General features: G+C 48.6%; 3 protein-coding genes and 1 long non-coding RNA gene across 7 annotated transcripts in view; 2 read left to right on the top strand and 2 right to left on the bottom strand.

The window, feature by feature from the left end:
* Positions 1–43,347: 43,347 nt before the first annotated feature.
* On the top strand, positions 43,348–91,495 carry LOC147097621 (epoxide hydrolase 4-like). 4 transcript variants are annotated; one of them, XM_085971593.1, is made up of 7 exons: positions 43,348–43,617; positions 44,923–45,008; positions 45,869–46,026; positions 46,634–46,762; positions 47,419–47,516; positions 48,498–48,646; positions 91,296–91,495. In XM_085971593.1, the coding sequence occupies exons 1-7, from the start codon at positions 43,375–43,377 to the stop codon at positions 91,318–91,320; spliced, it is 888 nt and encodes a 295-aa protein (XP_085827719.1). In that variant the 5' UTR covers positions 43,348–43,374; the 3' UTR covers positions 91,321–91,495. The 4 variants fall into 4 exon arrangements, with proteins under 4 accessions (XP_085827719.1, XP_085827715.1, XP_085827716.1 ...); XM_085971589.1 differs by lacking the exon at positions 91,296–91,495 and adding an exon at positions 52,926–55,051; XM_085971590.1 differs by lacking the exon at positions 91,296–91,495 and adding an exon at positions 52,929–55,051.
* Positions 58,840–65,506, bottom strand: LOC147097622 (uncharacterized). Its single transcript, XR_015074318.1, has 3 exons — positions 65,284–65,506; positions 63,574–63,657; positions 58,840–59,881 (listed from the first exon to the last, which is right to left on the bottom strand). It is a non-coding gene; the product is annotated as an uncharacterized LOC147097622 (long non-coding RNA).
* On the bottom strand, positions 66,273–82,779 carry LOC147097623 (adhesion G protein-coupled receptor E3-like). Its single transcript, XM_085971390.1, has 8 exons — positions 82,530–82,779; positions 80,503–80,684; positions 74,315–74,485; positions 73,412–73,597; positions 71,974–72,174; positions 70,515–70,747; positions 67,906–67,966; positions 66,273–66,368 (listed from the first exon to the last, which is right to left on the bottom strand). The coding sequence occupies exons 1-8, from the start codon at positions 82,777–82,779 to the stop codon at positions 66,273–66,275; spliced, it is 1,380 nt and encodes a 459-aa protein (XP_085827516.1).
* Positions 91,496–129,855: 38,360 nt separating the features above from the next.
* Positions 129,856–144,179, top strand: part of LOC147097624 (adhesion G protein-coupled receptor E3-like) — a 61,538-nt gene continuing 47,214 nt past the window's right edge. Inside the window, exons 1-2 of the mRNA XM_085971423.1 lie at positions 129,856–129,889; positions 140,904–140,996. Coding sequence (XP_085827549.1) covers positions 129,856–129,889; positions 140,904–140,996 — 127 coding nt within the window. The remainder of the gene's footprint in view (positions 129,890–140,903; positions 140,997–144,179) is intronic.

The following is a 144,179-nucleotide window of genomic DNA, read 5'->3' on the forward strand; positions in this document are numbered from 1 at the left end:
TAAAGCTCCTCTGCACCCTCTCTCAAGCCTTGACATCCTTCTTAAAGTGTGATGCCCAGAATTGGACACAATACTCCAGCTGAGGCCTAACCAGTGATATATAAAGGTTTAGCATAACTTCTTTGCTTTTGAACTCTATGCCTCTACTTATAAAGCCAAGGATCCCGCATAAATTGTGCCGTTATCTGTATTATGAATATATTAGCATGCCACAGGGCTAACAATTAGGACTACTCTGAAAGGCAATAAATACCATAGTAATGTTCAAATTTATTTACAAATAACAACAACAACTTGCATTTATATAGCACCTTTAACGTAGTAAAACGTCCCAAGGCGCTGCACAGGAGTGTTACAAAACAAAATTTGACACCGAGCCACATAAGGAGATATTAGGACAGGTAACCAAAAGCTTGGTCAAAGAGGTCGGTTTTAAAGAGCATCTTAAAGGAGGAGAGAGAGGTAGGGAGGTTTAGGAGAGAATTCCAGAGCTTAGGGCCTTGGCAGCTGAAGGCAGGGCCACCAATGGTTGAGCGATGAAAATCAGGGATGCTTAAGAGGGCAGAATTGGAGGAGCGCAGAGATCTCGGAGGGTTTTGGGCTGGAGCAGGCTACAGAGATAGGGAGGGGCAAAACCATGGAGGGATTTGAAAACAAGGATGAGAATTTTGAAATTGAGGCGCTGCTTAACCAGGAGCCAATGTAGGCCAGCGAGCAGAGGGGTGATGGGCGAACGGGACTTGGTGCAGGTTTGGACACGGGCAGCCGAGTATTGGATGAGCTCAAGTTCACGGATAATAAATAAGATAATCACAGTGAAGTAGAAAGATACAGCAAGGAACTAATAGTACGTGACCTACACAATACAACTTTTTCAAAATAAGTGACAATCTGAACTCCTTGCAGTTTTTAAAGTCGCTATATAAATACAAGTTGTTATTGTTGTTTTCTGCCTTCATAGCTTCTGACTCGAGTCTCTGACGGACGTTACGTCTGAGACTGACCGTACGCAGATCTGAGCTCCCTCTTGTGGTTGAGACAGTACAACCCAGGGAACTCTGGATCACACAGCTGCTTGTCAATTGAACGCCACTCGTTACATTGCTGAGCAAACAAGTTCTTCTCCGAGTTCAGGCGATTAAGATACTTACTTTTCCGACACCTTAAATAGAGAAGGTGTGAACAGTACTTTCCTGACCATCTGATAAAGAAGAACTTGTATTTCTACGGCGCCTTTCACAACCTCAGGATGTCCCAAAGCGCTTTACAGCCAATGAAGTACTTTTGAAGTGTCGTCACTGTTGTAATGCAGGAAAAGCGGCAACCATATTGCGCACAGCAAGGTCCCATGTTAAAAGAATTCACGCACAGGCATCTTCCACCCTTTCAAATGAAGTTCGGGACCTGGAATGTCAGGACCCTCATGGACAACCCCAACAGTGACAGGCTGGAACGCCGTACTGCTATCGTAGCCCGGGAGCTCAGACTTTTCAACATTGACATCGCCGCCCTAAGTAAGATCCGGTGGGCAGGGGAAGGCCAGCTCAAGGAGCAAGGCGGTGGCTACACCTTCTTCTAGAAAGGCAAACCTGAAGAAGAACGCCGCCTCCATGGGGTAGGCTTTGCCATAAAAAATGCCCAAGCACCCCACCCACCCGCCCGTTCAACCACCGTCTGCCCCACCTGTGACAGAGACTGTAGGTCCGGCATTGGACTCATCAGTCACCTGAGAACTCATTTTTAATGTGGAAACAAGTCATCCTCAGTTCCGAGAGACTGCCTAAGAGAGATGTCAGCGCACTCCATGATATCTGCTAACTGAAGTTCCTTTGCTCACAATAGACATGGAGTGAACAATTCTCAAAATTAGGGCAAGGGTGCGCTGACAGCCACCTGGTATTAACAGGAACAGGGACAAAACAATGTTGTAACATAGAGGGGGAGAAATTCGGTGGAGCCGCAAACGGGGCGCCAAGCTCGCCTGGGCGCCGGAATTAGCGCAGCGATCGGAGCAGTTGCGACAGCCGGGAATTCAGCTTGAACGCCCCTCGAGGGACACGGGGCGAGGCTCGAGGTGCTCTGTGTCCCTCTAAGGGCGCTCAAACTGAATATCGCAGCGCAACGTGCCGCAGCGCCACACGCTGTGGCACGGCGCGCTGCGGTACTGCAGGCCTTCCTCCCATTCTTAAGGGGGAGGGGCCTGCACCAGCGCGATCAGAGATCGCGAGTGCCGGCAAAAGAGCCCGGCACCGAGGAGAAGTGCCGGGCTCTCGGAAAACAGCCGGCACTGCCGCGGGGGGAGATCAGGAGGCCGGGGACGGAGGTGCTGGCAGGCGGTCGCCGAAAAAAATGGCCACCCCGCACCTCCACCTTAATTTGCGCCACTGCCGCCACAGGTAGGCCCCGTGAACCGGGCGCGATTTGCGAACGGCGCTACAGAGGCGGGCGCTACTGAATATCGAGATTGGGGCGGTGGTGGTGGCGGCGCAGTGCAACAGGCTAACGCCGCCATTAGTGCCCCAGCTAAACATCGTGGGAGGCATGGCCAGTGGCGCTAAAGCCACTGACTGCCCTCTTTAGGCACTAACTGGTGGCGCAGCCCATCGAATTTCTGGGCCAGAATGTTTTAGAAAAGAGACGGGAACAATGTGTAACGCGCCATTTGGATGTATAAATATCTGACCACTGCTGTAACAATTTGGAGAAGCTTGGCTAAAGGGATCAAGGGATATGGGGAGAAAGCAGGTACAGGGTACTGAATTTGGATGATCAGCCATGATCGCATTGAATGGCGGAGCAGGCTCGAGGGGCCGAATGGCCTACTCCTGCTCCTAGCTTCTATGTTTCTATGTTAGACAGAAGTAGGCTGTCTCCCCACGCGTGCGAATAAAGACTGCTTGAACTCTCGACATCAGACTTGATGTTGAGTATTTAAAATCACTCCACAACACACTGCCTCAAAGGAAGCAGATTAAATAATAACTTTCCAAAGTTAAATAAATGACCAGTTCATCTATTTTTGTGGTATTGCCTGAGAGATATATTTTTGGTCAGGACAGTGGGGAAATTCCCCAGCTCATCTTTGAACAGTGCCATTGGCTCTTGCCATTCATCTGCGATGAGGCCTTGGCTTAACATCTTATCCAAAACATGGCACATAAGAACTGTTGTGTCGGTACCTTTTTACCTAGACACAATTAGAACTCAGAACTCAGAGATTCAAACATGAAGTGCTTTATTTGAAGGGAAAGGGAAGTTCTGGAGAGTTCCGAACAAAGAGAGCTAAACTTAACCAAGAGAACACCCAACCATTTACCTGCTGTGACAGCGCCACCACAGGTGGGAGGAGAACACACAATACATAACATATTCCTCCCCTCTTAAATGGAAGGTCCACATTATTCCTCAACAGGTAAGTTACTTTCAATGCACTCAACTAACCTAGGGTAGAGGTAGACTGCCTCAACCCTTGACTTTACCCTGGGGTTTATTCTGCCCCAGTCTTGTGGGTAAGTCGCTAAACCTACAGATCCAAGCGTCTTGGAGGCCGCCGCTCTCTGACAGGATACCGGCGGTCATCGCTGGCTTCCACAGCAGTAGGCATTGACACAGGCCTAGATGGAGAAGGTGCCTGTGTCAGTCGAAAGTCAGGAGTTTGCACAGGTGGAACAGTCTCTTTGACTTCCTGTGTTGGAGAAGAGCACTGTGGCAAAGGATGCTAGTTTGCGGTATCATCCAGAAACAATTCAGGCCAACCAGCCTTTGGAGCCTCTGTGGCTGTCTCTGCTCCTAGCAACAGTTGATCTGTGTGTCTTCTCCAGCCGACGTCCTCAGCAGTCTCAACCGTGTAAGACACAGGGCCCGTCTGCACGATCACCGTAGCAGGAACCCATTTCGGTCCAGTGTTGTAGTTTCGAGCTAAGACGTGCTCTCCCGGATGAAACGGTCTCTCCTTGGCTCTTTTCTCTCTCTTTTCAACTTGAGCTTGTTGTTGACGATGGACAACCTGCTCTGCCCTTGGAGGTTTGAGTAAGTCAAAACTTGTCCGCAACTGCCTCTTCATCATGAGCGAAGCGGGGGAAGTTTTGGTTGTGGCATGCGGCTCGTTCCTGTAGGACAACAGGAAGCTGTTCAGACGTTGGTGGATTGAGCCCTGACCTTGCGATGCCTTCAAGGCGTGCTTCAAAGTTTGCACGAACCTTTCTGCCTGGCCGTTAGTAGAGGGATGATAGGGCGCAGACCTGATGTGTTGGACACCATTCACATGCAGGAAGGTTGCAAACTCCTGTGATACAAATTGTGGACCGTTGTCACTTACGAGTTGTTCCGGTGAGCCATAACGGCTGAACATCTCACCAAGTTTCTCAATTGTTTTCTCTGCCGTGGTAGACCTCATCACAGCGACCTCCGGCCACTTCCTACGAGCGTCCACAACCACCATAAACATCTTCTCTTCGAAAGGACCGGTGAAGTCCACATGTACTCGCTGCCACACTTCTGCAGGCCAATCCCAGGGGTGTAGGGTTGCCAGCTGTGGAACATTCCGGACCCTTTGACATGGGGAACATGTTTTGGCTTTCTCCTCAATATTCCCATCGAGACCTGGCCACCAGAAGTAGCTTCTTGCCATTTCCTTCATCCGAACCATCCCACAGTGGCCTGTATGAAGTTGTTGCAGTATAGGTTCCCTCAGAGGTGGCGGAATGATGACACGGCGTCCCCAAAGAAGACAACCTGCCTGGACGGAGAGCTAATTTCTTTTTGAAACGTAAGGTTTCAAACTAGGAGAATCTCCTATAGCTCTCCCTCGAATGACATTGTCCATTACCTCAGACAGGACTGGATCGTTGCGGGTGTACCTTCGCACCTGAACTGCAGTGACAGGTGCTCCCTCCACTTGTCTAAAGTAGAAGATGTCTATCTGACGAGGCTCTGGGGGAGTAACAGGCAAGGGTAGCCTCGAGAGACCGTCTGCGTTGCCGTGCAAGTCTGATTTGCGATATTTGATGTCGCATGTGTGTCCTGACAACAGTAAAGCCCACCTTTGCATCCTGCTTGCAGCGAGAGACGGAATTCCGGTGTGGGGCCTGAAGATTGAAGTCAATGGACGGTGGTCCATCAGGAGTGTGAACCTTCTCCCAAACAGGTACTGATGAAATTTTCGAATTCCAAAAACGATTCCCAAGGCCTCACGCTCGATCTGCACAGTTACTCTCGGCCTTGTTCAAGGTGCGTGATGCGAACGCGATAGGTTTCTCTTCACCCGAAGGCATGATGCGGGATATGACTGCTCCCACACCATATGGTGATGCATCACATGCTAGCTGCACGGGTAGCTTTGGGTCGAAGTGTGTCAGGAACTCCGATTTCAGCAATGCTTTCTTTGCTTGGGTGAAAGCTTCGTTGCACAGTTCAGTCCATTTCCATGTTTTGCCTTGACATAGCAACTGATGTAACGAATGTTGCTAAGTCTGGAATAAACTTCCCATAGTAGTTAAGTAGCCCCAGAAATGAACGTAACTGGCTCACATTCTGGGGTGCTGGGGCCTCCACGATCGCCTTGACCTTTGATGGCGTCTTATGCAGGCCAGTAGCGTCAATCACTTGCCCCAAGTACTCAACTGAAGGCTGAAAGAATTCACATTTGTCTTTACGAACTCTGAGTCCATACTCTTTCAGTCGTTGTAGTGTCGCATCCAAGTTCAGAAGATGATCCTCCTCATTTGTCCCAGTGACAAGGATGTCATCCAGGTAGCACTGGACTCCTGGCAGTCCACTCAAAATCTGATCCATTGCCCTTTGGAATAGAGATGAGGCCGACGTAATTCCAAACGGAAGGCGGCAGTACCTGTATAGCCCCTTGTGTGTCACAATTGTCAGCAGCTCCTTTGATTTGTCATCGACATGCATTTGTAGATAAGCCTGGCATAAGTCTATTTTGCTGAACTTTTGCCCTCCGGCCAGGCCCGTAAAAAGATCGTCAATGAGGGGAAGAGGGTACTGTTCCGCAGACAGCACCGGGTTACTAGTCACGTTAAAATCCCCGCAGATTCGAACAGATCCATCCTTTTTCAGGACAGGAACAATGGGTGTGGCCCATTTGCTCACGCTCACAGACTCCAGGACTCCATTCTCGACTAAGGCCTCCAAGTTAGCCTCAACTTTTGGCCTAATTGCATAGGGTACAGGTCGGGCTTTGTGAAACTTCGGCTTGCTGTCAGGTTTAATGTCCAGTCTCATGCTGATCTTTTTCATGCTCCCAAGTTCCCCATTGAAGAGTTCTGCATGTTTGTTTAACACTGCAGTCAGACCTGACTCCCCTTTTGACATCATGCGGACTGCAGGCCAGTCCAGTGTGATTTTCTCTAGCCACGCACGTCCCAGTAGCGATGGGTAATTTCCCTTTACCACATATAGTGGCAGTTTTGCAGTCTGTTCGTTCAATTTAACTGTCACCTCAATGGCGCCTCTCATGGCCACAGGTTCGCCGGTATACGTCTTTAGCACAATGTTTGTTGGCTGAAGGGTAAGATGCTTTAGCATTTTGTTGTAGACAGTGTCTGAAACAAGGGACACAGCTGCGCCTATGTCCACCTCCATCCGCACTGATTGTCCCTCCGCCAGTGGTGACACCCTGTAGCCATTTGAACCAGCTGCAACCGTCAATATGTGCATCTCTTCCTCCTCAGAGGTGTCGCTCCCCTCTGTTTTGCTTGTTCCATCATACTGCACTGAATGAACACTCTTTTTCCTCTCTTGTCCAAATACAGACATTTTGCTTCTATGCTTCCCAGCTCTGTCTGTTCTTTTTTACCTCTACAGGCGCGTTCAATGTGACCCTTTTTGCCACAATTTCGGCATTCCAGCTCCATACACCAGCAGTCATTAGCGTGATGGCCCGTTTTCCCACAACGGTAACATGTGCCGTTCCGCGCACATTTAGGCTCAGACGACACCTTGTGAACTCTCCCTGTTGAACTCAACTGGTGAGCCTCCTTTTCCGCCATCTCCATGGAGACACTAACTTCAATGGCCTTTTCAAGAGTAAGGTTGTCCTCAGTAAGAAGGCGCTTCTGTGTGGCTGCACTTTGCAGACCACACACAAGTCTGTCTCTAATGGTGTCATTCAGCACCTCCTTGAACTGGCAGTGTTCCGACAACCTTTTTAAAGCAGCAATAAATATCATCACTGATTCCCCCTCCTCTTGATTCCGTTTGTGAAATCTAAATCTCTCAGCAATAACCAGAGGTTTTGGTGAAAAATGTGCTCCAAGAATTTCCACTAGTTGCTTATATGTTTTAGTTCCTGGCTTATCTGGCTGCACAAGGCTGCGAAGTAAATTGAATGTCTTTGGCCCCATTACACTCAAAAAGATAGGCACGACCTTTTCGTTTGCCACCGCATTCGCCAAGACAAAATAGTCAAAACGTTCCATATAAGCACTCCATTGCTCCACATTTTCATCAAAATCACCGATGTTTCCTAATATAGTAGCCATCTCACGTTTCCAATTTAAATTTCTGTTTACTCACTGCACCCGTAACATACGCAGATTCATCCACTCCTCGTCGCCACTTTGTTGTGTCGGTACCTTTTTACCTAGACACAATTAGAACTCAGAACTCAGAGATTCAAACATGAAGTGCTTTATTCGAAGGGAAAGGGAAGTTCTGGAGAGTTCCGAACAAAGAGAGCTAAACTTAACCAAGAGAACACCCAACCATTTATCTGCTGTGACAGCGCCACCACAGGTGGGAGGAGAACACACAATACATAACAAGAACATAAGAAATAGGAGCAGGAGTAGGCCATTTGGCCCCTTCGAGCCTGCTCCGCCATTCAATAATATCATGGCTGATCTTCTAACTAAACTCCACTTTCCTGCACTATCCCCATATCCCTTGATTCCCTTAATATTCAAAAATCTATCGATCTCTGTATTTAATATACTCAATGACTGAGCCTCCACAGCCCTCTGGGGTAGAGAATTCCAAAGATTCTTCACCCTCTGAGTGAAGACATTTCTCCTCATCTCAGTCCTAAATGGCCAACCCCTTATTCTGAGACTGTGACCCCTGGTTCTAGACTACCCAGCCAGGGGAAACACCCTCCCTGCATCAGGCATTTCCGTACTGCAATGAAGTATTAGCCTAAAATAAAAGACTTCCATTTATATAGCACCTTTCATGACCTCAGGACTTCCCAAAGCGCTTTACAGCCAATGAAGTGCTTTTTTGAAGTGCAGTCACTGTTGTACTGTAGGAAATAAGTCTAGATCATTGGCTCAAGTCCTGGATGCTTGAGCCAGTGATCTTCTGGTTTAGAGCTCAGGGTGCTACCATAAAGCTAAACTGATACTGTGAGACGAGAATCTACCAGGCCCAGCTAGCTCAGTCGGTAGAGCTGTGTGACTCATAATCACAGGGTCGTGGGTTCAAGCCCCACATTGGGTGGTTTGCCTTTTGATTATGAAGGGGTTCGATAGGGTAGAAATAGAGAAGATATTTCCACTTGCAGGCGAGAATAGAACTTGGGGCCATAAATATAAGATAGTCACTAATACATCCAATAGAGGGTTCAGGAGAAACTTCGTTATCCAGAGACTGTTGAGAATGTGGAACTCACTACCACAGGGAGGCGAATAGTATAGATGCATTTAAGGGGAAGCTGGATAAACACATGAGGGAGAAAGAAATAGAAGGATATGGTGATTTAGGACTGAGATGAGGAGGAATTTCTTCACCCAGAGAGTGGTGAACCTGTGGAATTCTCTACCACACAAGGCAGTTGAGGCCAATTCATTAAATATATTCAAGAAGGAGTTAGATATATTTCTTAAGGCTAAAGGGATCAAGGGGTATGGGGAGAAAGCAAGGACAGTGTACTGAGTTTGGATGATCAGCCATGATCTCATTAAATGGCGGAGCAGGCTCGAGGGGCCAAATGGCCTACTCCTGCTCCTATCTTCTATGTTTCTATAGGGTGAGATGAGGAGGCTCATGTGAAGCTTAAACACCGGCATGGACCAGATGGGCCAAATGGCCTGTTTCTGTGCTGTAAATACTTTGTAATTTTGCCACCAGGAGTTCCCTTTTTTTGTTGAAACTTTGATGGAGATAGAGAGAAGCTGTCTACCATTTTGCATTCAAGGGATTTTCAGTTGAGGTGTGTTACTGTATAAACCGGGACCAAGCTGTGGAGAGGTCCTAATTCTAAATCTCACCCACACAACCCAGGGCAAGGTCTGTCACCAGGGTATTATGTTTAACTGAGTTGTGTTGGGTCAGTATTTCAAATCTAGCTAGCAGGTTATGGGCTGGATTGTTGGAGTTTCCCTTTACAAGGAATTGAGGCTGATGATAGAACATAAGAACATAAGGAGTAGCAGCAGGAGTAGGCCATATGGCCCCTCGGGCCTGCTCCGCCATTCAATAGGATCATGGCTGATCCGAACCTAGGCTCGTGTCCACTTCCCTGCCCGCTCCCCGTAACCCCTAATTCCCTTAACAGCTAGGAAACTGTCTATCTCCATTTTAAATTTATTTAATGTCACAGCTTCCACAGCTCTCTGAGGCAGCAAATTCCATAGATTCACTACCCTCTGAGTGAAGAAGATTCTCCTCATCTCAGTTTTGAAAGGGCAGCCCCTTATTCTAAGATTATGCCCCCTAGTTCTAGTCTCACCCATCAGTGGAAACATCCTCCCCGCATCCACCCGATCAAGCCCCCTCACAATCTTACATGTTTCGATAAGATCGCCTCTCATTCTTCTGAATTCCAATGAGTAGAGGCCCAACCTACTCAACCTTTCCTCATAAGTCAACCCCCTCATCTCCGGAATCAACCGAGTGAACCTTCTCTGAACTGCCTCGAGAGCAAGTATATCTTTTCTTAAATATGGAAACCAAAACTGTACGCAGTATTCCAGGTGTGGCCTCACCAGTACCCTGTATAACTGAAGCAAGACTCCCTTGCATTTATACTCCATCCCCCTTGCAATAAAAGCCAAAATTCCATTGGCCTTCCTGAACACCTGCTGTACCTGCATACTAACCTTCTGTGTTTCATGCACCAGGACCCCCAGATCCCTTTGTACTGTAGCACTTTGCAGTTTCTCTCCATTTAGATAATAACTTGCTCTTCGATTTTTTTCTGCCAAAATGCATAACCTCACACTTTCCAACATTATATTCCATCTGCCAAATTTCTGCCCACTCACTTAACTTGTCTATGTCCTTTTGCAGGTTTTTTATGTCCTCCTCACTCACTGCTTTGCCTCCCATCTTTGTATCATCGGCAAACTTGGATGTATTGCACTTGGTCCCCTCCTCCAAATCGTTAATATAGATTGTAAAGAGTTGGGATCCCAGCACCGACCCCTGCGGAACACCACTAGTTACTGATTGCCAACCCGAGAATGAACCATTTATCCCAACTCTCTGTTTTCTGTCAGATAACCAATCTTCCACCCATGCCAATATATTACCCCCAATCCTGTGATTTTTTATCTTGTGCAGTAATCTTTTGTGTGGCACCTTGTCAAATGCCTTTTGGAAGTCCAAATACACCACATCCACTGGTTCCCCTTTATCCACCCTGTTTGTTACGTCCTCAAAGAATTCAAGCAAATTTGTCAAACATGACTTCCCCTTCATAAAACCATGCTGACTCTGTCCGATTAAATTATGCTTATCCAAATGTCCTGTTACTGCTTCCTTAATAATGGACTCCAACATTTTACCAACCACAGATGTTAGGCTAACTGGTCTATAGTTTCCAGCCTTTTGTCTACCTCTCTTTTTAAATAAGGGCGTTACATTAGCAGTTTTCCAATCTGCTGGGACCTTTCCTGAATCCCGGGAGTTTTGGAAAATTACCACCAATGCATCCGCAATCCCTACCGTTACTTCTCTCAAGACCCTAGGATATAAACCATCAGGACCAGGGGATTTATCCGCCTTAAGTCCCATTATCTTACTGAGTACCATCTCCTTAGTGATTTTAATCATGTTTAGCTCCTCCCCCCCATAGCCCCCTGTTTGTCCAGTGTTGGGATATTTTTAGTGTCCTCGACTGTAAAGACTGATACAAAATATTTGTTCAGCGTTTTTGCCATCTCCATGTTCCCCACTACTAATTTTCCGGTCTCGTCCTCTAAGGGACCAACATTCACTTTAGCCACCCTTTTTCTTTTTATATAACTGTAGAAACTCTTGCTATCTGTTTTTATATCTTTTGCTAGTTTACTTTCATAATCTATCTTCCCTTTCTTAATTAATCTTTTAGTTATTCTTTGCTGGCTTTTAAATGCTTCCCAATCTTCTATTCTCTCACTAGATTTGGCTACTTTATATGCCCTTGTTTTCAGTCGGATACTATCCTTTATTACTTTACTTAGCCACGGATGGCTGTCTTTTCTTTTACGCCCCTTTTTCCTCAGTGGAATATATTTTTCTTGAAAGTTGTGAAATATCTCCTTGAATGTACACCACTGCTCATGTACCGTCTTACACATTAACCTATTTTCCCAGTCCACTTTAGTCAACTCTGCTCTCATACCTTCATAGTCTCCTTTATTTAAGCTTAGTACGCTGGTTTGAGATCCAACTCTCTCACCCTCCAACTGAATTTGGAATTCAACCATGTTATGGTCACTCATTCCAAGGGGATCCTTTACTAGGACATTTTTTATTAATCCTGTCTCATTACACAGGACCAGATCTAAGATTGCCTGCCCCCTGGTTGGTTCAGTAACATACTGCTCAAGGAACCCATCCCTAATGCACTCTATGAACTCTTCCTCAAGGCTGCCCTGCCCAATTTGATTTGTCCAGTCAATATGAAAGTTAAAATCTCCCATGATTATAGCTGTTCCCTTATTACAAGCCCCAACTATTTCCTGATTTATACTCCGACCAATAGAGTTGCAACTGTTAGGAGGCCTATAGACTACACCCACTAGTGACTTTTTTCCCTTATTATTCCTTATCTCCACCCAAACTGTTTCACTATCCTGATCCTTTGACCCAATATCATTTCTCACTATTGCAGTGATTCCATCCTTTATTAATATAGCCACCCCTCCTCCCTTTCCTTCCTGTCTGTCCTTCCTAATAGTCAAATACCCCTGGATGTTTAGTTCCCAGTCATGGTCACCTTGCAGCCATGTTTCTGTAATGGCCACCAGATCATACCCATGTGTAGTTATTTGTACCGTCAACTCGTCTATTTTGTTACGAATGCTGCGTGCATTCAGATAAAGAACTTTTAAATATGTTTTGTGACAATTTATTTCTGCTTTTACCCCCTTTACTACTTTACCTTTATCTTTATATATTCTGTCCCTTCCTGACACGCTCTGGTTTTTAATTCCCCCACTGCTACCTTGCTCTATTGCCTTCTCCGCTGACATTTTTATTTTTCGCTCTCTTGAAACCTCCCCCCCACTAATTATTTAGGTTAGTATAGTTAGGATCCTAGAAGAACTGAGCAAACACCAACAGACTATTAAACTCGTGTAGGTATGGATCCTGGAGAAAGGCTCTTGCTTTGACATTTCATGGTTAACTCAGAAATCTAACTTCGAAATTAAGTTTGAACGGATTTATGTCAAGCCTCATTTTAAAGCCCAGCAGAAGAGCCATATCCCGCATCTAAGGGAAAGCTTCATCCCATATAACCTTCTGATGCATGACTCCTGAGGCCCTCTCCCTTCCCCACCCCCCAACACTCACCCATTCAATTGCCACAAAAGCTTTGTCCAAGGCTATCTAGGTTCCTCTTAAAGTGCTCTATTCGGGTAGTTGATGGTCAACCTTCTGACTTTCACCAATTTAGGGATCCCCAGGGCTTCTCTCCCCCTTCTCTCTCTGTCTCTCTCTGTTTTTCCCTCAAATCAGTGACCTGCTCTAACTCGTCCTCACTATTTTGCTCATGATTCCACTCTACATTCCTGAGCTCCTTTCTAGGTGCAAGCCCTCAGTGCACACTCCAGTCCTCTCGCTGTGCAATGGCTGATACACCTAACGTTGGTCTCCGCCACGCTGTTTGATGGGACAGCTATAATCTTTGAGGGCAGTTTCTTTATCACTTTTGCAAGTTCAGCCAACATCTCTGACCTTCAATTGCTCTGCCCCTAAGTCCTCTATTCATTGACATACTTGCTCTCACTATCTCCTCTGATTTCAAATGGAAATCTTACATTCCCTCCATTGCTTAAGGTGCCTCAGAGAAGCTCAGCTTTCACTTTTGTGTCATTTCCTTCAACATAGCCCAAGCCTGCCCAAGACTTGAATGCAGCTGTCTATCTGGAGACACCCTCCTACTCCACTCTCACATTCCTGGACAAGATATAAGCAGAAACTCAGCAACTGATCAGCATTCCCTCCCTCACATCCACTCGTCAACCTCTCCCTCACCAGTATAAACTGCCTTGCGTATATTTTATTGGTTCAGATGTGCTCATTGCTACTCCTGGAATCCAACACAACCTTCCTCCTCATCAAGACTCATCGAACTGCCACCCCCTCTAACCCTCTGTTTCCCAGGACCTCAAAGCTGCAGAACCCCTTCCCTCCTTCAATCTCTCCTTCTTCATGTGCTCTTCAGTTCTAAGAAATAACATTGTTGGAATATTATGATGTTATTAAACATTAAGGGATAGTTTGCTGTGTGCAGAGTGTGTACAACAACAACAACTTGCATTTATATAGCACCTTCAACATAGTAAAACATCCCAAGGCGCTTCACAGGAGCGATTATCAAACAAAATTTGACACTGAGCCATGTAAGGAGATATCAAGACAGGTGACCAAACACTTGGTCAAGGAGGTAGGTTTTAAGGAGCGTCTTAAAGAAGGAGAGGTGGAGAGGTTTAGGGAGCGAATTCCAGCGATTAGGGCTTCAAGAGTTGAAGGCACAGCTGCCAATGTTGCAGTGATGAAAATCGGGGAGGTGCGAAGCCAGAATTGGAGGAGCACCGAGATCTCGGAGGGTTGTAGGGCTGGAGGAGGTTACAGAGATAGGGAGGGGTGAGAGAGGTACACTCGATTTCATCGGAAACCGAGGCTGATATTCTATTCCAATTCTATCTCTCTTCTTTAGATTTTGGAAATCGGGTGAACCCAATAATTCTGGAAAGAGGGAAAATTGTGCAATGATGTTAACTGATGGACAATGGAATGACCTTTCGTGCAACAGAAATCTTAACATCATTTGTGAAAAAACAATGATGTATTATTTTACATAACGTTTCACTGAAATGAAGCGAGCAGATTGGATTCCTTCTGTTTTATTGTAATGTTGATCCCATATTTAATCAATCTGTACAAACTGCTTCGCAAACATTTGAATATTCCCTGCGGGAGCCAATCTCTAGGCCTCTGCGTCGAATTGTATTCAACGGATCTTTAATGCCAGGGTTGGTGCTATGAAACATAAGAAATAGGAGCAGGAATAGGCCACTTGGCCCCTCGAGCCTGCTCTGCCATTCAATACGATAATGGCTGATCTTGGGCTCAAAGCCACTTCCCCGCCCGCTCCCCATAGTCCTTCACTCCCTTATCTTGCAAAGATTTGTCTATCTCCACCTTAAATGTATTTAATGACCCAGCCTCCACAGCTCTCTGGGGCAGAGAATTCCACAGATTTACGACCCTCTGAGAGAAGAAATTCCTCCTCATCTCAGTTCTTTATTCTAAAACTGTGCCTCCGAGTTCTAGATTTCCCCACGAGGGGAAACATCCTCTCTGCATGTACCTTGTCGTGCCCCCTCAGTATCTTATATGTTTCAATAAGATCACCTCTCATTCTTCTAAATTCCAATGAGTATAGGCCCAGCCTGCTCAACCTTTCCTCATAAGTCGACCCCCTCACCTCTGGAATTAACCCAGTGAATCGTCTCTGAACTGCCTCCAATGCAAGTATATCCTTCCTTAAATAATGAGACCGAAACTGTACGCAGTACTCAAGGTGTGGTCTCACCAATACCCTGTTGTAGCAGGACTTCCCTGCTTTTATACTCCAACCCCTTTGAAATAAAGGCCAACATTCCATTTGCCTTTTTGATTACTTGCTGTACCTGCATGCTAACGTTTTGTGTTTCATGCACAAGGACCCCCAGGTCCCTCTGAACTGTAGCATTTTGGAATCTCTCTCCATTTAAATAATAATTTGCATTTTTATTTTTCCTGCCAAAGTGTATAACCTCGCACTTTCCCACATTATACTCCATCTGCCAAATGTTTGCCCACTCACTTAGCCTGTCTAAATCCCTTTGCAGGTTCTTTGAGTCCTCTGCACAACTTGCTTTCCCACCCATCTTTGTATCATCCGCAAACTTGGCTACATTACACTCAGTCCCTTCATCCAAGTCATTAATGTAGATTGTAAATAGTTGAAGCCCCAGCACCGATCCCTGTGGCACACCACTAGTTACCGTTTGCCAACCGGAAAATGACCCATTTATCCCGACTCTCTGCTTTCTGTTAGTTAGCCAATTCTCTAGCCATGCTGATATATTACCCCCAATTCCGTGAGCTCTTATCTTATGCAGTAACCTTTTATGTGGCATCTTATCGAATGCCTTCTGGAAATCCAAATACACCACATTCACTGGTTCACCTTTGTCTACCCTGCTTGTTACCTCCTCAAAGAACTCCAGCAAGTTTGTTAAACATGATTTCCCTTTCATAAAACCATGCTGACTCTGCTTGACTGCATTATGATTTTCCAAATGCCCTGCTACTGTTTCCTTAATGAAGGACTCCAGCATTTTCCCAATGACAGATGTTAGGCTAACTGGTTTATAGTTTCCTGCTTTCTGTCTCCCTCCTTTCTTAAATAGGGGTGTTACATTTGCAGTTTTCCAATCCGCTGAGACCTCTCCAGAGTCCAGGAATTTTGGTATATTGCAACCAATGCATCCACTATCTCTGCAGCCACTTCTTTTAAGACCCTGGGATGCAGGCCATCTGGTCCAGGGGACTTGTCATCTTTTAGTCCCATTATTTTACCAAGTACTATTTCCTTAGTGATAGTGATTATCTTTAGTTCCCCCCTCCCTATGGCCCCTTGATTATCCATTATTGGGATGTTGTTAGTGTCTTCTACTGTGAAGGCAGATACAAAATATTTGTTCAGAGTCTCTGCCATTTCCCCGTTCCCCATTATTAATTCCCCAGTCTCATCCTCTAAGGGACCAACGTTTACTTTAGCTACCCTCTTCCTTTTTATATACCTGTAGAAGCTCTTACTATCTGTTTTAATGTTTCTTGCCAGTTTACTCTCATAATTCATCTTCTCTCTCTTTACTTTTTTTTAGTCATCCTTTGCTGGTTTTTAAAAATTTCCCAATCCTCTGGTCTCCCACCAATCTTGTCAACATTGTATGCCTTCGTTTTCAATTTGATAGCATCCTTTACTTCCTTAGTTAGCCACGGATGGTGCTCCCTTCTCTTAAAATCTTTCTTTCTCACTTGAATATATTTTTGTTGAGAGTTAATGAAATATCTCCTTAAATATCCGCCACTGCATTTCAACTGTCTTACCCTTTAATTTACTTTTCCAGTCCATTTTAGCCAGTTCTGCCCTCATGCCACTGTAATTGCCTTTGTTTAAGATCAGGACACTGGTTTGAGATACAACTTTCTCACCCTCCAATTGAATTTGAAATTCAACCATGTTATGATCACTCTTTCCTAGAGGATCCTTTACTATGAGATCATTTATTAATTCCGTCTCACTACATAATACCAGATCCAAGATAGCCTGTTCCCTGGTTAGTTCCATTACATATTGTTCTAGGAAACCATCCCGGATGCACTCTATGAACTCCTCCTCAAGGCTACCATGGCCAATTTGATTTGTCCAATCAATATGGAGATTTAAATCACCATGATTATTACCGTACCTTTTTTACAGGCCTCCATTATTTGTTGATTTATACTCTGTCCAACAGTATTGCTACTGTTCGGAGGCCTGTAGACTACGCCCACCAGAGACTTTTCCCCTTTATTACTTTTTATCTCCACCCAAACCAATTCTACATCTTGATCTTCTGAGCCAACATCACTTCTCACCACTGCACTGATCCTATCCTTTACCAACAAAGCCCCCCCACCTCCCTTTCCTTTCTGTCTATCCTTCCAAATTGTCAAATACCCTGGAATATTCAGTTCCCAGCCTTGATCACCTTGCAACCATGTCTCTGTAATGGTGTGGTAAACCACTGTTATACCTGCCTGTGTGGGTGTTTGTATTCCACTGTGTACATGTCTGTACATGCCTCGGCTGACTCCTCCCACGAGTCCAGGTATAAAGGTGACTGCTCCACAGTCCCTCTGTATTCTGGACTGGTTGACCACTCGAGGCACACCTTCATTCTCTTGTTAATAAAAGCCTGTTAGTTACTCGCTTAACCTCAGTCTTTTGAGTAATTGATAGCGCATCAATTTTATTAACAAGATTTTTTTATAATGGAGAAGATCCTCACACCAGCATGCCTGGACTTAGGCCATCGGGAGGCGGACGCATCCACCAGGTTTGCTCACTGGCTTAGGTGCTTTGAAAGATTCCTGATCGCCTCCGCTGCAACGGTCAAATCGGATGAGGACAAACTGGATGTCCTGACCTCCAAAGTGAACCACCGAGCGTACTCGGTCATCCAGGACGTGACCTCGTACACGGCTGCTCTCAAGCTCCTCAAGGACCAGTACACGCACCCAGTGAACGAGGTGTACGCCAGGCACCTCCTGGGGAGTCGTAAACAACAACCTGGGGAATCGACCGAGGAATACCTTCAGGCACTGTCTGTGCTTGGCCGGGCCTGTGGTTGTAAGGGTGTAAAGGCCGCCGTGTACACAGAGGAACTTATCCGGGACGCTTTTGTAGCGGGCCACAGGTCCAATTACACCTGACAGCAACTGTTGGAGCAGAGTGACCTCGACCTCAACAAGGCCTCTGAACTCGCACTATCATTGGACGCAGCCTACCGGGGCATGGATGCCTACTCCTCTGCACCGTGGACGCCGCGGGGAACGACAGCCTGGGACATGGTAGGACTGTCTCATAGCGCCGTGCCACCCCAGCCATGGCCCAACTACCACAGCAGTGTCCCAAGGCCAGAAATGCTACTTCTGTGGCCAGGCCAAACACCCCAGAGCGCGCTGCCCGGCGAAAAATGCGATCTGCTCGGGCTGCGGGAAGAAGGGACACTACGCCAGCGTCTGCAGGGCCAAAGCCACCCCGAACCCCAGCAGCGCCGCATGTGGGCCGTGCGGGCCGCCATGTTGGGCCTCCCCAGCCATGTGCGAACCACCGGAACAGCAGCCATTTTGGACGCCTCCAGCCACATGGGGATCATGGACGCCGCCATCTTGGACGCCAGCCGGGACGCAGCAGGCCCCCAACACCGCCTCATCTGATACCCGCAGCGACACACCGACCCCTACGCTGGCCTCCGTTACGCTGGACCAAGCGAGACCGCACCAACTGGCCCAGTCCACAATGGACATTAAGGTAAATGGTCACGAAACAACCTGCCTTTTTGACTCTGGGAGCACGGAGAGCTTCATCCACCCCGACACGGTGCGGCGCTGCTCTCTCCCAGTCCTGCCTGCGCACCAGCGGATTTCTATGGCCTCCGAGTCCCAGTCGGCGGACATTGGCGGCTACTGCATGGTGACACTCTTAGTAGACGGGACTGTGTACGATAATTTTAAACTTCTGGTCCTGCCCCACCTCTGCGCTGCCGTTCTACTGGGGTTAGATTTTCAGTGCCACCTTAAAAGTGTTACGATGGCATACGGTGGACCCCTCCCCCCACTCACAGTCCGCAGCCAGCAGCTTCCAAACTGCCCGCCGCGCACCAGGTGCAACCTCTCCACACTCAGAGTCACCCCCCCCACACTGTTTGCTAACCTCAACCCCAACTGTAAGCCCATCGCCACAAAGAGCAGGCGATACAGTGCCGGGGACAGGGTTTTCATTAAAACCGAAGTGGAGCGGCTCCTGAAGGAGGGGATTATTGAGGGCAGCACCAGCCCCTGGCGAGCCCAGGTTGTGGTCGTTAAGACCGGCAAGAAGCAGCGCCTGGTCATCGACTACAGCCAGACAATAAATCGCTACACCCTGCTGGACGCTTACCCACTCCCCCGCATAGCTGATATGGTCAACCAGATCGCGCAGTACCGCGTCTTCTCGACCATTGACCTGAAATCAGCGTACCACCAGCTCCCTATCCGCCCTGAGGACCGCCAGTATACTGCCTTTGAGGCAAACGGCCGCCTCTATCACTTCCTTAGGGTTCCCTTTGGTGTCACCAACGGGGTCTCCATCTTCCAAAGGGAGATGGACCGGATGGTCGATCAAAATGCGTTGCAGGCCACTTTCCCATATCTGGACAATGTGACCATCTGCGGCCATGACTTGCAGGACCATGACGCAAACCTCGAAAAATTCCTCTGCACCGCCCAACTCCTGAACCTGACGTATAACAAGGAGAAGTGCATATTCCGCACAACCCGCCTCGCCATCCTTGGCTGTGTTGTGGAACACGGAGTCATCGGTCCCGACCCCGACCGGATGCGTCCCCTTATGGAACTCCCACTGCCCCACTGCCTCAAGGCCCTGAAGAGGTGCCTAGGGTTTTTCTCCTATTACGCCCAGTGGGTCCCCTACTATGCGGACAAGGCCCGTCCGCTGATCAAGTCCACCTCTTTTCCCTTGACGGCAGAGGCCCGCTTAGCCTTCCACCGTATCAAGGAAGACATTGCCAAAGCCACCATGCACGCAGTGGACGAATCCATCCCCTTCCAGGTGGAAAGCGACACGTCCGACTTTGCCCTGGCCGCTACCCTTAATCAGGTGGGGAGACCCGTGGCCTTCTTTTCACGAACCCTCCAGAGCCCGGAGACCAGACACTCCGCTGTTGAGTAGGAGGCCCAGGCTATTGTGGAGACTGTGCGTCATTGGAGGCACTACCTGGCCGGAAAACGATTTACCCTGCTCACTGACCAGCGTTCAGTTGCTTTTATGTTTAACAACAAGCAGAGGAGCAAAATCAAAAACGACAAGATCTTGAGGTGGAGAATTGAACTTTCCACCTACAATTACGAGATCTTGTACCGGCCCGGGAAGCTCAATGAACCCCCGGATGCTCTATCGCGTGGCACCTGCGCCAGCGCGCAGATCGATAGACTGCGGGCCCTCCACAATGACCTCTGCCACCCGGGGGTCACCAGGTTCTTCCACTTCATCAAGGCCCGCAACCTGCCTTACTCCATTGAGGAGGTCAGGACCATGACCAGGAACTGCCAAGTCTGCGCTGAGTGCAAACCGCACTTTTACAGACCAGACAGGGCTCACCTGATAAAAGCCACTCGCCCCTTCAAGCGCCTGAGCGTTGATTTTAAAGGGCCTCTCCCCTCCTCCGACCGCAATGTGTACTTCCTCAACATTATTGATGAGTACTCCCGTTTCCCGTTCGCCATCCCCTGCCCGGACATGACCAGTGCCACGGTCATTAAATGTCTGAACGACCTCTTCACCCTGTTCGGTTTCCCCAGCTGTATCCATAGCGACCGGGGCTCATCGTTTATGAGCGACGAACTCCACCAGTACCTGCTCGCTAGGGGTATTGCCACAAGCAGGACCACCAGTTACAACCCCCGGGGGAACGGACAGGTGGAAAGAGAAAATGCGACAGTTTGGAAGGCCGCCCTGCTAGCCTTAAAGTCTAGGGGCCTTCCGACCTCCCGCTGGCAGGATGTGCTCCCCAATGCGCTCCACTCTATTCGGTCACTGCTCTGCACTGCCACTAATGCCACCCCTCATGAGAAAATGTTTGTCTTCCCAAGGAATTCCACATCGGGGACATCGCTACCGCCATGGCTGACGTCCCCAGGGCCGGTCCTACTGAGAAGACACGTGAGGATCCATAAAACGGACCCCCTGGTCGAGAGGGTCGACCTCCTCCACGCCAACCCCCAGTATGCTTACATTGCGTACCCGGACGGGCGGGAGGACACAGTCTCCATACGAGACCTCGCACCCTCGGGGGCCCCAGTAACCCACTACCCACTACCACCCCCCCCCCACGATCCAATATCCAACCCCAGCAGACGGCACGCCTGGGCCCCGCGACCCGCTCGACACCCATGAGGACTACACACCAGTGCCCCAGCCTACGCAGGACTCGACGCCGGAAGCTTCACCACCCCTGCCGTCGCCACGTCGATCACAGCAGCAGACAAGACCTCCGGAGAGACTCCAATACACAAACTTTTAATACACTTCACCCCGCCGGACTCATTTTTAAACAAGGGGTGAATGTGGTAAACCACTGTTATACCTGCCTGTGTGGGTGTTTGTATTCCACTGTGTACATGTCTGTACATGCCTCGGCTGACTCCTCCCACAAGTCCAGGTATAAAGGTGACTGCTCCACAGTCCCTCTGTATTCTGGATTGGTCGACCACTCAAGGCACACCTTCATTCTCTTGTTAATAAAAGCCTGTTAGTTACTCGCTTAACCTCAGTCTTTTGAGTAATTGATAGCGCATCAAATGGCAATCAGATCATACCCATTTGTATCTATTTGTGCCGTCAACTCATCTATAATGTTACGAATGCTGCATGCATTCAGATATAGAGCTTTTAACTTTGTCTTTTTACCATTTCTCCTTGTTTTGGCCCCATTTTCTGTTGCATTCTTATTTTTAAACATTCTGTCCCTTCCTGTCACACTCTGGTTATTATTTCCCCCATCTTTCTCCTGCTCTATTGCTTTCTCATTTCTCATTGACTTTTTAAATTCCCGCTCACCTGGATCCTCCCCCCCACTATTTAGTTTAAAGCCCTCTCTAGAGCCCTAGTTTTTCGATTCGCCAGGACTCTAGCCCCAGCATGGTTCACGTGAAGCCCGTCCAAACGGAACAGCTCCCTCTTATCCCAGTACTGGTGCCAGTGCCCCACAAATTGAAACCCATTTCTCCCACACCAGTCTTTGAGCCACTCGTTCATTTCTCTGATCTTATTTACCCTATGCAAATTCGCTCGTGGCTCAGGTAGTAATCCAGAGATTATTACCTTTGTGGTTCTGCTTTTTAATTTAACCCCTAGCTGCTCATACTCTCTCAGCAGACCTCTTTTTTTGTCCTACCTATGTCATTGGTTCCTACGTGGGCCATGACAACTGGATCCTCCCCCTCCCACTCCAAGTTTCTCTCCAGCCTAGAGGAGATCTCCTTAACCCTGGCACCGGGCAGGCAACACAGCCTTCGGGACTCATGCTCTCGGCTGCAGAGAACAGTGTCTATCCCCCTAACTACACTATCCCCTATCACTACAACATTTCTTTTTACTCCCCCCACTTGAATGGCTCCCTGTACTGTAAGAATTCGCAATAATTTACAGTTCTGAAGATTAATTTTTTTTGATTAAAGAATCCCTGGGCGTTGTGCTTTTAAATTTCCAGGGATAAAAATGGCTGTCACCACATGGCCGAAGACAAAGGACTTGGAAAGCAGCTTTCTGTGTCTGGAAATAAGGTTCAATGGAGCTGCTAATCAAAGGGGTGCCCCCACCCTCCCTGCAGCAGGACAATCGATGCCAGTTTACAAAACGTTACCACAGGACAATGCTTTGTTTACAAAGCAATTGAATGCTATTAGCATTTGTTTGTATATCGAGTGGATACATCTAAACTGCAGAAGAGACTTTTGTATCTTGAATGGGAACCGTTTAAGAACTGAATGGGTTTTAAATCACCTAGCATTCTGGACAATAGAGCAGTTGTATTTCCCTTTTGTTTCAGCCCAGGGAGCTCCGGAAGACACATTAACCCAGTCCAACCACTCTGAGTTAGCCAATCACAGCTTTCTCTTGTGTATTGGACCCTTTGGGCGGGAATTTTGCACACAGCCCTTGCAGGGCAGAACAGCAGGAGCTCACCAGGTATATAAGATAGCTGCTGAGAAGCTAGCACTCTCCTTACTTCCTGGGACCAGAGGTGAGCAGGGTGTTCTGACTCCTCGGCAAGGCAACCTAGCAGGAGTTAAGGGGTGGTGATTTAAGGGAATTGCTAAGATTGTTTAAATAACATTGTAGCCATTTTATCCCTTGTTTTCGCCGTCTGCAACCCCCTGTTATATAGTTTTACTGTAATTACTGTGTTTGTGTGGTATAGTTTATTCTTTTGATTGTAGTTTATTTAGGTAATAAAACTTGATTTTTCTCTCATCCAAACCACTTGTCCATTTTAATATCATTAATTATAAGTTCCTCCACTCAGAACTGAAGGAGGGGTAGCAATTCGATACCGCTGTTTGTAAATTGGTTTAGAGTGCAGCAGCAAAAGGCTGCTGGCCAGGTAAATTACCATAAACCAGTTAAAAGATGCCCCCCTTACAGTACCACGGTGCTGTGGTCAGATTGCTCATCCTCCCTGCAGTCCCTGCCCTCGTCCACACAGGGAACAAGAATCTCATACCTCCATCACTACCTCCTGGATCCTAATACCTGCCTCGCTTGTAGTCACACCCTCCTGTCCCTGACCATGGGCCAAATTGGAAGTAATTACTCTAGTGGGTGTGACTGCCTCCTGGAACTTAAGTGTCCAGGTAACGCTCCCCCTCCCTAATGTGTCGCAGTGTCCGAATCTTGGACTCCAGCTCATCAATTCTGAGCCGAAGTTCCTCGAGCAGCCAACATTTGCTGCAAATGTGGTCACCTTGGACCTCAATGGTGTCCACCAGCTCCCACATGCAACAACAACACATTGCCTGGTCTCCCATCTCAATTAGTTAATTAATTCGTTTTAAAATTTGGAACACGTATATCTTTTAATCTACACCAAGGCACTTAAATTTAGACGCTCAAGTTTGGAAAAAAAGCGAGAAATATACAAATACTCGTCAACCAAACACTTACCTGCTTTCTGATGACATCACACTTCGATTACTTTTTGCTTCTTTACACTCACCGGTCTGTTGTAGCCGCTCCCGTGGGCTCCCGCTGTTTTAGTAGCTCTGAACTCTCGCTCTCTCCTGTGCTCCCGCTGTTTTAGTAGCTCTGAACTCTTAGGCCTAGAAATTCATTAAGGCGCTGCCAGCTTTGCGGCCAGTTACCGCCTAAAGAGGGCTTCTGCGCCAAAAATGAGTTTGCGCTGATATTCAGCGCAGTGGTATTGGCGGCGGTAGCCGGAAGCGCTGCGCCGGCACCGATGACGTCATCGGTGTGCGCAGTGCCCCGGTTCCGCCCCGAAACCGGCCCGGTCCCCATATTTAGTAGCGGCCGCCTCCTCCGAAGCGGCCGCAAGCAGCGACCAGAAAACGGGGCCGTGCTGTAGCCTTAGTGGGGCGCTTTAAAGGGGAAGGTGCAGCCGGCCGCTTTTTCGGCAGCCGCCTGCCCGCACCTCCTTCCCCGGCCTCCTCCACCCCCCACCCCGCGGCATTGCCGGCTGCTTTCCGCGAACCCAGCACTTCTCCGTGGTGCCGGGCTCATTTGCCGGCACTCTCCAGCGGCGATCTTCCCCTTGCAGGCAGCTCCCCCTTAAGAGAAGGAGGAGGCCTGCAGTACCGCAGCCTGCCGCTCCGCAGCGGCTGGCGCAGCGGCGCCAAGAGTGCTGAAATTAAGTGTCAGCGCCCCAAGCGGAGGCGGGCACACCCTGGTATAGTGCCCAGTTCCGAATTGGGGCGCAAACACTGAATATCTGACGATCGCTAATGGCTCCCCGCCCAGCACTAACTTTTGGGCGCGAGCGAGCTGGCCACCCCAAACTGAATTTCTAGGCCTTACTCTCTCCTGGGCTGCTGCTGTTTTACTAGCTCCGAACTCTCGCTCTCTCCTGGGCTCCCGCTGTTTTAGTAGCTCCGAACTCTCGCTCTCTCCTGGGCTCCCGCTGTTTTAGTAGCTCCGAACTCTCGCTCTCTCCTGGGCCTCCGCTATTTTAGTAGCTCCGAACTCTCGCTCACCTGGGCTCCCGCTGTTTTAGTAGCTCCGAACACTCGCTCTCTCCTGGGCTCCCACTGTTTTAGTAGCTCCGAACTCTCACTCTCTCCTGGGCTCCCGCTGTATTAGTAGCTCCGAACACTCACTCTCCTGGGCTCCTGCTGTTTTAGTAGCTCTGAACTCTCGCTCTCTCCTGGGCTCCCACTGTTTTAGTAGCTCCGAACTCTCGCTCTCTCCTGGGCTCCTGCTGTTTTAGTAGCTCCGAACTCTCGCTCCCATGGGCTCCCACTGTTTTAGTAGCTCCGAACTCTCGCTCTCTCCTGGGCTCCCGCTGTTTTAGTAGTTCCGAAAACTCTCTCTCTCCTGGGCTCCTGCTGTTTTAGTAGCTCCGAACTCTCGCTGTCTCCTGGGCTCCCGCTGTTTTAGTAGCTCCGGACTCTCGCTCTCTCCTGGGCTCCCGCTGTTTTAGTAGCTCCAAACTCTCGCTCTCTCCTGGGCTCCTGCTGTTTTAGTAGCTCTGAACTCTCGCTCTCCTGGGCTCCCGCTGTTTTAGTATCTCCGAACTCTCGCTCTCCTGTGTTCCTGCTGTTTTAGTAGCTAGGAACTCTCGCTCTCCTGGGCTCCTGCTGTTTTTGTAGCTCCAAACTCTCGCTCCTGTGGGCTCCCGCTGTTTTAGTAGCTCCGAACTCTCACTCTCTCCTGGGCTCCCGCTGCTTTAGTAACGCTGAACTCCCACGCTCCTGGGCTCCCGCTGTTTTGGTATCTCCGAACTCTCGCTCTCCTGTGTTCCTGCTGTTTTAGTAGCTAGGAACTCTCGCTCTCCTGGGCTCCTGCTGTTTTTGTAGCTCCAAACTCTCGCTCCTGTGGGCTCCCGCTGTTTTAGTAGCTCCGAACTCTCACTCTCTCCTGGGCTCCCGCTGCTTTAGTAACGCTGAACTCTCATGCTCCTGGGCTCCCGCTGTTTTAGTAGCTCCGAACTCTCGCTCTCTCCTAGGTTCCTGCTTTTTTAGTAGCTCCGAACTCTCACTCTCTCCTGGGTACCTGCTGTTTTAGTATCCGAGCTCTCGCTCTCTCCTGTGCTCCCACTGTTTTAGTAGCTCCGAACTCTCACTCTCTCCTGGGCTCCCGCTGTTTTAGTAGCTCTGAACTCACGCTCTCTCCTGGGCTCCCGCTGTTTTAGTAGCTCCGAACTCTCGCTCTCTCCTGGGCCCCCACTATTTTAGTAGCTCCGAACTCTCGCTCACCTGGGCTCCCGCTGTTTTAGTAGCTGCGAACTCTCGCTCTCTCCTGGGCCCCCACTATTTTAGTAGCTCCGAACTCTCGCTCACCTGGGCTCCCGCTGTTTTAGTAGCTCCGAACTCTCGCTCTCTCCTGGGCTCCTGCTGTTTTAGTAGCTCCGAACTCTCGCTCTCTCCTGGGCTCCCACTGTTTTAGTAGCTCCGAACTATCGCTCTCTCCTGGGCTCCTGCTGTTTTAGTAGCTCCGAACTCTCGCTCCCATGGGCTCCCGCTGTTTTAGTAGCTCCGAACTCTCTCTCTCCTTGGCTCCTGCTGTTTTAGTAGCTCCGAACTCTCACTCTCTTGGACTTCCGCTGTTTTAGTAGCTCCAAACTCTCGCTCTCTCCTGGGCTCCCGCTGTTTTAGTAGCTCCGAACTATCCTCTCCTGGGCTCCCGCTCTTTTAGTAGCTCTGAACTCTCGCTCTCCTAGGCTCCCGCTGTTTTAGTAGCTCTGAACTCTCGCTCTCCTGGGCTCCCGCTGTTTTAGTAGCTCCGAACTCTCGCTCTCCTGGGCTCCCGCTGTTTTAGTAGCTCCGAACTCTCGCTCTCCTGGGCTCCCGCTGTTTTTGTAGCTCGAACTCTCGCTCTTTCCTGGGCTCCTGCTGTTTTAGTAGCTCCGAACTCTCGCTCTCCTGGGCTCCCGCTGTTTTAGTAGCTCCGAACTCTCGCTCTCCTGGGCTCCCGCTGTTTTAGTAGCTCCGAACTCTCGCTCTCCTGGGCTCCCGCTGTTTTAGTAGCTCTGAACTCTCGCTCTCCTGGGCTCCCGCTGTTTTAGTAGCTCCGAACTCTCGCTCTCTCCTGTGCTCCCACTGTTTTAGTAGCTCCAAACTCTCACTCTCCTGGGCTCCCGCTCTTTTAGTAGCTCTGAACTCTTGCTCTCCTGGGCTCCCGCTGTTTTAGTAGCTCTGAACTCTCGCTCTCCTGGACTCCCACTGTTTTAGTAGCTCCGAACTCTCGCTCTCCTGGGCTCCCGCTGTTTTAGTAGCTCTGAACTCTCGCTCTCCTGCACTCCCACTGTTTTAATAGCTGCGAACACTCGCTCTCTCCTGGGCTCCCGCTGTTTTAGGACCTCCGAACTCTTGCTCTCTCCTAGGCTCTCGCTGTTTTTTTTAGCTCCGAACACTCGCTGTCTCCTGGGCTCCCGCTGTTTTAGTTGCTCCGACCTCTTGCTCTCTCCTGCATTCCCGCTGTTTCAGTAGCTCCGAACTCTCACTCTATCCTGGGCTCCCGCTGTTTTAGTAGCTCCGAAATCTCGCTGTCTCCTGCGCTCCCGCTGTTTTAGTAGCTCCGACCTCTTGCTCTCTCCTGGGCTCCCGCTGCTTTAGTAGCTCCCAACTCTCGCTCTCTCCTGGGCTCCCGCTGCTTTAGTAGCTATGATGGGTAAATGCCCAGCTTCAATATTCACTTACCCAATGCTAAGTATTCTTATGCTATTCTCTGAGTATCGGAAACGTTCTGCTGTAAATGAAAGATAACGGTGTTTCCCACTGAAGGTAATCGAGAAAGACATGCAGTCCTTTAATTGTCAAGATTGTCGCCAGTGTGATTGGTAAAAGAACCAGAGGTGACATGGGGAGACATTTCTTTACACAGCAAGTTGTTGTGATCTGGAATGCACTGCCTGAAAGGGTGGTGGAATCAGATTCAATAGTAACATTCCAAAGGGAACTGGGTAAATGCTTGAAGGGGAAAAAATACAGGGCTGTGGGGAAAGAGCAGGGCAGTGGGATTAATTGGATAGCTCTACCAATGAGCCGGCACAGGCACGATGGGCCGAATGGCCTCCTTCTGTGTGGTATCATTATATGATTCTAAACCACAGAGAGTGAGTGTGAGAGAGAAAGCAAGAGGGGAGAGGACGAGTGAGAGAGACGAAAGGAGAGGGAGAGAGATGAAGAGGGAGAGACAAATGGAGGGAGAGGGAGAGGGAGGGAGAATGGGAGGGAGAGGAAATAGGAGAGAGAGGGAATAAGAGAGGGATAGAGGGAAGAAGGGAGAGGGAGGAGAGAAGGGGGAGAGGAAATGGGAGGAAGGGAGGGTGAGGGAAAGGGGGAGGGAGAAAGAGGGAGGTGAAACTCTCCTGAAGGTGTTGGATCTTGCATGGTAGGGTTCCAGAGAAACCAGGACCTTCTGCTCCTACTGTGTTCTAATTCTGTTAGATTTCAGGAGATGGTTTTATTCCTGTTCCTGGCTGGGGTGGAGATTGCCTTTACAGAAGGCAAGTACTGTAGAAAATATAGGGACAGAGTGATCTCCTGGAAGAATTTCGATCGCCTAGATGGGTCGGAGAGGAATTTCCCAGATTTTTTTCTCCCAAATTGGCCATTGGGTCTTTATCTGGTTTTTCGCCTCTCCCGGGAGATCACATGGGTTCGGGTGGATGCAGAGTGATAGAAGATTTGAGGTTAGGATCAGATCAGCCATGATCTTATTGAATGGTGGAGCAGGCTCGAGGGGCCGATTGGCCTACTCCTGCTCCTATTTCTTATGTTCTTATGTTCCATTTGCCATTGTGAGACTCGACAGAATGTGCTTAACAACAGGGAACCTCAGCAGCATGAAACCTGACTGATTCTTCCCCCACGCAAGTCCAAGAGTGCTGAGGCAAATCGGTTCCTCAGCTGAAACGAGTCACTGGAGAAGGTGCAGAGAAGATTTACTTCAGCTCCAGGGCTGTGTGGAAACCGCAGAGATGCGTGTTTCTGAAAGAGACACTCCCGTGCTTTTGCTGGAGTTCCAGTTAAAGCAGCATTCGGAGGCCTCATTCACGGTAGACGCCTTTGGCAAGCGCTCAATGGGAAAACACACTCCGAATTTTTTGGCAAGGTTCAGAGGGCGGCAAGTGCCTTCCATTTATCCAGCAGGCTCTCCCAGATTTCCTCCGGGATCCTCACTGTGGAGCTGCAGGTTGAGCTGGTCCATTGTGCTGTGGGGCTCCATTCAGAGGATGACAGCAGGCCCAGGGTGCTTGTCTTCAGGGTGTTAACAGTTCCAGCTGAAAGAACTTGTGTAAGGCCAAAGGTGAAAGAGTCTCCCAAACCCGCGACCTCCACCACCGAGCAGGACAAGGGCAGCAGGTGCATGGGAACACCACCACCTCCAAGTCACACACAATCCCGGCTTGGACATATATCAGCCGTTCCTTCACTGTCACTGGGTTAAAATCCGGGAACTCCCTACCTAACAGCACTGTGGGAGTACCTTCAGCACATGGGACTACAGCAATTCAAGCAGACGGCTCACCACCACCTCAGGTCTTTAAAATTATGAAAATTTTTGATAGAGTGGATAGAGAGAGGATGTTCCCACTTGTGGGGAAGAGCATAACTAGAGGCCGTCAATATAAGATAGTCACCAAGAAATCCAATAGGGAATTTAGAAGAAACTTCTTTATCCAGAGCGTGGTGAGAATGTGGAACTCGCGACCACAGGGAGTGGTTGAAGCGAATAGTATAGGTACATTTAAGGGGAGGCTAGACAAACATATGAGGGAGAAGGGAATAGAGGGTTACGCTGATAGAGTTAGATGAGGAAAGACAGGAGGAGGCTCGTGTGGAGGATAAACACCGGCATGAACTGGTTGGGCCGAATGGCCTGTTTCTGTGCCGTATATCCTGTGTAATCCTATGTGGTGCTCCAGATGGTCTCGAACCAGAGCTTTATACAAACTGTAGCATCATTTCCACCCATTTGTAATCCAGCCCCCTTGAGAGAAAGGACAACATTCCATTAGACTTTTTGATTACTTTTTTTTGTACCTGGCCACTACTTCCTCGTGATTTCTGTACCTGGTCCCTAAATCTCTCTGCTCCTCCACGGTGCCGAGTTCTTCTTCCAATAGTGCCGTGGGATCTTTGATGTTTACCCAAACAGAGAGACCAGGGCTTTAGCTTAACATCTTATCCGCAAGGGTGGATGCTGCACTGAACTGTGCTCGAGTCTAGGAGACGGGCTGAAAGTCACAACCTTCTGACTCAGAGGTGAGAGGGTTAACAAACTGAGCCAAGCTGCTACGGACATGTTTAGAAGAAATACTCATTATTACTAATGATTAATTATTAATACATCATTACATTATTAATTAATACTATAACAGTCTCTTGTGCTCTCAATTAAGCACAAAAACAAACAATACCCACCCAGAATTGTACACCAGTTGCCAATAACTCCACCTAGCATGTATCACGGAGTAAGATGTCCGCAGTAAGGTGTAACTTTTATAAAATTCATTCTCGGGATGTGGGCGTCGCTGGCAAGGCTGGCATTTATTGCCCATCCCTAGTTGCCCTTGAGAAGGTGGTAGTGAGCCGCCTTCTTGAACTGCTGCAGTCCGTGTGGTGAAGGTGCTCCCACAGTGCTGATAGGTCGGGAAGTTCAGGATTTTGACCCAGCGACGATGAAGGAAAGGCCAATATATTTCAAGTCAGGGTGGTGTGCGACTCGGAAGGGAACTTGGAGGTGGTGGTGTTCCCATTCGCCTCCTGCTCTTGCGGTGGAGGTCGCGGGTTTGGGATAAACTGTGCCACAACATACTGTAACTGGGAACCAATGCAAAAATGAAGCACACAGAAATGAGATTCTTGATTGAAATACTCAGGGTCCTTCAACCCATGGAGCAGATGTTGGCTAATTCAAGCATCATTGAAAAGTCCATTCTCATCACTGCAGCAAAGAGGATGATGGTCTTCACTTATCCATCCGTTAGGCCTACGTTGCACAACCGGCGAGAGGAGAGCAGCTCCAAGCTCTGCATCAAAATGGAAAATAAATTCTTATGATCGTGTTCAGTAACCTACTTTAACCAGTCTGGAACAAATCTGTGGTATGGGATTTGGCCAAAGGTGGACACGACACAAGGTTACAGGGTCCTCTCATGGCTCTGTGATTTCATCCAGTGAGTATCAGAGCCACGCAGGCCAGAATGGGCTCAGGTTTGATCCGAGGTTAACTGGTCTCGTTCAGAAAGGCAGCAAGGGCACTACAATTACCTTCAGCACTGCTGGACTAGGAAGAGAAAAAAAATCAGCCGGGGTTCTTTGCCATCCAGCAACAGGTGGGAACAGGATCGGGCTCAGCTGTGATGCTTTTCTAAAAGGGGATTATTCACTCCTGTCTGGTACTGTCTGAAACATAGAAAAAAAAACATAGAAAAATAGGAGCAGGAGTAGGCCATTCGGCCCTTCGAGCCTGCTCCGCCATTCAACATGATCATGGCTGATCCTCTGTCTCAATACCATATTCCCGCTCTCTCCCCATACCCCTTGACGCCTTTGTGTCTAGAAATCTATCTATCTCCTTCTTAAATATATTCAGTGACTTGGCCTCCACAGCCTTCTGTGGTAGAGAATTCCACAGGTTCATCATCCTCTGAGTGAAGAAATTTCTCCTCATCTCAGTCCTAAATGTCCTACCCCGTATCCTGAGACTGTGACCTCTCGTTCTAGACCCCCCAGCCATGGGAGACATCCTCCCTGCATCCAGTCTGTCTAGCCCTGTCAGAATTTTATACGTTTCAATGAGATCCCCTCTCATTCTTCTAAACTCTAGTGAATACAGGCCTAGTCGACCCAATCGCTCCTCATACGACAGTCCTGCCATCCCAGGAATCAGTCTGGTGAACCTTCGCTGCACTTCCTCTATGGCAAGTATATCCTTTCTTAGGTAAGGAGACCAAAACTGCACACAGTACTCCAGGTGTGGTCTCACCAAGGTCCTGTATAACTGTAGTAAGACTTCTGGTGTGTGTTTCAGTGTCAGCTCCTGTACATGTACAGTACACACCAGGTAAAAAGGAATGATGCACTCCCCTCTGGTACTGTACAGCCTGTGTGTGTCTCAGTGTCAGCTGCTGTACATGTACAGTACACATTGAGCAAAAGGGAACGATTCACTCTCATCTGGTATTGTACGGCCCATATGTGTCCACCAACTCCATCTCTCTCCCTGGCAACTGTCTAAGGCTCTACCTGTCCTGTGAGTGTTTGATTGGAGAATGTGGAGGTAGCTTTACTCTGTATCTAGCCCATGCTGTACCTGCCCTCAGAGTGTTTGATGGGACAGTGTAGCATTGCTTTGCTGTGTTTTTAACCTGTGATGTACCTGCCCTAGGAGTGTTTGATGGGACAATGCAGAGGGAGCTTTACTCTGCTTCTAACCCTTACTGTACATGCCCTGGGAGTGTTTGATGGGAGGACTGTGTGCAGGACGCTTTACTCTGTATCTAACCCATGCTGTACCTGCCCTGGGGGTGTTTGATGGGACAGTGTAGAGGGAGCTTTACTCTGCATCTAACCCGTGCTGTACCTGCCCTGGGAGTGTTTGATGGGACAGTGTAGAGGGAGCTTTACTCTGTATCTGACCCATGCTGTACCTGCACAGGGATTATTTGATGGAACAGTATAGAGGGAGATTTACGCTGTATCTAACCCGTGCTGTACCTTCCCTGGGAGTGATTTTCTAAAAGGAAACTATTCACTCCCGTCTGGTACCGTACAGCCAGTGTGTGCCTCAGTGTCACCTCATGTACCTGTACAATAATCATTGAGTAAAGAGAACGATTCACTCTCATCTGGTACTGTACGGCCCGTATGTGTCCACCCTCCTTCTCTCTCTCTGGCAACTGTCTGAGGCTGCACCTGTCCTGTGAGTGTTTGATTGGAGAATGGGGAGGGAGCTTTACTCTGTATCTAAACCGTGCTGTACCTGCCCTGCGTACATTTGATGCGGCAGTGTAGAGGGAGCTTTACTCTGTATCTAATGAAGTAACTAGGGATAATCATATATTGGATCTAATGTTTAATAGTGAGCCTGACCTCATATCAGGCCTCCATGTGGGGGGACAGCTGGCCAACAGTGACCACAGCATTCTATGGTTCCAATTGGCTAGTAGAACTAAAGGTACTGAGAACCTGCAACTCGTACCAGATTTCAGAAGAGCAAACTTCACCAAAATGGCAGATGATTTGGAACGGGTAAATTGGCTAATGAGACCGATGTAGAATATAAATGGAAAGTTTTTAAGAACAAGATAAAAAATGTGGAAAACAAATATGTACCCAAAGTCAAAAGAAGGAAATGTGGTCAGAAAAAGCCAAGGTGGCTGACTGGCTAATGGAATAAAGGATTGTAGACAACTGTGGAAGTAATGGGAAAAGCTTTTTCAGTTGTGAAGAGTGGGAGAACTATCAAAGTCTGTATTGGGCCATTGAAGGGTAGTCAAGGACAGGTTACAAAGGACTCATTTGGTATGGCGGTAATATTAAATGAGCACTTTGCATCGGTCTTCAGCCTTGAAAATGATGCTCAACTATTAGAATTTAATAATGTTACTAACAAAACCAGTATTAACATAGATGAACAGATTGACTTAGAAAGAATTAAGAACTTGAAAGTAGATGGAGTAGCCGGGCCGGATGATATCCACTCGAGGGTCCTCAGGGAGATGGGGCTTGTGCTGTGCCAGCCCCTAGCCTGTATTTTTAATAGCTCACTGCACTCTGGAATGGTTCCTGTAGACTGGAAGGAGGCTAATGTAGTCCCCATCTTTAAAAAAGGTGAGAAGACAGACCTGGGTAACTATAGGCCCATTAGTTTAACATCAGTAATAGTTAAAAAGCTTGAACGAATCATTAGCGATGCAATATATGAATGCTTGAATAGAGAGGGACAGATTAGGGACACCCAACATGGCTTCATTAAAAAGGTCATGTCTTACAAATCTAATTGTATTATTTGAAGAAGTTACAAAGTTGGTGGATGAGGGAAGTCCAGTAGACTTTGTCTACTTAGATTTCCAAAAAGCTTTTGATAAGGTACCGCAAAGGAGGCTTCTCTCTAAGATCAAAGCCTCTGGTATTAGTGGTAATACATTGAGCTGGGTTCAGAACTGGCTGGCAGGATGTAGGCAAAAAGTAGTTCTAGATGGATTTGGATCTGTTTAGGGACCGGTCACTAGTGCTGTCCTGCAGGGATCAGTGTTGGGACCGTTGCTCTTTACTATTTTTATTAATGATCAGGATGTATGGTGTTGGGGGCACAATCTGCAAATTTGCAGATGATACCAAAATCTTTGCGAGTGTTAGAACTGTAGATGATGCTCGCCTGCTTCAGGCAGATCTTAATGTGTTGGGAGATTGGGTCAAGACTGGAAAATGATGTACAACTTAGATACGTGCAGTGTTATGCATGTGGGCAGGGCAAATACTCAACATTGATACACCCTTCAGGGAAAGGCATTAAAGATGGTGGAGATAAGCACGAGATCTGGGCATTCTAGTGCATACATCCTTAAGGGTACATGAGCAATGCCGTGTAGCGATAGCTAGAGCAAATAGGGTGTTGGGGAGCATCCATAGGAATATTGAGTACGAGACGAGGCATACTGTTTTGTCTTTGTACAAGACCTTAGTCAGGCCACACTTGGAATACTGTGTCCAGTTTTGGCCTCCTCACATGGTGGGTGATATTGAGGCTTTGGAAAGGGTGCAGAGGAGGGTCACTAGACCAATTCCCAGTCTAAAGCATCTTAGTTATCAAGACAGGCGAAAAGAGTTGGGATTTTATACCTTAGAGAAGCGTAGACTTAGGGGAGATGTGACTGAGGTTTATAAGATAATGAAGGGAATAGATTGTGTTCCAGCTGGCAGTTTATTTCAATTCAACAGGTTCGGCCGGACCAGGGGTCACAAATTTAAGTTGTATAAGGTCAGATCTAGGTTAGATGTCAGGAGGTGGTTCTTTTCCCAGAGAATAGTGGACAGGCTGTCGACTCGTGTGGTGGACGCTGAACGCTGAATTCCTTCAAGCGAGAGCTGGATTTGTTTCTGGCTGGGGTGGAGATTACCTCTTACAGAAGGTGGGTACTGCAGGAAATTCAGGGCCAGAGTGATCTCCTGGACTAGTTTCCATCGCTTAGATGGTTCGGAGAGGAATTTCCCAGATTTTTTGTTCCCCAAATTGGCCTGGGTTTTTCGCCTCTCCCAGGAGAGCACATGATTTCAGGTGGGGTGGTGTGTATATGTTGTGAAACACAAGGTATCGCAATTGTGTGGGACAGACTCGATGGACCAGATGGTCTTTACTTGTCATATGTATGGTCTATCCCGTGCTGTACCTGCCCTGGGAGTGTCTGATGGGACAGTGTGGAGGGAGATTTACCCTTTACCTAACCCATGCTGTACCCGCCCTAACAGAGGCAGGGATACCAAGAGAGAAACAGAGAGAGAGAGGGAGAGAAGGAGAGAGACTGACAGAGAGAGTGAGGGTGGCAGAGAGAGAGAGGGAGAGACAGACAAAGGCAGAGAGAAAGAGGGAGAGAAGCAGAGAGAGTTGGACAGAGTGAGGTGGACAGAGAAGATGATCAGAGAGAGGGAGAGAGAGAGAAAGAGAGAGATAGCGGGAGAGAGAGGGACAGAGTGAGAGAGGGACAGAGAGAGAGAGGGACAGAGAGAGTGTTTGATGGGACAGAGTAGAGGGTGCTTTACTCTGTATCTAATCCATGCTGTATTCCCACTCAGAATCTTGTATATTTCAATGAGATCACCTCTCATTCTTCTAAACTCCAGAGAGTATAGGCCCAGTCTACTCAATCTCTCCTCATAGGACAACCCTTTCATCCCAGGGATCTATTTAGTGAACCTTCGTTGCACAGCCTCTAAGGCAAGTATGTCCTTCCTCAAATAAGGAGACAAAACTGTGCACAGTACTCCAGGTGCGGTCCCACCAAGGCCCTGTACAATTGTAGCAAGACTTCCTTACTCTTGTACTCCAACCCCCTTGCAATAAAGGTCAACATGCCATTTTGTCTTCCTAATTGCTTGCTGTACCTGCATGCTAAATTTCTGTGTTTCCGGTACGAGGACACCTAAATCTCTCTGAACACCAACAATTAATAGTTTCTCATCATTTAAAAATATTGTTTTTCTATTCTTCCTACCAAAGTGAATAACCTCACATTTCTCCACATTATACTCCATCTGCCACCGTATTGCCCACTCACTTAACCTGTCTATATCCCTTTGCAGTCTCTTTGTGTGCTCCTCACAGCTTACTGTCCCACCTAGCTTTGTATCGTCAGCAAACTTGGATACATTGCACTCGGTCCCTTCACTCGGTACTCTCTTTGTCCCTCTTTCTCTCTGTCTCCCTGCCTCTGCCAGGGCAGGTACAGCACGGGTTAGATACATAGTAAATATCCCTCTGGTTTCTGTCTGTTAACTAATCCTCTATCCAAGCTAATATATTAGCCCCAACCCCATGAGTCCTTATCTGCAAGAAATGGTTCGCAAGAACTGTGCAGAAGCACGACACGTCCAGCTCGTCCGTTAGCCCTGCGACCAACGTAACCGAATCAATCGCATAAGTGTGCCCAGCAGCTTCCAGTTGCACTGCAGTTGGGTAATGGGCTAAATGTTGCCCCATCATAGAAACATAGAAACAGAGAAGATAGGAGCAGGAGTCCCTGCTTTCTCCCCATGCCCCTTGATCCCTTTAGCCTTAAGAAATATATCCAACTCCTTCTTGAATATATTTAATGAATTGGCCTCTACTGCCTTCTGTGGTAGAGAATTCCACAGGTTCACCACTCTCTGGGTGAAGAAATTCCTCCTCATTTCTGTCCTAAATGGCTTACCCCTTATCCTTAGACTGTGACCCCTGGTTCTGGACTCCCCGACCATCGGGAACATCCTTCCTGCATCTAGTCTGTCCAATCCTGTCAGAATTTTATAAGTTTCAATGAGATCCCCTCTCATTCTTCTAAACTCCAGCGAGTATAAGCCCAATCGACCCAATCTCTCCTCATACGTCATTCCTGCCATCCCAGGTATCAGTCTGGTGAATCTTCGCTGAACTCCTTCCATGGCAAGAACATTCTTCCTCAGATAAGGCGACCAAAACTGCACACAATACTCAAGATGTGGTCTCACCAAGGCCCTGTACAACTACAGCAAGACATCCTTGTTCCTGTACTCAAACCCTCTCGCTACGAAGGCCAACATACCATTTGCCTTCTTAACCGCCTGCTGCACCTGCATGCTTACCTTCAGCGACTGGTGCACAAGGACACCCAGGTCTCGTTGCACTTCCCCTTCTCCCAATCTATTGCCATTCAGATAATAATCTGCCTTCCTGTTTTTGCCACCAAAGTGGATAACCTCGCATTTATCCATGTTATATTGCATCTGCCATGCTTCTGCCCAATCACCCAACCTGTCCAAATCATACTGGAGTTGCTCGGCATCCTCCTCACAGCACACACGCCCACCCAGCTTTGTGTCGTCTGCAAGTTAAAGGTTCTTCCCGAAACTTATCCTATTGTCAGCGAGGTAGATTTTACGTGTCGCAGAGCTTCGTGCAGGGGGCAATCTGGAACTCGCTCCCCCAAAAAGGCTGTGGCTGCTCTCAAGGCCGAAATCGATGGATTTTTGTTTGGTTAGGGTACCGAAGGGCTATCGGGAATTAGGGGCGGAGATCAGAATTCTCCCAGCTCTTTTCTGTCTGCATTAAGTTCTACATTTTGCTGAACTGTTCGTGTGGTTTTTGTTATATTTATTTACCTGCTTCTTGGCCGTTTTATTTTTAACCTGTTTTTATTCCCAGACTTCTGCTCCGACTCTGACAACCCATCTTTACGCTGCGAGGTCACAACAGGGCATTACAGTTCTGAATGGGAGAAAAACAGTTTGAGAAAGGATTAAGTAGCCACTCCTTGTAACACACAAAACGCCAGACAAACTACAATACAGCGCTCCAGCTTGATTTGTGGCACTGTGGCATTCTGTGACAAATAGGACCTTTATAAATCACTGGTTAGGCCCCAGCTGGAGTACTGTGTTCAGTTCTGGGCACCACACTTTAGGAAGGATGTCAAGGCCTTGGAGAGGGTGCAGAGGAGATTTACCAGAATTACACAGGTTACACGGCACAGAAACAGGCCATTCGGCCCAACCAGTCCATGCCGGTGTTTATGCTCTACTCGAGGCTCCTCCCATCCTTCCTCATCTAACTCTATCAGCACAAGTCACTGCCGAGTGTCAGCTGTGGCTCAGTGGGTAGCACTCTCGCCTCAAAGTTAGAAGGTTGTGGGTTCTAGTCCCACTCCAGAGACTTGAGCACAGCAATCCAGGCTGACGCTCCAGTGCAGTACTGAGGTAGGGCTGCACTGTCTTCATCCTTCCTCATCTAACTCTACCAGCACAGCCCTCTATTCCGTTCTCCCTCATATGCTTATCTAGCTTCCCCTTAAATGGAACTTTATTATTCGCCTCAACTACTCCCTGTGGTAGCTTCCTCTGCAGCGGACACACTGAGGCCTTCACCTTGAGGCTGCACCCAATGGGCCCACGTGAGTTTGTGTCTGTCTATTACCCCCAGGTTTAATTTCCTCTTAGGGACCCTGGATTTTTGGTGCCTTGTGTTAACTTGTTCCTGTTGGATTGCGGCCCTTGAGTTTTAAAAGTAGTTTAAAGCCTAGGTTTAAAGTAACCCTGGCCTTGCAATGTGACACAAACACGTTAACCCATGGAGCGAGACAGAGAGGGTCCCTACCCCGAGTGGAAATTAAAGTTAGCAACGTGAACTTGTGTTATAATTCCAGACTAATGCTTCTGTTTCCAGGCAGTGTGATGAATTTGACGGTTAAGAGATATGCGCGGTGGCCATTTTAAGTGATATCTATCCATGGTGGGCATTTTAAGTGACAGCTACTCGTGGCGGCGATTTTATGTGATATCTGTGGCAGCAATGTTAAGTACTAGCGCGGCGGTCATTTTAAGTGATATGCGCGGTGGATATTTTAAGTGACACGGGCTCGGGATATTTTAAGTACAGGAAATTCTTTTTTATCCGGCACTGACGGGACCGGCGTGGTGCCGGTTTATCAAAAAGCCCGGATTACAGAGAGGTATAGTGAAAGGTACGAGAGCTCCGTACACAGCAACAAATCCAGGCTTCCCTGTTGCTTAGCAACAGGTGCAGGAACCCCGGCCACAGACCAAGTGTCCCTGTTGCTTAGCAACAAGTGCAGGAACCCTGGTTACACGGCCACAGATCCAGGAACGGCCACTAATGTGAAGTAAAACTTACCTGAACCTACTCCTGAATTTTGCCGGTTAACAGAGATTTCCGGTTATTTAGGTGCCGGTAAATCGAGAGTTTCCTGTAACATGTGCAGCGGACATTTTAAGTGTTATGTGCGGTGGCCAGTTTACACAGGGGGCACTTGTTACAGAGTCCGACTCAACACTGGGACAGACACACACTGTACACAGGGACAATTGTTACACAGTCCTACTCCACACCAGCAGAGATACACACTGTACACAGGGACACTTGTTACAGAGTTCCGACTCCACACTGTGAAGGACACTGGGAGAGCCTGGGGTTAAAGTAGCCCTGGCCTTGTAATGTGACACAAACACGTTACCCTGTGGTGTGGGACAGGGAGGCTCCCCACCCCAAGTGGAAATTAAAGTTATCAACGTGAACCTGTGTAAAGACTTGTTTTAATTCCAGAATAATGCTTCTGTTTCCGGGCAGTGCGATGAATTTAACGATTAAGTGATATGCGCATTGGTTTTTTAAGTGTTAGCTACTTGTGGTGTCCATTTTAAGAGATATCTATCCATGGCAGCCATTTTAAGTGTCATCCATCTGCCTGGCCATTTTAAGTGATGTCTATCTGTGGTGGCCATTTTAAGTGACATCTATTCGTGGCAGCGATTTTACGTGATATCCGTGGCGGCTATTTTAAGTAATATGTGCGGCGGCCATTTTAAGTGATAGGCGCGGTGGACATTTTAAGTGGCACGGGCTCGGGCCTATTTTAATTAATAAGTGTGGCGGAAATATTCAGTGTTATGCGCGGCGGCCAGTTTACATACGGACACTTGCTACAAAGTCTGACTCCACACTGGGAGAGACACAGACCGTACACAGGGAAAGTTATGACAGAGCATAAGTGGAACTGTATTTTCTCAATACTTTGATATTTCTGGAAATAAAAGCCATTTATGTTTCACGCTGATCTCTCAGATGTGTTCATTCAACCCCGCCACCGATTCCATCACCCTCTCAGTCTCCTCTCACTTGTCGACAGAAGGGCAGGATTCCCTCTTCACTGCACTGAATGGGAGTTCTGAGACCCACAGGACAGCCTGACTGAAATACACATACTAAAATACACACATGTTATGAAATATACACGCACACACAAATACACACAAACACGGCCGCCAACCGCATAGTTCCCCAACCCCGCACAGCCCGCTTCTACCTCCTTCCCAAGATCCACAAACAGGACTGCCCTGGTATACCCATGGTTTCAGCCCGTTCTTGCCCCGCAGAACTTCTCTCTTCCTATCTCGACTCTATTTTTTCTCCCCTTGTCCAGTCTCTTCCCACGTACAGGAAACTTTGGTTTATCCGGAGGTTATATGTCCGGAATACTCGATCTAACAAAATCAGGAGCCGTTTTCTATATTTTTTTTAGTTCTCGTTGCTTTTTTTTCCCAGTCAAGCACTGCAAGGTCTGTAGCTATAGCAACAGCTTCAGCTACAGACGCTTGCAGCTGCAGCCGATTGTTTTGAAGCTGTTGCTAAGCAACAGGGTTTGTTGATTCACACGGAGCTTCTCAGTTCTGTATGTTTAAACATTAACTCTGGTATGTCCGGCACTTTTGATGTTACGGCACCAGCTCGGTCCCGTCAGTGCCGGATAGCAGAAAGTTTCCTGTACATCTGCGACTCTTCTGACACCCTCTGCCTCTTTTAACAGTTTCCAGTTTCCTGGCCCCAACCGTCTCCTTTTCACTATGGACGTCCAATCCCTCTACACCACCATCCCCCACTAGGAGGGCCTGAGGGCGCTCCGCTTCTTCCTTGAACAGAGGCCCCATCCACCACCACCCTCCTCCGCCTGGCTGAACTTGTTCTCACATTGAACAACTTCTCCTTTGACTCCACTCACTTCCTCCAAATTAAAGGTGTTGCTATGGGAACCCACATGGGTCCTAGCTATGCCTGCCTTTTTCGTGGGAAATGTGGAACATTCTTTGTTCCAGTCCTACTCAGGTCCCCTCCCTCACCTCTTTTTCCGGTACATTGATGACTGTATCAGTGCTGTTTCCTGCTCTCGCCCTAAACTAGAAAACTTCATTCACCTTGCTTCCAATTTCCACCCTTCCCTCACCCTCACATGGTCCATCTCCGACTCTTCCCTTCCCTTCCTCGACTTCTCTGTCTCCATCTCTGGGGATAGGCTATTGACAAACATTCACTACAAGCCCACTGACTCCCACAGCTACCTGGACCACACTTCCTCCCACCCCGCTTCCTGCAAGGACTCTATTCTATTCTCCCAGTTTCTCCGTCTCCGCCACATCTGCTCTGACGATGCCACCTTCCATACTAGTACTTCCGACATGTCTTCCTTTTCCCTCAACCGAGAAATCCCCTCTACTGTGCTTGACACGGCCCTTGACTGTGTCCGTTCTATTTCCCGCACTTCCGCTCTCACCCCTTCCCCTCCCTCCCAGAACCACGATAGGGTTCCCCTTGTCCTCACCTTTCACCCCACCAGCCTCCACATTCAATGGATCATCCTCCGCCATTTCCGCCACCTCCAGCGTGATCCCACCACCAAACACATCTTCCCCTCACCTCCCCTTTCAGCATTCCGAAGGGACCGCTCCCTCCACGACAGCCTGGTTCACTTCTCTATCATCCCCAACACCCCTTCGCCCGGCACCTTCCCGTGCAAGCGCAGGAGATGCAACACATGCCCTTTTCCCTCCTCCCTTCCCACTGCTCAGGGCCCCAAACACTCCTTCCAGGTGAAACAGCAATTTACTTGTACTTCTTGCAATCTAGTACACTGTATTCGCTGCTCACGATGCGGTCTCCTCTACATTGGGGAGACCAAACGCAGATTGGGTGACCGCTTTGCAGAACACCTCCGTTTGGTCCATAAGGGGGACCCCGAGCTTCCGGTCGCCTGTCACTTTAATTCTCCGCTCCATTCCCACTCGGACCTCACCGTCCTCGGCCTCTTGCACGGTTCCAATGAAGCTCAACGTAAGCTCAAGGAACATCATCTTTCAATCCTAGCACAGATTTTGCCTTTAGTGCCTTCCTCCTCTCCCTCCCCACCTTTCCCTGCCTCTGCACCTGCTTAAAACCTGTTACATCTCTAACTTTTTCCAGTTCTAACAAAGGGTCACAGACCTGAAATGTTAACTCTGTTTCTCTCGCCACGGATGCTGCCTGGCCTGCTGAGTATTTCCAGCATTTTCTGTTGTTATTTCAGATTTCCAGCATCCGCAGTATTTTGCTATTGTCTTATAAATGAAAAGCACCGTAAACTCGAGGAACAGCACCTCATCTTCCGATTAGGCACTTTACAGCCTTCCGGACTCAATATCGAGTTCAACAATTTCAGATCATAACCTCGGCCCCTATTACATTTTTACTTATATTTTTTATCCACACCTTTGTTTTGGCCTTTCCCCCCCCCTTCTTTTTTTTTCTCTCTCCCACATGGCAGCTGTCTCCCATTCTGCGCATTTCACACCTAATCGAGAGCCGTCTTTTGTCTCCACTAGTCCTACCACCATCTCGTCTCGTTTTGAATACCTCTTAAGGTCTCTTCTCTTTTGTTCTCTCCCAGCCTGGCCTCTTAATCTATTTCATTTCCTGTGCTTCTTTAGTCTTGACAAAGGGTTTTCACCCAAAACGTTGACTTTATTTCTCTCTCCACAGATGTTGCCTGGCCTGCTGAGTTTTTCCAGCATTTTCTGTTGTTAGGAAGAATTATCTGCTTTTTAAAAATGTTAAGAGAGCGAAATTAAAGATTGGGACATACACATGGGGTTAAGATAGCAAGTGAAATCATGAACAAACTTTATTTTTTAAAAATTGTAATTTTTATCTTATCCTGCTCTGTGTTACTTCGTACCATTGCCTCACCTCACCTGGCCAACATCTCACCTGTGGTGCATCCACTCTGCACTGACTGACAGCATAGCCAGCCAATCAGAGTGCGCAGCGCTGACTGACAGCACTGCCAGCCAATCAGAGTGCGAGCTCACATCGGGGCGGGTTTTGAGCCAAAGGGAGAGGGCGAAGTGGGTGGGACTCCACCCGGAATCAAAATGGTGACGCTGCCGTCGCGCCTGTTGGTGCTGCCGAGCCGAATGGCGCTGGCCGCCGGCACCGCCTGTTACTGGCTCGCCGTCTACACGCTGACGGCCTTCGCCGGCGGCCTGTTGCTGCTGCGCATGGCCTGGGTGGTGGTCAGGAAGCGAGGGCGAGCCTTCGAGTGGAGGCCTCGGGAGAGCCCGCCCGCCTGCCTCAGCGAGCCGTCCCTGGGGACGCACGGCTCGGTCCGGATCAAGGTACCGCCGCCAAACCTCGCCCTCACTGCGCCTGCGCTGTCAATCTCGGCAAGTCTGTGCATGCCCAGCCCGCGCGCTGCCTTCTGGGATTTGCAGTCCGCGTCTGCCTATCACGCATGCGCACTGAAGGCTGCCCACCCTGACTTGTGCCACTCAATGGTGATCTGACAGAAAGACTTGCATTTCTATAGCGCCTTTCACGACCACCGGACGTCTCAAAGCGCTTTACAGCCAATTAAGTACTTTTGAAGTGTAGTCACTGTTGTACTGTAGGTAACATGGCAGCCAATATGCGCACAGCAAGCTCCCACAAACAGCACTGTGATAATGACCCAGATAATCAGTATTTTAGTGATGTTGATTGAGGGATAAATATTGGCCAGGCCACCGGGGACAACTGCTCCTGCTCTTCTTCGAAATAGTGCCATGGGATCTTTTACGTCCACCTGAGAAAGCAGACGGGGCCTCGGTTTAACGTCTCATCCGAAAGACGGCACCTCCGACAGTGCAGCACTTCCTCAGCACTGCACTGGAGTGACAGCCTCGCTTTTATGTGCTCAAGTCCCTGGATTGGGACTGTGAACCCACAACTTTCTGACTCGGAGGCGGGTGTGCTACCAGCTGAGTCAAAGCTGACACTGTTTATTGAATCTTACAGCACAGGAGGCCATTCAGCCCATCGTGGCTGTGCTAGATATTCGAAAGAGCCATCCAATTGGTCCCACTCGCCCCGTTCTTTCCCCATAGCCCTGCATTTTTTTCAAGCATATATCCATTTCTCTTTCAAAAGTTGCTATTGATATAATTCAATGACAGCTTGGATTTATATAGCGCATTTAACATAGCAAAATGTCCCAAGGTGCTTAACAGGAGTGATATCAGTAAGAACATTTTTGACACTGAGATACAGAAGGAGTGCTGGAAATCGGGGCTGTGCCAGAGGTCAGAATTGGAAGAGCACAGAGATCTGTACGGCTGGAGGAGGTTACAGAGATAGGCAGGGGCAAGGCCATGGAACGATTTGCAAACAAGAGTGAGGATTTTAAAATTGAGGCATTGTTGGTCCGGGAGCCAGTGTAGGTCCAGCCACTTGAGAGGGCAGACAGGGCCTCGGTTTGACGTCTTGCCAGAATGTGCATGATACATGTGCAATTTCTTCCTACCAATAGTTACAGGGATTATGTTGATTTAAATTGTCAAAGATGGAAGTCACTCTGTCTGAAACCCTTGGCAATGGTGCTGTAAGTGCAAGTTGTATTGTGCGAGAGTCACTGACCTCCTCTCTCTCTCTCTCTCTCTCTCTAGGATTCAGGGCTGCAGTTTCACTATGTGGCAGCTGGGGAGAGGAGCAAGCAGCTGATGTTGCTACTCCATGGCTTTCCTGAGTTTTGGTAAATACTGCCCCCTCTGCTTTTTATTGAACCATTTCCCCTGTCAGTGGAGAGCTTGTTTACGCTTCCGCCACAGCGACGCCGAGTGCTAATCTGGACCCTCTGGTGTTTATATTTTATATTTGACTTTTCGGTCTTTTGTTTCCCCCCTGTGCAATGTTTCTTGGAGCTCCCGTGCAGCCCGTGAGCTGGCCTGGAAATGGAAAAACCGCCCGTGCGCGGAATTTTGAATGGGCCACGCCGCCCATTAAAGGGGCCGTGTGGACCAAATAAAGTTAGAGGGACCATCAGCCCTATTGTATTTTGAGTTTGTTAATTGGTTTCTCATTAATGAAAGGAAAGAACTTGAATTTATATAATACCGTTCACATCCTCAGGATGCCCTGGGGAGGGAGAGGGGGTGTTGTGTGGCTCTCTTGACTATATTTGCACCAGTGGCCAAGTTGCAGCCTATTCAATAGTATTTACAGCCCAGAAACAGGCCTTTGTGTCCAACAGGTCGATGCTGGTGTTTATGTTCCACACGAACCTGTTCTGGACTTTGCTCCCCCAAAAAATGAACTGATAACAGTGAAAGTTGGTGTAAACCTTAAGTACGTCAAGTGCATTGTAAAGTTGAGTAATCAAGGGCTGTAAAACCTCGGTTGGACTTCTCGTCTGTCTCTGAGTTACTCCAGGGAACAGCTGAACCATAAGGACTGTGGAAGTCCAAGGTCGGATCTCTAGTCCGTGCTGATTCCCTGATCGTGGCTCCTGTGGAAGTCCTGTCACTGCCGAAATGTGTAGCGTGTCCCCACTTGTTGCAGCTGCTGCCTCGGCAGTGGGGTTACTGCCTCATCGGATGCTGTCTTCTGTCGCAGGTACTCGTGGCGTTACCAGCTGCGGGAGTTCAAAAGTGAGTACCGAGTGGTGGCGGTGGACCTGCGCGGTTACGGGGCCTCCGACGCACCCCCTGGTCGAGGTGACTACAAGCTGGAGTGTTTGCTGACGGATGTGAAGGACATTATCGAAGCTCTAGGTACGCTGACACGTGGCAGTGGTCTGACCCGCCACAGCCCGAGCTGAGGGCATTTGCACTCTCATCAGGGTTGGGGTTTCACCTGAATTTATCCATCGTCGCAACTTTCCTCAGTAATATATCAGGCAACTAATGAGCATTTGTAGCGGTCTTGTCTCTTGCAAAGGTGGGCGACATAGGAACATGATTCAGCCTGTTCCACCATTCAGTTAGATCGTGGCTGATCTGTACCTTTACTCCATCCACCCACCTTGGTTCCGTAATCCTTAACACCCTTGCCTAACAAAAATCTATCAATCTCAGTTTTGAATCTCAGTAGGATACATCAGGAGCTTTGGCTGATTTCCCCTTCCTCAATCAGTGGGTGCTGAGGCCGATTCTAGTCCCCTTATTGCCATCCTGGCTGAGTTTGGCCAACAACACAAACAGTACATTGAGTCTTCAGCGACTGATCAGTACAGGGGTTGCGTCCTCGCGCTTTAGCCCTGTTGTGTGGTCTACTTGGTGGAAAGTCTGTGAATACAATGAGCATATTCCGAGTTGGACTGACCTCTCGCTCTACAAATGAGCCTAACTCATCAATCGGAAGGGTTTGCTGTGTTTTCAGGGCACCGCAGCTGTATTCTGGTGGGACATGACTGGGGTGGTGTCCTCGCTTGGAACTTGGCGATTTGCAATCCGGAGTTGGTGGAGAGATTGATCATCATGAACGCGCCACACCCAGCGGTGTTCCAAGGTGAGCTGAAGGCTTCTGTTAGCTTCCAGTAATGATGGGAGGACAACTATAGAATCATAGAATGATTCGGCACAGAAGGAGGCCGTTCGGCCCATCGGGTCTGAGCCAGCCCTTTGGTAGAGCTAGCTAATGAATCCCAGCCCCCTGCTCTTTCCCCGTAGCCCTGTACATTGTTTTTCCCTTGGAGTATCCAATTCCCTTTTAAATGTTACTATTGAATCTGCTTCCACCGCCCTTTCAGGCAGCGCTTTCCAGATCAGTACTCGCTGTGTAAAACAATGTCTCCTCGTGTCACCTCTGGCTCTTTTGCCAATCACCTTAAATCTGTGTCCTCTGGTTACCGACCTTTCCGCCATTAGGAACAGTTTCTCCTTATTCACTCTGATCAAAACCATTGATGATTTTGAACACCCCCCATCAGATCTCCTCTTAACCTTCTCTGCTCTAAGGAGAACAACCCCAGCTTCTCCCGTCTCTCCACATAACTGAAGTCCCTCATCCCTGGTACCCTCGTCAAGGCCTCGACACCCTCTCCGAGGCCTGGTCACTGTCCTAATATCTCGTGACTCGGTGTCAGATTTTGTTTGATAACGCTCCCGTGAAACGCCTTGTGGCATTAAAGGCGCTATATAAATGCAAGTTGTTGTTTTTTTCAGACTACCTGCGCCTGTCCCAGCTGCTGAAGTCCAGCTATATATTCTTCTTCCAAGTGCCAAAGCTTCCAGAGTTTCATTTGCGTATGGACGACTTCAAGGTAAACTCCCCTCCTCTGCTGCAGGCCTTGCCGGGTGACGGGTCCCACGGACCCTGGTTGCCCTCAGTGCCTCATGTTGTTCCTCACGCCCCAATAGTGTGTGGGGCAGGCCGTTCTGTCGTGGAGCGGGCTCAAGGCCAAGCCCTATCCTGTCACCAATCGACTTGAAACTGCCTGAAAGCATGGTGGAAGCAGATTCAACAGTAATGTTCAAAGGGGAATTTAAAAGGAAAAGAATTGCAGGGCTACGGGGACAGGTGGGGGGAGTGGGACGAATCGGAGAGCTCTTACAAAGAGCTGACACAGACACGATGGGCCGAATGGCCTCCTTCCGTGCTGTATGATATGTGAACATAAGAAATAGGAGCAGGAGTTGGCCATTCGGCCCGTCGAGCCTACTCCACCATTCGATAAGATCATGGCTGATCTTCCACCTCAACTCCACCTTCCTGCACTATCCTCATATCCCTTGAGTCCCTTAATATCCAAAAATCCATCGATCTCGGCCTTGAATATACTCAACGACTGAGCATCCACAGCCCTCTGGGGTAGAGAATTCCAAAGATTCACCACCCTCTGAGTGAAGAAATTTCTCCTCTCAGTCCTAAATGGACTGGGAAGCAAGCCTGGTCCCCGCTGGCCTCTACGCCCCAGTTTCCCGTTCCCTTCATCAACTGCGCCTTGATTATTTTTATTTTCTTTTTTTTAAATATCGCTTAAAATCTGTCGCTGCCCCGTTATAAATCTCATCATCATAAAGAAACTACTCATGAAATAACGCTGGACGGCCAGCTGGTGGCGCCGTCCAAGGAGTATAAATACTCAGGCGTGGGCCCAGCTTGCTCAGGGACATGTTGTAAGACAGGAACTAGTGAAGTACAACTAGACCTCCATGTTCTGAAACAAGTTGATTAAAGCCTTGCTTTATACTCAAGCCAAGTGCGTAGTGAGTTTTATTACGTCACCCCCTGTGTTTCTCAGGCCCTGAAGAGCGTGTATACGAGTAAACGAATGGGAATCCAGAATAAAAGCAGCAGACTGACTGAGGAAGAGTTGGAGGCCTATGTTTACAGCTTCTCTCGGCCTGGAGCGCTGGTGGGCCCCCTCAACTACTACAGGAACATCTTCAGGTAGGCGATTCACCTGATCACTCGTTACCTTGACTTGAATTGCGAAGCAGGCTGGGGGGGGGGGGGGGGTGCTGAATGGCCTCCTCCTCCTGCTACCTTCCAATCCCATTGAAGCGCACCCTTCTCCAACTCTCTCAGCTCCGGATACAGCTGCATTTTGAACGCCCCTCGCGTCTTTGGAATAATCAGCCAGGCAGGCAGGCAAGTGGATGAAATAAAAACCGAAAATGCTGGAAACACTCAGCAGGGTTCAGGCAGCATCTGTGGAGAGAGAAACAGAGTTAATGTTTCAGGGCGGTGACCCTTCCTCAGAACTGGAAGAAGTTAAGAAATGTAACAGTTTATAAGCAAGTAGAGAGCCAGGGAATTTGGGGGGGGGGGGGGAGAGGGTGCGGCACGGGGAGGAGGTGGGCGCGGGGGGGGGGGGGGGAGGAGGTGGGAAGAACAGGGAAGGGTCTGTGATAGTGGATGAAACGTTTCTCATCATTTTGCATAATGAGGTTCTCCATGATAACTGTTTTAAATGTACTTCTCAATAGTGTAATGTGGGATTTCTCCCTGCCCCAAGCGGACGGGGACGAGCGTGTACTGGTTCCAAGCAATCTTTATTCAAGCACGTCCAGGGGGCAGCCCTCTCAGTCTGAGCTGAGATGAGAGTCTAATTTTTACATTTGAGCAGTTGGCTTATATACAATCTTACATCTTGTTCCCTTCACATCTTTGGGACTTGGCCAATTAATTGTCCAAGTCACGTACACTTAATCACATCGCCACAAAACACATCTTGTTTATCACATTGGCCCTGTTCCCACATCTGTCATTGTTCTGCTCTTTAGCTCTTCTCCAATTTCGCACACTTAACCACATCTTCGCAAATCACATTGACGGCCCATTGTTCAGTGCATGGCCTCCTCGCCACCTCTCACTCCCCCAGTCATCATGTAATATGCTTTTTCCAACTGTCAGCAACTGTCTTTTGTTCTGCCAGACTTCTCCTTTATTACGTCAGCCAGCTTGTCTGTTAAGCCGCTAAGCTAACTTTTAAGTCCATCAGTAACTTTCTGCCTCAGTACGTGAGCCAATCGCTCCGTTGTGGTGTTTCGGGCCATGGATCGATTCGGGGGGGTTGTTTTTATAAAGCGGTTGCCACGAACAGACAAAAGCCAGTAATGGCAGCAGAGAGGAAATTGTAACAGTTTATAAGTAAGTAGAGAGCCAGGGAATGGGGAGCGAGGGGTGGGGGGAGGCGGCGCGGCGAGGAGGGGGGGGGGAAAGGAGGAAAGAGGAAAGAACAGAGGGAAGGGTCTGCGATAGTGGATGGAGCGTTTCTCATCCTTTTGCATAAAGAGGTTCTCCATGATAATGTTTTAAATGTACTTCTCAATAGTGTAACTTTCTGCCTCAGTACGTGAGCCAATCGCTCCGTTGCCATGTTTCGGGCCATGGATCGATTCGGGGGGGGTTTTATAAAGCGGTTGCCACGCACAGACATAAGCCAGTAATGGCAGCGACCCCCCGACAGCACAGAGGAGCTCACTCCCCCTGGAATCCCCTTGGATTGTCTCTTATCGACATTCCTGGAATTATTTCCGATTGGCTTCAGGCACAGAATGTTCCGGAGGTGTGACCTGTCTCTGCCAGTCCACAAAGGCCTCAATCCGAGCGAGTGCTGCCCGCGGGATGTTTTTAATCTCAAAGGATTAACAGTGCCCTGGTCGCCATCCTTCCCAGAGCAGTTCCTGCACTCCGCTCGATCTGTTGTTTACACCTAGCGAGGTTAGGTTATTTGGTTGGCGGGGCTGAGAATGCCCTGTGATAGAATCGTCGACTCTGACCACACAGAAGGAGGCCATTCGGCCCATCGTGCCTGTGCCGGCTCGTTGAAAGAGCTCTTCAATTAGTCCCCCCCCCCCGCCCCTGCTCTTTCCCCGTAGCCCTGCAAATTTTTCCTTTTCAAGTATTGATCCAATTCCCCTTCAGGCAGCGCATTCCAGATCATCAAAACTCGCTGCATAAAAAAAAAAATTCTCCTCATCTCCCCTCTGGTTCTTTTGTCAATTATTTTAAATCTGTGTCCTCTGGTTACTGACCCTCCTCTAGTATGTCGCAGCGATCGGGTTTCTCTGGGCGAACTCTATCGAAACCCTTCATTTGAATGACTGCCGCGTTTCCTACATTACAACAGTGACTACACTTCAAAAATACTTCATTGGCCGTAAAGCGCTTTGGGACGTCCTGAGGTCGTGAAAGGCGCTATAGAAATGCAGGCCAGTCTGCAAGATGGAATTCGTAAGCTAGCCTAATCGGGGTCTTTAAAATTATGAAGGGGTTCATTAGGGTAGATGTACAGAAGATGTTTCCACTTGTGGGGGATACCAGAACCAGGGGACATTATTGTAAAATAGTCACTAATGAATCCAATAGGGATTTCAGGAGAAATCTCTTTACCCAGGGAGTAGCTAAAGCGAATAGCGTAGACGCATTTAAAGGGAAGCTGGATAAACACATGAGGGAAAAAGGAATAGAAGGATATGCTGAGATGAAGAAGGGTGGGAGGAGGTTCGTGTGGAGCATAAACACCGGCACGGACCAGTTGGGCCGAATGGCCTGTTTCTTTGCTGTAAAATACTTTACAAGTCTTTTTTTTAAAATCAAAGTCCCACGAGATTCTCAACTTGCACTTGCTGCAGTGCCTGGCTTGTACCACCAGAGGCTCTCGGTGAGCTTTGGAAACCTGGGCCCACAGCAACCGTTCAAGGGCCGGACTTTACTCTGACTCGGGACGGCTGAGATCCAGATGTTTCACCCCCCAACCTCTGCAACATACCTCGTCGAGCGTTTCATCACCTACCGCCACTGACCTGGAAACCAATTCCATCGTTCCAGTGCGGTGACACGTGTGTGGCCAGATGTTGTCCACACCTGTCGGACACCCTCTGGTGGTCACTCCGTGTGAGTTTAGACCGCAATTGCCAGCTGCTGGCCGGACTGGGAGGGAGGGAGGGTATGGTCGGAGGACGGAGGTCACAGCCAAGCCTGATCCTGCCCACACACACACACACGCGCATTTTTGCAGTAGGAATCACTGAACAGCAATCGGGCAAGACCCATGGCTTTTTTATTGTGCTGGCTAGTCGAGGAGTGCTGTCCACTCGAGCTGGCAGACGGGGCCTCGGTTTAACGTCTCCTCTGAGAGGCAGCACGTCCGCCAGTGCGGCGCTCCCTCGGCACTGCATTGGAGCGTCAGCCTAGATTCTTGTGCTCAAGTCTCTGGAGTAGGTCTTTGAACCAAACCCACCAGCTGCCAACTCAGAGGCGAGAGATTTACCCACCGAGCCTTGGCTGAGGCCTGGCAGTCTGGGCTGGATCGGGACCCTTGTCCCCGAGGGCCGAAGCCTAACCCACTGCCCCACCCAGTCCCACAGCCTCTGAGGCTGATGGCAGACTGCACTGAAAAGCAGGGCGAGACTGTAACCCCCCCCTGACTGATGCACTAATGCTAATGAACGCTAGGTGGCAGCAGAGGCAGCCACGAGGCTAAAATTACATTTTGACAAATTTCTCACAATGTGGAATTCCATGCTGCATAATTCAGCCTCCTGTTCGGAATAAACTTCAGGTTGCATTTGCACCGTCCCCAGAAGGCAGCTTTTGCCCAAAGACACTCTGCCTGTTGACTGACAGCTAGAAATGTTTTGCTCAGCCCTCTGTTCGAAATGTTCGACCTCGTGTTTCCGTCGCCGTGATTGAGCTGCAAACTGTAGCCGGTCCTTAGAACAGAAGCGCGTTTGTTCGTTAGGAGGCGGCCTGTTCTCGGGACTGACGGGACACTGATAACGAGGAGGAGCCTGAGATGGTTCTACCCAGGAGCGTGACTCCTTCCTCACTCCTGTGGTGCAAAAGACCAGTTTTTGAAAAAGCCTCTGCCTGTACCAGGGTACAACTGCTTATATCCTATTGGATCTCAGTCCCTAAACTCTGGAATTCCCACTCTCTTCCCCTCCTTTCAGACGCTCCTTAAAACCTACCTCTTTGACCAAGCTGTTGCTCACCTATCCAAATATCTGCTTTTATGTCTCGCTGTCGCATTCTGTTTGATAATCGCTCCCGAGAAGCACCTTGGGATGTTTTACTACATTAACGGCGCTATATAAATGCAGGCTGTTGTCCTGGTGTGGAGCTGGAACTCGCTGCCTTCTGACCCGCAGGCGAGAGTCCCGAGTCCCAGCCGAGCCAAGCTGGCCCTTGCTGACTGAATGTCTGCTTCCTTGTGTTGCAGCAGCCTGCCGGCCAAGAGCCACGATGTGATGGCGCCCACCCTGGTGATCTGGGGAGATCAGGACGGAGCGCTGGAGGTTGGCATGACCGCCTACATGGAGCAGTATGTACAGAACACGTTTCAGCTGAAGGTGGTGCCCGGGGCCAGTCACTGGGTCCAGCAGGACCAACCCGACGTGGTCAACAAGCTCATCTGGACCTTCCTGAAGGAAAGCAACAAGTAGACTCCTGAATCCACACGTGCGCATGTTGCATCTTTACACGTGCGGAATTATATCTATGGAAAAAAAACACCCACAAATTTATAAGTAATCTGTTTTTATTTAGTGATGTTGGTTGAGGGATAAATATTGGCCAGGATACCGGGGAGAACTCTCCCGCTCTTCACCATGGGATCTTTTACGTCCACCTGAGAGGTGATGCTAACTAAAGATTGGGAGAGGGAGAACTGTTGAGTTACTCAACATTAACTTTCACTTTTAAGTCTAACTTATCTTTGTGGAGCGGGCTCCTTGAATTTGGTGTTTGCGCATTGTAACTGTTTATATGTGATCTGTAGGACTTGATGCTATGCAACTGAATTGGGCCGGACAGTTAGTAAGCCCCTGGTCTGGAGGCTCTCTGTGCATTGCCCCTCCTGTTCAGCAGCCTCTGGGGCTGAATGTGTTGGGATCTGGCTGAGTGGGGAATGGATGGGCGACTGCTGCCCTCTGGTGGACAACACCGGCTGAACTTTCTGACTTCAAAAATTCTCTTTGCCCTCTTCCTCTTTCTTTCTCTCCTCTCTCTTTCTCTGTCTCTTTGTCTACCTCCTTTCTCTCTCTACCTCTTTCTATCTCTTTTTCCCTTCCCTCCCTCTCTGTTTCTTTGTCTACCTCTCTTTCGCTTTTTTCTTTTCTTTTCTCTCTCTCTCTATCTCGGTCTTTTCTCGCTTTCTCTCCCTCTTTCTCTCTTCCCCCTCCACCCCCAAGCAAGAAGAAACCCCAGATCTAGCATCTGCTGCATGATACCTGAGCTGGGCAATGTTACCCCCTCTTCTCCCCCCGCCCACCCTTGCAGGAGAGGGTCTGACGTGCGAGTATTAGACCCGGGCTTTGGGCTTTAACTCTGTGGTGCTGCAGTGCACGTGCAGTGACTAATACACACAGCAGGGGGCAACCTCGCTCCAGTTAAAGGACTCAGACTTTGCTTGAATTTCCAATTGCCTGGATGTGTTGCCTATTGCAAGGGCGTCCCACCCAGGGGCCAGGTGTGGACCCCAAAGCCCCGCCTCAAAGCCCGAGCAACACTTCTCTTTGTGCTTTTACTCCTCTTTCGCTGGTTGGTCCTGTTTGGAATTTTGTGAGCCTGGCGGTTTAGCCACTGCTTCATTAGAACATAAGAAACAGGAGCAGGAATAGGCCACTCGAGCCTGCTCCGCCATTCAATAAGATCATGGCTGATCTTGGGCTCAAAGCCAGTTCCCCGCCCGCTCCCCATAACCCTTCACTCCCTTATCTTGCAAAAATCTGTCTATCTCCACTTTAAATGTATTTAATGACCCAGCCTCCAGGGCTCTCTGGGGCAGAGAATTCCACAGATTTACGACCCTCAGAGAAGAAATTCCTCCTCATCTCAGTTCTAAAATGGTGACACTTTATTCTGAAACTGTGCCCCTGAGTTCTAGATTTCCCCACGGGGGGAAACATCCTCTCTGCAGCTACCTTGTCGAGCCCCCTCAGTATCTTATATGTTTCAATAAGATCACCTCTCATTCTTCTAAATTCCAATGAGTATAGGCCCAGCCTGCTCAAACTTTCCTCAAAAGTCAACCCCCTCATCTCTGGAATTAACCATGTGAATCGTCTCTGAACTGCCTCCAATGTAAGTATATCCTTCCTTAAATAAGGAGACCAAAACTGTACGCAGTACTCAAGGTGTGGTCTCACCAATACCCTGTACAGTTGTAGCAGGACTTCCCTGCTTTTATACTCCAAACCCCTCGAAATAAAGGCCAACATTCCATTTGCCTTTTTCATTACTTGCTGTACCTGCATGCTAACTTTTTGTGTTTCATGCACAAGGACCCCCAGGTCCCTCTGAACTGTAGCATTTTGTAATCTCTCAATTAAATAATAGTTTGCTTTTTTTATTTTTCCTGCCAAAGTGGATAACCTCGCACTTTCCCACATTATACTCCATCTGCCAAATGTTTGCCCACTCACTTAGCCTGTCTATATCCCTTTGAAGAGAGTCTTCTGCACAACTTGCTTTCCCGCCCATCTTTGTATCATCCGCAAACTTGGCTACATTACACTTGGTCCCTTCATCCAAGTCATTAATGTAGATTGTAATTAGTTGAGGCCCCAGCACCGATCCCTGCGGCACCCCGCTAGTTACCGTTTGCTAACCGGAAAATGACCCATTTATCCCGACTCTCTGCTTTCTGTTAGTTAGCCAATTCTCTATCCCTGCTAATATATTGCCCCCAATTCCGTGAGCTCTTGTCTTATGCAGTAACCTTTTATGTGGCACCTTATCGAATGCCTTCTGGAAATCCAAATACACCACATCCACTGGCTCACCCTTATCCGCCCTGCTCGTTACATCCTCAAAGAACTCCAATTTGTTAAACATGATTTCCCTTTCATAAAACCATGCTGACTCTGTTTGACTGCATTATGATTTTCCAAATGCCCTCGTTGGCGGTTAAATCCTAAATCGGAACGTCCGGATCGGGGACACCAGCAGCTTTCTGTCAGCATGGGTTTAAACCTTTGTAGGTGGCCCACTGAGGCCAAAGCCCCCTGACCTTGTGTGACCCAAACTCACTGCAGCCCAGATTAAACAAGGTCCCGCTTTATTATTCATCAGACCTCGGATGAATCTGTCCCTGTTTGCGATGGGCTTCAACATCACTTCTACTGGGAATGGTTTCCTGAACCTGCAGTGTGTTTCTGGAGGGGGAAAGGGAGAATGTTGCTCGTGCTGCCTTTATTTACTCCCCTCACCCTTGCCTGCTGTGTACCTACCAGTTAATGACAGCTCGGATAAAAGGTTCTGCTGGTTGTGCAGTGCACTTGCCTAACCTTCCCTTCCGTAAAGAAAAAATGTATATAAACTTGCGCCTTTCACAACCTCAGGACGGCCCAAAGTGCTTTACAGCCAGTGAATTACATTTAAAGTGTAGTCACTGTTGTGATTTAGAAAGCCAATTTGCGCACAGCAAGGTCCCACAAACAGCAATGTGATAATGACCAGATTATTAAGCGATGTTGGTTGAGGGATAAATATTGGCCAGGACACCAACTCCCCTGCTTTTCTTCGAAATAGTGGCCATGGGATCTTTTACGTCCACCTGAAAGGGAAGACAGAGCCTCAGTTTAACGTCTCATCCGAAAGACGGCACCTCCGACAGTGCGGCGCTCCCTCAGCACTGCACTGGGAGTGTCGGCCTGGATTTCTGTGCTCAAGTCTCTGGAGTGGGGACTTGAACCCACGACCTTCTGACTCGGAGGTGCTGCCCACTGAGCCACGGCCGACACTCGGCACTGACTCATGCTGGAGGTACAGTCCGGTGATGCTGGTTTCCCCTCTGCTTGACCACTTGTCATATGTGAACCTAATGACCGGTCGTTTGCCCAAGTGGGAATTGCATCCTGCCCCTTGCCTGATGTCTGCACGGACACACTTTCCAATTTGTAGCTCGCTGTCACAAGGGCAGCCAGCGCCCCCTCCAACAACAACTACTTGTCTTTATATGGCGCCTTTAACATACAGGAAACTTTCTGGTATCCGGCACGGACGGGACCGAGCTGGTGCCGGCCTATCAACATTGCCGGAGAATCGAGCGCCATAGTTAAAACATACAGAGCTTCTGAGCTCCGTATCTAGCAACAAACCCTGTTGCTTAGCAACAGCTTCAAAACAATCAGCACAGCTTGCAAGCATCTCTGTAGCTTAGCAACAGCTTCAGTTAGACGCTTGCACAGCCAGAAATGAGTTAAAAAAAGTAACTAAAAGTAAAAAAAGTTATCTGAACCAACTCCTGAATTTTGCTGGTTAACCGACATTTCCGGTTATTTAGTGGCCGGTTAATCGAAAGTTTCCTGTAGTAAAATATCCGAAAGTGCTTCAAGGGAACGTAATCAGACTAAATTTGACAAGTCCTGTAAGAAGATAGTGGGACAGCTGATCAAACGATTGGACAAAGAGTTAGGTCTTAATGAGTGTCTTAAAGGAGGAGAGAGAGGTAGAGGAGGAGGAGAGGTTTAGGGAGGGAATTCCAGAGCTTACGGCCTCGGCAGCTGAAGGCACGGCCGTCAATGGTGGGGCGAAGGAAGTGGGGGATGTGCGAGAGGCCAGAATCAGAGGAGCGCAGAGATTCCCAATCCCCAGCGTTCATGTAGCAGCTGCTCCCCATTCATGTGTCCACACAAAATGTCGCCAAGTTGGGCAAGCTGCTGCACAAGCCACCAATGCATGCTGGCGTCGCCTGCTGATCTACTGTCTGGGGGTGGGGGCGGGGCTCTGCGGCTCAGAGCGAGGCCGGCGAGGCAGCTCGGGAGCAGGCACAGAGTTACTTTCCAACCCCCTGCCCAGTTAGCAGCTGGACTCGGCATCCGTTCAGAGCGCTTAAAGGAGGAGTCGGCCCCCGGGGCCCGTTGACTGACCCTGGGCAATAGACGCCTGCCCGCCCGTAGGGACAGGTCTATCTGTCCGATGCACTACATACCTTTGACGATCATTTCAGTATTGAACCTTGTTTGGTTATTGTAGCTTTATTTTAAAATGTTGAAATACAGGCCCCTGGCGATTGGGGCCTGTGGGAATTAACCAAATCATTAACACTGGGGAACGTGCAATTGCTATAAAGGCTAGTTTTGTGTGTAATGTATGTATAAAAAAATTTTAAAAAATTATATGTCAAACCTTCCAGTTAAAATCTGCTGAAAACTGACCTGGGGATTTCTTCTCTCCGAAGGGCGATGAACGGAACGTCCCACTCGAGACCAAGGGCAGGTTTCCTGAGACCCCCCATTGCCGGTGGTGGGGACTCTCGGGCAGCTTGCAGGGCTCAGAAAATGGGGGCGCCCTGGTGTAGGATCACTCTTCCCCATTACTAACATTAACACAATAAACAAAGGGTCGGAGTTCAAGGGTGCAAGCTGCCACCGACTGAGGGAAGGCAAACACATCCAGATAAACTGCCACATCCCTCGCACCTTGCTTGCTAAGTATTCTTATTCTAAGTGTGATCCTTCTAATGGAAAGTAAGAAAGAACTTGCATTTCTATAGCGCCTTTCACGACCTCAGGATGCCCAAAAGTTCTGCCAAATGAAATACTTTTGAAGTGTGGTCGCTGTTGTAATGTAGGAAACTCAGCAGCCAGTTTACGCACAGCAAGCTCCCACAAACAGCAATGATGTAATGACCAGATAATCTGTTTTAGTGATGTTGGGTGAGGGAGAAATATTGGCCAGGACACCGGGGAGAACTCCCCTGCTCTTCTTCAAAATAGTGGCCATGGGATCTTTTACGTCCACCTGAGAGGGAAGACAGAGCCTCAGTTTAACGTCTCATCCGAAAGACGGCACCTCCGACAGTGCAGCACTCCCTCAGTACCGCACTGGAGTGTCAGCCTGGATTTCTGTGCTCAAGCCTCTGGAGTGGGACTTGAAACCACAACGGGCTGACTCGGAGGTGAGAGTGCCACCCACTGAGCCACGCTGTTGGTAAAAGATGTTCCATGGGAGCTCCTGTTATAGTTCGGTTGAAGAAAAAGGAAAAAGCTTGCCATTATATTGATCCGTTCACAACCTTCAGAAGGCCCCAAAGCACTTTTCAGTCAATTAGTAACTTTTGTTTTCAAAGCATAGCCACTGTTGTAATGTAGGGATACGCACCACCACCACAAAAACCACAATGGACAGGCTAAACTGCATGTTCTAATTTATTTATAGATAAAGGAATATAAAGAAGCAAACAAAAACTTGGCCCAATACTAATGCAGTACAATCAATGAGCTAGTCTGCTTATTAAAAAAAAAACAGCAGTCACAAATCCTGAGAGCTTTTCTAAGCAGTTCCTTGGTGACACCGCATGGTGCTGTCTGTAGGTGAGATGGTTTCTCACAATTCTTCTTCCACAATCCTCATAAAAGGAGAAACCGGGAATGAAGAACTCCGAGAAGACCGCTTGTCTTTTTCTTCTATATAAAAGCAGACTCTTTGGCGATTTGTCCTTAACAGCAACACGTCACAGCAAAGCACAGAAAACAAGTCTCGCCTCAGTGTTGTTCACACCTCCAATAGAAAAGGAAAAGACACTTTTCATCTGTGTCTTCACCCGAAGAGCAGATACTATCAGTGACATTATTTGACACAATAGGCTGGTTAAGAAATGAGCATTTCAGATACCTCTTCAAATAATTTATAATGTGCTTGGGATGATGGCAGGTATGAGGAGAGATTGGGTCGATTGGGCTTATATTCGCTGGAGTTTAGAAGAATGAGAGGGGATCTCATTGAAACATAAAATTCTAACAGGACTAGACAGACTAGATGCAGGAAGGATGTTCCCGATGGCGGGGGAGTCCAGAACTAGGGGTCACAGTCTAAGGATAAGGGGAAAGCCATTTAGGACAGAGATGAGGAATTTCTTCACCCAGAGAGTGGTGAACCTGTGAAATTCTCTACCACAGAAGGCAGTTAAGGCCAAATCATTACATATATTCAAGAAGGAGTTAGATATAGTTCTTAAGGCTAAAGGGATATGGGGAGAAAGCAGGGACAGGGTACTGAATTTGGATGATCAGCCATGATCTCATTGAATGGCGGAGTAGGCTTGAATGGCTGAATGGCCTACTCCTGCTCCTATCTTCTATGTTAGCTCTGGATTAAAGATGAGTGGAATCCTGAAACAGATCGTCTTCCAATAGCTCACACTGCAGCTGAAGTATATGTGCTGTTTTCGCTCTGGAAAGAAAATTTAAAAAATCAATATTGCTGTCTTCAGCCTGCTTGGTCTCATATGGAGAAAGCAACAGGTGCCATCCCACTACAGGTAGGACAAGGGACAGTCAGATCCACTCAACATCCGGCATTGTCGCAGGATTGTGATATGTGGGCGGTGTATCTTAGTACACGTGGTAATTATAGAAATCTGCAAGATTTCCTCGAATCATACAACACAGAAGGAGACTATTTGGCCCATCATACTTGTGCCGGCTCTTTGGTAGAGCTATCAGGCCAACATCCCCAGCATCGAAGCTTTGACCGCGCTCGATCAGCTCCGATGGACGGGTCACATCGTTCGCATGCCCGATAAGAGACTCCCAAAACAAGCGCTCTACTCGGAGCTCCGACACGGCAAGAGAGCCCCAGGTGGGCAGAGGAAACGCTTCAAGGACACCCTCAAAGCCTCCTTGAAAAAGTGCAACATCCCCACCACCGACACCTGGGAATCCCTGGCCCAATATCGCACAAAGTGGAGGAGAAGCAGATGGGAAGGTGCTGAACACCTCGAGTCTCTTTGCCGGAAGCCAAGCGCAAGGAGTGCACATCAACCCAAGCACGCCGCCCACCCGCCCCTTCAACCACCGTCTGCCCCACCTGTGACAGAGACTGTAGGTCCCACATTGGACTCATCAGTCACCTGAGAACTCATTTTTAATGTGGAAGCAAGTCATCCGAGGGATGAAGAAGAAGAGCTATCCCATTAACCCGCTCTTTCCCCATATTCCTGTAATTTTTCCCCATCAAATATTTATCCAATTCTCTTTTGAATGTTACTATTGAATCTGCTTCCATCGCCCTTTCAGGTAGTGCATTCCAGATCACAACAACTCGCTGTGTAAAAAAATGTTTCCTCATGTCGCTTCTGGTTCTTTTGCCAAATCACCTTAAATCTGTGTCCTCTGGTTACCGACCCTTCTGCCACTGGAAACAGTTTCTGCTTATTTACTCTATCATAACCATCCATGATTCTGAACATCTCTGTCAAATCTCTTAACCGTCTCCGCTCTAAGGAGAACAACCCCGGCTAATCCAATCTCTCCACATCACTGAAGTCCCTCATCCCTAGTACCATTCATTGAAAAGTAGAGAAGCTATGCTAAGCTTGTACCGAACCTTGGTTAGACCACACTTGGAGTATTGTGTGCAGTTCTGGTCACCATATTGTAAAAAGGATATAGGGGCACTGGGGTGGGTGCAAAAAAGATTTACAAGGATGACACCAGAACTGCGAGGGTATACTTATCAGGAAAGGATGAACAGGCTGGGTCTCTTTTCCCTTGAAAAGAGAAGGCTGAGGGGTGACCGAATAGAGGTCTTTAAAATGATGAAAGGCTTTGATAGAGTGGATACAGAGAGAGTGTTTCCACTTGTGGGGAAGAGCAAAACTAGAGGCCATCAATATAAGTTAGTCACCAAGAAATCCAATAGGGAATCCAGAAGAAAACTTCTTTACCCAGAGAGTGGTGAGAATGTGGAACTCGCTGCCACAGGTAATAGGTGATGCAAATAGTATAGATGCATTTAAGGGGAAGCTAGATAAGCACATGAGGGAGACGGGAATAGAGGGTTATGCTGATGGAGTTAGATGAGGAAGGATGGGAGGAGCCTCGAGTGGAGCATAAACGCCGGCATGGACTGGTTGGGCCGAATGGCCTGTTTCTGTGCCGTGTAACCTGTGTAATTCTGGTAAATCTCCTCTGCACCCTCTCCAAGGCCTTGACATCCTTCCTAAAGTGTGGTGCCCAGAACTGAGCACAGTACTCCAGCTGGGGCCTAACCAGTGATTTATAAAGGTCCTATTTGTCACAGAATGCCACAGCGCTACAAATCAAGCTGGAGCGCTGTATTGTAGTTTGGCGTTTTGTGTGTTACAAGGAGTGGCTACTTAATCCTTTCTCAAACTGTTTTTCTCCCATTCAGAATTGTAATGCCCTGTTGTGACCTCGCAGCGTAAAGATGGGTTGTCAGAGTCGGAGCAGAAGTCTGGGAATAAAAACAGGTTAAAAATAAAACGGCCAAGAAGCAGGTAAATAAATATAACAGAAACCACACGAACAGTTCAGCAAAATGTAGAACTTAATGCAGACAGAAAAGAGCTGGGAGAATTCTGATCTCCGCCCCTAATTCCCGATAGCCCCTCGGTACCCTAACCCAACAAAAATCCATCGATTTCGGCCTTGAGAGCAGCCACAGCCTTTTTGGGGGAGCGAGTTCCAGATTGCCCCCTTGCACGAAGCTCTGTGACACGTAAAATGTACCTCGCTGACAATAGGATAAGTTTCGGGAAGAACCTTTAACTGCTGGGGGCAACATTTAGCCCATTACCCAACTGCAGTGCAACTGGAAGCTGCTGGGTACACTTACCCACACGATTGATTCGGTTGCGTTGGTCGCAGGGCTAACGGACGAGCTGGACGTGTCGCGCTTCTGCACAGTTCTTGCGAACCATTTCTTGCAGATAAGGACTCATGGGGTTGGGGGTAATATATTAGCTTGGATAGAGGATTGGTTAACGGACAGAAACCAGAGGGATATTTACTCTGTATCTAAACCGTGCTGTACCTACCCTGGCAGAGGCAGGGAGACAGAGAGAAAGAGGGACAAAGAGAGTACCGAGTGAAGGGACCGAGTGCAATGTATCCAAGTTTGCTGACGATACAAAGCTAGGTGGGACAGTAAGCTGTGAGGAGCACACAAAGAGACTGCAAAGGGATATAGACAGGTTAAGTGAGTGGGCAATACGGTGGCAGATGGAGTATAATGTGGAGAAATGTGAGGTTATTCACTGGTGGGAAGAATAGAAAAACAATATTTTTAAATGATGAGAAACTATTAATTGTTGGCGTTCAGAGAGATTTAGGTGTCCTCGTACCGGAAACACAGAAATTTAGCATGCAGGTACAGCAAGCAATTAGGAAGGCAAAATGGCATGTTGACCTTTATTGCAAGGGGGTTGGAGTACAAGAGTAAGGAAGTCTTGCTACAATTGTACAGGACCTTGGTGGGACCACACCTGGAGTACTGTGCACAGTTTTGGTCTCCTTATTTGAGGAAGGACATACTTGCCTTAGAGGCTGTGCAACGAAGGTTCACTAAATAGATCCCTGGGATGAAAGGGTTGTCCTATGAGGAGAGATTGAGTAGACTGGGCCTATACTCTCTGGAGTTTAGAAGAATGAGAGGTGATCTCATTGAAACATACAAGATTCTGAGTGGGAATACAGCATGGATTAGATACAGAGTAAAGCACCCTCTACTCTGTCCCATCAAACACTCTCTCTGTCCCTCTCTCACTCTGTCCCGCTATCTCTCTCTCTCTCTCTCTCCCTCTCTCTGATCATCTTCTCTGTCCACCTCACTCTGTCCAACTCTCTCTGCTTCTCTTCCTCTTTCTCTCTGTCTTTGTCTCTCCCTCTCTCTGCCACCCTCACTCTGTCTGTCAGTCTCTCTCCTTCTCTCCCTCTCTCTGTCTCTCTCTTGGTCTCCCTGCCTCTGTTAGGGCAGGTACAGCATGGGTTAGGTAAAGGGTAAATCTCCCTCCACACAGTCCCATCAGACACTCCCAGGGCAGGTACAGCACGGGATAGAACATACATACGACAAGTAAAGACCATCTGGTCCATCGAGCCTGCCCCACACAATCGCGATACCTTGTGTTTCACGACATATACACCGCTGGACGTGTCGTGCTTCTGCACAGTTCTTGCGAACCATTTCTTGCATTTCTTCCTCACCTTCGAAAAAAGCAGACCCACAAGATTGTCAGAGTGACGCCACCGCTGCTGAATACGGACATCTAGAAGCTTCCACTTGGCTTGCAAGTAGTATTTGACTAATTCAGAAATTATACTTTTCTTCCGTTCCCCTCCCCATCCCCTTTTTTTTTGCGCTCTTCCAGGTTGGAAGGATGTTGGTGCTTAGACTGAAACACTTCCCATATCAGGCACTCAGTGCCAGCATCAAACACTCCAGTGTCAGGTACAACACAGCTGGATTTAAAGTAAAGCATCACTGACATTGCCCCAGGCTCAGAAAAACACCCCCCACAACTGCACTTATATTTGTGGCCGCGCAGTAACGGGAAAGCTCCCGCGCAGGCCGCTCGCCGGCTTCCCCATTGTAAGCACCGCGCAGGCGCAGAAATTTAAAGGGACCACGCGGGGAAAGAAACGGGCCGCGCAGAGCAAAGCGCAGCTTGCAGGGAAGATTGTTTATGGCCCCTAGTTTTGGTCTCTGGCCCCTAGTTTTGGTCTCCCACCCCACAAGTGGAAACATTACCCTCTCGGACCCCTTCATAATCTTAAAAGACCTCTTTTCTAAAGAATGGAGCCCCGGCCTGTTTAGTCTTTCCCGATAGTTATACCCAACGTCCCCTTTAAGCCGCGCGGCGCTCTAGAGGTCCCGTGCAAACGGTGAGCCAGCTTTTACATGGTAAAAAACGCGCGTCGTGGATTCTTGAATGGGCCACGCAGCTCCCCACCCCCCCCCCAAAAGAATTGGAGGGTGCATTGGTTATACCCTCTCAGTTCTGGTATTGACCTCGCGAATCTTTCTTGCACGTTCTCCAGTGCTTCTATATCCTTCTTGTGATAGGGAGACCAGAACTGTGCTCCGTACTCCCAAGTGTGGTCTAACCAAGGATCTATATGACCCTGAGTTTGCCTTTGGAGAGCATGCGCTGAATCCCGAACTTGCGATCTGTCAAGTTCCGAATAGACAGCTGATCCGCTGCGATCTTCAAGTCCTCATTGCTGGTGAAAAGTTGGGCTAGTTGCGCATCTGTGACGCTAAACTGGAAAATGAAAGGGCTCCTGCGCCTGTTTGCACAGCGTAAGGGATGGGGAAATTGTATAATAATGAAAAAAGAACGCTTAAACGAACCTCCCAGGCATCTGTAAAGGCTCAGTTTGAGGGATGAGATCGTTTTAATCTTGCAGAGTCTTCCAGTAAATAACTGTACTTACTCCAAAGTAGTCCCTGCGCTTTTAAAGCCAAGTACTGCACTTGTCGACTAAATATAATTCGTGTCCCGCCGTTTCATTTACAAGTTCTTTGGTGTCGAGTTGAAATGTTTCCTGATTGGCTAGCGAAAGGAACACCGCCTTGTACCATGATCCCAGGTACGCTTACGCACAACAGTGCGCCCCCCGGGGTCCGTGGGCCACTAGGCTGCGCACAGCTCCGCAGTGTTTCGGAGCTAAGTTCTCACTCGGGGGGCTTCGCACGAAGGGAAGCGCGGATTCCGTTCGGAGGCCGGCGGCGCACTCCTTGGCTATGCCGCCGACCGCAATTTCAGGGCCCCGTAAGTTTAGCGTCAAACGGCCACATACAATCCCCCACAATCTGATTTTATACTGTACCTCAGAACTGAAAACGCACAGGATAAGGAAAATCAGCAGGCCCTGGAGAGCTGTGAGTGTACTGAATACATATTTGACCGCACCACTGGAGTTCAAGTCCTGGAAATATCCAATAATCCAGGGTATGCCCAGGATAACCAACTGTAGAAGGGCTTTAAACATCAGCGTTCTGCAAGAAAGCGTAAACAAGTCTATTAAGGTTTTTGTTGCGACAGGAATGTGTTAAATAAAATAAGCTGACGCTCGGGAATTTTGCTTCAACATATTTTGGTGAGCAAATATTAACAATTTCGGTTTCACAACACTTCCAGCCCTATAACCCATCCCCAACACTTGGCTCCTCTGATTGTGGCCTTCTATTCACCATCCGCCCCCTCACCCCCACCGCCTTCACCGTACTATTGGTGACAGAACCTTTAGTTACATTGGTCCTGCTCTCTGTAACTTTGAATTCTGGCTGGAGGGTCAGTAACCAGAGGACACAGATTGATCATAATTGGCAAAGAAGCCGGGGGAGGGGGGGAGCCGAGGATAATTTATTTTGCAACGCGGCGAGTTATTGTGATCTGGAATGTGCTGCCTGAAAGGATGGTCCAAGCAGATTCAATAGTAACTTTCCAAAGGGAATTGGATATATACTTAAAGAAGGAAAAATTTGCAGGGCTATGGGGAAAGGACAGTGGATTGGGACTGATTGTAAAGCTCTTTCAGAGAGCCGGCAGGGGCACAATGGGCCGAATGGCCTCCTCCTGTGCTGTCTGATTCTAGAAACAGCACATTTAAAATTTCATTGTGGAAACAAATTAGATTTGAGAAGCGCTTTAAAAACTTCCAAGGCACTGCACCCTTTTGGGAAAGATAATCGGGCAGAGTGTAAAACGGGGTGGCTGATTGGCTATCGCCCTTTTCACGTTCCCTCCCACCATGAATTCCTGCCCCAATGTTCCTTACAAAGACTTGGGACAATTTCTGTTCATAGAATCCAGCACTCACCTGGTATCTTTGATCTTTGATACTTCAACGTTGCGTTTGGAAAGCTGGTCACTCAATACCCAGAATGTTTTAGAAAACAGAATCATATTGACCTGCAGGACAATTGGAATACCCGGATTTTAATCTAACCAGCCAGCTTTTCCAGAGTGCATGAAACACAGGGAGCTGAAACCTGAACCGCTCCTAAAATCTAGTGGTAATTATTGCATCTACACAGGATGCCTAATAGAAAGACCTTGAAAGTACAGTAAACTCTTATCCGGCACCTACGGGACCAGGACGGTGCCGCTTGATGAAAAATTCTGGATAACAGAGAGGTATACCTACCATGGCAACTTTTAACACAAACAAAAATAAAAACAACTGACTAACTTGGCCACCGCGACTCGGCAAAACGAGTGCTGGATGGATTCGGCAAGATTACCGGCTATCTATTTTGCCGGATGATTAAGTGCCGTTTAAACAAGAGTTTACTGTAGTGTGAAATGCGTTTCATTTGGTCTCAAGCTAGTTGCTATTGGGTGCAGATGCTCCATACAAGATAACTTATGATTCAGCATAAGTTAGCACTAATTTGCAAATCCCACTCAGAAGTAGCACATCCTCTTCAATGGTTTCATGAGCTCAGGACACCCCAAAGCGCTTTACAGCCAATGAAGTACTTTTGAAGTGTTGTAATGTAGGAAACACAGCAGCCAATTTACACACAGCAAGCTCCCATAATAATGAACAGATAATCTGCTTTATTAACGATAGCAAAATACTGCAGATGCTGGAAAACCGAAATAACAACAGAAAATGCCGGAAAATCTCAGCAGGCCAGGCAACATCCGTGGAGAGAAATTAGAGTCGACGTTTTGGGTCGAACCCCTTTTTTCAAAACTGGAAAGGAAATGAAATAGATCGAAAGGCAGGGCTGGGGAGGGAACAAAAGAAGTGAAGAGACATTAAGAGGTACTCAAAACGAGACGAGATGGTGATAGGACTAGCGAAGAGACAAAAGACGGCTCTAGATTAGGTGTGAAATGTACTGGCAGAATGAGAGACAGCTGCCATGTAAAAAAAAAAGAGGAAAGGGGAGGGAGGGAAAACCCAAAACAAAGGGGTGGGGAAAAAAGAAAAAAATATAAGTAAAAATGTAATAGGGGCCGAGGTTATGATCTGAAATTGTTGAACTCGATATTGAGTCCAGAAGGCTGCAAAGTGCCTAATCTGCTTTATTAATGTTGGTTGAGGGATAGATAATGACCAGGATACTCCCCTGCTCATCTTTCAGATAGTGCCGTGGGATCTTTTACGTCCACCTGAGAGGGCAGAGAAGACCTCAGTTTAATGTCTTTCCTGAAAGACGGCACCACCAACAGTGCAGCACTCCCCCAGCACTACACTGGGAGTGTCGGGCTAGATTTTGTGCTCAAGTTTCTGGAGTGGGACTATGAACCCACAGCCCTCTCTGGGTTCAGAGGCAAGAGTGCTGCCCACTGAGCCACGGCTGACACCTGAGGATAAGAAAGAGGAACGGCAGTCTGATAGCGGCACCCATGTTCAGCTCAGCTGTGAAGAGAGTAAAAGACGAGAGAGAAAACAACATCAAGCCAGCGGAGATTGGAACGAGGATTTAAGGGTTACCAGAATTGTCAGAAGCACCGGTCCAGAGAAGTACCAAATATTTGGTTCCTGCAGCCAGCAGCTGTAATGGAACGAACAGACAAACAGGTTTTAACAGCAGCCTAAACACTCGGATTTGATTCACAAAGCTCCATGATATGGAATGCACTGCCTAAAAGGGCGGTCGAAGCAGATTCAGCAGCAACTTTCAAAAGGGAATTAGATATATACTGAAAAAGGAAAAGAAATTGCAGGCCGATTGGGGGGGTGGGACCAATTGGAGAGCGTTTTCAAAGAGTCGACACAGGCACAATGGGCCGAATGGCCTCCTTCTGTGCTGCATGAGTCTATGATTGCAAGCTCAGTGATTCAACAGCCTTTAGTTCCAATATATCGCTTTAAATCGGCAACTAAAGAACAACCAGGGCAGAATATTTCATCAAAATATTACCACCAAACATCTTCCCCTCACCTCCCCTTTCAGCGTTCCGAAGGGACCGCTCCCTCCGCGACACCCTGGTCCACTCCTCTATCACCTCCAACACCACTTCCCCTTCGCCCAGCACCTTCCTGTGCAAGCGCAGGAGATGCAACACATGCCCTTATAGCTCCCCCCTTCTCACTGTCCAGGGCCCCAAACACCCCTTCCAGGTGAAACAGCGATTTACTTGTGCTTCTTGCAATTTAGTATACTGTATTCGCTGCTCACGATGTGGTCTCTACATTCTCTACATTGGGCTTTGCGGAACACCTCCGTTCAGTCCGTAAGGGTGACCCCGAGCTTCCGGTCGCCTGTCACTTTAATTCGCCGCTCCACTCCCACTCAGACCTCACCGTCCTCGGCCTCTTGCATTGTTCCACTGAAGCTCAACGTAAGCTCAAGGAACAGCACCTCATCTTTTGATTAGGCACTTTACAGCCCTCTGGACTCAACATAGAGTTCAACAATTTCAGATCATAACCTCGGCCCCTATATATATATATATTTTTTATCCACACTTTTTGTTTGTGCCTTTTCTTCTCTCCCACAGGGCAGCTGTCCTTCATTCTGCCAGCGCAATTTACACTCCATCTAGAGCCATCCTTTGTTTCTTAACCTGTCCCATTACCATCGCCTTTTGTCTTGAATATCTCTCAATGTCTCTTAACCTCTCCTGCCTTCTATCCTATCACAGACCTTCCCTTTTGTTCTTTCATCCCCTCCCCCCTTTCCCAGCCCCTAAACTTGCTTAAAAATCTGTTCCATTTCCTGCTTTTTTCCAGTTCTGACGAAAGGTCATCGACCTGAAACGTTAACTCTGTTTCTCTCTTCGCAGATGCTGCCTGACCTGCTGAGTATCTCCAGCATTTTCTGTTTTTATTTCAGAAACTAGTTTCTACCTTCCAATGACTACCTTGTGATAGATTTCCCCCCCCCCCCCCGCCACAAGTTTTCCCCCTCATCGGCTGAAGGGGATGACCCCTCCTTGGGCATGGCTCTTCCTCAGCCATTTTTCAAGTATGGGCCTAGACAGGCAGTGTCAATAGGACGCGTGAGCACGGGGAGCATCACATGATAGCGCCCTCACGCAATGTCCACCGATGAACACTTTCTGCCGGGGGGGGGGCGTCACTGGGTGGATAGTAAGAACCCTGACCGACTCCCCAGCTGTCCAGCCTCGGAGCACTGAGGCCAGGCAGAGCCCCAGGATGAGCTGAGTTAACTCAGCACACAGCAGGACTACAATCTGAGACGGTGCGGTCTGTATGGTTCAGTATCACACTACAGGAAACTCTTTTATCCGGCACCGACGGGACCAGCGTGGTGCCGGTTTATCAAAAAGTCCAGATTACAGAGAGGTATAGTAAAAGGTACGAGAGCCCCATACACAACAACAGAACCAGGCTTCCCTGTTGCTTAGCAACAGGTGCAGGAACCCCGGCCACAAGCTCCAGGCGTCCCTGTTGCTTAGCAACAGGTGCAGGAACCCCGGTTATACAGCCACAGATCCAGGAACGGCCACTAATATGAAGTAAAACTTACCTGAACCTACTCCTGAATCTTGCCGGTTAACGGAGATTTCCGGTTATTTAGGTGCCGGTAAATCGAGAGTTTCCTGTACTTGGTGCATTTACCCACCAAACCACCAGGGGAGCTGTCTCTGGAGGATTCCAAACAGTTCTCAAAGGTTTGCCTGCTATGGTCTCCGTCCACTGACCAAATCGGTTTTCCCGACTGTGACCTGAAGACAAGAGCCCAAGAAGCTCTGACTGCTTGCCCACACAAAGCCACTTCCTTTCCTCTGATGTTTCGGGACCATTTTAAAAGAAAGAAAGAACTTGCATTTCTATAGCGCCTTTCACAACCTCAGGAAGTCCCAAAGCGCATCACAGCCAACGAAGTACTTTTGAAGTGTAGTCAATGTTGCAAATTAGGAAACGCGGCAGCCAACTTGCGCACAGCAAACTCCCGCAAACAGCAATGTGATAATGACCAGATAATCCGTTTTTAGTGATGTTTTCAGAAGAGGAGGGAGAAAAGAGCGAAAAATTGGAGGGGGTGGGGTGGGGGGTTATTGTTATACAAAGGCTACGATATGAGCTGCATGGCAAAGCCAGAGGGGAATGGAAGAATCGAATACAATACTTACTGTTCAGGTAACCCGTATCCACTGGGTTGTGTCGCTGCGGAAACTGCCACTAGCACGGCAGGGACTAAATAGCAAAACGGGATCTTGTATTTCTTCACGGTGGAAGAACTGGAAACCCTCATTTTCCTCAGGTTAACAGACATGATGTGAAGTTGCACCCCTTCCACAAACATCCAGGCGAACACCGTTAAATAGAAATAATGTAACCAGCCGGCAGTGATTGCGCACACAATCTGAAAATCAAGGAGTGATAATGGCTTGACATGTCAGCCGCACGTTATTGGCTTATCTGCCTTTTTGCTAACAGATTATTTGGTACAATTAGCCACCAGAAGATAAGGCTAGGGATGGGGAAACTTTCATTATGAGCAGAGGCTTTAGACACAAGGACTAATTCCCCTGGAGCACCAGAAGACTTAAGTGGAGATTTAATAGAGATTTTTAAAATAACAAAAGTAGATTGTATTTCTATGGCGTCTTTCACGACCTCAGGACGCCCCAAAGGGCTTTACAGCCAATGATGTACTTTTTGAAGTGTTGTCACTGTTGTAATGTAGGAAACACAGCAGCCAATTTGCACACAGCAAGGTCTCACAACCAGCAGTGATCAAATAATCTGTTTTAGTGATGTTGATTGAGGGATAAATATTGGCCAGGACACCGGGGAAGAACTCCCCTGCTCTTCTTCAAAATAGTGCCGTGGGATCTTTTACGTCCACCTGAGAGAGCAGACGGGGCCTCGGTTTAACATCTCATCCGAAAGACAGCACCTCCGACAGTTCGGCACGCCCTCAGCACTGCACTGGAGAGTCAGGCTGGATTTTGTGTTCAGCTCTCTGGAGTGGGGACTTAAACCCACAACCTTCTGACTCAGAGGCGAGAGCGCTGCCCTCTGAGCCACGGCCGGCACAGTTTTGATACAGTGAATAGGGAAAGACAGTTTCCTCTGCTTGTGGAGTCACTGACGAGAGGGCTCATCAATTTAAAATCCTCACTGGCAGAGTGAGGACAGAGGCTGGGAATTATTCCTTTGTGCTGCAGCAGGGAGTGCTTTGCCACAGCGAGTGGTTGAGGCAGAGACCATTGCATCATTGAAGAGACAATAATTGAAGCCGAGAAAGATACAGGACTATGGGGAGAGGGCAGGGCAATGGGATCAGTTCTGGGCTGCTCGAGGAAAGGGCTGGCACGGACACGATGGGTCAAAATAACCTCCTTCTGTGCTGTAAACATCTATGGTTAGCGTTACCGTCACATTTGATCACAGGCTGAGGGTGGAATGGGCTCCATTCATTTTGAATATTAGCGCATGAATGCTTAACTAGTTCTGCAATTCTTTCATCGGCTATCTTAACGGAGACAAACGGGAGACTTAGCTTTTGCTTTCAATTAATTTATATTGTAATATAGGGGCAACGGTTCCGATGTGTTGCCCCTTGGCGTGGAGGGATTGTCTTACCTTGTTACAAGCTCTGTCAATTTGGGTTATGAACAGCATGTTTCCCAGGAACAAGTTCAGGCACAGGTGGAGGTGTGAGTTGTTGATGTTTCCTTTTCCCAAAGAGCAGTTTGTAAAAATGAAGATCATGATCATGAGACACACCTCGGAGACAATTAAAGCCACAGTTGATACTATCGAGTGAATATCTTTAAAATGATTCTGCAATGCAATGATAAAACATATTAAACTAAAGCAACATTTTATATTGGGCTGGTTATATCGCCACTTTATATCAATGCAAACCAGGCAGAGATAAGAATATAAGAAATAGGAGCAGGAGTAGGCCATACGGCCCCTTGAGCCCATGCCGCCGTTCAATAAGATCATGGCTGAACTTCGACTTGAGTTTTTATTCCTCAAGGGAATGTATGTTTGTTGAGAATTATTTCTTTAAATGTTCACCATTGCTTATCTATCGTCTTATCTTTTAATCTAATTTCACAATCTACCTTCGCCAACTCGCCCCTCATACCTACATAATTGGCTTTGTTTAAATTTACGACCCTCATTTCGGACTTAACCACATCACTCACGAACTCAGTATGATCTATCATATTATGATCACTCTTCCCCAGAGGATCCTTTACTATAAGGTTACCAATTAACCCTGTCTCATTACACAATAAGATCACATCCTAGAGAAGGTAAGCATCTATATCGATAACACTTGGTCCATATGATCTCCTGGACTGGTCCTGATTGCCTGAAGGGGTGGGAGAGGAATTTTCCAGAGTATTTTTCCCTTATTGGGCCTGGATTTTATTTTTTTTTGCCTCTCCCAGGAGATTACATGGCTGGGAGGGGGATTGGGAAGGGCGGGGGAGGGGTTTGGTGAGGGGGGAGTGAAGGAGGAAGTATCTAGTTATGATGCTCCAACCATCATGGTGTTGGGGCAGGCTTGATGGACCAGATGATTTTTCCCTGCCTCTCAATTTCAAAGGCATCAGCCCTAACTCGATAGAGTAACTCTGGATTCAGGCCAATAATCTCACTGGCCGAGGCTTCTTCGGCAGCACCTTCCTAGCCCGCAACCTCTTCCACCTAGAAGGACAAGGGCAGCAGGCGCTTGGGAACACCACCACCTCCAGGTTCCCCCCTCCAAGTCACACACCATCCTGACTTGGAAATATATCGGCCGTTCCTTCATCATCGTCGGGTCAAAAACCTGGAACTTTCTACCCTCGGCACTGTGGGAATACCTTCACCACACGGACTGCAGCGGTTCAAGAAGGCGGCTCACCCCATCCTTCTCAAGGGCAGTTAGGGATGGGAATAAATGCTGGCCTTGCCAGCAACGCCCACATCCCATGAATGAATTTTTTAAAAAACATTGGGCGTTCCCCCGGGTCAGTCTGTCTTCAGCAAGGACTGCTGTCTATAAATTCTATGACCTCACCCTGCTTCCGACTACATGGCCATATACATCGAATCCTGCCAGGACAGACAGCTCCACCAGCAATAGACTCAGAAAGATGACTGGATTTTTATCTGAACAGCCTGCCAATGTGAATAGTGTGATGGCAACACACACCAGCGACACAAAGATCCCAATGTCCGTTAGTATAGATGATGAACAGCAATCCTGCAGCAAAATTATAAAAAGCACATTCAATCAGAGGTGTATTGTACCCGTTAGTGATACATTGCAATGCTATCATTGGAATTGAGTTTAATTAATCTCTGTTAATTAATTAATTGTTAATTAATAATATGTCAGCCGTGGTTCAGTGGGCAGCACTCTCATCAGAAGTCCTACTTCAGAGACTTTAGCACTAGATCTAGGCTGACACTCCAGTGCAGTACTGAGGGAGCGCTGCACGTTGGAGGTGCCGTTGGTGCAGGCATGACGGAATGAATGGCTTCCTTCTGTGCTGTAAGATTCTGTTACATAGAACGCACAGCACAGAAACAGGCCATTCAGTCCAGCTGGTTTGTGCCGGTGTTTATGCTCCACACGAGCCTTCTCCCACCCTTCTTCATCTATCCCAATCAACAAAACCTTCTATTCCTTTCTCCCTCATGTGCTTATCTAGCTTCCCCTTAAATGCATCTATGCTACACATTGCATGCAATGGTGAGCCCCTTTCGACTCACCACGCGGCATCCTTCCTTAGAAGATTAAATAAATTGGATAACGTTCATGATTGCACAAGTTGGGATCAAAGGGCTGAATATCCTTGTGGCATTCAGAATCTCTGATTAAAATACATGATTTAGTTTCAATCTATAGCGAGTTGTTACCAATCAATCTGATATTTGACATTGAATTCATCCTGTTGCCCTGAGTTGTAGACTCTACCTTTATTTGTTGGAATCTCACCAGTACAGCGAAGGTAGACCCTTGTTTACACCTGCAGACAGTATGGGTCGCGTTAAACTGCTCCTTCTCACAGTCTTCAGAAGATGCTTTGCTGAAATTTATTCCACCGTTCAGGTTAACACATTGGATTTGGACACATCCATATACCTTCTGTTTGGTTAAAAGAAGAGAAACAGTAAGATGAGACATCTATTAAATCTCCCCTTAACCTTCGCTGCTCTAAGGAGGACTATTGTGTCGGTACCTTTCTACCTAGACACAATTTAGGACTCAGAACTCAGAGATTCAAACATGAAGTGCTTTATTGGAAGGAAAGGAAGTTCTGGCAAGTTCCGAACAAAGAGAGCTAAACTTAACCGAGAGAACACCCAACCATTTATCTCCTGTGACAGCGCCACCACAGGTGGGAGGAGAACACACAATACATAACATTTCCTCCCCTCTTAAATGGAAGGTCCACATTATTCCTCAACAGGTAAGTTACTTTCAATGTACTCAACTAACCAAGGGTAGAGGTAGACTGCCTCAAACCCTGACTTTACCCTGGGGTTTATTCTGCCCCAGTCTTGTGGGTAAGTCACTAAGCCTACAGATCCAAGCGTCTTGGAGGCCGCCGCTCTCTGACAGGATACCGGCGGTCATCACTGGCTTCCACAGCAGTAGGCACTGGCCTGGATGGAAAAGGTGCCTGTGTCAGTTGAAAGTCAGGAGTTTGCACAGGTGGAACAGTCTCTTTGACTTCCTGTGTTGGAGAAGAGCACTGTGGCAAAGGATGCTGGTTTGCGGTATCATCCGGAAACAGTTCAGGCCAACCAGCCGTTGGAGCCTCTGTGGCTGTCTCTGCTCCTAGCAACAGTTGATCTGTGTGTCTTCTCCAGGCGACGTCCTCAGCAGTCTCAACTGTGTAAGACACAGGGCCCGTCTGCGCGATGACCGTAGCAGGAACCCATTTCGGTCCAGTGTTGTAGTTTTGAGCTAGGACGTGCTCTCCCGGATGAAACCATCTCTCCTTGGCTCTTTTCTCTCTCTTTTCAACTTGAGCTTGTTGTTGACGATGGACAACCTGCTCTGCCCTTGGAGGTTTGAGTAAGTCAAAACTTGTCCGCAGCTGCCTCTTCATCATGAGCGAAGCGGGGGAAGTTTTGGTTGTGGCATGCGGCTCGTTCCTGTAGGACAACAGGAAGCTGTTCAGACGTTGGTGGATTGAGCCCTGACCTTGCGATGCCTTCAAGGCGTGCTTCAAAGTTTGCACGAACCTTTCTGCCTGGCCGTTAGTAGAGGGATGATAGGGCGCAGACCTGATGTGTTGGACACCATTCACATGCAGGAAGGTTGCAAACTCCTGTGATACAAATTGTGGACCGTTGTCACTTACGAGTTGTTCCGGTGAGCCATAACGGCTGAACATCTCACCAAGTTTCTCAATTGTTTTCTCTGCTGCGGTAGACCTCATCACAGCGACCTCCGGCCACTTGCTACGAGTGTCTACAACCACCATAAACATCTTCTCTTCGAAAGGACCGGCGAAGTCCACATGTACTCGCTGCCACACTTCTGCAGGCCAATCCCAGGGGTGTAGGGTTGCCAGCTGTGGAACATTCCGGACCCTTTGACATGGGGAACATGTTTTGGCTTTCTCCTCAATATTCCCATCAAGACCTGGCCACCAGAAGTAGCTTCTTGCCATTTCCTTCATCCGAACCATCCCACTGTGGCCTGTATGAAGTTGTTGCAGTATAAGTTCCCTCAGAGGTGGCGGAATGATGACACGGCATCCCCAAAGAAGACAACCTGCCTGGACGGAGAGCTCATTTCTTTTTGAAACATAAGGTTTCAAACTAGGAGAATCTCCTATAGCTCTCCCTCGAATGACATCGTCCATTACCTCAGACAGGACTGGATCGTTGTGGGTGTACCTTCGCACCTGAACTGCAGTGACAGGTGCTCCCTCCACTTGTCTAAAGTAGAAGATGTCTATCTGACGAGGCTCTGGGGGAGTAACAGGCAAGGGTAGCCTCGAGAGACCGTCTGCGTTGCCATGCAAGTCTGATTTGCGATATTTGATGTCGTATGTGTGTCCTGACAACAGTAAAGCCCACCTTTGCATCCTGCTTGCAGCGAGAGACGGTATTCCGGTGTGGGGCCCGAAGATTGAAGTCAATGGATGGTGGTCCGTCAGGAGTGTGAACCTTCTCCCAAACAGGTACTGATGAAATTTTCGAATTCCAAAAATGATTCCCAAGCCTCGCGCTCGATCTGCGCATAGTTACTCTCGGCCTTGTTCAAGGTGCGTGATGCGAAGGCGATAGGTTTCTCTTCACCCGAAGGCATGATGTGGGATATGACTGCTCCCACACCATATGGTGATGCATCACATGCTAGCTGCACGGGTAGCTTTGGGTCGAAGTGTGTCAGGACCTCCGATTTCGGCAATGCTTTCTTTGCTTGGGCGAAAGCTTCGTTGCACAGTTCAGTCCATTTCCATGTTTTGCCTTGACATAGCAACTGATGTAACGGCTTCAGCAATGTTGCTAAGTCTGGAATAAACTTCCCATAGTAGTTAAGTAGCCCCAGAAATGAATGTAACTGGCTCACATTCTGGGGTGCTGGGGCCTCCACGATCGCCTTGACCTTTGACGGTGCCTTATGCAGGCCAGTAGCGTCAATCACACGCCCCAGGTACTCAACTGAAGACTGAAAGAATTCACATTTGTCTTTACGAACTCTGAGTCCGTACTCTTTCAGTCGTTGTAGTGTCGCATCCAAGTTCAGAAGATGATCCTCCTCATTTGTCCCAGTGACAAGGATGTCGTCCAGGTAGCACTGGACTCCTGGCAGTCCACTCAAAATCTGATCCATTGCCCTTTGGAATAGAGCAGGGGCTGACGTAATTCCAAACGGAAGGCGGCAGTACCTGTATAGCCCCTTGTGTGTCACAATTGTCAGCAGCTCCTTTGATTTGTCATCGACATGCATTTGTAGATAAGCCTGGCATAAGTCTATTTTGCTGAACTTTTGCCCTCCGGCCAGGCCCGTAAAAAGATCATCAGTGAGGGGAAGAGGGTACTGTTCCGCAGACAGCACTGGGTTAATAGTCACTTTAAAATCCCCGCAGATTTGAACAGATCCATCCTTTTTCAGGACAGGAACAATGGGTGTGGCCCATTTGCTCACGCTCACAGGCTCCAGGACTCCATTCTCAACTAAGGCCTCCAAGTTAGCCTCAACTTTTGGCCTAATTGCATAGGGTACAGGTCGGGCTTTGTGAAACTTTGGCTTGCTGTCAGGTTTAATGTCCAGTCTCACGCTGATCTTTTTCATGCTCCCAAGTTCCCCATTAAAGAGTTCTGCATGTTTGTTTAACACTGCAGTCAGACCTGACTCCCCTTTTGACATCATGCGGACTGCAGGCCAGTGCAGCGTGATTTTCTCTAGCCACGCACGTCCCAGTAGCGATGGGTAATTTCCCTTTACCACATATAGTGGCAGTTTTGCAGTCTGTCCGTTCAATTTAACTGTCATCTCAATGGCGCCTCTCATGGCCACAGGTTCGCCGGTATACGTCTTTAGCACAATGTTTGTTGGCTGAAGGGTAAGATGCTTTAGCATTTTGTTGTAGACAGTGTCTGAAATAAGGTACACAGCCACGCCTGTGTCCACCTCCATCCTCATGATTGTCCCTCCACCAGTGGTGACGCCCAGTAGCCACTTGAATCACCTGCAACCATCAGTATGTGCACCTCTTCCTCCTCAGAGGTGTCGCTCCCTTCTGTTTTGCTTGTTCCATCATACTGCACTGAATGAACACTCTTTTTCCTCTCTTGTCCAAATACAGACATTTTGCTTCCATGCTTCCCAGCTCTGTCTGTTCTTTTTTTACCTCTACAGGCGCGTTCAATGTGACCCTTTTTGCCACAATTTCGGCATTCCAGCTCCGTACACCAGCAGTCATTAGCATGATGGCCCGTTTTCCCACAACGGTAACGTGCCGTTCCGCGCACCTTTAGGCTCAGACGACACCTTGTGAACTCTCCCTGTTGAACTCAACTGGTGAGCCTCCTTTTCCGCCATCTCCATGGAGACACTAACTTCAATGGCCTTTTCAAGAGTAAGGTTGTCCTCAGTAAGAAGACGCTTCTGTGTGGCTGCATTTTGCAGACCACACATGAGTCTGTCTCTAATGGTGTCCTTCAGCACCTCCTTGAACTCGCAGTGTTCTGATAACCTTTTTAAAGCAGCAATAAACATCGTCACTGATTCCCCCTCCTCTTGATTCCATTTGTGAAATCTAAATCTCTCAGCAATAACCAGAGGTTTTGGTGAAAAATGTGCTCCAAGAATTTCCACTAGTTGCTTATATGTTTTAGTTCCTGGCTTATCTGGCTGCACGAGGCTGCGAAGTAAATTGAATGTCTTCGGCCCGATTACACTCAAAAAGGTAGGCACGACCTTTTCATTTGCCACCACATTCGCCAATACAAAATAGTCAAACCATCCGTATATGCGCTCCATTGCTCCACATTTTCATCAAAATCACCGATGTTTCCTAATATAGTAGCCATCTCCACGTTTCAAATTAAAATTTCTGTTTATTCACTGCCGTAACGTTAATGTGATGCTGCAATCTCTGTTCCAAGTGTTTTGTAGTCGAAAACAAGAAAGTTCCCACAACACAGATTCATCCGATCCTCATCGCCAGTTGTTGTGTCGGTACCTTTCTACCTAGACACACTTTAGGACTCAGAACTCAGAGATTCAAACATGAAGTGCTTTATTGGAAGGAAAGGAAGTTGTGGCAAGTTCCGAACAAAGAGAGCTAAACTTAACCGAGAGAACACCCAACCATTTATCTCCTGTGACAGCGCCACCACAGGTAGGAGGAGAACACACAATACATAACAAGGACAATCCCAGCTTCTCTCGTGTCTCCACTTAAATATTGGCCCTGAATTTCCAATCGCAGGCTTCCTTCGGGCGGATGCCTCCGATCGGAAAAAATCTACAAAACTACCTGCAGGTTTCGTAGATCCCGAGGCTTCAAAATGCACGGAGGCCCAGGTATCCTGGGGGCGCATGCGGTTCACAAGCGCCCCTGGGATCACGTGGGCCAGGCGAACCAATGGAAGAAGGTAATCCCCCTTCATACCTTTGACAGGTCCGTACGCACAGAACTGTCAAAAGTATGAATGGGGATCACATTTAAAAACACACTAAAACATTAAATACATTTTTTAAAACGTACATAATTAAAATGAATTAAAATTCCATTTAATTAAATACTTTAACTTTTTGGAGAATTTACGGGGCTAAAAATAAACTTAACTTTTTGAAGAGTATTTTTTAATTTATAAATGAGTTATCAAATTTAATTTTTTCTATTTTTCAACACTTTTTAGCTGGTAAAAACAGGCCTTACGCCTGCTTTTACCAGGCGTAAGAATTCTATTGCCTTTCAGCGGGCGGAAGTTGTGCAAAAAGCGCAACTCTCCACCCACAGAGGCACTTTTCTTAGGCATGCGAGGCCCCTACGGGTGCATACACACCTCGTATGCAGCCATGGGGGTCGGAAAATCCGGCCCAAAGTCTCTCATCCCTAGTATCATTCTAGTGAATTTCTGCTGCTACCCTCTCCTAGGCCTTGACATCCTTCCTAAAGTGTGGTGCCCAGAATTGGACTCAATACTCCAGCTGAAGCCTCACCAGTGATTTATAAAAGTTTAGCATAACTTCCTTGGTGGACGTAAAAGATCTCATGGCACTATTTCTCCAAGAAGAGCAGAGGAGTTCACCCCGGTGTCCTGGTCAATATTTATCCATCAACTAACATCACTAAAACAGATGATCTGGTCATTATCACATTGCTGTTTGTGGGACCTTGCTGTGCGCAAATTGGCTGCAATTCGAAATTTATTGGCTGTAAAGTGCTTTGGGAGGTCCTGAGGTGGATAAAGGCGCAGTATAAATGCAGGTTCTTTCTTTCTTTAGTTAATGTACTTTCAGCTGTAGTTTTATCTGTATTCATGTTACTGAGAGCAGAGTATATGTTCGAACAGGTGGGTATATCTGACGTCCCTCCTATAGATGACTCACCCCCGACCAATGCACTGAACCCTCAGGACGGAATGTCAATTGAACATCTTTTGCAAGGAAAACGCAACTTAACCAACCTGATTATTTTGGAAGGTAAGACGGATTGGTCGGGAAGATATCCTCAAGCTCTCTGGCCATATTATGGCTGTCATCACGTCAGAGAGGACTGTGACCTCTGGTTTCTTTCCATTTTGCATGTCCGGATTCATGTCAATAAGGTCAGCGTCATTGTACGAGATGAAGACAGCAATAGCAAAAGCTGCAGACAATTAATAGTTCAGACATTTTAACAGAACATAAGAATTAGGAGCAGGAGTAGGTCATACGGCCCCTCGAGCCTGCTCCGCCATTCAATAAGATCATGGCTGAACTTCTGCATCAACTCCATTTTCCTGCCCGATCCCCATATCCCTTGATTCCCTTAGTGCCCAAAAATCTATCGATCTCAGTCTTGAATATACTCGACGACTGAGCCTCCACAGCCCTCTGGGGTAGAGAATTCCAAAGATTCACATCCCTCTGAGTGGAGAAATTTCTCATCATCTCAGTCCTAAATGGCTGACCCCTTATCCCGAGACTGTGCCCCCTGGTTCTAGACTCCCCAGCCAGGGGAAACAGCCTCTCAACATCAACCCTGTCAATCCCTCTAAGAATTTTATATGTTTCAATGAGATCACCCCTCATTCTTCTAAACTTCAGAGAGTATAGGCTCAATCTCTCCTCATAGGACAACCCTCTCATCCCAGGAATCAATCTAGCGAACCTTCAATGCACCCTCTCCTTGATCTCTCTTTGTTTTGCTCATCAACTATTTTTTTCAAAACAAAGTATAGCTATATTGTACTATATTGATCTTCTGCACCTATTTCACACTTTATGCATACACCAGATACAGGAAACTTTGGTTTATCCGGAGGTTAACTGTCCGGAATGCTCGAGCCACCGGCAAAAATCAGGAGCCGTTTCGTTAGGTTTTTTTTCTTTTCGTTGCTTTTTTTTCACCAGTCAGGCTCTGCAAGGTCTCGCTGAAGCTGTTGCTAAGCTACAGAGACGCTCGCAAGGTACGGCCGACTGTTTAGAAGCTGCAACAGGGTTTGTTGCCAGATACGGAGCTCAAAATCTCCGTATGTTTCAACATTAGCGCTGGTTTGTCCGGCTGTTTTGATGGGACGGCAACAGCTCGGTCCCGTCGGTGCCGGATAGCACAAAGTTTCCTGTAATTGGCTCAAATTTCATATTAGTAAAAGAGAAAAGCGTGAGGCCACAATAGATAGGGAGTGTACAAAATTGGCTTGATATCGACCAATCAGTAGCTACTAAGTACATATGAAAGTACGAATCAGGGATAATCTATGAGGAAAATCTACCAATAATAGGAAGAAGATCCTGATGCAATCAAATTGCTCCAAATATTTTTCGAAGAAGAGCAGGGGAGTTCTCCCCGGTGTCCTGGCCAATATTTATCCCTCAATCAACATCACTAAAACAGATTATCTTGTCATTATCACATTGCTGTTTGTGGGAGCTTGCTGTGCGCAAGTTGGCTGCCGCGTTTCCTACATTACAACAGTGACCACACTTCAAAAGTACTTCATTGGCTGTAAAGCGCTTTTGAGACGTCCGGTGGTCGTGAAAGGCGCCGTAGAAATGTGAGTCTTTCTTTTATAATGACCTTACACGAAGGAGAAGTAGAACCAATGATATCACGCAAAATATTTTTAGGAGGTTTTTCAACCACCATCTTGTTTTGCCAAGAAACAGTTTGAAAAATATTTCGAGTGATACCATTGGTTCCACTTCTCTTCCTTGCTGGTTGGTTTATTGGTAGCTCTGCTAACCACTGATTCTTGATTGGTAGTTTACGTACCCATGTGTTATTTTCTGTTTGGTTGGTTCCCTACCCGCTCAGCTCTGATTTGTTGCGGTTTAATTAATATGGAATTTGAACCAAACAGGTACAAATGTCACATGCACTTGGCCTGGGTTAGACCCGCAGTTGACGCATGCTAAACACGCGGCTTCTAATTATGTAGCTGGTTAAAAAATCTTGATTAAATATGATTTGCTACAGAATAGTTCACATGAAACTTAAAAACAAGTTTACCCAAATCTTCTTGTCCATTTTCTACTTTCCAGGGAATCTCTATGAGGTTACCGTGAACAGATAGTGTTGATATCCCAATGTCTTGATCAGCTTTGGATCCAATAGCTGGAACTTGAAATTCTAAAATAGGAAAATAACCAACATTCTGGATGTTAGCTATGATTTGGGGACTATCCAGGCCAGAATCAGCACAATATGGCCTAGAAATTGCAGTTAATGATTTAAGCAAATAAGGGTTAAATGCATCCATATCCACCCTGTCTGTCTCCGGCACACTGTGACTGCAGAATGCAACAATCTGCAGGATGCGTTGCCGGACGTTCCTTTGGTTTTGCAGTCTGTACCTTCAACAAGGAACAGAAGCAGCCAGATCATGGGAGCACCAACACCTTCAAGTTCCCCTCCGAGTCACACACCATCCTGACATGGACATATGTTGCTATCCCTTCATTGTCGCATTCAGGAATACTCATTGTGGGACCCCCCTCATATCCTACCATTGTGGGACCCCCCTCATATCCTACCATTGTGGGACCTCCCTCATATCCTACCATTGTGGGATCCCCCTCATATCCTACCATTGTGGGATCCCCCTCATATCCTACCATTGTGGGACCCCCCTCATATCCTACCATTGTGGGACCCCCTCATATCCTACCATTGTGGGACCCCCCTCATATCCTACCATTGTGGGACCCCCCTCATATCCTACCATTGTGAGATCCCCCTCATATCCTACCATTGTGAGATCCCCCTCATATCCTGCCATTGTGGGACTCGCCTTGCCCCAAACCCTACCATTGTGGGACCCCCCTCATATCCTAGCATTGTGGGACCCGCCTCGCCCCAAACCCTACCATTGTGGGACCCCCCTCATATCCTGCCATTGTGGGAACCCCCTCATATCCTACCATTGTGGGACCCCCCTCATATCCTGCCATTGTGGTACCCACCTCGCCCCAAACCCGACCATTGTGGGACCCCCCTCATATCCTGCCATTGTGGGACCCGCCTCGCCCCAAACCCTACCATTGTGGGACCCCCCCCCCACTCCCTCGCCCCATACTCTACCATTGTCACAACCAGGAATACTCGTTGTGGAACCCCCCTCATATCCTACCATTGTAGGACACCCCTCGCCCCAAACCCTACCATTGTGGGAACCCCCCTCATATCCTACCATTGTGGGAACCCCCCTCGCCCCAAACCCTAGCATTGTGGGACCCCCCTCATCCCAAACCCTACCATTGTGGGAACCCCCCTCGCCCCAAACCCTACCATTGTGGGACACCCCCCCACTCCCTCACCCCAAACCCTACCATTGTGGGACCACCCCCCCCCCGCCACTCCCTCACCCCAAACCCTACCATTGTGGGAACCCCCCTCGCCCCAAACTCTACCATTGTGGGACCCCCCCCCCACTCCCTCACCCCAAACCCTACCATTGTGGGAACCCCCCTCACCCCAAACCCTACCATTGTGGGAACCCCCCTCACCCCAAACCCTACCATTGTGGGACCCCCCCCTTGCCCCAAACCCTACCATTGTGGGATATCCCCCCCCACTCCCTCACCCCAAACCCTACCATTGTGGGACCCCCTCTCACCCCAAACCCTACCATTGTGGGACCCCCCATCGCCCCAAACCCTACCATTGTGCGACCCCGAGTGTCAGCTGTGGCTCAGTGGGTAGCACACTCGCCTCTGAGTCAGAAGGTTGTGGGTTCAAGTTCCCACTCCAGGGACTTGAGCACATAAAGCTAGGCTGACACTCCCAATGTAGTGCTGAGGGAGTGCTGCACTGTCGGAGGTGCCGTCTTTCGGATGAGACGTTAAACCGAGGCCCCGTCTGCTCTCTCAGGTGGACGTAAAAGATCCCATGGCACTATTTCGAAGAAGAGCAGGGCAGTTCGACCCGGTGTCCTGGTCAATATTTATCCCTCAATTGCTGCCATGTTTCCCACATTACAACAGTGACTTCACTTCAAACGTACTTCATTGGCTGTAAAGTGCTTTAAGACGTCCTGTGGTCGTGAAAGGCACTATATAAATGCAATTCTTTCTTTTCTTTCTCCCACCATACTCTACCTTTGTGAGCCTCCCCCAATACCCTAAGAGCCAATAGTAACTTTCAAAAGGGAATTGGACAAATACTTGAAAAGGAAACATTTGCAGGGCTCTGGGGCAAGAGCAGGGGAGTGAGACTAATTGGAGAGCTCTTTCAAAGAGCCGGCACAGGTGCGATGGGCTGAATGGCCTCCTTCTGTGCTGTAAGATTCTATGCCTGACTGCTCGACTGCTATTCAATGGCCACTGCTGGAACGTGTGCCCGTGTCAATGTACGGATTGGCTTCACCCCCAGACTATTCCGAGCCGATGATCTCAGCCAGCGACAGCAGTTGGGCTCTGCAATTGGCCCTCAGAGTCCCTAGGCTCGAGAGGCAAAAAAATACACCCAATTGTAAGACTCATACAGCACAGGAGGCCGTTTGGCCCATCGCGCCTGTACCGGCTCTTTAAAAGACCAATCCAATGAATCCCACCCCTCCCCTGCTCTTGCCCCATAGCCCTGCAAATTTTTCCTTTATAAGTATTTATCCAATTCCCTTTTGAAAGTTACTGTTGAATCTGCTTCCACCGCCCTTCCAGATCATAACTCACTGCGGAAAAAAATGTCTCATCTCCCCTCTGGTTCTTTTACCTTGAATCCTCTGGTATCCGACCCTCCTGCCAGTGAAAATAGTTTCTCCTTATCTACGCTATCAAAACCCTTCAATATTTGAACACCTCTATTAAATCTCTTAACCTTCTCTGCTCTAAGGAGAACAACCCCAGCTTCCCCAGTCTCTCCACATAACTGAAGGGCTGGATTTTGGCAATGGGGAGCTTTTGGAGGCAGGACTGTTGCTTGTCAGGTTTTAGTCCCGCCTCCACCAACTTCTGGCCAACCCACGCTATTTTTCCTTGATTGACATTGTTAAGTCCACCCAGCGGGCTTAGCAGGCCAATTAAGGGAAAGCCAGTTACAGAGAACGTCAGCGTATGAAATTTTTGACAGATGAATTGTCATCATTTGACAGCTTTAAGAAGCTGTCAAACACTGACATTCTCTGTAGTTTGATGAGTTCTTGAATTCAAGACTCACCAAACCTCTTTCTTTAGCAGAAATTCAATGGTTGTTGCATCGGAGAATGCAGCAGCCATCTGTCATCTCTGCCGTGTAGATGCGAGACTTTCCCCATCCCCAACTCTTGAAGCCTGCAGGAAGAAACAAAGGCAAGTAAACTTTTTCTAACACTTTCCACTTGCCTCATTTACTCACCTCTCCACACTTGCACCCATCACTTACCTTCACAGTGCACTTCTGCACCCCTCCGACCCCCGTGGACCCAATGCTCGCCTCGGTGACCCTGGCGGGGTTCGCAGCCTTCAGGAAGCCCGCACTTGTGTGGGTAAAATGGGGATAATCCTCTTATCTACCTGTTAACAGGCAGTTAAGTGCCTGTAATCCCCTTCCCGCCTCCATGGAGACGGGATCCGGCGTGGGTCGGCTACCCGCCTCCTGGCAAGATGGCACAGAGGCGGGTTGGGGGTGGGATGGGTACCTGCCCCCAGATTCTGCCATTTTCCCTACAGTCCCGCCACCATACCTGCCTCCCCAGGGCTGGCAAGATCGCGCCCAAAGTCTCTCATCCCTGGTACCATTGTTGGTTGAGGGATCAGTGTTGTTCAGGATATCAGGGAGAACTCCCCTGCTCTTCTTCGAAATAGTGCCATGGGATCTGTTACTGAGAGGGCAGACAGGTTTAACATCTCATTGGAAAGATGACACCTCTGACAGTGAAGCACTCCCTCAGTGCTGCCCTGGAGTGTCAGCTTGGATAATGTGCTCATGTCATTGGTGTGGGACATGAACCCACAGCCTTCTGACACAGAGGCAAGAGTGCCACCCACTGAGTCATGGCTGACACTGAATAACGACACAAGATTGTTCCTTCCGTGTAGCGGCCCTTTGCCCAGTTGTTTCCAGCTCTACTCTGATTCTCGCAGCTTTATTTAAATTGCAGTCAGTCAGTACTTAGTACAAATTCTTCCCCCACACTACTTAGAGCGGATTAGAAGGGTTTATGTAAACAAAAGGTCATTGAAGATTAACGAGCTGTTATTTACTTATTTTACTTTTTGCAATCAGTGCAACTTTTACCGAGGTGCGAACTAGTGAGTAAGCACAGGCGTTTCTGCCCGAAACAAACAGGGCACTTTAGAGGCTATAACCGACAACTTTAAAATTGACGTGTAATGAAATCTGTTTGTCTTGATCCTGTATTCGTTTTGCACTCATGTATATTACCCTCCCCCACTGTGTATAGTTTCACTTCCTCTTTCCCGACTAACCTGGGAGGTTCCAGGTCTTGGCTCTTGGCTCTGCCCCTGACTTCTCTTACATAAAGATCCCAGGATCTGTATGACTCATTCCTGTGAACCAGTCGGCGTGTTGAGATGTTAGCTCTGATCTTAGTGATTAAAAGCCAACTTGTTTAAGTCTGGCCCATCAATTTTAATCACTAAAGAATACTAGGATGGATCGACTCCTAAAACCAGAGCGTCTGGACTTGGATCCACATTCTGCTGAAGCATCAAATCAATTTGGACACTGGCTCGAATGCTTCGAACTCTTCGCGGGGGCCTCATCCGCTAGCGAGGTAGATAAACTGAGTCTACTGACTACTCGCGTAAGTCATCGGATTTATTCGTTCATCCGGGACGCCACCTCTTACACGGAGGCCATCACTATCCTGAAGGCCCAATACCAGAGGCCGGTAAACGAAGTGTACGCCAGACATCTGCTGGCTACACGCAGGCAGCGACCAGAGGAATCAATGGACGATTTCTTACAGGGCCTAAAGGACCTGGTCCGGGACTGTAACTGCAAGGCTGTGACGGCCAACGCGTACTCTGACGAATTGTCCGCGATTCCTTCATCACGGGCCTCAAATCGAATTATATCCGGCAGAGACTGCTGGAGAAGGAGGTCCTGGACTTAAAAAAGGCAGTGGCCACTGCGCGATCGCTGGACGTGGCCCAGAAAAACTCTGACTCTTATTCTTCCGGCCATGCGGCCCTCACCGCCTCGTGCGCGCCGAGGGGGCCGCCATCTTGGAATCAGCCATCTTCCCCATCCAGGTCTCAGACCAGCTCTACGCCGCCGGAGTCCCCACACAGAAGTTCACCCAGGAGTCCTACTACAGCGGCAATGTCTCGAGGCCCGAAATGCTACTTCTGCGGCCAGGCCAAGCACCCCAGACAACGATGCCCAGCGAAGGACGCTACATGCTTCAAATGTAAGAAAAAGGGGCATTTTAGCAAAGTCTGCAGGGGGAATCCGATTTCCAACTCCGTCACCGCCTCGTGCGTGCCGTGTGGGCCGCCATCTTGGGATCCGCCATCTTTTCCCGACTCAACGGCCGCCCAGGGCCCAACAGTGGCTTCGATCGCGGTGGATCAATCCAGGCCACACCCGTTGACAAAATCCATGATGGACATACAGGTAAACGGGAATTTAACGAAATGTTTAATTGACTGTGGGAGTACCGAGAGTTTTATCCACCCTAGCCTGGTACGGCGGCACTCATTAACGGTAGCCCCTACACGGAGCAGAATTGCTATGGCTGCTAAGCCCCACACTTCGGACATTTTGGGCTACTGTGTGGTAACACTGACTGTAAAAGGCACGGACTACAAGGATTTTAAACTCCTCATGATGCCAGAACTCTCTGTTAATGTAATCTTGGGCCTGGACTTCCAGTGCCACCACGAAAGTGTCACGCTAGCATATGGCAGGTCCCAGCCGCCACTCACAGTCTGTAGCCTATCAACCTTAAAAATCAGCCCGCCCTCTTTATTCGCTAATCTCGCTCCGAACTGTAGGCCCATAGCGACCAAAAGTAGACGGTACAGTCTGGAAGACAGACACTTTATCAAGGCGGAAGTGGACAGACTCCTGCGGGAAGGCATTATTGAATGCAGTACCAGCCCGTGGCGTGCCCAAGTAGTCATAGTTAAAAATAGCGAAAAGAAACGGATGGTAATTGACTACAGCCAGACTGTTAATATTTATACCCAGCTGGACGCCTACCCTTTACTCCGCATATCAGAAATGGTCAACCAGATTGCGCAATACCGAGTCTTCTCGACTATCGACCTCAAATCCGCGTATCACCACCTCCCCATTAGAACGGAGGACCGCCCATACACCGCCTTCGAGGCGAACGGGCGCCTCTACCATTTTCTCAGAGTGCCCTTCGGGGTAACAAATGGGGTCTCGGTCTTCCAACGTGAGATGGACCGCATGGTTGACGAGAATAAACTACAAGCTACCTACCCCTATCTGGACAATGTCACTATCTGCGGGCACAACCAGCAAGACCACGATCTAAATCTTGCGAGAATTTTTAAAAATGCCCTAAAGCTGAATCTAACCTACAACGAAGACAAATGTGTCTTCAACACAACCCGTCTCTGTATCCTCGGCTGTGTGGTGGAAGATGGGGTAATTGGACCGGACCCTGACCGATTACGCCCCCTAAAGGAACTGCCCCTGCCACACAATCCCAAAGCTTTAAAAAGGTGCCTGGGATTTTTTTCGTATTATGCCCAATGGGTGCCCAATTACTCTGATAAGGCCCGACCCCTCATTAAATCGACGTCCTTCCCACTATCAGCTGAAGCTCGGGAGGCTTTCACCAGTATTAAACAGGACATTGAAAGGGCTGCAGTGTGTGCAGTGGACGAATGCATTCCCTTTCAAGTCGAAAGCGATGCGTCAGACTTTGCCTTAGCTGCGACCCTCAATCAGGCTGGGAGACCTGAGGCCTTCTTCTCCCGAACCCTTCAGGGACCTGAAATCAGGCACTCTTCTGTCGAGAAGGAGGCACAGGCTATAGTGGAGGCAGTGCAGCACTGGAGACACTACCTAGCCGGCAAACGTTTCACCCTGCTCACCGACCAGCGGTCGGTGGCTTTCATGTTTAATAACAAACAAAGGGGGAAAATCAAGAATGACAAAATACTCAGGTGGGGGATCGAACTATCCACGTTCGACTATGATATTATGTACAGGCCGGGAGCCCTTAATGAACCCCCAGACGCCCTATCGCGGGGAATGTGTGCCAGCATTCATACGGACAAATTACAGGGTCTCCACAACGACCTCTGTCACCCAGGGGTCACCCGACTATACCATTTTATAAAGTCCCGCAATCTGCCCCACTCCATCGAGGAGGTCAGGGCAATGACCAGAGCCTGCCGCATCTGTGCGGAATGCAAGCCTCGTTTCTACAGGCCTGACCGTGCACACCTTATCAAAGCCACACGGCCATTCGAGCGCCTAAGTCTGGACTTCAAGGGACCCCTTCCCTCTGCCGACCGTAACGTATACTTCCTCAATATCATTGATGAATATTCCCGCTTCCCCTTCGCCATTCCCTGCCCAGACATGATCAGTGCCACGGTCATCAAGTGTCTCTGTAATCTATTCTGCATGTTTGGCATGCCGAACTACATACACAGCGATAGGGGGACGTCATTCATGAGTGACGAGCTGCGCCAGTTCTTGCTCTCGAAGGGGATAGCCACTAGCAGAACCACTAGCTACAACCCCCGGGGTAATGGGCAAGTGGAAAGGGAGAATGCTACTGTTTGGAAGGCTGTCACGTTAGCCTTAAAGTCAAAAGGCCTTCCGACCTCCTGCTGGCAGGAAGTCCTCCCAGACGTGCTCCACTCCATAAGGTCTCTGTTATGTACTGCCACTAACGCTACCCCTCACGAAAAGATGTTCGTTTTCCCCCGGAAATCCACCTCGGGCATATCTCTACCCGCGTGGCTGACGTCTCCGGGGACAGTACTATTGCGGAAGCACGTGAGAGGCCATAAAATGGACCCCCTTGTGGAAAAGGTACAGCTCCTCCATGCAAACCCTCAGTACGCCTATATCGAATACTCTGACGGGCAAGAGGACACTGTTTCCATAAAAGACCTCGCTCCCTCGGGGAGCAGAGAGAACGATGGGAGACTACCCGATGAAGACCTACACTACAAAGAGACAGGACGCCCAGAGGTATCAATACCCAACTTTAACCTGGAAGACACTGCAGATAACCTGGAAGACACTGCGGAGGCCCGAACAGCGGAGGAACCAGAATCCACTCCCCTAGAGGCACCCCAACTGGCTTTGCGCCGATCACTGAGAACTGCAAAACCTCCTGACAGACTCACTTATACCAACTTTTAAGAAACATCACCCCGATGGACTAAATCTATAGAAGGGGTGAATGTAATGAAATCTGTTTGTCTTGATCCTGTATTCGTTTTGCACTCATGTATATTACCCTCCCCCACTGTGTATAGTTTCACTTCCTCTTTCCCAACTAACCTGGGAGGTTCCAGGTCTTGGCTCTTGGCTCCGCCCCTGACTTCTCTTACATAAAGATCCCAGGATCTGTATGACTCATTCCTGTGAACCAGTCGGCGTGTTGAGATGTTAGCTCTGATCTTAGTGATTAAAAGCCAACTTGTTTAAGTCTATAACTTCTAGTTTTGTGGTTATTGAAGGCCCATCATGACGTTAATGCAAATAGCTAATGGTTATCGCTTTTTGGCTGATATAAGCGCCTGTGTGGCAAAGCCACTAAAAGACTCTCACAGTGACTTGTACAATTGCCTTTAATCATGTTTATTACCTTTTAATGTTGGCTCTGGTTAAACACAGCTGGATCGACAAAATCGCGATCTGACGCGATGATGTCATCACGTGGGTCATGTGACGACCCCAACGGCGGGAAACGTGTGACGTCAGAGGTAGAGGGCGTTTCCAGCCAGTCCTCGTGTGGAGTGATAGTGAATAGACCTGTTTAGAGCTTCTCCTGCATTTTCTTGTTTTGTAAAGTTTCAGTACATTAAACTCAGTTTGTTAACTACTAGTGAGTTTATAGATTCTTTGCTAGGAGTGCAGAGACTCCTACACCTGCCCATTTTAAATGTGGATGTTCTAAGTGGTGGGGAACTGTATAGTGAAGTCTTGCGTAGACTGCTCACTTCCTGTAATTAGCGCACACTTCCTGTAAATGCCACGCCAACCCCCTGTAACACTTTCGCTGTCACACTTTGTTGATAAACACCCCTGATGAAACAGTGTATCGTCTGACTCGTGAACACCGCCACGGGAGATCAGCTAGTCACGTAAAAATGCCTTTGTTTTATTTATTTACCGAAATAAGCTCTTGATAGTCTGTAGCTGCTCTGATTGAGGGAAGTGTGCAGCACACCACTTTTCAAAGCCTGTCTCAATTTGACGAATTCATTTTCTTGCTGATCCGGGGGAAATTTCTTCTTGGCCATAATGCCTTCTACAATTTGTTCCACGATATCGAGGTCCTGTTGGCACAAGAGAGTATTGATCTCTGAAACCTGCCAACTTTACAATAAGCCAGGACACCGGGGAGAACTCCCCTGCTCTTCTTCGAAATAGTGCCATGGGATCTTTTACGTCCACCTGAGCTCCCCAATTCCCTTAATCACAGACAGATATTTATGGATTTCCACTTTTCTTGCTATCCCTGCTTGCTTATTTTCGAAGGATTTTGTTGCATCTGTGGTCAACTTAATCGGTGAATCGGAAACCCTGACTCTGTGATTGTATCACAGTTCTCCTATCCCTGGTTGTTTCGTGGTACTGACAGATCACCCTGGGACCCCTGTACTTCTATGCGTCTTTTTCAACCCTTAACCCACTACACGGTCTGCACTTGCCTGGCTCGCCAATTTTGCCAGAGATTCCAAAGGAGACTGGGCCAATATGGTGTGTAGTGAGTATATTTCATTAACAAGCTAACTCACTAGCAAAGCACAACCCTTCCACTCAAGAACAAGTTAAAGCGATTAATACAGCAGGCACAATGTTACCCGATGCTGCCAGGAGGAGCGTTGGCGTCAGGACTATTCCTTCTCTGCCTCAACACGTGGAACTTTTTTGTATTGTTTTATACCTTGCCTTATCTTGCTGTTTGTATTCTTTTCAGTCTGGCTATTGGGGGAGACTGATAGCTGCTAATTGTGGGAGAATGATTGCTGCAAAATCTCATCAAGGGCTTTTTGGCCTGTAGGAAAAGCATGCTGGGATACTTAGCCTTTCCAGTACCGCTGTCATGCAGTCTCAGCTTGATGACGCCCATTCTCAGGTTGATTTTTGAACGATAAGGGAGTCAAGGGTTACGGGGAGCGGGCAGGAAAATGGAGTTGAGGCCAAGATCAGATCAGCCATGATCTTATCGAATGGCGGAGCAGGCTCGAGGGGCCAAATGGCCGACTCCTGCTCCTATTTCTTATGTTCTTGTGTACACACGTATAGAGGTTCTAGGCTATATCGAGGCTAAGTTTCCCTTCTCGGAGGGGAAGAGAAGTCGCCTCTTGCCCGTCCAGAGAAACCTGGTGTCATATTTCAGAATTTTTGGAACTATTTTCCACACAACAATTTTGCAAAAAATGAGTTACCTTTAAGTGTATTTTAAAAGCACGGTGTATTAATGTGTTAAAATAAAAGGCTCTGATAAGCAACGTTCTTGCTAAGCTGCGCGGCCGCGGGACCGTCTGGAGGTCCCGCGCAGGCCGCTCACCGACTTCTCAATGGAAGAAAATGCGTGAAAATTTGAATGGGCCGCGCAGCCCGTTAAAGGGACTGTGCACGGAAAAAAAAATTAGAGGGAACATTGTTGATAAGTATGCTAATGAGCTAACTTTAATATTGTTTCCTTATAGACTGTAACTCTCAGAAAACACCTCACACTTCCCTCCCATTCTTTCTGTCTCTTCTCCTTCTCCTACCCCTCCCCTCCTTCCACCTTGCTTCTCAAACTCCCCATTTCTATTTCCCTCCTCCTCTCCTCTTTGTCTTCTTCACCCTCTCCTCCTCCCTTCCCCTGCTCTTCTCCTTCCCACCCTTTCTCTTTCTCCCCACTCCTCTCCTCTTCCTTCCCCTTCATCACCCCTCACCTCGTCCCTGGTCCCTCTCCCTCATCTTCTCTTCTACTTTTTCCTCTCTGCCCCCTTCCCCTCTCCCATCCCTCTTCACTCCTTCTCTCCCCTCCTTCTCATCCCTCCTCCTCCCCTCACATGTTCTCTTCCCCCCCCACTCCCTCTCTTTTCCCCTCTCCCTTATCCTCTTTTCCCCTCTCGCACTTCCCCTGCTCCCCTTCCCCCTTTTAGCCCCCATATCCTAATCCTCAGCCTCCTCTCCCTTATCCTCCTCTCCCCTCCTCCCCAATACCTCTCACCCATATCCCCAGTTCCCCTCCCCACCTCCTCACCCTCCCTGTCTCCACCCTTTCCCTATCCTCCCTCCCTCTCCCTCTTCCACTCCCCTTCCTTCCCATGCTAGTTCATATAATCACTGTGACCTCTTACCCTGCTTGATCTGAAATCTGCCTTGGTCATCACCCCACAATTACACCAGGCGAGGTCAATAACTGTATGATTTTTTTGTGCCTTATTTCCGTTTTCTCCCTTTCTCTTCTCTTGAAAGCATTGTCCCACCACGAAAGCGCTTAAAATCACGCCGGCCATTCTGGGAAATAGCTGCCGATATTCATGCAGCTGGTGTCGACCCACTATCCAGATGGAGGGAACCGTGGGACTCACGCCACATAAAGAACCAACACCTCATCACTGCCCCAACAGCAGAGGTCCCTGGCTTCGACCTCCCTCGAAGACAGTGGACAGCACTCAACCCAATCCGCACAAGGCATGGACGATGCGGCCGCCTGCTCCACAAGTGGAAGATGAGGGACGGCCCGAAGTGTGACTGTGGCCGTGAGTCCCAGACCATGGAACACATTGCATCAACCTGCCCACTGAGATCTGCTGCGGGAGGCAGCTCATTTCTCCCCTCAGCCCCTCAGGAGACCATCGAATGGACAGCCAAACTAGACATCCCATCATAAGCTTTTCCCATCATTCGAAACAACAATTGACTCATTCTGGGATACATTCCCATAGGTCTCTAGTACCTCACTCAATTGCCCATTCTTCATGTCTGAGACTCAATGGTGAGTGTCTGTAGGCTATTTGACTGGGATGGGGATATCACAGATAAATCTGATCCTGTCCTTAACCAACACAGATAGACACTCAGTCGCAGGAGTCACTGAATAGGAACCCAGAGCAGGAACCCTGGCTGATTTTTCCTCCTCCCTGGCATGCAGAGGCACAGAGGCGAATTGCAGTAATCCTACCGTGATGAGAATGTGGAACTCTCTACCACAGGGAGTGGTTGAGGTGAATAGCATAGACGCATTTAAGGGGAAGCCAGATAAACACATGAGGAAGAGGACACTAATAACTTTCCACGGAATGCTAGGGAACCAAGGGTCTAGCGAGAAGGAAGAATTAAAGGAAATTAGTATTAGTAAAAACATAGTGCTGGAGAAATTAATGGGACAGAAAGCTGATAAATCCCCAGGGCCTGATAATCTGCATCCCAGAGTACTAAAAGAGGTAGCCATGGAAATAGTGGATGCATTGGCTGTCATCTTCCAAAATTCTATAGATTCTGGAACAGTTCCTGCAGATTGGAGGGTGGAAAATGTAATCCCACTGTTTAAAAAAGGAGGGAGAGGGAAAACAGGGAACTACAGACTAACATCAGTAGTAGGGAAAATGCTAAAGTCTATTATAAAGGATGTGATAACAGGACACTTAGAAAATATCAACGGGATTAGACAAAGTCAACATGGATTTATGAAAAGGAAATCGTGTTTGACAAACCTACTGGAGTTTTTTGAGGATGTAACTGGTAGAATAGATAAGGGAGAACCAGTGGATGTGGTGTATTTGGATTTTCAGAAGGTCTTTGATAAAGTCCCACATAAGAGGTTAGTGTGCAAAATTAAAGCACATGGGATTGGGGGTAATATACTGGCATGGATTGAAAATTGGTTAACAGACAGGAAACAGAGTAGGAATAAATGGGTCTTTTTCGGGGTGGCAGGCGGTGACTAGTGGGGTACCGCAGGGATCAGTGCTTGGGCCCCAGCTATTCACAATATATATCAATGATTTGGATGAAGGAACCAAATGTAATATTTCCAAGTTTGCTGACGACACAAAACTAGGTGGGATTGTGAGTTGTGAGGAGGATGCAAAGATGCTTCAAGGCGATTTAGACAAGTGAGTGAATGGGCAAATACATAGCAGATGCAGTATAACGTGGATAAATGTGAGGTTATCCACTTCGGTAGGAAAAACAGAAAGGTAATTATTTAAATGGTGCTAGATTGGGAAATGCTGATGTACAGAGGGACCTGGGTGTCCTTGTACACCAGTCACTGAAAGCAAACATGCAGGTGCAGCAGGCAGTTAGGAAGGCAAATGGTATGCTGGCCTTCATTGCAAGAGGATTTGAGTACAGGAGCAAGGATGTCTTACTGCAGCTGTACAGAGCCTAGGTGAGACCACACCTGGAGTATTGTGTGCAGTTTTGGTCTCCTTACCTAAGAAAGGATATACTTGCCATAGAGGGAGTGCAGCGAAGGTTCTCCAGACTGATTCCTGGAATGGCAGGACTGTCGTATGAGGAGAGATTGGGTCGACTAGGCCTGTATTCACTAGAGTTTAGAAGAATGAGAGGGGATCCCATTGAAACGTATAAAATTCTGACAGGGCTAGACAGACTGGATGCAGGGAGGATGTTTCCCCTGGCTGGGGGGTCTAGAACGAGGGGTCACAGTCTCAGGATACGGGGTAGGACATTTAGGACTGAGATGAGAACTTTCTTCACTCAGAGGGTGGTGAACCTGTGGAATTCTCTAGCACAGAAGGCTGTGGAGGCCAAGTCACTGAATATATTTAAGAAGGAGATAGATAGATTTCTAGACACAAAAGGCATCAAGGGTATGGGGAGAGAGTGGGGATATGGTATTGAGATAGAGGATCAGCCATGATCATATTGAATGGCGGAGCAGGCTCGAAGAGCCAAATGGCCTACTCCTGCTCCTATTTTTCTAAGTTTCTATGAGAGGAATAGCAGGAAATGCTGCTAGAGTTAGATGAAGAAGGGTGGGAGGAGGCTCGTGTGGACCATAAACACCGACATGGACCAGTTGGGCTGAATAGGCTGTTTCTGTAATTCTATGTAATATCACTGGCTCTGGTGAGATCAGTTAACTCAATGCCGATCAGGAATATTGCAACTGTTTACCAAGAACACTGCGACATAACTGGGAACAATTTATAACTTACTTGAATTGAACCGTTTTCATGGCTTTGCTGTGTGGGCTCGGAGTGATGCCCTGGAACAGAAACAACGCAAATTAGTGGGCAGGACCCTGTTGTTCCTCAACACAACTGAACTCCAGAGACCAAGAATAAATTCCCTCGACCTTTCAAGCCACATTCCTCGCAACACAAGTACAACCGTGTCAAGAGACCTTAGTGTCGTAGTGTACTCCTTCAGCAAGCATCGTGTAGTCAAAATATACACTGCCTTAACATGTGAACATCCAGAATTGACGGGCAGGTAAAGACCATCAAGCCTACCCCACACTCATGCTAGCTGGAGCATCCTGACTAGATACTTCTTCCCCCACCCCTCCCCCCACTCCTGTAGCCACGTGATCTCCCGGGAGAGGCAAAAACCCAGAGAAAAAAAACCATCAAGGTCAATAAGGGAAAGAAAATTCCTCTCCAACCCCCTCAAGTGATCGGAACCAGTGCAGGAGATCACACGGACCAAGTGGTATCTATAACACTTGCCTTCTATATGATGCGATCTCTGCTCCAGTCAGGAACCGGTCCAGCTCCCTCTTGAAGACCCACCCCACCAGCCGGCAACATTCCAGGGGCTCACTACTCTCTGGGAAAAGACGAACCGCCCAACATCCAGTCTATTCTGGATCTCACATAGTTTAAACTTCCAGGTGAAACAGCGATTTACTTGTACTTCTTCCAATCTAGTATACTGTATTCGCTGCTCACGATGTGGTCTCCTCTACATTGGGGAGACCAAACGCAGATTGGGTGACTGCTTTGCGGAACACCTCCGTTCAGTCCGTAAGGGTGACCCCGAGCTTCCGGTCGCCTGTCATTTTAATTCACCGCTCCATTCCCACTCAGACCTCACCGTCCTCGGCCTCTTGTATTGTTCCACGGAAGCTCAGCGTAAACTCGAGGAACAGCACCTCATCTTCCGATTAGGCACTTTACAGCCTTCCGGACTCAATATCGAGTTCAACAATTTCAGATCATAACCTCGGCCCCTATTACATTTTTACTTTTATTTTTTATCCACACCTTTGTTTTGGCCTCCCCCCCCCCCCCCCCCCCAGCTTTCTTTTTTTCTCTCTCCCACATGGCAGCTGTCTCCCATTCTGCCAGCGCATTTCACACCTAATCTAGAGCCGTCTTTTGTCTCCACTAGTCCTATCACCGTCTCGTCTCGTTTTGAATACCTCTTAATGTCTCTTCACTTCTCTTTTGTTCTCTCCCAGCCTGGCCTCTTAATCTATTTCATTTCCTGTGCTTCTTTAGTCTTGACAAAGGGTTTACACCCGAAACGTTGACTCTATTTTCTCTCGACGGATGTTGCCTGGCCTGCTGAGTTTTTCCAGCATTTTCTGTTGTTATTTTAGTTTAAACTCATGTTCCCTGGTCCGCCCCAATCTGTTAAACTGGAATAATCTCTCAATAGGCACGCTATCCAGCCCTTTAGTTATTTCATAGATAAGAACTGTGAGCCCAGGTTTCCTCGGGGCGCGAGAAACAGTCCAGTTGTAAATTGGCCAGGGCAAGTTGGACGGGACCCAGAATCAGAATCGAAGAGTCACCGCTGGCAGTTTCCAATAGTTGGAGCTTCCGTCCTTCCCAAAGCTCACAGGAGGCAGGGCGGGAGAGGGGAAAGGAATTTCTCATGGTAGAATTCCTTCGATCCTCTCCCCCCACCCCCCCATTTCTATTCCTCCCAGTGATCTGGGTGCCGGGAAGAATCTGGCAGCAGGTTGCTGTAGATGGAGGCCACCAGGGTCTCCAGGCCGGAGCCATGACCTGGAAGACCCCGGACGTACCTCACGGACATGTTTTGATCAGCCCTCCTATAAAGGGGACTGATCAGCCGGGGGAAGGATGCTCTTTCTGGGGTCTGTCAGTGGCGAATCCCACATTCCCCACCAGTTCCTCTGGCAGCCACTCATTCAGGCGTGGACACCCACTGAAACCATGCTACTGAGCTGACCCAGATATCCTGATGGGGTCAAGATAGGAGCAGAGGTCAGGGACCACACTTATGATAGCAGAGCGAGATCAAAGATCTTCTGGCAAGTGCCTTTAAAGACTATCTGACTATATCATTAGTATTTTTTCTTTGATTTATTTAAACATGGTGTCAGCCGTGGCTCAGTGGGCAGCACCCTCACCTCTGAGTCAGAAGGTTGTGGGTTCAAGTCCCACTCCAGAGACTTGAGCACAAAATCTAGGCTGACACTCCCAGTGCAGTACTGAGGGAGTGCTGCAATGTCAGAGGTGCCGTCTTTTGGATGAGATGATAAACCGAGTCCCCATCTGCCCTCTCAGGGGGACATAAAAGATTTCATGGCACTATTTTGAAGCGCATGTGAGTTCTCCCCGGTGTCCTAGCCAATGTTTATCCCTCAACCAACATCACGAAAAACAAATTATAGGGTTATTATGACATTGCTGTTTGTGGGAGCTTGCTGTGTGCAAATTGGCTGCCACGTTTCCTAAATTACAACAGTGACTACATGTCAAAAAGCACTTCATTGGTTATAAAGCACAAAAGCTTGGTCAAAGAGGTAGGTTTGAAGGATTGTCTTAAAGGAGAAGGGAGAGGTAGAGAGGAAGAAAGGTTTAGGGAGGGAATTCCAGAGCTTAGGATCTATGCAGCTGAAGGCACGGCCGCCAATGGTGGAGCGAAGAAAATCAGGGATGCTAAAGAGGCCAGAATTGGAGGAGTGCAGAGATCTTGGCGGGTTGTAGGGCTGGAGGAGGTTAGAGAGATAGGGAGGGGTGAGACCATGGAGGGATTCGGAACAAAATGAAAGAAAGAAAGATCTGGCTCCTTTCATGACCACTGGACGTCCCAAAGCGCTTTACAGCCAATGAAGTACTTTTGAAGTGGAGTCACTGTTGTAATGCAGGAAACACAACAACCAATTTGCGCACAGCAAGCTCTCACAAACAGCAATCTGATAATGACCAGATAATCTGTTTTAGTGATGTTGATTGAGGGATAAATATTGGCCGGGACACCGGGGAGAACTCCCCCTGCTCTTCTTCTGAAAAGAGCCATGGGAGAGCAGACGGGACCTAACGCTTTAACGTCTCATCCGAAAGACGAGGAGGATGAGAAGTTTAAATTCGAGGCGTGGCTGGAAAATGACCCCCTCTGCGAGGCAAACTAGTGCCCCAAGGCCACGGGACAGGGTAAATAAAAGGCATCGGTCACGAACTTGGAACAAGAGAATTAAAGACAATGAGAAGTCCAGACAGCGATTACGCATACTCAGTTGCTGAAAATCTCGATTAATTTTTAGAATCTCATTTTCTTCCTCCTCCGATTGCCTCCTCTCCTGGGCACTGGGGTTGCCAACTCTGGCTGGGTGTATTCCTGGAGGCTTCATCTCATGACCTCTCACCTCCAAACGCCCCGCTCGGTCAAACAACCTTTCCCACCCACCACCCCCCCCATCTCCGATATTTTTATATAACATTAAATAAAAGTGTTCAGAGAAAATGAAAACAAAAACACCCAATTTTTTTTATACCCCTATGATTTTTTTCTCCCTGCTGTTGCTGGCAGCAGTGTTAACCTTTAATTCCTGGAGACTCCAGGACAGTCCTGGCGGGTTGGTGACCCTGCTGGGCGCAGACTTGCCTGAGTTTACAGCCAGCATCTGCACTCCAATGCCTCGCACAAGAGGACCGTCCTTCATGAGTGTTTCTAAACAACGAGTGTCCAGAGGCAATTGGTGAGGATGGGTGATGCGTCCTCACTCAATACCCACACAGGGATCACTGGACAGGGATCAGGAATGCGAGCTCCGCTTGATTTATCCCCTCCCCGTTACAGTTGCACCACCTGCAGACTGGAGTTCAAACGAGAGACCTTCCTGGATGATTGCTTTGCGGAACACCTCCATTCATAGGCTCAAGCTCCACAAATAGAGGCATACAAAAGCAAGGAAGTTGTGAGGAACCTTTATAAAACACTGGTCCGACCTCAACTGGAATATTGTGTCCAATTCTGGGCACCGCACTTTAGGAAGGATGTGAAGGCCTTAGAGAGGGTGCAGAAAAGATTTACAATAATGGTTCCAGGGATGAGGTCACTTCAGTTACATGGATAGACTAGAGACGCTGGGGTTGTTCTCCTTAGAGTAGAGAAGGTTGAGAGGAGATTTGATAGAGGTGTTCAAAAATCATGAGGGGTCTAGACAGAGTAGATGGAGAGAAACTGTTCCCATTGGCGGAAGGGTCGGGAACCAGAGGACACAGATTTAAGGTGATTGGCAGAAGAACCAAAGGCGACATGAGGAAAAACCTTTTTACGCAGTGAGTGGTTATGATCTGGAATGCACTGCCTGAAAGGGTGGTGGAGGCAGATTCAATCGTGGCTTTCAAAAGGGAAATGGATAGGTACCTGAAGGAAATAAATTTGCAGGGCTACAGGGAAAGGGCGGGGGAGTGGGACTAGCTGAGGTGCTCTTGCAAAGAGCCGGCATGGGCCGATTGGTCTTCTGTGCTCTAACCATTCTATGATTCAGTCTCCAAGCGTGACCCTGAGCTTCCAGTCACTTGTCATTTTAATTCTCTGCCCCACTCCCACTCTGACCTCTCGGTTCTCGGCCTCCGACACTGTTTCAATGAAGCTCGAGGAACAGCACCTCATCTTTCAAATAGGCACTTTACAGCTTTCCGGACACATCATTGAGTTCAACAATTTCAGATCATAACTCCCCTTTCTTCAAACAGCAGCTGTAGGTATTGATTCTGCTGTTGCCATTTACACCTCCTCTAGCCCCATCTTTTGTTTCTTTTCTTTTCCCATTACTCCCATCTTTTGCCTCGCACAATCATCCCTTTAGTCATTTAATCTCTCCTGCCTTCCACCCTGTCACAGACCTTCCCTTTTGTTCTTTCCTCCCCTTTCCCTGCCTTTGCACTCGCTTAAATCCTGTTACATCTCCCAACGTTTTCCAGTTCTGACAAAAGGCCATCGACATGAAACGTTAACTCTGTTTCTCTCTCCACAGGTGCTGCCTGACCTGCTGAGTGTTTCCAGCATTTTCTGCTTCTATTTCAGATTTCCAGCATCCGCAGTATTTTGCTTTTATTACATTATATAAGAGACCTTCCTGTTCTGTATAGTATCACACAAGGAGGCTATTTTTAACCCCCTCAGTCCTGGGCCAGTGTTAACTCTTTAACAGAATCTATCACCTCCTCCTTTTACATACTGCCCTTCTTGACCAAACCATTAGCAAAGTTTAGTTTAACTTTAGTTTGTGTTAACGCCCTTGTTGGATTGAGTGCCGCCCTACTAACAGACTACAGGAAACTCTCGATTTACCGGCACCTAAATAACCGGAAATCTGTTAACCGGCAAAATTCAGGAGTAGGTTCAGGTAGGTTTTACTTCATATTAGAACATAACATAAGAAGTAGGATCAGGAGTAGGCCATACGGCCCCTCGGGCCTGCTCCGCCATTCAATAGGATCATGGCTGATCCGAACCTAGACTCACGTCCACTTCCCTGCCCGTTCCCCATAACCCTTAATTCCCTTATCAGCTATCTCTGTCTATCTCCGTTTTAAATTTATTTAATGTTGCAGCTTCCACAGCTCTCTGAGGTAGCAAGTTCCATAGATTTACTACCCTCTGAGTGAAGAAGTTTCTCCTCATCTCAGTTTTGAAAGGGCAGCCCCTTATTCTAAGATTATGCCCCCCTAGTTCTAGTCTCACCCATCAGTGGAAACATCCTCACCGCATCCACCCGATCAAGCCCCCTCACAATCTTATATGTTTCGATAAGATCGCCACTCATTCTTCTGAATTCCAATGAGTAGAGGCCCACTCAACCTTTGCTCATAAGTCAAACCCCTCATCTCCGGAATCAACCGAGTGAACCTTCTCTGAACTTTAGTGCCCGTTCCTGGATCTGTGGCCGTGTAACCGGGGTTCCTGCACCCGTTGCCATGCAACAGGGTCGCCTGGATCTGTGGCCGTGTACGGGGCTCTCGTACCTTTTACTATACCTCTCTGTAATCCGGACTTATTGATAAACCGGCACCACGCTGGTCCTGTCGGTGCCGGATAAAAAAGAGTTTCCTGTAACAATAACGCATTTGAGTTGCCATCACTTACCCAGGATTGTATAAAAGTATCTGGATTTCATGGTGTCCTCTCGTAGACTCTTTTGCGCTCAGCAACTGTCACTGCTCATTGCACCCAGATACTCTCAGTAACTCATTGCCACTACAGATCTGCTGATAAACATGACACCGAGCCACACCCACCAATTGTGCTTATGAGATGGCGATCAGGGCAAGCTCACAACTTGGACAGGACTTTCCGAGTTTATTTTGTATTTTTAAGTATGGAGGAAGAACTCAGATTCTGAGGACTAAAAGAGCTTTCAGGTTAATGTAAATCTCCTTCCCATACACAAATAAAAAGAAAGATTTGCATTTATGTAACGGCTTTCTTGACTTCAGGACAGTGCGGTGAGGGAGGGATTTCCAGAATTTTGACCCAGCGTCGATGAAGGATTGGCGATCTGTGTCCAAGCCAGGATGGTGTGTGACTTGGAGGAGGACTTGGAGGTGGTGGCGTTCCCCATGCGCCTACTGCCCTTGTCCTTCTAGGTGGAAGAGGTCGCGGGTTTGGGAGCTGCTGTCGAAGAAGCCTTGGCGAGTTGCTGCAGTGTATCTTGTAGATGGTACAGACTGCAGCCACGGTGTGCCGGCGGTGGAGGGAGTGAATGTTTAAGGTGGTGGATGGGGTGTCGATCAAGCGGGCTGCTTTGTCCCGGATGGTGTCGAGCTTCTTGAGTGTTGTTGCAGCTGCATTCATCCAGGCAAATGGAGAGTATTCCATCACACTCCGGACTTGTGCCTTGTAGATGGTGGAGAGCCTTTGGGGAGTCAGGAGGTGAGACACTCGCCGCAGAATACCCAGCTTCTGACCTGCTCGAGTAGCCACGGCAGTTGTGTGGCTGGTCCAGTTGCGTTTCTGGTCAATGGTGACCCCCAGGATGTTGATGGTGGGGGGATTCGGCTATGGTAAAGCTATTGAATCGGCTCTTCAATGCAGTATCCACCTCAGGGATACCTTGGTATTTCTCCCACCACCATTTATATAGTGGCAGTAATAATTTGGAGCGGCTTTTGGGCAGAAGTGGGGAAAATGGCTTTGAGGTGTTAGCCATGGCCACCTGACACTGCTTAGATGTGGTGGGGCGCACTCCTGCCAGGTCTTAAAAGGCACTGGTGATTTTTGGGGGCGGGGTGGGGGTGATATTAATTCTAGTACAATATTAGACTCAGGGTTTTGAGATGATTGGCCCCATTGACCTCCCCAAAGCCAGCAGAAAATGGGTGGCAGTTCCAAGGAAACTCTAGTTCACCTAGTTGTTGTGTATTTACCTTTAAGGGAATAACTGGTCTCAGACTGCAGTACCGGCAGTGACCACCCCTGTATAAAAGACCCTAGCAGGCTTCTGTAGTTTCAGTTTCCAGGTTGTCTCCATTCAGTAAAGACTTGTTATAATCAACTCCTGCAGTCCGTGCCTCAATTATACACGGACATAATACTGGCGACGAGTAAGAAACGAACTTACCTGCAACTCGGCAGCACCTCAGACGACGTTATTGAAGGTCGGAGCCAGAAGAAAGAAAAAAAATAATCCAAGGAAACTCGAGAAACGGGCGTCGACCGTGGGCAACCGCCCTCCAAATCATCGAATTGAAAAAATTGCAGGAGAGACTGTCGAGAGCCAGGCTTGGTTCTCCAGTCTGTGGTTTCCCAGCTAATCGGGCTGGTGGCAGGTAGTGCACTGATCCTTCCTGGGCTGCGGCGGGCTAGAGCTCGATCGGGTGGCTCTGCAACGAGGCCGGGCAGCGAGTCGGGAAGCAAAGAGAGAGAGAGAGGGTGGAGCACTCAGGGCGCGGCCGGTGCTTCGAAGCCGGGCAGCGTTCGGACCTAAGAAGAGGGAGGGAAGTGTCCCAGAGGGTCCGCTCCACGACGGGAACGGTTCTTCAATTAACGGAGCAAATATTGAAGCGCGATAGAAAAATAAAATACCGCGGAGAGCGGCGTTGGCAGCAGCGATCGGGGAGGCGCGAAGACCATAGGGCGTCGCCATTACAGGATAGTAAAATAAATATAATCGCCAGCAACAGCGTTGTCAGCAGTGGCAGCGGCAGGAAAGCGCGGGAGGCGCCATCTTAACTCGGCGGGGAAGAAGGAAAAGCACGGGAGGCGCCATCTTAACTCGGCGGGGAAGAAGGAAAAGCACGGGAGGCGCCATCTTAGATTTTCAAGATGCCAAAGACTGGCGATATCACTGCCTTCGATAATGCAATAGAAGACTGGACCATGTATGTGGAAAGAGTCGAGGTACATTGCAAGGCAAACGAAATAGCCGATGAGAAAAAGGCATCGGTATTGCTAAATTTAATGGGCGCAAGAACGTACGGCCTATTGCGGGACCTGATTACTCCAGCCAAACCGAAGGCGAAGAGTTTTAACGAAATTGTTGCTATCCTACAGGAACACCTAAATCCTACACCGCTGCTGATAGCAGAAAGATTTAAATTCCACAGGAGAAATCAGCATAAAAATGAGAGCAATGCTGATTACCTTACGGAACTACGCAAGCTATCAAAGCACTGCCAGTTCGGAGCAGGACTGGCAGATACCTTACGGGACAAATTTGTCTGTGGACTCCTGAGTGAAGGAACCCAGAAGAGGTTACTCTCAGAGAAAGAGCTGACACTAGATAAGACTTTCAGCGTGGCAGTATCGTACGAAGCAGCAGCAAGGGGTGCTGCGGAAATACAACAAAAGCCACAGGAATATGGCACCCACGAAATGACACGGGGATTTGCAAAATGTTATCGCTGCGGCAGAACAAACCATGACCAGAAGGACTGCTGGTCCAAGGACAAAATATGCAGGAAATGCGGAAAGATGGGACACATTGCACGAGTTTGCAGGTCTGGGAAGAAGACCAACGACAACAAAAAGGCTACTAAGGAACCGTACAGGAAAGTACAAAAGATGACGGACAGTAGTTCCGAAGACCAGATGAGCGATAGTGAATCCGGGAACAAGAGACTAAGCTGTCTCAAACTTCACAACGTAATCGCAAAAGAGGATCACCGAACCATTTGGGTCACCCTCACGATAGCAGGGTCCCAAGTCAAAATGGAATTGGATACAGGATCAGCTCTAACCGTCATGAATCGATGAGACTACGAGCGGCTATTCTCACACATACCCTTGAGAGAGACATCCATTGTCTTGAGGATGTATACGGGGCAAAAATTATACCCCAGAGGAAAAATAAGGATACCTGTCGAATACAACGGCAAGAAAATACGGAAATTGTATCTCTACATTCTGCAAGATGCTGGACCACCGTTATTGGGACGTGAATGGATCAGAAAGATAAGTTTAGACTGGCACTCCATTCAGGCACTGACGGTGGCTGGTAAAAAGGATGACAACGTCACTCCTGGACGATTGTCAACAATCTTAGCTGACGCCAAAGAGGTATTTCAACAAGAACTGGGCACTCTTAAAGGCGTAACCGCCTCAATAAAAATAGAGGAGAATGCAATTCCCAAGTTTTTCAAAGCAAGACCGGTACCATATGCAATTCGCCCAGCCGTCGAGGCAGAGCTGGAGAATCTGGAGAATGCAGGCGTGTTATCTAAGGTAGACTGGAGCGAGTGGGCGACACCCATCATTCCTGTCATGAAAAAAACGTTAAACAATAAGTCTGAGGAACCAAGGAAGGTTCGCATCTGTGGGGACTTCAAGGTGACGGTGAACCCAGTCCTTCACACAGTACAATATCCTCTTCCAAGGATAGAAGATATCTTTGCCTCACTATCTGGAGGGAAGCGTTTTACAAAAATTGACCTAGCACAAGCATATTTGCAGATGGAGGTTGAAGAATCCTCTAGGAAGTATCTCACGATAAACACTCACAAAGGTCTTTACCAGTATAATCGACTGGTATTCGGAGTAGCATCAGCTCCGGCAATATGGCAAAGAGCGATGGAACAAGTCCTGCAAGGGATTCCGGGGACTCAGTGTTACTTGGACGACATCCTAGTGACAGGTGAAGATGACAGTGAACACCTTGCCAACCTAGAGTAGGTGCTCACTAGACTACGTGAACATGGGCTACGAGCCAATCGCCCCAAGTGCGAGTTTTTTAAGAAACAGATATCGTATTGTGGCCACGTGATTGATGAAGAGTGGTTGCATAAGTCCCCTGACAAAATTGAAGCGGTAGTTAAGGCTCCAGCGCCTGAAAATGTGTCGCAACTGAGGTCATTCCTCGGATTGGTGAATTACTACCATAAGTTTTTGCCGAATTTGTCCATAATTCTGCATCCACTGAACGCCCTACTACGAACAGGAGTAGCATGGAAATGGAGCGATGAATGCAAGCGGGCCTTTCAGAAGAGTAAGGACCTAATCACTTCGAGAGAAGTATTGGCTCACTACAACCCATCACTACCGATAAGACTGGCGTGTGATGCGTCTCCCTACGGCATTGGGGCGGTACTGTCACATAAATTCCTTGATGGTTCAGAGAGGCCGATAGCTTTTGCATCACGCTCGTTAACTTCAGCCGAGCGTAACGACGCCCAGATTGACAGAGAGGCCCTCAGCCTGGTGTGGGGGGTGAAGAAGTTCAATCACTACCTGCACGGTCAGAAATTTACTCTACTAACTGATCATCAACCTCTCATCTCCATTTTCAACCCTCAGAAGGGCGTACCGATAATGACGGCACAATGGCTACAGAGGTGGTCCCTTTTCCTAGGGGCTCACCAATATGACATCGAGTACAAAGGAACTAAACAGCATGGGAATGCTGATGGATTGTCGCGCCTACCGTTGCCGACGGTGGAAGAGGAACTGGCAGTGGATCCAGTGGAGTTATTCCACTCGACTATAGTCGAATGTCTCCCTGTGACGAATGCAAACATAGAAAAGGAAACACGAAATGACCCGACACTCTCCTGGGTCTATGATTTAACGGTGAAGGGATGGCCAGCACATGGCGAACCACTGCTGCCAGCATTCTCACCGAGAAGAGAACAGCTGTCAGTGTGCAGAGGAACCTTGATGTGTGGATCCAGAGTAGTAATTCCACCCAAATTGAAGGATAGAGTGCTCAATGAGCTTCATGAGGGTCATCTGGGAGGGGTAAAATTGAAGAAGTTAGCCAGAGCATTTGTGTGGTGGCCGGGAATTGATAGAGAAATCGAAGAGATGACCAAGAGCTGTACAGGATGCCAGAAGGTCCAAAACGCCCCACCACAAGCCCCTCTACATCCATGGGAGTGGCCCTCATCTCCATGGCAAAGGGTGCACATTGATTTTGCTGGTCCCTTTATGGACTCGATGTTTTTAATTGCGGTGGATGCACATTCAAAGTGGCCAGAGGTAATAAAAATGTCCTCAACCACCACAGAAAAACTATCGCAGTCTTACGAACCATATTCGCCAGGAATGGGCTGCCTGAACAGATTTGCTCTGACAATGGACCACAGTTTGTGTCTGAAGAGTTCCGGAGGTTCTTAAAGAACAATGGTGTTAAGCATTACACATCCGCCCCATATCATCCAGCCACTAATGGATTGGCCGAGAGGTTTGTTCAAACATTCAAGAAGGCTATCAAGGCAATGTGTAATGAAGAGATACCCCTACAACACAAGGTGGATAACTTCTTGTTTGCCTACCGGAATGCGACACATGCGGTTACCAACCAAACTCCAGCCATGATGTTCTTCAATCGAAGACTACGATGCCGCTTGGATTTGGTTAAGCCGAACGTCAGAAGAGATGTGGAGAACAGGCAGTTTCAGAATATGAATGAAAGGCCGACCAGGAGTTTTAAGATAGGTCAACCAGTTTTGGCCCGGGACTACCGCACAGAGAAATGGCAGCCAGGAACGATCTGTACACGGCAAGGACCTCTAATGTATACCATGGACGTTGGGGAGAGCATTGTAAGACGCCATGCTGACCAGATGCTAGAGTCACTGGAAAACGTCAACTCCACACCACGATCTGATACACCTGACGATGAAACCGAAGTACCAATTGCATCTACCGCAGAATCGGTGATATTGGAAGCAGACGAACCAAACAACGACATTGATCCCGACTCAACCTTGCCAGAAGAACCTGATATCCCAAAGAGGCGTTATCCAGACAGAATCAGGAAGCCTCCTCAAAGACTGAACTTATAATTGCTTAACTTCAACCAATGTATCTAGCAACCGTAATTGTAATTGTAATTAGTTATTATTTAGTTGTTAAATGAATGTTATGTACTGTTTATCTAAAAGGGGAGGAATTGTTGTGTATGTACCTTTAAGGGAATAACTGGTCTCAGACTGCAGTACCGGCAGTGACCACCCCTGTATAAAAGGCCCTAGCAGGCTTCTGTAGTTTCAGTTTCCAGGTTGTCTCCATTCAGTAAAGACTTGTTATAATCAACTCCTGCTGTCCGTGCCTCAATTATACACGGACATAATGGGCCAGAAATTCCAGGCCAGAAGCGTGAGTACGGTCGGCTTACTCACGCTTCTGGCCGTTGGAAATGCCGGCGTTCAGCATGAACAGCGCATGCGGGGAACGCCGGCATTTCCAGACCTCGAACGCGTGCGACTGCACAGGCAGCGCTTGCGCAGTGAACTTCGTGGATTTCATTCATGAAATCCGTGAGGTTAAGTCCATAGAAGTTACACTGAAAAAAAGCAAGTGTAAAGTGGTTCATTGGCTGCGGAGGAAGATATATTTTATCGTGGAGCTTTTGAAATGCAATATTTTTGTTTGGGAAAGGGAGGGAAGTTATTTTAAGAAATTTTAAGTAAGTTTTAAAGTTAAAAAATTTTTTTTTTAAAGGGTTTTCAGAACGGTAGGTAGAAGGAGCAATTGTGGCTGTGTGAATGGAATGTGAGAATGAGTTATGTATGTATGTCCACATATATTCCTTTACGTATATGTATGTATGTTTTATATTCCTTTACTATGAATGTATGTTTTTAATTATGATTTTCCAATAAGTTACTTTCTCTGAAAGTCATAATTAAATAATACATTCATACACATAAGTAAAGGAATATATACATAACACGCAAAGGAATATATACAGACATACATACTTTCAGAAGCTCCACGATAAGAAATATCTTCCTCCGCAGCCTCTGTAGCAACTGTACCCATGCTTTTTTCATGTGTAAGTTGTAATGACTGGACCTCACTGAAAGCATTAATGAAAGCGGCGAATTATACTGCGCACGCGCTGCATGTGCAGTCGCACGCGTTCTGCCTCTGAACCCCTTCGTTCAGAGGACAGGAAATGCCGGTTTTCCCCACATGCACTGTGCATGCTGAAAACCGGCATTTCATCCGGCCAGATGCGTAAGTACCCCGACCGTACTAGCGCATTTGGAAGGGAATTATTGGGCCAACATTTTACATGTCAATAAAATAAAAAATTTAACACTTGCACGACTTGCCCCCTCGCATCTGCGACTGAGGGTCCAAGGAGGTGCATTGCGCAAGAGGTCATCATCGGACGTATCCTCACACTGTTCCCTTTGGGGAACTGTATGAAGTGGTGGAAGGATTTATGGCCGTGATTAACGCTCATTCCGTGACCGTAACCATCTTTCAACCAGCCATTAGGGTGGTTAGTCCTATGGCGGGAGGGTTTTACGGGCTCCCACAACCCATCTGAGTGGGGGGGGGGCCACCAACACCCACGGACGCAAGTATCCCGCTGGATGTCCACCCAGAATTTAAAGTTGGAGCTCCGACTCCACTTGCCGGGACTGTCTGGAGTGGGGTTCAAAACCCTACTCCTTCTGGCCCAGTGGCGGGGATGCTTACTGCTACGCAAAAGGCCCACTCCGCACAAAAGGTGACACCCATACGTTTCCTGCGCCTTTTCCCTCCCCGTGACTGGAGCCCTATGCTGCCATTTCACGTTGCTAATCGGATTGGGCCTTTGTCATAGCGGTAGGATCCCCGCCGCTGGGCCAGATCAGGGTAGGGTTTCGAACCCCGCTCCAGACAGTCCCGGCAAGTGGAGTCGGAGCTCCGGCTCTAAATTCTGGGTTGACATCCAGTGGGATATTTGCGTCCGTGGGTGTGGGTGGCCCCCCCTCCTTGTATAACTTGTGGGAGCCCGTAAAACCCTCCCGCCATAGGACTAACCGCCCTAATGGCTGATTCAAAGATGGTTACGGTCACGGAATGAGCGTTAATCACGGCCATAAATCCTTCCACCACTTCATACAGTTCCCCAAAGGGAACAGTGTGAAGACACGTATGACGACGACATTGCTAAATAAATAAATGGAATTTAAAAAATTCTTTTAGGGCTTTTAAAAGTCTTTAAATTGCTTTAATTCTCTTTAAAACTACTTCAGATTACTCAAAATAATGTAAACATTTTAAAAAGTTTATAAAAGTTACCAAAATCTTCAAAAAACTTCCAAAAACCTATTTAAACTGCTGCTTTGCATGTAAAAAAGCAAAGCAGCTTGACAGAAACATTGGGGGCGTGTCCAGTGAAACTGAGACCTCAAGGGGCGTGTCTCACTTACACTGCACGCTCCTGGGTCCGCGCTGGCTGCACTCCTGGGCGGCGTGACGTCATACGCTGCCCGGGAATGTGCTTTCTATTTCTCCAAGTTCAGGCGTCCCAGAAGCTGATCGGCAGGAGCGCGGGGTAAGTGCAAATACGGGGCTTGCACGCGCTGCAAGCCCCGTTCTGGAATTTCTGGCCCAATATTAGTCTTATAGGATCCAAATGAAAACACTGAACTGTTATAGTTTGAGTCATATTCGACGCAGCAAAGTTTATTTGATATTCAGGATCTGAGTTAAAAACAAAATGACTGATGCTGGAACCAGGAAATTCACAGATGTTTTCCATCCTAAGCAAATAAATTATTAAAATTCCGTGCATAATATTTTCTCCTCATTGCGAACAATGTGCTTGTTTTTACCCTGATCGTTCCATGAAGTCAGCAACAATGGTCACCCCTCAGTTCTTCCTGTAACTCCATTGTAAAATGCAACGTTATTATTTGTCACAAACCTTTAAATTTTTTTCTGACTGCAAGGGCACAAAGAAACTGTAGCGCGAATCCCGAGTTAAGACCTGGCATAACTGCGGGGCAAAGAGAAGTGAATTGACCTTGTTCTGGGCGAATCACTTTGCTTCTGGAGTTCCCTCCCTAAACCTCTCCGCCTTTCTCTCTCCTCCTTTAAGACGCTCCTTAAAACCTATCTCTTTGACCAAGCTTTTGGTCACCTGTCCTAATATCTCTTTGTATGGCTCAGTGTCAAATTTTGTTTGATAATCGCTCCTGTGAAGCGCCTTGGGACATTTTACTTTCAGTGATTATGAACAGACTAGGCTGTACCTGGTCTTGAGGGAAACATAGAAACATAGAAGATAGGAGCAGGAGTAGGCCATTCGGCCCCTTGAGCCTGCTCCGCCATTTAATGAGATCATGGCTGATCATCCAAACTCAGTACCCTGTCCCTGCCTTCTCTCCATATCCCTTGATCCCTTTAGCCTTAAGAAATATATCTAACTCCTTCTTGAATATATTTAATGAATTGGCCTCTACTGCCTTCTGTGTTAGAGAATTCCACAGGTTCACCACTCTCTGGGTGAAGAAATTCCTCCTCATCTCTGTCCTAAATGGCTTACCCCTTATCCTTAGACTGTGACCCCTGGTTCTGGACTCCCCGGCCATCGGGAACATCCTTCCTGCTTCTAGTCTGTCTAGTCCTGTTAGAATTTTATAAGTTTCAATGAGATCCCCTCTCATTCTTCTAAACTCCAGCGAGTATAAGCCCAATCGACCCAATCTCTCCTCATACGTCATTCCTGCCATCCCAGGTATCAGTCTGGTGAATCTTCGCTGCACTCCCTCCATGGCAAGAACACCCTTCCTCAGATAAGGCGACCAAAACTGCACACAATACTCAAGATGTGGTCGCACCAAGGCCCAGTACAACTGCAGCAAGACATCCTTGTTCCTGTACTCGAACACTCTCGCTACGAAGGCCAACATACCATTTGCCTTCTTAACCACCTGCTGCACCTGTATGCTTACCTAGGAAGGCCAAGACAGAACTTGCAACAACAACTTGCATTTATCTAGCACCTTTAACGTAGTAAAACATCCCAAGGTGCTTCACAGGAGCGTTGTCAAACAAACTTTGACACCGAGGCACATGAGATATTGGGACTGGTAACCTAAACCTTGGTCAAAGAGGTAGGTTTTAAGGAGTGTCTTAAAGGAGGAGAGAGAGCGGTAGAAAGGTTTAGGAGTGTTGTGGGATTTCTCCCTGCCCCAAAGCAGACAGAGACGAGCGTGTACTGGTTCCAAGCGATCTTTATTCAAGCACGTGCAGGCATGAGGCATCTTCCAGCTTGGCCTCCACATCCTTCCCCAGTTGTTTGACCTCTTGTTCAATTCGGTGATACTGCTTAATTATCGCCCCGGCCTCTTTCCTCAGTTCCAGTAGGTGTTCTGGTAGTTTCGGGATGTCCTTCCCCTCAGGGAGTACATATTCGAGCATGCTGTCCTTTAGGTCCTCAGTTGGACTCACCCGTTCCTCGCGGGGCGACCGTAGGTAGGTTATGGTTGCATGTCCGATCGTTGTTGGGGCCCGGGGGCAGAAGCAGAATCTTGAGCTGGTCACTGGGCACTGGATGTTACCATACTGGTATTGAGATTCACTGGTGCTCACACGGTATTCTCCTTTCCCCCGGAGTGCTGCTAGCGTTGGCTCATGGCGGGCGCTGGAAATTTCAAGGGTACAGTTTAGGGTGGTGTGGAAGCCGCACATGGCTCCTGGCCCCATCCCCACGGGATGTGGGCAGACTAAGTTACTCCCCCTTTCTCTGCATCCCTCTAGCGAGATCCCCCTCAAGAAGGAACCTTTCTGGGTTGCATAATTGGGTGCGTGGTGATATCTGAGCTAATTGCCATCTCTTATGATCCCGACATTCTCTACCTCATAGAGGGGCTTGGATTCCCATTCCTGCAGACTGGGTACAGCTAATACCATTCTTATCAGCCTCAGGTGAGTGGTAACACAATGTTTAGTTGTCGGGTAGAACCTTATAAGTCCTCATAGGGTGCACGAAGAGCAATTGCCGCTCTCTGGCACCCAGTCTTGCAGTGCACTATCCGTAATCCAATCCGACACATCTCCATTATGGAACTGTGCTAGATTATGTCGCACCTCCCCCACTAGCCATGCAGCGTAGCCCACGCACATTCGCTCCCTAGAGGCCTGATTGGTTATGTTATGCAGGGTGGCGGTGACGTGGTTAACTGTATGGGCATGGTTTTCGAAAACTTGCACGAACTCTAATAAGGTTTTAGCCAAGTCTTCTCCGGTCTGTCCCTGTTGTCCCTCCAACTTATTTGCCTTTAACATGAGGTCCCTTAGTTTGGATGTTAGATGATTCACCTTGCTATCGATTTCCGCTATATCCAGGGAATTAACTGTGGATGCCCCTGCACTGTAAGCAGTGGCTATATCATTTACCAGGTTCCTCTTGCGGTGAGATAGGCTCGACCGCACGTGTCACCCAGAGGCCTGGAGGGCATCAGTAACCGTCATGTCGAGGAGCCGATGGTAAAACGACCTTGTACGCCACTCGCACCATTTGGGGAACCCCATCTGGCTAATATTGAGAACAACCGAAACTATCCCATGGTGTACATTCTCAAATCAGCGCCTATCAGAATCCCGGATCACGAGTTCCCCTTTGGGTCCTGAGCTAGTCTGCGGACACCCAAGGGTTCCTCCGTAGTCAAAGTGGTGGGCTTCGGAGCTCCTGTTACTGGGTTGGTCGGTGTGGTTGTGGTGGTGGGAGTATCCCGGGGGTTCAGCTTGCGGGGAGGTTTGCTAGCACTGTTGGGGGGGGTTTAAACTAACTTGGAAGGGGGATGGGATACAGAGTGGAGCTATAATAGGAGGTGATATACAGCCAAATATAGAGGAAAAAACAAGTCAGCTTGGAAGGCAGAGCAAATATGTAATGGCACAATGGAGTAGGGCAAGGCTGGATGGCATTTATTTTAATGCAAGGAGTCTTGCGAATAAGGTGGATGAACTGAAGGTGTTGATGAACACATGGGAGTATGATATTGTTGCTATCACGGAGACATGGTTGAGGGAGGGGCAAGACTGGCAGCTCAATATTCCGGGGTATAGAATCTTCAGGCGAGACAGAGGGGCGGTAAAAGAGGAGGGGGTGTCGCAATATTAATTAAGGAGTCAATTACTGCTATAAGGAGAGATGATATATTAGCAGGTTCCTCTAATGAGGCCATATGGGTAGAACTTAAAAACAAAAAGGGGGTAAGCACTTTGCTGGGAGTGTACTATAGGCCCCCAAACAGTCAGGGGGAGATAGAGGAACAGATATGTAGGCAAATCTCAGAGAAATGTGCAAATAATAGGGTAATAATAGTGGGGGATTTCAACTTCCCCAATATTAACTGAGATAGAGTGTGAAAGGCTTAGAGGGTGCAGAATTCTTAAAGTGCATCCAGGAGAGCTTTTTGAGCCAGCATGTAGAAAGTCCTACAAGAGAGGGGGTGGTACTGGACCTAATTCTAGGGAATGTGGCCGGGCAAGTGGAAGAAGTGTTAGTAGGTGAGCACTTTGGTGACAGTGACCATAATTCGGTGAGATTTAAGGTAGTCATGGAAAAGGACAGAGATGGACTGGAAATAAAGGTTCCAAATTGGGGGAAGGCCGATTTTAACATGATACGGCAGGATCTGGCCAAAGTGGACTGGGATCAGCTACTTGTAGGAAAATCCACATCGGAGCAATGGGAGTCTTTCAGAAGGGAAATTGAGAGAGTACAATGGCAACATGTTCCCGTAAAGGTCAAGGGTGGGACCAGCAAGCCCAGGGAACCTTGGATGTCAAGGGATATACGAGAATGGATTAGGAAAAAAAGGAGTGCTTTTGGCAGATACAAAGGACTAAAGACAGAGGAAGCCCTAGAGGAGTATAAAAAGTGCAGGGGGATACTTAAAAAAGAAATTAGGAGAGCGAGGAGGGGCCATGAAATAACACTGGCGAGCAAAATAAAGGAAAATCCTAAGGTGTTTTATAAGTATATTAAGGGTAAGAGGATAACTAGGGAAAGAGTAGGGCCCATTAGGGACCAAAGTGGCAATCTGTGTGTGGAGCGAGAAGATGTAGGTGGGGTTTTAAATAAATTTTTTGCATCTGTGTTCACTATGGAGAAGGACGATGCAGACATAGAAATCGGGCAGGGGGACTGTGATATACTTGAACATATTAGCATCGAGAGGGAGGAGGTACTGGCGATTTTAGCAGGCTTAAAAGTGGATAAATCCCCAGGCCTGGACGAGATGTATCTCAGGCTGCTGTGTGAGGCAAAGGAGGAGATTACAGGGGCTCTGACACAAATTTTCAAAACCTCTCTGGCCACAGGGGATGTGCCAGAGGACTGGAGAACAGCTAACGTAGTACCATTATTCAAGAAGGGTAGTAGGGATAAACCAGGGAATTACAGGCCAGTGAGCCTAACATCAGTGGTAGGGAAATTATTGGAAAAAATTCTGAGGGACAGAATTAGTCTCCACTTGGAGAGGCAAGGATTAATCAGGGATAGTAAGCATGGCTTTGTCAAGGGAAGATCACGCCTGACTAACTTGATTGAATTTTTCGAGGGGGTGACTAGGTGTGTGGATGAGGGTAGTGCAGTGGATGTGGTATACATGGATTTCAGTAAGACTTTCGATAAAGTCCCGCATAGGAGACTGGTCAAGAAGGTAAGAGCCCATGGGATCCAGGGTGCCTTGGCACATTGGATCCAAAACTGGCTTAGTGGCAAAAGGCAGAGGGTGATGGTGGAAGGTTGTTTTTGTGACTGGAAGCCTGTGTCCAGTGGGGTACCGCAGGGATCGGTGCTGGGTCCCTTGCTGTTTGTGGTCTACATTAATGATTTGGATGTGAATGTAAAAGGTATGATCAGTAAGTTCGCAGATGACACGAAAATTGGTGCGGTGGTAAATAGCGAGGAGGGTAGCCTCAGTCTGCGGGACGATATAGATGGGTTGGTCAGATGGGCAGAAAAGTGGCAAATGGAATTTAACCCTGAAAAGTGAGGTGATGCATTTTGGAGGGACTAACAAGGCAAGGGAATACACAATGAATGGTAAGACCCTAGGTAAGACAGAGGATTAGAGGGACCTTGGTGTGCATGTACATAGATCCCTGAAGGCAGCAGAACAGGTGGATAAGGTGGTTAAAAAGGCATATGGGATACTTGCCTTCATTAGCCGAGGCATAGAATATAAGAGCAGGGAGGTTATGATGGAGCTGTACAAAACGCTGGTTAGGCCACAGCTGGAATATTGTGTGCAGTTCTGGTCGCCACACTATAGAAAGGATGTGATTGCTTTGGAGAGGGTGCAGAGGAGATTCACCAGGATGTTACCTGGGCTGGAGCGCTTCAGCTATGAAGAAAGACTGGACAGGCTGGGGTTGTTTTCCTTGGAGCAGAGAAGGCTGAGGGGGGACCTGATTGAGGTGTACAAAATTATGAGGGGCATAGATAGGGTAGATAGAAAGGAACTTTTTCCCTTAGTAGAGGGGTCAATAACAAGGGGTCATAGATTCAAGGTAAGGGGCAGGAGGTTTAGAGGGGATTTGAGGAAGAACTTTTTCACCCAGAGAGTGGTTGGAATCTGGAACTCACTGCCTGAAAGGGTGGTAGAGGCAGGAACCCTCACAATATTCAAGAAGCATTTGGATGAGCACTTGAAATGCCATAGCATACAAGGCTACGGACCAAATGCTGGAAAATGGGATTCGATTAGACAGGGCTTGATGGCCGGCGCGGACGCGATGGGCCGAAGGGCCTCTTTCTGTGCTGTATAACTCTATGACTCTATGGCCTAGAAATTCATTATAGCCACTTTTGGGGCGCTAAAGTCGGGCGGCCGCTAAAGTTTGCGCCCGGCGCAAATTCGAGGCCACTTCTCCGATATTCATTAGCTTCGCCCTAAGAGTTTGCTCGAGCGCTAAAACTGGCGATGCATGGCTCTCTTTAGGCGCTAAGCCGGCGGCCCGGGCGCTAACACCGGAAGTTGGGCGCAGGGCAGGTGCGGCAAGCTGCTGATTGACGGCAGACACTCTGGCTCCGGTGAGCTCTTAAAGGGGGAGGGTGGATTTGTTTTTTGACAGGCCGAGACTGCTGTATTTGTGTTGTTGGGGCGGGCTTCTCTCCATCAGTTTGTTATGTGGTACCGGCACCACAACAACAACAACAACAACAACAACATCCTCCTCCTCCTCCACCTCCACCATCATCATCATCATCTTTGTCTCTCACAAAGTGTTGCAAAACGGCTGCCTTTTCTACTGCAGGAGTGCCCTTTAATTTGCGCTCCCCGCGGCCCGCCTCGGCTGTGTACCGTTCCACTTCACAGTTGTTCGGGCCGCCAGGCGCGCAATGGGGCGGCGCGAGTGAAGTTCCGGTTCCGGGCGCACAAAGGGCGTTGCACGACGAAATGACGTCATGATCTGCGCCCGCAGCTGAGCGCACGCAAAGACTTTGCGCCGGCGCTAAATGTCTACTGAAGTTGGGGCGAGGCGCAGATCGCGCTGCGCCCGGGCGCTAAGCGCCTAGCGCTCGAGATCTGCTCCTCCTAAGGCGTTAACGGCTGGCGCAGCCAACTGAATTTCTAGGCCTATGACTCTATGACCAATCATCAGAGTTGGTGCACTTGGAGGTTGGGCATAGTTCTCACCCTCCTTCTTCCTGCTGGGGTACCCCAGACATCTGAGTGAAATCCCTCCCACATCTTACTTGCATAGTTCCTCCCTGTACGCATGTTAATGTACCATCACTCTTCTTCCCAAAGCATACCGTGCTCATGTTTGTCCATTTAACAGCCATCCCCGTGTTACCCCATCCCCTGTATCGCCTGGCTTGTTGTCAAATATGCTTACGCCCGTTAACCCGGAGCTACAATTTAAATACAGTGTTTTATCACCGTGACAGTTAACACCCCACGTTCCCGATCGCAACTGACGTCGCTCGAGTTCTTGTAATACAGGCCTCATTGCTCCCTTCGGTCAACCAATGTGGCTCCTTCTGTGGTTGCCGTGGCCAGGCATATCAGTAAGGTCATCCATATCTGAGTCCTGTAGAGGGAGATAAACAGTGGACGCCGGTCGTCACAGTTTTAGTCCTTATTATTTACTGTGCTTTCAAATTTCTTAAGTTGCGTCCCGTGTTTCCACCGACCTTTTCCTTTCATATTTATGCATGCGCAAGTGTCGCTGGTCACTAGGACCTCGTAGGGTCCCTGCCAACGAGGTGCCCATCCTGGTCTGGCAGGTAAGACTCTTACCATCGCTCTGTCCCATACTACTGGTAAATTTTGTTCTTCTTCCGTTTCCTCCAATTCCATATCCCTGACTATTTGTTGGTCCCTGACTTCCTGTCTCAGATTGTGCAGTTGTTTACCTTGTTCCTTAATACACCGCCTAATCCTGTCCTGGGCTGGCCCCACATCCTCACTACCCGTGATCGTGCCCTCGGGCAGTCTCATGGCCCGCCCAGTCATTAGTTCAAACGGGGTTAGTCCGGTTGTGCGATTGGGCGTAGCCCTCAGCCTCATTAGGATTCTAGGTAGTAGGTCCGCCCATCCCCTGCCGGTCTCGGCAATGGTCTTTGCGAGTGAGGCCTTTAAGGTCCTATTCATTTTCTCTACCGTTCCCGAGCTCTGTGGGTGGTATGGTTTGTGAAACCTCTGTTTTACTCCTAATAGGGCACATGTCTGCTTGATGACTTTGCCAGTGAAGTGTGTTCTCTGATCTGAGTCTATTTGCAGTGGCACCCCCCACTCCAGTCATTCCGGGTGCCGGTACGACTTATTTCTCTGTGGCTAATGTTATTATTTCCCTGACTTCTTCTTGGGTCAGGGGGGTTGCTAGACTGTACCAGGTTCCTGATCTAGGTCCCTGGCCCCCTTTGCCCCCTCCTCTGGCCCAGCAATCTGCTCGGCTGGCTGTGACCCGTCTTACGGCAGTTACCACACCTCTGGTCCTTGTTCTTGTAGGAATTGATGGGGGTTTGAGGTTATTGCCTCTGGCCAGTCAGAAGTCTCTGAGCTGCTCCAGAGCCCCGTGCGGTTTCGAATTGCTCCCCTTTCCTGGTTCTGACCGCCGGACTTATTCAGCAGGATGTAGACAGAAACGAGACTCGTGGTTGGGTGCAAAAAGACCAGTATTTATTGAAATAAAAAGAAATAAATTGAAAATAATCAGTACAACACTCCTATGCTTAATACAGCACTTTTACTTAACACGGTACACTTATTGTCCACTACAGCACTCTTTTGCTTAGTGCAACACTCCTTTACTTAAATACAGCACTTTACTTCTCACAGTACACTTAGGCCTAGAAATTGGGTTGGGGTGCCAAAGTGGCGCAAAAGTCGCCTGAGTGCAGGAATTAGCGCAGCGATCGGAGTAATACCGATCGCCAGAAATTCAGTTTCAGTGCCGTTCGAGGGAGACGGGGCGAGGCTCGAGGCGTTCCGCGTCCCTCTTAGGGCGCTGAAACTGATTATCACAGCGCAACGTGCCGCAGCGCCACACGCTGCGGCACGGCACGCTGCGGTACTGCAGGCCTTCCTCCCACTGTTAAGGGGGAGGTGCCTGCAACAGCGCGAACCCCGATCGCGAGTGCCGGCAAATGAGCCCAGCACCAAGGAGAAGTGCTGGGCTCTCGGGGAAACAGCCGGCAATGCCGCGGGAGGGGGGTGGTTAGGAGGCCGGGGACGGAGGTGCTGGCAGGCGGCCGCCGAAAAAGCAGCCGCCCCGCACCTCCACCTTAACTTGCGCCGCTGCCGGCACAGTAAGGCCCCGTGAACTGGGCGCGGGTAGTGAACGGCGCAACTGCGGCGTTCGCTACCAAATATCGCGAACGGGGCACGAATGGGGCGCTGCGCACACCGATGACGTCATCGGTGGCGGCGCAGCGCAAATGCCTAACGCCACCATTAGCGCCCCTACTGAATATCGCGGGAGACGCAACCAGTGGCGCTACAGCCACTGACTGCCTCTTTAGGCGCTAACAGGTGGTGCTACTCACCCAATTTCTCCCACTTAGTGTCTACAACAGCACTCTTCTGCTTAGTACAACACTCTTTTACTTAAATACAGCACTTTTAACTAGTGCAGCACACCTTTAATACGGTACACTTTGCTGACTACAGCACCTCTGCTTAGTACAACACTCTTACTTAATAGGGGAGGAGAGAACGGACACAACGAGGGAAAATTGACTAAAATCACAATTTAACAATTCCCCTTAATTCCCACCCCTAATACCTATCTAAATTGCCTTGTGATGGGTCAGAAAATCTATGCTCACCAGAGAACGCCTGCTCCGTGCCCTTGCGGCCTTAGATTCTTCACCACTCTGAAATGGAGATACCCCAGTGTTTAAAAGTAACTGCTGGTATTCCACTCCTTTGGGCGGGCTGTCGAGTTGTTCTTCCTTGCAGGCAGAGCACGGAGGCGAGGCGGCAGAGAGAGAGAGAGATGGCTTCCTGAGAAGCTATCTTTATACCCCATTTGGAGCCAAAATCTTCGCGCCCAAATCCGGATGTATCTGGGCTATACAAAAGGGAATCGATCTGTCCCCATTCGTTGTGATGGGCTTTTGAATGTATCCCCATTCATTGTGATGGGTTTGGATAAAGCTGTCTCATTTTGAAAAAAAATGTCTGTTTCCTTAATTGCTGGGTAAACAGCCCTTGGAGGTTAGTGTAAACAAATCCATTGTCCCCAACCGCAATTGATTGGCAGTCTCAAGTGCTTAATCTTTTGAGTCAACATTGTAGCAGTTTCCCAAACCGCATTTGATTGACAGTTTAAATACCTCATTACTTCAGAGGCTGTTTTTTTTTTAAATCCTTTGTCAGCCATCTTTGATTTTCCTTTCCACATGCACACAGGCTGTGTTGTGTCTTTTGCCACGAGGCTGGACAGCCATCTTTGATTTTCCTTTTTCACATACACACAGGCTGCCTTTTCTTCTGCCACGAGGTCTGATGGCCATTTTTGATCCCTGGATTTTTAAAGGTATATTCTACCCAGGTATTCTTTAATCAAAAATAAATCTTCGGAGCTGTAGAAAATTTCGAAATTATTGCGAAATCCTACATTCCCTTTCTCCATTTTACATTCACGGGCCCTTTGTCCAGGTTTGCCGCAGATGTAACAATTCCAAGAACAGGTCACCGCCGCTACCCTCCTGCCGTGTGCTTCCTTACCCTTTCTGCTTCTGGTATCTACCTCGGTGGCCCACTCCACAACTTCCTCAAAGTCAGTTCGCTAATTCAAGGACCTTCTGGTGTTGTGCATTAAATCCTTCCTTCAACATTTTTAGAAACACTGGATCGTCTCTGCCTGGGTTATCTGCTCCCGAGAAGTTGCAATGCATGGTGTATCTTCGCTCCGCGTACTCATGGGCCCTTTCGCCTTTATTCTGGGTTAGTCCCACGACCGCTGACCAGTTGGATCGGGCTTCCCCTAGTCCTCCCTTTACCAATTGCTTAAAACGGTTGTATCTTCCTAGCTGATTCAATCCCCGTGCATCCTTCCAATTTCCACTAAGGATTAAGTTGGGCATCCCTAGCCAGGTTTGTCGGATGTACCTTGGATTTTACGAGGACATGTATATCTTCCGGGTGAAGTGAGGGTACATCTATCATCTCCTCTAACGTATTCTAAAAGTCGGTGTTTGCATGGTTTGTTTTAGGGGTCGGGAGGTCCCTCGTCATCATCTGTTTCTCGGCTGGGGTGAATGGGACATATTGTACTGTAGCCTGAGCTTGCCCATTTCCCACTTGTCTAATCTCCGTTGTAATAGGGGCCATGGCCATTAAGCCCTTCGTCCTGGTTTCAGGCAGTGGCGAGGCCGATGGACCCACTGCATCATATTTAGGTGGGGGGTTCCCAACCCCCATCATCGTCCTGTCTGTCGTAATCTGCGGCTTCCTTCTTTAATTCTCCCCAGTCAAGGTCGTCATTATCGTCTGTCACTCTAAACCTTGGTCCTGGTGCCCGCACCGCACTGACCTTAACCTTTTCCTTTTCTATATAACATGTTTACTGAGTCCTAAGTAGCTACTAATAATTATAAGTACTCCCTTCTCTTCCTTACCCTTACACTGGGTGCCCCACCATTCCCTTTGCCTGTCCGGACTGTCGTTCGGACTCCAGCCTTTCTTTTTCATTTTCTCAATTCGTTTCTTATTTTTTCCTGCTATAAATTTGGTTATGGACCCTGTCGGTCCCCATTCTTCCCCTCCTGTGGCCATTTTTTTTATACCTCTGGCCTGCACAAACAGTAACTCGGACCTTCCCGCTACAGCGCGGTTCTGGTTACCTACGGCGGCTCGCGGTTCTACTGCGCAGGGATCACTCCAGTACCCGGTAGTCTCCTGTTCGATTCCCTACAGTCTCACGTCCAGCCTTCTGGGGTTCTGCACCTAACTATGGCTGGTTATATAAAGTACTCACCCGACTTGCGGTCCCATTATGGTTGGTCGTTCGTCTGCGTCCTGGGAATCCTGCCGACTACGCCAAGTTGTTGCGGAATTTCTCTCTGCCCCAAGCAGACGGAGTTGAGCGTGTACTGGTTCCAAGCGATCTTTATTCAAGCACATGCAGGGAGAGGCCCTCTCAGTCTGAGCTGAGACGGGAATCTAATTTTTACATTCGAGCAGTTGGCTTATATACAATCTTACATCTTGTTTCCTTCACATCTTCAGGACTTAGCCAATTAATTGTCCAAGTCATGTACATTTAATCACATCTCCACAAAACACATCTTGTTTATCTCATTTGCCCTGTTTCCACATCTGCCATTGTTCTATCCAATTTACATACGCTTAACCACATCTTCGCAAATCACATCTTGGCGGCCCATTGTTCAATGTATGGCCTCCTTGATTCTTTTACTCCCCCAATCATCATGTAATATGCTTTTTCCAACTGTCTTTGTTCTGCCAGACTTCTCCTTTATTACATCAGCCAGCTAGTCAGTTAAGCCGCTAATCTAACTTTTAACCCCTTCAGTTGGGAATTCCAGAGCTTAGGGCCCAGGCAGCTGAAGGCACGGCCACCAAAGGTTGAGCGATTGTAATCGGCGGGGGGGGGGGATGCGCAAGAGGCCAGAATTGGAGGAGCGCAGAGATCGCGGAGGTTTGTGGGGCTGGAGGAGGTTAGAGAGATAGAGAAGGGGGGCGAGGGCCATGGAGGGATTTGAACGCAAGGATGAGAATTTTTAAAATCGAGGAGTTGCCGGACCGGAAGCCAGTGTAAGTCAGCGAGTACAGGGTGGGGTGATGGGTGAACGGGACTTGTTGAGGACTGTGTTAGGATTAGGGTTATGGTAGAGATGCTAGTCCGGATGAATTGTGTGATTTAGCATATAAATATTGTGGGGGGGGGGGACAATTCAACATTGGTGGAGGCACAACCCAGGCATTAGCGGATCAGCTGCCCGTTACACTGCCCACTCGATCTTCCTAGCCATTGACTTCAATGCATAAGAGGCGTTCGATCCCCACCACCATGTGTTACGCCCCTACCAAAGCTCAATTTCACTCCCAATCATGTCTATTTTCAGAGGTGAGATGCAGGTAATGGAGCACAGTACTGCCCAGCACTTTCAGGAGTGTGGTCACTGACGAGGGATTCGTGCAGTAATGCCTATCCCACGGCATGAGTCAGGTTACTTGTGGCTCGTGAGTCAACAAGGGAAGAAAGGTATTACAGGTTACGGGGTGTGTAATTACTGGAAACCAGGAAGGTCACACTTGGCTGCATTTTGGTCAGCCCAGGTATGTCTACAATGTCTACAAGTGTTTCGGGGAAGTGAGAAAGCCTGACATAACCCCATTCGTGCCCTCAGGACATTACAACGTATTTCATAGTCGGTAAAATACTTCGCAAGTGCAGTCACTGTTATCTAAGCATTCGTGGCAGCCAATCTTCTCGCCAACAAGCCCCACAAACAGCAAAATGAATTGAGTCACCGGTTAATCTCCTTCTGATGGGCTTGCTTGAGGAGGGAACGTTGACCAGTTCCCATCCACCACCACCCTCCTCCGCCTGGCTGAACTTGTTCTCACGTTGAACAACTTCTCCTTTGACTCCACTCATTTCCTCCAAATCAAAGGTGTTGCTATGGGTACCCGCATGGGTCCTAGCTATGCCTGCCTTTTCATGGGATATGTGGAACACTCTTTGTTCCAGTCCTACTCAGGTCCCCTCCCTCACCTCTTTTTCCGGTACATTGATGACTGTATCGGTGCCGTTTCCTGCTCTCGCCCTGAACTAGACAATTTCATTCACTTTGCCTCCAATTTCCACCGTTCCCTCACCTTCACATGATCCATCTCCGACTCTTCCCTTCCTCGACTTCTCCATCTCCATCTCTGGGGATAGGTTATTGACAAACATTCACTACAAGCTCACTGACTCCCACAGCTACCTGGACTACACTTCCTCCCACCCCGCCTCCTGTAAGGACTCTATTCCATTCTCCCAGTTTCTCCGTCTCCGCCGCATCTGCTCGGACGATGCCACCTTCCACACCAGTGCTTCCGACATGTCTTCCGTTTTCCTCAACCGAGGATTTCCCTCTACCGTGGTTGACACAGCCCTCAATTGTGTCCGTTCTACCTCCCGCACTTCTGCCCTCACCCCTGCCCCTCCCTCCTGGAACCACGATAGGGTTCCCCTTGTCCTCACCTTTCACCCTACCAGCCTCCACATTCAACGGATCATCCTCCGCCATTTCCGCTACCTCCAAAGTGATCCCACCACCAAACGCATCTTCCCCTCCCCTTTCAGCATTCTGTAGGGACCGCTCCCTCCGAGACACCCTAGTCCACTCCTCTATCACCCCCAGCACCCCCTCCCCTTCACCCGGCACCTTCCCGTGCAAGCGCAGGAGATGCAACACCTGCCCTTGCACTGTCCAGGGCCCCAAACACCCCTTCCAGGTGAAACAGCGATTTACTTGTACTTCTTGCAATCTAGTATACTGTATTCGCTGCTCACGATGTGGTCTCCTCTACATTGGGGAGACCAAACACAGATTGGGTGACCGCTTTGCGGAACACTTCCGTTCAGTCCGTAAGGGTGACCCCAAGCTTCCGGTCGCCTGTCATTTTAATTCACTGCCCCATTCCCACTCTGACCTCACCGTACTCAGCCTCTTGCATTGTTCCACGGACACCCAGCGTGAGCTCGAGGAACAGCACCTCATCTTCCGATTAGGCACTTTACAGCCTTCCGGACTCAATATCGAGTTCAACAATTTCAGATCATAACCTCGGCCCCTATTACATTTTTATATATATTTTTTATCCACACCTTTGTTTTGTGCCCTTCCCCCTTTTTTTCTCTCCCACATGGCAGCTGTCTCTCATTCTGCCAGCGCATTTCACACCTCATCTAGAGCCGTCTTTTGTCTCTTTACTAGTCCTATCACCATCTCGTCTCATTTTGAATACCTCTTAAAGGCCTAGAAATTCGGTGGGCTGCGCCACCAGTTAGCGCCTAAAAAGGGCACTCAGTGGCTTTAGTGCCACTGGCCACGCCTCCCGCGATATTTAGCGGGGCGCTAATGGTGGCATTAGCCTGTAGCGCTGCACCGCCACCGATGACATCATCGGTGTGCGCAGCACCCCGCTACCGCCCCGATCGCGATATTTCATAGCGCCCGCCTCTGTAACGGCGTTTGCAAATCGCGCCTGGTTCACGGGGCCTACCTGTGGCGGTAGTGGCGCAAATTAAGGTGGAGGTGCGGGGCGGCCATTTTTACGGTGGCCGCCTGCCAGCACCTCCGTCCCCGGCCTCCTGATCCCCCCCCCCCCCCCGGGCAGTGCCGGCTGTGTCCCGAGGGCCCGGCACTTCTCCTCGGTGCCGGGCTCTTTTGCCGGCACTCGCGATCGGTCATCGCACTGGTGCAGGCCCCTCCCCCTTAGGAAGGGGAGGAAGGCCTGCAGTACCGCAGTGCGCCGTGCCGCAGCGTGTGGCGCTGCGGCACGTTGCGCTGCGATATTCAGTTTCAGCGCCCCAAGAGGGACGCAGGGCACCTCGATCAGCGCCCCGCGTCCCTCTTGGGGCGCTCAAGCTGAATTTCCGGCGGGCGCAACGGCTCCGATCACAGCGGTAATTCCGGCGCCCAGGCGAGTTTGGCGCCCCGTTTTGGCCTCCACCGAATTTCTAGGCCAATGTCTCTTCACTTCTCTTTTGTTCTTTCATCCCCATTTCCCAGCCCCCAAACTGGCCTTTTAATCTGTTTCATTTCCTGTGTTTTTTCAGTCCTGATGAAGGGTTTCGACCTGAAACGTTGACTCTATTTCTCTCCACGGATGTTGCCTGGCCTGCTGAGTTTTTCCAGCATTTTCTGTTGTTACACCGGGAGAACTTCCTGCTCTTCTTTGAAAGGTGCCCCCACCCCGCCCCGGCATCATTTAAGGCCACCTAAGCAAGCCGACAGAACCTCAGTTTAGGAACTCATCTAAAAAAAAACAGCCTGGTGTAGGAAATGCTAGGAAGGAAGACGGAACATGCAATAGTTTTGAACGGCAGCAGGGCTACATCAGTTGAGTAGTGCGCTGTGGAGAAGAGAAGATTGAAAGCACAAGCGCAAGGCAACATGTAGCTGGATCAGGCAGGATCGGGAGTGTGATGTGACAAGGGACTTCACACTTTGACCAGTCTTTCCTCTTGTGTGAAATGCATTAAAATATACTGTTACTGTCCGTATACGTCATCCAGCTGGGTGGAACTGCCCTTGCCTGGTTCTATTCTTACCTATCGAATCCTAGCCAGAGAATCACCTGCAATGGCTTCTCTTTCTGCTCCCGCACCGTTACCTCTGGGGTCCCCCAAGGATCTATCCTTGACCCCCTTCCGTTTCTCATCTACATGCTGCCCCTCGGCGACATCATCCGAAAACACAGCGTCAGGTTCCACATGTACGCTGACGACACTCCGCTCTCTCTCACCACCGCCTCTCTGGACCCCTCCACTGTCTCTGATTTGTCACACTGCTTGTCCGACATCCAGTACTGGATGAGCAGAAATTTCCTCCGTTCCCTGACCACCGTTTCCATCCTTGGCAACTGTCTGAAGCTGAGCCTGACCGCTTGCAAACTTGGTGTTGTCTTTGGCCCCGAGATGAGCTTCTGATCATATATCCGCTCCATCACCAAGACTGACTTCCACTTCCACCTCCATAACATCGTCCGAATCCGACCCTGCCTCTGCTGAAACCCTCAACCGTGCTTTTGTTACCTCCAGACTTGACTATTCCAATGCTCTCCTGGCCGGCCTCCCGTCTTCCACTCTTCATAAACTTGAGCTCATTGAAAACTCTGCTGCCCTTGTTCACCCATCACCCCTGTGCTCACCTACACTGGCTCCTGGTCCACCAAAGCCTCCATTTTAAAATTCTCATCCTCATGTTCTAATCCCTCCATCCCTCCCTATCTCTGCAACCTCCTCCAGCACGACAAACCTCCGAGAACTGCGTTCCTCCAACTCCGACCTCTTGTGCATTCTCCACCTGCTTCAGCCACCATTGGCAGCCGTGCCTTCAGCCATCTGGGTCCTAAGCTCTGGAATCCCACCAGAAGCTTCTCCGCCTCTTTCTCCTCCTTTAATATGCTCCTTAAAACCTACTTCTTTGACCTTTCTTTTAGTCACCTGCCCCAATATCTCCTGCTTTGGCTCGGTGTCAATTTTTGTCTGATATTATGGTTCTACCACAGACTGTACCAGTTAAAGAGGAAAATGAGTTGAGTCTGTTGTAGGAAAAATGATTCCTCGGAAACTAGACTTTGAGTAAGAGAGACAACTTTATTAAATGACAGAGCTCTGGGAGAAGCGTCTGCAACCACACGGCCTGCGAGAGCACCTTCTCCTCGATTGTAGTACGTGCCGAGCTTATATACAATTCCAAGAAGTTGGTTTTAGATCATTTACATTCATCCAATCAATTCATTTATTAGCGCATATCGTTATTTTCCTCCAGTCAGGAGTTTACACACTCGTGTTGCCAATTCTGCCTCTTCAGTGATTGCGAAAGGTCTTCGTTTCATCTTGTTTCATCCGCGTCACCGGCGGAATGTGATTAGTTCGATAATGGGATACCAGTGATTAGTTCGATAATAGGATACCAGTGAACCTTGTTAGTCCTCAGTGATTCAATTAGTCCCAGTCAGGACACGAGATGAACTTTGTTCCAGCCATGCGTAAGCGTGGCATGTCTCATTGTGCAGTGATTCAATTAGTACCCAGTCAGCGAATTTGTTGTTTGTGTCTTTTCCAGCAAAATCTTGTCCAGCAATCTTGTCCAGCAAAATTTTATTCTAACAAGTCCTAGCTGAGCAGATTGATTGCAGGGTGACTAGCTGGTATTGGTGTTAATCTACATTATGGGAATGTTGGTGGCAACGCAATACCAATCCCACCATTGAGTTCTTTACACTTCCTAATCCATGAAAAGTGCCACCAATGTACTTGTCCCAATCTCTCAGTCCCAGGTCCAGCCAACAAACAGCTTCCCTTTGGAATCTGTCCTCCAACTGAGCTGATGCGCCAAGTCTGCTTGTTTCAACCTGTTCTCACTCCCACACACACAAACCCAACACCGTGATTAAGCATTTCTAACCCTGCAGGAGTGGAAAACTCCCTGAAAGCTTTCATTGGTTTCTCCGATTTGTGTTACGCAGCCCGAAGACCACAGCTCCCGACCAGTGAGGTCCCACTCCCCGTGGATGACGTAGCGTTCTCTAGGAGCGTTCGAAGTTGTGCTCAGTGCATGAGAGATGCTATCTGGAGTATCACGTCTGGAGAGACCACATCTTGGAAAATCATGGCAGCCCCAATATCAACCTATCTGATCATGGGTAAGTAATCGGTGATTAGTATTAGAATCATAGAACCATGGAATGATAAGGCAGAAGGAGACCATTCGGCCCACCTTGCCTGTGCCGGCTCTTTGAAAAAACTATCCGAGTCCCACTCCTCCCCTGCCCTTTCCCCATAGCCCTGCAAATTTTTCCCCTTCAAGCATTTATCCAATTCCTCTTTCAAAGTTACTATTGAATCTGCTTCCACCGCCCTTTCAGGCAGCGCATTCCAGATCACAACCACTCGTTGCGTAAGAAGAAAAATTCTCCTCGTGTCGCCTCTGGTTCTCGGGTTGATCATTTTATGTATTTATTTATGTATCTTATTTTATAGCACTGTGATAACAGCACTGTACTTGGTGGTACAGATCCCACCACTTAACCCGTCCGCGCTTATCACGGGCAGCCGCCTATTTCGGGCAAATGGTGCCAACCACTCGGCATCACCATTACAACGGCACTGCTTAAACCATATTAAGCTATTTCGGGCAGTTTGAGGGGAATAATTTTACCTCAACTGGTCGCACCGTGTTAAAGTGCGATGACCGTTAAATCCTTTCATGGTTCTCGGCGACCCTTTTGCCATTAAATTATTTAAAGAGGAAAGATAATGCCTGTAATCGGAACTAATTGTACGCGTTCAACACCGCCTCACCCTGCGACCTCTCGAACTCCTGCGAGTCCGTCTCGCCGGCTTGTGAAGTTCTTCGCGTTGTGGGGGCGGGAGGGGGTAGGGGGGCGTGATGGGCAACCACTCTGCGTGGCGCGTTGCCCACTAACTCCAGGCTCTTGGCTGTCAGTTACTCGAGGAAACCGTCCCCTGACGCTTCTGCTTTGGAAGGAGGCGAGTGCTCTTTTTTGCATCAATTGCGTATCGCGGGCAAATCGCCTTGACACCAACGCGCCCGCTATAACCATTGCGGACTGCACATCAACTGACTTTTTTTTTTGGGTGGGCGGCCCATTCACAGTTTCACGGCAGTTCAGCTTAGAGGGAACGTTGCTGGTGTCAGCCGTGGCTCAGGGGGTGGCACTCTCGCCTCTGAGTCAGAAAGTTCTGGGTTCATAGTCCCACCCCACAGACTTGAGCACAGAATCTAGGCTGACGCTCCAGGGCAGTGCTGAGGGAGTGCTGCACTGTTGGAGGTGCCGTTTTTCGGATGAGACGTTAAACCGAGGCCCCGTCTGCCCCCTTAGGTGGTAAAAGATCCCATGGCACTATTTTGAAGAGGAGCTGTCCCCGGTGTCCTGGCCAATATTTATCTCTCAGCCAACATCACTATGACCTGGTCAATGCTGTTTTTTGGATCTTGCTGTGCACCAATTGGCTGCCGTGTTTCCTGCATTACAACGGTGACTACACTTCAAAAGTGCTTCATTGGCACTTCCTGAGGTCGTGAAAGGCACTATAGAAATGGAATCCTCTCTTATGATTAAATGTAGGGGAGGATCCACACTACCACAGTCCTCACAACTAAGTCAGACCCAGCTGATTGTAGCATACCCCCTAGACAAGATTTGAACTCGTGGCGAGCGTGGGACCGGCGAGGCGACGTCAAGCTCACCCAGGCTCGCTGACGTGAAGGCCCAGGGCCATTTTAACTCCCGGGCCTAATTTAAATGCACCAGGCAGGGCTCCTGCCTGAACCCGGAAACAATATCGTCAGGCAGGCAGGTGGGAGTTGGGCGAGTGCAGCAAGAGGCCGCAACACGGGGATCCGCAGGGTCCGTCCCGGCAAGGAACATTAGGAGGTTGAATTGATGTCTGGAGCGATTGCGGGAGCCCGGGACAGGGGAGACCTCAGGCTTCCTTTTGAAGTGCAGGGGAGCGCTCCTCCTGGTCCACAAGGTAACTTTTAAAAAATCTTAAACTTTGCTTACCCGGGCCTCTTCTGGCCCTGGATCCACTTCCCAGCAGCTTCCCCAGGCACGGTTTGCAATGTCTCGTTGCAAAATTCTCATCCTTATTTTCAAATCCCTCCATGGCCTCGTCCCTCCATATCTGGGGATAGTGCGGGAAGGTGGAGTTGAGGTCGAAGATCAGCCATGATCTTATTGAATGGCGGAGTGGGCTCGAAGGGTCGAATGGCCGACTCCTGCTCCTGTTTCTTATGTTCTTATGTTCTTCTATCTGTAACCTCCTCCAGTCCTACAACCCTCCAAGATCTCGGAGCTCCTCCAATTCTGGCCTCTTGCGCACCCTCGATTCTCTTCGCTCCACCATTGGTGGTCGTGCCTACAGCTGCCCGGGCCCCAAGCTCCGGAATTCCCTTCCTAAACTTCTCCGCCTCTCCACCTCTCTCTCCTCCTTTAAGACGCTCCTTAAAACCTATCTCTTTGAGCAAGCTTTTGGTCACCTGCCCTAATATCTCCTTATGTGGCTCAGTGTCAAATTTGGTAAATCTATGCTGCACTCCCTCCAAGGCCAATACAGGAAACTCTCGATTTACCGGCACCTAAATAACCAAAAATCTCTGTTAACCGGCAAAATTCAGGAGTAGGTTCAGGTAAGTTTTACTTCATATTAGTGGCCGTTCCTGGATCTGTGGCTGTGTAACTGGGGCTCCTACACTTGTTGCTAAGCAACAGGGACACTTGGTCTGTGGCCGGAGTTCCTGCACATGTTGCTTAGCAACAGGGAAGCCTGGATTTGTTGCTGTGTACGGAGCTCTCATACCTTTTAACTATACCTCTCTGTAATCCAGACTTTTTGATAAACCGGCACAACGCCGGTCCCGTCGGTGCCGGATAATAAAGAGTTTCCTGTATATCCTTCCTAAGGTGTGGTGCCCAGAACTGAACACACTACTCCAGGTGTGGTCTAACCAGGGCCTTAGCTAGGTGTAGCATAACCTCTAAACCCTTGGTTGACATAAGAGGAAAGTGAGCTTCTGCTGATATCATAAGGTAGTCCTTCAGTTGTTGCCACGAACATATCAGATGCTTCAGAGGCCAGTTGAGTAATCAAAGGGGAGTCAGTTGGATTTCCTTCTTGCGAGGAATGTGTAGGGCAGGCAGTGGCTTTAGACAGGATTGTGAAACATTCTTCTGTTTGGAAGCTCATTTACATCACTTTTATTAGCTTTCAACCTCACTTGACCTTCAAGAACAAAATTAGAATCTATGTCAGGACATAAGAACCTAAGAAATAGGAGCTGGAGTTAGGCCAATTGGCCCTTTGAGCCTGCTCCGCCATTCAACAAGATCATGGTTGATCTTCTACCTCAACTCCACCTTCCCGCACTATCCCCATATCCCGAGGAAGCTCGAGGAACAGCACCTCATCTTCCAATTAGGCACTTCACAGCCTTCCGGACTCAATATCGAGTTCAACAATTTCAGATCATAACCTTGGCCCCCATTACATTTTTACTTATATTTTTTATCCACACCTTTGTTTTGGCCCTCCCCCCCTTTTTTTTTCTCTCCCACATGGCAGCTGTCTCCCACTCTGCCAGCACAATTCACACCTAATCTAGAGCCGTCTTTTGTCTCCACTAGTCCTATCACCATCTCGTCTCATTTTGAAAACCTCTTAATGTCTCTTCACTTCTCTTTTGTTCTCTCCCAGCCCCCAAACTGGCCTTTTAATCTGTTTCATTTCCTGAGCTTTTTCAGTCTTGACAAAGGGTTTCGACCTGAAACGTTGGGCTAGATTTTCCTGGAGCCGTCAGGCGGGGTTTCAGGCGTGTGGGGGGGGGAAAATCCCGAATTCGGGGGTCCCGACACCATCCCGCCCAAAACCCCACCCCACGTAAGTTTCAGGAGCGGCGGGTACCCGCCCCGCACTGGGACCCGCCAAAACCAGGCGGGAAGGGATTAGTGCCAATTAACTGCCTGTTAACAGGTAGTTTACAGGCAGTTTTTAGCCTAATCCCTATTCTGAGGGGTTTCGCGTGGGTTTCCCGACGGCTCCAAACCATGCCAGGTTAGAGCAGGCGGGCCGTCGGGTTTAAGGAGTTGGAGGGGTCGCGATGTCGGCGCTTAGGTGAGTGATGGGTGCATGAGTGCAAAGGTAAGTGTGTTTGGTGTGTCTAAAGTGTGTAAAGAAATTTTACTTACCTGTACTTACCTTAACAGCCTTTCTTCCTGTAGCCGTCGGGAGCCCTTCACTCAGCCGGCACTTAAAGCTGAACAGCTGCGATCTGTGAAAAGTGACAGCCTTCAGCTTTGAGTGCCGGTAAGAGTTCTAACTGAGTCTGTGCAGAATGACTCAGGTTAGAAGTCAGACTGTCAGTGTTTGACAGCTTCAAACAGCTGTGAAACACTGATATTTCATCTGTCAAAAACTCTTGACAGATGAAATTGCAGTCTGTGACGTCACCTGTTGCCGGATGGCCCTTAATTGGCCTGCTGAGCCTGCTGGGCGGGCTCACCAAGGTCAATCAAGGGAAAATCGCGCGGATTGGCCGGATGTCGATGTAGGCGGGTCAAAAACCCGAAAGTTGAAGTCCCGCCTTCTTCCCGACAGGTTTGGGAAAATCTACCCCGTTGACTCTATTTCTCTCTCCACGGATGTTGCATGGCCTGCTGAGTTTTTCCAGCATTTTTTGTTGTTATTCCCCAGATCCCTTGATTCCCTTAGTTCCTAAAAATGTATTGACCTCTGTCTTGAATATACTCAATGACTGAACATCTACAGCTCTCTGGGGTAGAGAATTCCAAAGATTCACAACCCTTTGAGTGAAGAAATTGCTCCTCATCTCAGTCCGAAATGGCCGACCCGTTATTCTGAGACTGTGACCCCATGTTGGTATGGTATCGCCTTGTATCTTAGCTTGGATGCAGTTCTTTAGGACCACACTGAGAAGCGACGAAGGGTGTTTTGGTCTTACTCATCTTTCTTAAATGGCACCAAAGTGCCAACTCAGGCTAAGCTTTTGGAATATAAGATTAAGAGCAGATTTGATGGAGGTGTTCAAAATCGTGAAGGGTTTATTAGAGTAAATAAGGAGAAACTGTTTCCAGTTGCAGAAGGGTCTGTAACCAGAGGACACGGATTGAAGGTGATTGGCAGAAGAACCAGAGGTAAGATGAGGAGATTCAATAATAAACTTTCAAAAGAGAATTGGATAACTACTTGAAGGGAAAATTATTACAGGGCTATGGAAAAAGAGCGGAGAAATGGGACTACAGAAAACTTTTTTTTATCCGGCACGGACAGGACCGACGTGGTGCCGGTTCATCAAAAATTCCGGCTAACCGAACGCTATAGTAAAAGATACGGAGCTGAGAGCTCCGTATAAAGCAACAAACCCTGTTGCTTAGCAACAGGTGCAGAACAATGGCCACAAGTTGCAAGCGTCTCTGTAGCTTAGCAACAGCTGCAGCCACACCCTTGCACAGCAACACATGGAGGAAGGCAAGTAATAAAAGTTACCTGAACCTACTCCTGAATTTTGCCGGTTAACCGACATTTCCGGTTATTTAGGTGCCGGTTAATCGAAAGTTTCCTGTAATTGGAGAGCTCTACCAAAGAGTCAGCACAGGTATGATGGGCCAAATGGCCTCCTTCTGTGCGGTATCATTCTATGATTCTATCTGCGTCCAAACAGTTCTCTTTCGTGGTTCAGAACTTCAAGACATGCAATGGAAGGACATCACACAGCTCACGTGCAAGGTTTAGGAACAAAGTATGAGGTAAATTTATGGAAAAAATGGGACTAGATTGCAGGGAAGGCCTACACTGCCCTATCACTGTGTATCCGGAGTGTGAGTCAATTCCAGAGTGGGCGCATTTTTTTTTTCTGAAGCCCATCACATGAAGACCTGAATTAAGTAGTTGGTGATGGGTAAGCACAGCATTAGAATTGAATGACTAAAATATCAAGGTGGCTATCTGATTGCAAGCTGTCCTGCCCAAGTCAATAACCTCTTCGAAGGCATGTCTCGCACCAAGTCCCATTCACCCATCACCCTTGTGCTCGCTGGCTCCCGGTCCGACAATGTCTCGATTTTAAAATTCTCATCCTTGTTTTCAAATCCCTCCATGGCCTCGCCCCTCCCTATCTCAGTAATCTCCTGCAGCCCCACAACCCTACGAGATCTCTGCGCTCCGCCAATTCTGGCCTCTTGCGCATCTCCGATTATCTTCGCTCCACCATTGGCGGCCGTGCCTTCAGCTGCCAAGGCCCTAAGCTCTGGAATTCCCTCCCTAAACCTCTCTACCTCGCTCTCTTTCTCTAAAATGTTCCTTAAACCCTACCGCTTTGACCAAGCTTATGGTCACCTGTCTTAATATCTCCGTATGTGGCTCGGTGTCAAATCTTATTCGATAACGCTCCTGTGAAGCGCCTTGGGACGTTTTACTATGTTAAAGATGCTGTATAAGTCCAAATTGTTGTTGTCTGTCGTATATCTGATGAGGATTTTGTGCCTTGGTGATCGGGCCAGGGAGAAACAAACTAAAGTTCTTCCCCTCCAAATGGTGGAATCAGTGCCCAATGACATATGATCTATGGTCCACACTGCGGTCAGGAAGATGATGGTTTTGCACTGGCATATTTTTTTACGTGAGTTACGCTGCTCACCATGCTATTGGTGAGGAGTTTCTGGTATCTACTGTGTGATTAGCTTGGGCTCAAACTGTGTTTGTCAGTTGCCTAATGACCAGCCGATGACTATCCTCCTTGACGAGGCAGTAATTAAAGTCTATTTGGAGATGTGGGAACTCACGCCTGTTGATGGAAGATTGCAACCAAATCAACTTCCGCATCGGAGACTCAGCCAGATAAAATACTCTCGGGCTCTGTTGGTGATTGAGTAATCAACCTGGCTCATTAATGATGCCTGGAGGACGAGGATTCCTCCTACTCAACGGCAGCTAACCACGCACGGTAATACTATAATAGGTAGGCAGGTCCCAGATGGGCAAGCGGCTGTGTTAATAAGCTGCACGGTTTCAGTTGGTTACATTCTAGTCGTACACTTGTGCACATTGGGCGTCCTTCTGGCCTGGCTCTGGCCAGTCTGCGTCTGAGCTCTCTGGATCTAGGTAACGCCAAAGAAATGAAAGATTAGGGCCTAGAAATTCGGTATGGCCCCGCCAGGTCTTTTGCGCCCGAAATTTTGCGCCCGCCAGGATTCCCGTAGCGCCCGCCTAAAATTCAGTTGCGACGGGCCAAGACGGCGGCGGGCGCTATTGCAGGGTTTGGCCGCCTCGCTAGGGGCGATGAATGTCACTTTCAGGCGTCCAGCTCCCGCTGCGGCACCCGATGCGGTGCGGCAGGCTGGGGTACTGCAGGCCTCCGCCTTCTCTTAAGGAGGAGCTGCCTGCAGCCGTCAGATCACCGGTGGATTCCCCCGGCAAATGAGCCCGGCACCACGGAGAAGTGCCGGGCTCGCGGGACTCAGACATCAATGCCGCCGGGGGGTGGTGCAGGAGTCCGGGGAGGGAGGTGCGGGCAGGCGGCCGCCGGGAAAGCGGCCGGCCGCCGCTCCACCTTTATGCGCCGGCCTTTCAGCGCTGCAAGACCCCGTTTCACAAACGCTGTTTGCGGCTGCCACGGGCGAGGCGGCCGCAACTGAATTTGGCCATCGGGCCGGAATAGCATTGCAACCGGGGCGCTGCGCACACCGATGACGTCATCGGTGCCGGCGCGGCGCTACCGGCTAACGCCGATGTTAGGGTCCATCTGAATTTCGGGCGATAAAAAACTTCAGGCGCAAACCACTTTATAGCCAATAAGTGGGCGCAAACGCGACTGAATTTCTAGGCTTTGGATTGATATAGCGCCTTTCACATCCTCAGGACGTGCCAAAGTGCTTTACAACCAAGGAGGATAGTCATTCTGACAGCGCATTTCACTCTTCATCTAGAGCCAATTCATTAAAAATATTCAAGAAGGAGTTAGATATATTTCTTAAGGCTAAAGGGATCAAGGGATATGGGGAGAAGGCAGGGACAGGGTACTGAATTTGGATGATCAGCCATGATCACATTGAATGGCGGAGCAGGCTCGAGGGGCCGAATGGCCCACTCCTGCTCCTATCTTCTATGTTTCTATGTTTCTTTACCTGTCCTATTACCATCTCGTCTCACCTTGAATATCTCTTATTGTCTCTTCTTTCATCCCCTCCCCCATTTCCCAGCCCCCAAACTGCCTTTTAATCTGTTTCATTTCCTGCCTTTTTTCTCAGTCCTGACGAAGGGTTTCAACCTGAAACGTTAACGCTGTTTCTCTCTCCACGGATGTTGCCAGGCCTGCTGAGTTTTTCCAGCGTTTTCTGTTGTTATTGAGGATAGTCATTAGTCGGTCATACTTTTGAAGTGCAGTCACTGTTATAATGTAGGAAACCCAGCAGCCAGTTTGCGCAAAGCAAGCTCCCACAAACAGCAATGAGGTAATAACCAGATAATCTGTTTTTCTATCGACGTTGGTTGCGGGTTAAATATTGGCCTGGTCACCGGGTAAAACTCCCCCTGCTCTTCTTCAAAATAATGGCGCGGGATCTTTTACAGCCACCCAAGAGGGCAGATGCGACCTTGGTTTAACGTCTCAACTGAAAGACACCGCCTGTGCCAGTGGCGCACTCCCTCAGTGCTGCACTGGGAGTGTCAGCCTAGGTATTGTTCTCAAGTCACTGGAGTGGAATGATGAACTTCAAAACCGTCTGACTCGAGGTGGAAGTGCTGCCAACTGAGTCATGGCCGACACGGCAAGTGACTCGAGAGTGTGTATCCAATGGACAGATATCCTGAAACATTACTTGATTTATTGGGATGGCAGGGGAGATCAAGGAATATTTATGCAGAGCTTTTCCCTGGTGAGATTAAATGCATGGAGTAGATGCTGAGCATGATGGGACCAGTTTCTTGCTAACAATTGTCCGCTGGTCATGTCCCTGAGCTCGCTCTCCATGCCAGGACAAAATTGAACTCCCTTCCCCCTTAACTCATTTACTCTGCATTTATAATGAAAGGCTGGACACAATACAGGGAGAAAAGAGAAATGTGCAGGGGTTGGAGGGGGGTGGTGGTGGCCGGGGTGAGGGAGTGAGGGGTTGCCATGGCAGTCACCATGCTCAGTCGCACCACGACGATATGGGACGGTGCTCAATGGACCAGCTGGTCTTTCCTTGCCCACGATGCGCTTATACACGCTCATTCCCCTTTCAGTGAATACATACGAATTAGGAGCAGGAGTCGGCCACTCGGCCCCTCGAGCCTGCTCCGCCGTTCAATGCGATCATGGCTGATCCGATTACTCCACATTCCCACCTACCCCCGATAACCTTTCACCCACCCCCTTGCTTATTAAGAATCTATCTACCTCTGCCTTAAAAATATTCAAAGACTCTGCTTCCACCGCCCTCTGAGGAAGAGAGTTCCAAAGACTCACAACCTTCTGTGAGGAAAAATTTCTCCTCATCTCTGTTTTAAATGGGCGACCCCTTATTTTTAAACAGTGACCCCTAGTTCTAGATTCCCCCACAAGAGGAAACATCCACTCCACAGCTACCCTGTCCAGACCCCTCAGGATCTTATATGTTTCAATCAAGTCACCTCTTACTCTTCTAAACTCCAGCGGATACAAGCCTTGAGCAAGCGGAAGCCAAGTGCAGGCAGCGCAAGGAGCGCACGTCAACCCAAGCACCCCACCCACCCGCCCCTTCAACCACCGTCTGCCCCACCTGTGACAGAGACTGTAGGTCCCGCATTGGACTCATCAGTCACCTGCGAACTCATTTTTAATGTGGAAGCAAGTCATCCTCGGTTCCGAGGGACTGCCTAAGGAAGAGCCTGTCCAACCTTTCCTCATAAGACAACCCGCTCATTCCAGGTATTAGTCTAGTAAACCTTCTATGAACTGCTTCCAACGCATTTACATCCTTCCTTAAATAAGGAGACCAAGGGGGAAAAATTGAGTTGCACCCCTCCGCCGGGACGCTACTTTTAGCGCCCCGAAAAAATTAGCGCCCCCACAGCCGAAATTCAATGGTAGTGCCCCAAGAGGGAGGCAGGGCGCTTCCAGTAGTGACCTGCCTCCCTCCTGGGGCGTTGCGAGGGAATATTGCAGCGTCACGGTACTGCAGGCCTTCCTCCCCTTCTTAAAGGGGAGGGGCCTTGCGCAGCGCGACCTGGGGCCCAGTTAGGCCACCAGGGATCGGAGTGCCGGCAAAAGAGCCCGGCACTCAAGAAAAGTGCCGGGCTCACGGAGCGCAGCCGGCACTCTGCGGGGGTGCGGGTCAGGAGGCCGGGGACGGCAACAGAGGCCGGTGCTGGCAGGCGGCCAGCAACAAAAATGGCCGCCCGGCACCTCGCCTTTAATTAGCGCCGCCCCGGCTGCAGGTAGACCCCCCTGACCCCGTCGGACATAGCGTCCGGCGGTAAGTCAGGGGGCGCTTCCGAACATCGTGACCGGGGCGCTGCGCACGGCAATGACGGATACCGCCGCTGCTAACCTCCTGTTGAATTTCTTAGGGCGCTAATGGGAGGTGCAAAGCAACCGAATTTTTCCCCCCAATACTGTACACAGTACTCCAGATGTGGTCTCACCAATGTCCTGTATAACTGAAGCATAACTTCCCTACATTTGGTGGTGCAAAGGGGAATCTGCTGACCCCCCCCACTTGCCGCAATACTGACTGGACATGGCAGATTAAGATACCCCCAACAGCAGAAGAAAAATTCCCCTTCAGGCAATAGACTGATCAACAACTACAGGAAACTCTTTTTTATCCGGCACCGACGGGACTGGCGTGGTGCCGGTTTATCAAAAAGTCTGGCTTACAGAGAGGTATAGTAAAAGGTACGAGAGCCCCGTACACAGCAAGAAATCCAGGCTTCCCTGTTGCATAGCAACAGGTGCAGGAACCCCAGTTACATGGCCACAGATCCAGGAACAGCCACTAATATGAAGTAAAACTTACCTGAACCTACTCCTGAATTTTGCCGGTTAACAGAGATTTCCGGTTATTTCGGTGCCGGTAAATCAAGAGTTTCCTGTATTTGAAACAGGACCTGGAGATGAGATATTTTCGAGTACCTAAAAGTTTCTTTTCCTTACAGTGAACTACTTTGGAAACTTAATGAATCAATTTATCGTCATGAGTGATAACTGCTCACCTTCTTTCAAGCTTGCAAGAAACAGAATCTGCCTCGGTAAGTCATAAAGTACAAAAGAAAGAAAGACTTGCATTTCTATGGCGCCTTCCTTTCACGATCTCAGGACGTCCCAAAGTGCTTCACAGCCAATGAAGTACTTCTGAAGTGTAGTCACTGCTGTAATGTAGGAAACGCGACAGCCAATTTGCGCACAGCAAGCTCCCACAAACAAGCAAATGAGGTAATGACCAGATTATTTGTTTTAGCGATGTTGGTTGAGGGATAAATATTGTCCAGGACACCGGGGAGAACTCCCCTGCTCTTCTTCAAATAGTGGCCGTGGGATCTTTTACATCCACCTGAGAGAGCAGACGTCTAGGTTTAACGTCTCATCCGAAAGACGGCACCTCTGACAGTGCAGCGCTCCCTCAGCACTGCACTGGGAGGGTCAGCTGAGATTTTGTGCTCAAGTCTCTGGAGTGGGGACTTGAACCCGTGAACTTCTGACTCAGAGGTGGGAGTGCGACCAACTAAGCCACAGCTGACACCTCCAGGGCTGGCATCATGTACAGACCACAACACTTACAGCTTTTCTGCAAGGTTCTAGAATTACTTCACCACAACATAGCTGTTTTAAACCCCAGATATCTCGGAGGCCACAGCGTGGGAGTATCAAGGAAAACACTAATTTCTCGGTAGCTTGTTTTGGAAACTCTTGGTTATGTGGATAGGCTTCCCCCAGTGTTCAGACGCCTGTCTGACCGAAATCAAAAACAGTTGCTTCACGAACTTCCTTCACAAGGTGCCAAATCTCTATCAGTGACTGCTGTGCTGGGTAAAAGAGGCTGTGGAAAAAATGGGCAAAAAAGCTCAGAGAGACCATCAGCTCACACCATTCCCGCCCTTCCCCCCCACCCAATTAAACTCAGGGCCATGGAGTTAAGCTGGTTGTGTGGTGAAAACCAATCACCTTTACCCCATAGGATCCCCAACCCTGCAGGTCTGTCCTGGAGTCTCCAGGAATTAAAGATTAATCTCCTGGAGAATAATCGTAGTGATATGCCATCAATGACTCAAAGACAAGGATTCAACTGAAGGCTTTTAATCACTAAGAACATAGCAGCATAGCAGGTCTCCCCACATCGGGTTCGTCTGGTAGTGAATGACTCATACAGCTCCTGAGACCTTTATATGGCAAAAGACAGGGGCATAGCCAATACACACAATAGGAACAAAAGGGGGCGGTTCACACAATACAAGCAGGTAAAATACAAGCAGGTAAAATACAAGCAGGTAAAACATATGGGCTGATGAAGGCATATTTCATCACATTCACCCCTTCTACAGATTTAGTCTGTCCGGGGGTGTGATAGTCCTCCCTGAACGTCGCAACAGTACCTCGGGTTCCGACCGGGAGTCCGTGGTGCCCTCCTGGGCATACCCATGTGCTGGGGGTGTTGCAGGTACTTCTGGGGGTGGTGAGGATACCTCTGGGGATGGTGGAGGTTCTTCTGGGGGTGGTGGTGATGGGTCGTCGTCGTCGCTTCCTGCCGAGGCGAGGTCCTTTATGGACACGGTGTCTTCACGCCCGTCGGCGTGCTTGACGTACGCGTACTGTGGGTTTGCGTGGAGTAGGTGTACTGCCTCCACGAGGGGATCCGTTTTGTGGCCCCTCACATGCTTCCGTAATAGGACTGTCCCTGGGGTGGAGAGCCACGAGGGTAGGGATACTCCTGAGGTTGATTTGCGGGGAAAAACAAACATCTTCTCGTGAGGAGTGGCGTTAGTAGCAGTACACAGTAGCGACCTTATCGAGTGGAGTACGTCTGGGAGGACCTCCTGCCAGCGGGAGGTGGGGAGGCCTTTAGACCTTAGTGCTAAGGTGACCGCCTTCCACACTGTCATGTTCTCCCTCTCCACTTGCCCATTACCCCGGGGGTTATAACTAGTGGTCCGACTCGTGGCTATCCCCTTCAACAGCAGGTATTGGCGCAGTTCATCGCTCATGAACGACGCCCCCCTGTCAGTGTGGATGTAGTTAGGTATGCCGAACATGCAAAACAGGTTGCCGAGGCACTTGATGACCGTGGCACTGGTCATATCTGGGCAGGGGTAGGCGAATGGGAAGTGGGAGTACTCGTCCACAATGTTGAGAAAGTACACATTGCGGTCGGTGAAGGGGAGTGGTCCCTTAAAATTGATATGCCATCAATGACTCAAAGACAAGGATTCAACTGAAGGCTTTTAATCACTAAGAACATAGCAGCATAGCAGGTCTTCCCACATCGGGTTCGTCTGGTAGTGAATGACTCATACAGCTCCTGAGACCTTTATATGGCAAAAGACAGGGGCGTAGCCAATACACACAATAGGAACAAAAGGGGGCGGTTCACACAATACAAGCAGGTAAAATACAAGCAGGTAAAATACAAGCAGGTAAAACACATGGGCTGATGAAGGCATATTTCATCACACGTAGGGCCATTAAAAGAAAGGTGCTTTTTTTTCTCCCATTTAGTTTGACCACTTTGTCGATTAGTTGTAAAAATATCGGAGAGTGGGGGGGGAAAAGGCTGTCTGACTGACAGTCAAGAACCATCCAATCGGGTAATGAAGAATCTGTTTGCTGTCCAATGGGCAGGGGAGGGCGGGGCACCGTGAGGATGGACATGTCGGGAGACCAATGGCGGGAGCGAGGAGGGCGAGGCGGTTGGAGGAGGGAGGCTCATGTGACAATACCTCCTGGAATCTGTCCAATCAGAGCTGGCAACCCTGTTGCCCCGTTGTGCAAAGTTACTCCATTGGTATTCATACCTGCCTCATAAACATAACGTTAACGGGGCCGATTTTAACTGCCTGCCCACCCGCCAGGTTTCTGCTGAGTAAGGTTAAAATTGCCCCTGGGCTCTTACCTGTCCGAAAGCCGCCACGATCGCAACATCTGCAATTTTAACCTGCTCTCCTGAGCAGGCAGCAAAGGTCAGGCGCGCCCGGAGCCAACGGGGTCCTTCTTTGCACATGCATGTTGCGGCCCGATGACATCATTGAGACCCGACTGTAATTTTAACTCGGGCCTGAGTGGGGAATCCACCTGGAGTTGAAATCAGGGCCACCGGTTCCTCCCCTCTACCTCTAACCCCCCGCCCCCCCCCCCAAGGGAAGAATATTGAGCAGTTCCCGCTGTGCATCTTAACTCACCAAAGGTAAAGTGAACCTTCTAATCCTTGTTCCCTGCATTTC

Source organism: Somniosus microcephalus, chromosome 31 (genome assembly GCF_052327205.1).
Source record: "Somniosus microcephalus isolate GS21.2 chromosome 31, FLI_Smic_1.0, whole genome shotgun sequence".
Lineage (NCBI taxonomy): Eukaryota > Metazoa > Chordata > Chondrichthyes > Squaliformes > Somniosidae > Somniosus > Somniosus microcephalus.

Coding starts and splice junctions, on each gene's coding strand:
- LOC147097623 (XM_085971390.1), bottom strand. CDS start 82,779: ATGGATGCATTTAACCCTTATTTGCTTAAATCATTAACTGCAATTTCT. Junction 73,598..74,314: donor TGAGATTCCAACAAATAAAG/GTAGAGTCTACA, acceptor ATTTTGCTGCAG/GATTGCTGTTCATCATCTAT. Junction 66,369..67,905: donor CGGTGCTTCTGACAATTCTG/GTAACCCTTAAA, acceptor ATTGTCCTGCAG/GTCAATATGATTCTGTTTTC.
- LOC147097621 (XM_085971589.1), top strand. CDS start 43,375: ATGGTGACGCTGCCGTCGCGCCTGTTGGTGCTGCCGAGCCGAATGGCG. Junction 43,618..44,922: donor ACGGCTCGGTCCGGATCAAG/GTACCGCCGCCA, acceptor CTCTCTCTCTAG/GATTCAGGGCTGCAGTTTCA. Junction 46,027..46,633: donor GGACATTATCGAAGCTCTAG/GTACGCTGACAC, acceptor CTGTGTTTTCAG/GGCACCGCAGCTGTATTCTG.